Here is a 119,898-nt window from a genome sequence, read left to right as displayed (position 1 = left end):
TGGTAACTTTTAATGAAATGTTTAATTTTAATGTAGTCAGTGTTAATTTTTTCTTTTATGGTTAATAGTTTTGTGTGCTGTTTAAGATTCTTCACTATCCCAAAGTTGTGAACACAATCATTTACATCACAAAAGTATAATTTGCCCTTCAAATTTAGACGTATAATCTACTTGTACTGATCTTGGGGTATTCATTGAAGTAAGGATCCAATTTCTTTCTTTTTTTTCTATATGGGTACCCTATTGTCCCAGCACCATTTTTGAAAAGAACCATCTGTGTCTCTTGGCTGTTCTTTCGAGAAGAATTTGCCATCCAGCTGCGAGGAGTACAGTCAGCTGTCAGCCTCCAGGTGAAGCACCTTTGAGATCGCTAAAGCATTTAAGCAGAAGCCAAGCTCTTCCCACGCAGCCCCCAGCTAGTGCCTGAGCGTGGGAGGCGTACTAAGGCCTGGTCCTTTAAGGGTTTTCTTTAATGAGCTCTTCACTTTCACAACCTGAGTTTCTCCTTTCCCAAACCTGCTTTTCCGTCCTTTCAGATGTTACCCTCCAATAAACCTCTCGTACTTCGTTCTCCAATTCAGTGTCTCCTTACCAGAGGACCTAAACTAACATATCTGCTACCAGGAGTGATCCAAGAAATCAGGCAGTAAAATGGAATTTGGGAGATGGGATCACTCATGACCAGGCTGTCAATGCAGACCCCGCACCCAGTAGTATGTGAAGGATGGATTGTCCCAGGCACCAGATGGTGGCGCTCTTGCTAAAACTTTCGCAGGTAGTGTCTCCGGGAAATAGTCTGTGAAAGGGAATAATGCCTTGTCAGTGCAATGATTCAGGCTTTTGGGAAATGGGTTGGGGAGAAGAGGGAATCATACAAAGACAGTGAAATTTGCCAGCTCTCATTTCGTTGCATTGATACCTACAGAAGGATAATAAAAAGGTGAGGGTTGTTAACAAACACTGCGAAATCCAGAACGTCTCTTTGGTCGCTTACACCAAAGCTCTTGTCTTCTGCAGTGGAAGAACAGAAAAAAAGTCTCAAGGCCACAAACTCACTATTGTAAAGAGTTGAGGAGCTTCGAAGATGACTGAACATCTTATGGAGGCAAGTCTGTTGTGCTAAAGTGAGAGCCTTGGTTGGGAAAACTTGGGGCACGGGCTGGTGAGTGAGCCTGAACATTTTGACGTCTGTCTGAGTCTGTTTGGGCTGCTCTAACAAAATACCACAGATTGGGTGACTTAGAAACAACAGAAATTTATTGTTCACAGCTCTGGAGGCTGGAAGTCTGAGATCAGGTGACAGCATGGTCGGGTGAGGCCCCTCTTCCTGGGTTGCAGAGTTCTCTCTGTGTCCTCACATGTGGAAGGGGCTAGCGAGCTCCTTGGGGTCTGCTTTATAAGAGCACTAAGCCCATTTCATGAAGGCTCCGACCTCATGACCTAATCACCCCCGGAAGGCCCCACCTTCTAATACCATCAAATTGGGTATTAGGATTTCAACATATGAATTTGGGGGGGGGACATAAATATTCAGATCATAGCAGCTCTCTAGGCTCACATTGCCAGATTTAGCAAATAAAAATATAACAAAAATTCAAATATCGCCTGGGACACACTTATACCAAAATCTTATTCATGTATCTGAAATTCTCACTTGACTGGGCATCCAGTCAATTATCTGACACCCCTACCCCAGCCCCCTCTGCACCCTCAGAACCTGTACAATGCCCCATTCCTTATTAAGAAATAGCATTCCAGCCCACCCCATCCCCCATGTGGGAAGACACAGCAAAGGTATCTGTCTCTGAAGGCAGCAGGAGACCCCCCTTCAGGATCTGCACCCACCTCTTCTCTGCCAGCCCCAAGTAGCAGCATAACCCATTTAAGAATAACATGGGCCCACTGCGGAGGACAGGCCCTAGGGCCCAAGGTTTGGTTTAGTCGCCAAGTCGTGTCCGACTCTTGTGACCCCATGGACTATAGCCTGTCACACTCCTCTGCCCAGGGGATTCTCCAGGCAAGAATACTGGAGTGGGTTGCCATTTCCTTCTCCAAGAAGCCCAAGGGAGCCACACAAATTAGCTAGAATGTGTCAGCAGGAGTCAGAAGGGTATTCATGGGACTTGATTGTGAGGGTGCTCAATCAAGGGGACCATGTCATAAGACTGGAAAAAGGAGAGTTTCTAGATTTGGGGGTACTCTTAAAGAGTTGGGCACAACTGACACTTTCACAATTTCTTGGGATACTAGGTTTAATTGTTATAATAGTTCATTTTCTGTGTCCAGTTGACTGGGCTAAGGGAAGCTCAGAGAGCTGATAAAACATGATTTCTCTGTGTCCCATGGGAGTGTTTTTGGAACAGATGAGCATTTAATTCAGTAGACTGATAAAGAGATCCACCCTCACCAGCGTGGACAAGTATCATCTAATCTGTTGAGGGCCCAAACAACAAAAAGGCAAAGGAAGGGCGAATTTCCTTTCTCTCTTCTTGAGCTGGAATGTTCATTTTTCCTGGCCTCAGACATCAGAGTTCCTGGTTATTGGGCCTTTGGACTCAGAAGAAATTATATCACCAACTTACCCGGTCTCCGGCTTATGACAGCAGATCATGGGACTTCTTGGCCTCCATATCCGTGTAAGCCAATTCCTATAAATCTCATCTTACATATATCTATATATATCCTATTGATTATATTTCTCTGGAGAGCTCTTACTTTTTAAAATATTTATTTATTTGGCTGCACTGGGTCTTAGTTGCAGCAGGTACTGCATGCAAGGTCTGTAGTTGCAGTATGTGGGATCTAGTTTCCTGATCAGGGATCAAACATGGGCCTCCTGTGTTGACAGCGCAGAGTTAGCCACTGGGCCACCAGGGAAGTCCCTGAAGAGCCCTTATTAACACAGATTTTGGTACCTGGCGTCGAATGCTGCTGTAACAAATGTGAAAGCAGGTTTGGAACTGAGTAATGGATAGAGGGGTCTTCCCTGGTGGCTCAGTTGGTAAAGAATTCACTTGCAGTGTAAGAAACCCGGGTTCGACCCCTGCGTTGGGACGATCCCTTGGAGAAGGGAATGTCTACCCACCCCAGTATGCTTGACTTGGAAATCCCACGTACAGAGGAGCCTGGCAGGCTACAGTTCATGGGGTCACAAAGAGTCGGATACAACATAGTGACTAAACAACCACCTCCAATGGGTAGAGGCTGGAAGAATTTGGAGGTGCATGCTAGAAAAAGCCTACATTGCCATGGATGGGCCATTAAAGGTGGTTTGGGTAAGGGCTCAGAAGAAGGTAAGAGTATAGAGAGAGCTTCAGTCTTCTTACAGAATACCTAAGTGGTCCTAAACAGAATGGTCACAGTATGTCACAGCATGGACACTAAAGGTCATTCTGATGAAGTCTCAATGGAAATGAGGAACATCTCATTGGAAACTGGGGGAAAGGCCATTCTTTTTATAAAGTGGCAGAGAGCTTCGTCGACTTGTGTTCATGTCCTAGAGTTTTGTGGAAGACAATTTGTGAACGATAAAGTTGGCTATTTGGTTGAAGCTATTTCTAAGAAAAGTGTTGAAGGAGCAGCTTGTCTTCTCTTGACTTCTCATAGTAAAATGAGAGAAGAGAGAAATGGCTTAAAATTGTTCATCAGAAGAAAAACAGAAATTGAAAGTTTGGAAAATTCTCAGCCTATCCGCATGGCAAAAAACTGAGAAAGTATGTTGGAATGAGACCATGATAGCGTGACCAAGCGATAAAGGTATTAGTAGGGGAGTCAGCCAGGAAGAGGGCCCTCACCAGGACACGACTATGCTGGCCCCTAAATCTTGGACTTCTCAGCCTCCAGAACTGTTAACGATACATTTCTCTTGTTTATAACCTACCCAGGCTGTAGTATTTTATTACAGCCACCTGAACGGATTGAGGCAATACTCCAGCCAGGACTGTACGGAATGACACACAGACACTGCTAGGGTGACTCCTAGAAGCCTGGGGAATGGGAGCCTGGGGAACCTCACATTAAGTGAGGTCGAAGTGCCCAAGTTGCTATGGGAGACAGTGGAGGAAGGGATTAAAAGACCTAAGGCTGTAGGCACGTTGGAATATATTATGTATATATTATGTAAGACCAAAAGACCCACTGGAGATTATGTTTCATGGAGGGGCTCAGGGAACACACTATTCAGCAAGGTCATGAGGGAAATTCTAGCAAGATGGGCAGCAGCATTACCAGGAAGCTGAGTACTCATTCATATATAGACCTGCAATGAATGAGCAGGAGTCTGAGAAAACCATGATCCCTTGCCAAATTCCTCGACCTGATTCAGTTTTTAAGACCTGGAACCCATTGGCTGAAAAAGTGGCAGGTCCCCAGAAAGAAGGACCCTAAATCACCATGGAAATTATAGACCATAATACTAGCCCGTTTTTTCCCAAAGGGACCTAATGCCATTTATTTGGGTGACTGTCCATTGGGGAAAGAGGAGACATTTAGAGGACTACTGGACATTGATACCCAGACACCCAAATTGTCATGACTCCCTTATTAGAGAGTGGGTTATAGGGAGACTGGATAATAAATAGAGTCCTTGCAAGAAGACATCTTACAAGAGGTTCACTAGGTCTTTAGACTTACCAGATGCTCATTTCCCTGGTCACTGAGTCTTTGCTGGGATTGGCACACTTGGCAGCTGGAATAACCTTCACACCAGGTGTCTTGTGGGATAAGAGCTACAACAGTGGAAAGACTAGGCTGGTGGTTCTAAAACTTTAGGTGACAGTCAAGATAATAAAGAAAAATCAATCTGCCATTCCCTACCTCAAGATGGGACATGGCAGAGATCAGTGCTACCCTAAGGATCTCAGAGATGAAGGGATGGTGTTCCCTATTTCATACATACACCAGTACAGACCCTGCAGAAATGAATAGAACTTGAAAGATGAGTGGAGGTGACTGTAAGTTAAGCAAGTAGTAGCCAATCACAGCTTCTGTGCTGGTCATGGTATCTTTACTAGAGCTGGTTAATTTGGCTTTTAGGTATTACATGACGTATGGCCATTGATTTAGCAAATTTGTTCTTTGCTAGTCCAAACAAGGAAGAGGATCAGAAAGAGTTCACAGTACATGGAACATATAATAATATTTATTTACTGTTTTGTCCAGGGATATGTTACTTCTTCTCCCTATGTCATAAAATAGTTCAAAGAGATCTGGCCTCTCTTAACAGCCACAAAACATCACATTTATCCATTACATTAATTACATCATTATGCTGATTGAGCAAAAAATGGCTACTACTCCACAAGCCTTGGTACTGGTACAGACACATGCTCCAGATTGTAGGAGATAAAACCTGTAAAGATTTAATGAAGTTTTTTTTTTTTTAAAGGATCTAGTGGTTAGGAGCATGCAGGAACATCCCTGCCAAAGTAAAAGACAAATTGTGGCACCTTGTAATCCCTCCTACAAAGAAGAAAAACCCGGTACCAGGAAGAACTATTTGGGTTTTAGAGCAAATCATTCCATACCTAGGAACACTAGTCCAGTCATATACCTGGAGTCAGGGAAGTCTACCACCTTTGAATAAGTCATGGAACAGGAAAGGACTCTTCTCAACAGATCTAGGAAGTGAAAGCAGTTCTGCTGCTTAAGCCATATGATCCAGCAGACCCTATGGAGTGGGAAGAATAAGGGGTGAGAAAATATGTATTGTAGAGTTTATGCCAAGTCCCCGTGGGCTGCTGTTACAAAACAGGGACAAGATGAGATATGAATGGAGCTTATGTAATCCATTTGGACAACTCCTGGTAGTCCTTTGCCTTGCTCCATTTTAATTGTGAATGGACAAGTGCAGCAACCCCAAACCGAGGTGTGTATGGTTGCCAGGGACTCAGGTTTCACAGTAATGAGGGTTTCACTGACATCACCAAGTAAGCCAACAGGACTAGCAGAGGTGATATCTGAGGGTGAGAAGAACTTAGGATGGATAGTGAAGGAAGGAGACAACACACATAAAGCAGCTGCAGTTTTTACCCATACCCCTGCAAAAAATATACCCACTACCTAGAGTACACAGTTTGTTTGCAGCTATTTTAAGTCTAGGTTAGTCAAAATATTGTGTTCAGAAATTTCTTGGGTTAGTTCTCTCTCCACTCCCAACCCCTAAAGTGGTTGTGTTGCTGCTGCTGCTAAGTCACTTCAGTCGTGTCCGACTCTGTGCGACCCCATAGACGGCAGCCTACCAGACTCCCCTGTCCCTGGGATTCTCCAGGCAAGAACACTGGAGTGGGTTGCCATTTCCTTCTCCAATGCGTGAAAGTGAAAAGTGAAAGTGAAATCACTCAGTCGTGTCCGACTCATAGCGATCCCATGGACTGCAGCCTACCAGGCTCCTCCATCCATGGGATTTTCTAGGCAAGAGTACTGGAGTGGCTTGCCATTGCATTCTCCGAGTGGTTGTGTTATTTATTTGAAATTCTGTTAGGTTAGTTTGTTTCTGGTTTTATTCCATTTGGGGCTTTTGTTCCAACCCACACTTGTGGAATTAATTTATTTATGACCTTTGTATATTGATTTTGTATCCAGCAACCTTGCTAAACCTGTACTTACTCTCACACAATTACTGCTTAGTATTTTCACTATAATATTTTTTTAAATACCACAAGTTATACATTATTGTTTTGCCTTATTTTTTTTTATTTACTCACATCATCACCAATTATTTCTCAATATTTCTTTTTGTGATTTAGACCTTCTTTTTGATATCATTTTTTTCTTGAAGTACATCCTTTACTAAACTCTCTGTTATATGAAAATGCCTTTATTTCACCATCATGCATGAAAGATAATTTTTCCTGGGTATTAATTCAGAATTGACAGATTTTAGCCCACCCTTTGAAGGTATCATTGCACTATCTTCTGATTTTCATTGCTGCTATTGAGAAGTCTGCTGACAGTTTGCCTTTTCTCTGTGGGGGAATCTGTATTTTCTCTCTGGCTACTTTTTTAAAACTAAAAATTGTGTTGATATAATTTTAGATTTACATACAGTTGTAAATAATAATACAAAGACATATCTTGTATACTTTGCCAAGTTTCTCAATATGCTGTGCTGTGCTAAGTCGCTCAGTTGTGTCTGACTCTGTGACCCTATGGACTGTCGCCCACCAGACTCCTCTGTCCATGAGGATTCTCCAGGCAAGAATATTGGAGTGGGTTGTCATGCCCTCCTCCAGGGAATCTTTTCAACCCAGGAATCAAACCCAAGTCTCCCGCATTGCAGGCAGATTCTTTACCATCTGAGCCACCAGGGAAGCACCAGTTTCTCAATAGGAACATGCAAAAACAATAGTGTGATATCACAACCAGGATATTAATATCCACTGAACTTATTCAGATTGCCCCAGTTTTACTCACATTCATTTTTGTGTATATGTCTGTTGTGAGTGTATTTTAAGTTCTATGCAATTTTATCACCTGTTCAAGTTTGTGTATCCACCACCAGAGTCAAGACAATAAACATGTCCAACACCACAAGAATGCTTCATCTTGCCCTATTATAACTACACCCACCTCCCTCTGACCCCTTCCCCTGTCTCTAATCTTTGGGAAACACCGATCTGTTCCTTGATTTTATAATGCTGTCATTTCGGCAAAAAACAAGCTGGGAACTACACTGAATTTCAAACCATGAAGAACATGGCCAAGGACAAATACATTTGTAAACTCAGGTTTTTCTGGTTTCTCTTACCTCTCTTATTGCGCCTTCTCAACCTTCTGGGTCTCAAAATTACCCTTAAATATTGCTGTTATTCAGACTTGTGGACACAGTTGGGGAGAGGGTAGGGACGAATTGAGATAGTAGCTTTGAGATATATACATTACCATGTGTAAAATAGATAGCTAGTGAGGAGTTGCTGTATAACACAGGGAGCTCAGTTCAGTGCTCCAGGATGACCTAGAGGAGTGGGGTGGGGGGATGGGATGGAGGCTTTACATACTATCATATGTATACTGATAGTTGATCCATGTTGTTATACAGCAGAAAGCAACATAACATTGTAAAGCAACTCTCCTCCAATTAAAAATAAATTTTAAAAAAGATTGCTGTTCTTCACAGTTCTTTCCTAAAAAAGTCTGTTCTTCATATCATACAAATTCTTACTGAGTGAGCTCACCCACTCCAGTATTTTAAACTATTCTGATACCTTCCATATTTTAATCTCTATATCAGATTGACCCAGCCTTCAAATTGATATATTCAGTTTCCTATTGGATATATCTAACTAGATAACCTACAGATATCTCAAACTCCAAATGTTCAAAATTGAATTAGAATGATGTCAGCAATAATGATGTGGTAAGGACCACAGAAAATACTCTTTTCCACAGAAGCAGTGAGAACACTGGTGATAATGGCCACAGTCAACTTTTTTAGACCTCTGGGAATTAACAAATGCTTGCAGGAACCAGAGAGTGTTTATTGAAGAAAAACAGGTAAGTTGTGGTAAGAACAGCAAACTTAGTGGCATTGCTCTATGCCCATCCCCTTCTCTCCAGCTCTGTAGTAGCCTTTAACAATGACAACCCACAATAATGTGGAAAACTGAGAGCCTGGCAGTCACTGGGGGAGGCAAAATGAGGTTACAGCTCCTTCAAAGCCCTATGCCCATATAACTGTCATCATTTGACCTGTCTGATATTTCTCTGGAAGACCTCACTCACAAGACTTGTTCTTATTTGATCTGACTCAGAGCTCACCCAGTGTGAACAGCCTTTTCCCTGAGGGTGTTTGTTGAAATAGTAAGTGGCAGTTATTTAACATCATTGGTACTAGGTGCAATGGATAATAGTTGGGACACAATAGGCTAACCATAAAACTTAAAAGGAAAAGCAGGGAAATGAAAGATCCATAGGGATTTTGACAAGCTCTGACAAATTCCTGGGAATCTAGAAGGCTACATACATGTGTTGGGCTATGTGCATGCTCAGGAAAAACCCAAGGAGGCCCAAAGCTCTCACCTCTGGATGATTTTGAGGTTCTACATAACCATGAAACACAGCTAAGACAGAGTTTCAAATGATTTGGCTCAGTGTTGAAAGCTCCAAAGTAAACACAGAGCCCCTCAATAAATACTTGGAGATATTGATTTCAGGCATTTAAGGAAATCCCTATCTAATCATTAGCTGATCAGTAAGCAAAAACTTCAGTGGTCACACATGACAAAGAATACAAACTTTATAGAATTACTTCAGAAAAGTCATCAACCAAACAAATAGCAACAATAACAAAGACAAACAAAAAAACAAAATATAAAACACCCTGAACATAAAACAGAATCTAATTTCAGGAGTTTCCACATTGTAGTTTTCAAAGAAAACAGTTTGAGACATTCAAAGAAACATGAAAGATTGGTTCATACACAGTGGAGAAAAGAAGTCAATGACTTGTTCCTGAGAAAGCCCAGACATTGGAATTACTAGACAAAGACTTTAAATGAGATGTTTTAAATATGCTGAAATAAAGGAAGGCAAGTCTCCTGAACTAAAAGCAAAATATGAAAATGATGTCTCACTAAATATCAATCATCAACAAAGAGATAGAAATTATAAAATTAATGGAATAGAAAGTATGGAATTGTAAAGTATAATGACTGAAATGAAAAACTCACTTGACAACAGAATTGAGCAGGCAGGAGAAAGGATTAATGAGTTGAGGATAGGTTAATTAAGATTTTTTAATTTGAGGAGCAGAAAGAAGGAATAAAAAGAAAAACAGAGCCTCAGAAACCTCTTGGACACAGTGAAACATAGGCACAATGCGTGACTCAAAGAGAGAAAAAAAAGGGGCAAAGAGTATACTTGAAGAAATTTAAGGTTAGAAAGCTTCCCAAATTTCATTAAAAAAAGAAAACATGAATCTACGCATCTGAGAAACTAAACAAATCCAAGTAGGATAAATGTAAAAAGATCCACACCTAGACACATTATAATCAAATTGTCAAAAGAGAAAGAAAAAGAGATCATCTTAAAAGCAGCAAGAGAGAAGTGACTCATTTGATACACAAGTTACTCAATAGATTGGCAGCTAATTTCTCATTGGAAACAATGGAGGCCAGAGGCAGTCAGATTACACTTTAAAAGTGCTGTAAGAAAAAGACTGTCAATTAAAGAATTCCATATCCAGCAAAACTTTTCTTCAGAAATGAAGGAGAAATTAAGACATCCTCAGATAAACAAAAACTGAGAGTTTATAGCTGGCAGATCTGCCCTACAAGAAATGCTAAAGTGATATTTTCAGGCTTAAATGAAAGAACACTAGCTAACAACTTGAATGCACATGAAAAAAAGTCAACTGTTGAATTTAATTACATAGGTAAGTGTGAGACAATATAAATGTATTTTTTTCTTTATAACTCCTTGTTTTGATCACCACCTCTTCATTGGTGAAGAATGGATTCCCCATTCTAGGTTTATAGGGATGGCTAGGACTGATGAGATGGATGCTGCTGCTGCTAAGTCGCTTCAGTCATGTCCTACTCTGTGCGACCCCAGAGACGGCAGCCCACCAGGCTCCTCTGTCCATGGCATTTTCCAGGCAAGAGTACTGGAGTGGGTTGCCATCGCCTTCTCCGATGAGATGGATAGCAGTTTATTAGTCACATATACCAGCCCAGGGGAGAAAAGACACCGCATGCCATGCAGGGCCATGAGGGGGTTGTACTTGGAACAGGGTGAACAAACATGATCTGAAGGAGTCAGAGTTTATAGTGTCAAGGGTATGCGGTGACTCTTAGTTTCCACAGAAGGACGTGATTGGCTTGTTTGAATAATTCCAAGGGCTGGCAGACAACTAAGACATGCTACTCTGGGTTAAGTAAGAACTGTGCCTAATCCCCATGGTAAGGAGAATTTTTTGGCTGGGGGACTTTATCATCCATATGAGCAGAGTGAGGAGGGGAACTTGGAGTTAGGCTGTTTGAGGCCCTCCTGATTTTACCAGCTGGCAAGGCAGCACTTATTAAGATTTACATCACACCTGACCTCTTGAAGGTCTTGATATCAATTTAAATCTTGGTCACAGACTAAGAGTTTCAGGGAGTAGAAGTACTTCCCTAGGAAGTGAAGGAGCAGCTTGACCAGGAGAAAGAGGGCCACATGGTGAGGTGAACATTGAAGAATATTGACTTCAGAGGTGATCCTTTTTTGGCCAGTAAAGTCACATGAGGGATCTGTGTGGTATTGGTGAAGAGAGTACATGTCCCCAGGGGGCATGAATTTAAACTAATCAGAGCCTGTGGCAATAGTGACATCCAGTGGGGGTCCATTTGCCACTCTGTACCTTAAATAAGAGTTCTCTGTGGAGCTCAGTTTGCCGTTCAATTAAACCAACTTTCTAGGGCCTACAGTAGAGGTGGAAGTTCCAGTGAATACCTTCTTTAAGAGCCAGCATTGTGTATTCTGAAAAATGAAATGAGTCCCTTTGTCATGATCAGTGATGTCTATAATTCCAAAGGGAATAAGAAGTATCCTGGTAAGGCCTTGTATTGTGGCCTTAGTATATGTCAAAACGTGGGTGACCTTGATTTATATTTTGGGTACTTATGAGTCAAGAGATTGTCAGAGTTCTTTATCCCAAAGGGGGTACTTCTTGGGCAATGACCCAAAAGTTTGTAAAAATATGTAGATGAGACTACTTTTTGGCCAGGGCATCCAATGTTACAATGAGTACCTGAAGTGTGGCCCATTGTGCTGACTGACATTCATGTACTATCCTTTTCAGAGACATTCTGGTTAAGGGCTGAAAAACAGCAACATTCTACCCAATTCCATCAACTATGATGGTGCAATACCACCCATAAAGTGTATTAACTCCCATTACTGGTCACTTAGTTGATCCTAAGGGAGTCCCATGGTAGCCAAGGGTCTGGGAGAGGTTTGACCTTCAGCATCATGACCTCTGGCAAATGACTGAGGAGGCATATGACTTGGCTACGCCTCCTGTAGCTGGAATCTACTAGAGGGCCCAGGTTTGGCTCCATCCTGGGTCAAAGAGGCCTCATTAGCTGTGATGTGCTTGTGGGGTGCTGCTTTCAAGACCCAAGGCATAATGAGCAGCGAGGTATAGAAGGTCATAGGCTCAGGGGCTGTGAGAAACTCAAATTTCAGGGGATCTCAATATGTTGCCTTCAATTGCTGTCCTGATGGTATATAGTGCAGGCCTGTGAAGGGCAGCTTCTTGCATCAGAAACCTGGGGACAACCTACGGTCATTTGTAGGTGGCCTAGAGATTCCAGGAGGCATGAAAGGAGTTTGCCTAAGCTACAGTGAAGGAGTCTGTGAGGGCACTACCAGAAGTGCTTGCTGATTTCAATCTGACAGATTCTAAAGCTTTTTGTTGGAGAAGGCCTCATTTAAAATGGGTCAGTTTGCAAGTAACAGCATTAGTGAGGTAAAGTAAAATTTGTAAGTGAAGAATATGGTGCCTCCAGAACCAAAAAAAGAAACGAAATACTCAAAGATGTGGGACTTGCCTTGTGGTCCAGTGGTTAACAATCCGCCTTCCAATGCAGGGGACTCGGGTTTGATTTCTGGTTGGGGAACTAAAATCCCACATGACCCATGTCAATGAAGTCTTCCTGCCGCAGTGAAGGACCAGTGCAGCCAAAATTGAAAAAAAAATGTTTTTAATATTGGACTTGTATTAACATTGTGGGCACATAAAGGGTCAATAGCTGTTTCCTGACAGTGTCAGAGATGAAGCAGCTGTCAGTCTACCAAAGAATTTTCAGGATTGTCACTAGTCGACCTGATCACATGGACCACAGCCGAATGTGGTCCACTGGAGAAGGGAATGGCAAACCACTTCAGTATACTTGCCTTGAGAACCCCATGAACAGTAACAAAGGGAAAAATGACAGGATACTGGATGAGGAATTCCCCAGGTCGATAGGTGCCCAGTATGCTACTGGAGATCAGTGGAGAAATAACTGTAGAAGGAATAAAGGGATGGAGCAAAAGCAAAACCAATACCCAGCTGTGGATGTGACCAGTGATAGAAGCAAGGTCCGGTGCTGTAAAGAGCAATATTGCATAGGAACCTGGAATGTTAGGTCCATGAATCAAGGCAAATTGGAAGTGGTCAAACGGGAGATGGCAAGAGTGAACGTCGACATTCTAGGAATCAGTGAACTAAAATGGACTGGAATGGGTGAATTTAACTCGGATGACCATTATATCTACTACTGTGGGCAGGAAACCCTTAGAAGAAATGGAGTAGCCATCATGGTCAACAAAAGAGTCCAAAATGCAGTACTTGGATGCAATCTTAAAAATGACAGAATGATTTCTGTTCGTTTCCAAGGCAAACCATTCAATATTACAGTAATCCAGGCCTATGCCCCAACGAGTAGTGCTGAAGAAGCCGAAGTTAATCGGTTCTATGAAGACCTACAAGACCTTTTAGAACTAACACCCAAAAAAGATGTCCTTTTCATTATAGGGGACTGGAATGCAAAAGTAGGAAGTCAAGAAACACCTGGAGTAACTGGCAAATTTGGCCTTGGAGCACGGAATGAAGCAGGGCAAAGGCTAATAGAGTTTTGTCAAGAGAATGCACTGGTCATAGCAAACACCCTCTTCCAACAACACAAGAGAAGACTCTACACATGGACATCACCAGATGGTCAACACCGAAATCAGATTGATTATATTCTTTGCAACCAAAGATGGAGAAGCTGTATACAGTTAGCGAAAACAAGACCAGGAGCTGACTGTGGCTCAGATCATGAACTCCTTATTGCCAAATTCAGACTGAAATTGAAGAAAGTAGGGAAAACCACTAGACCATTCAGATATGACCTCAATCAAATCCCTTATGATTATACAGTGGAAGTGAGAAATAGATTTAAGGGACTAGATCTGATTGATAGAGTGCCTGATGAACTCTGGACGGAGGTTCGTGACATTGTACAGGAGACAGGGACCAAGACCATCCCCATGGAAAAGAAATGCAGAAGAGCGAAATGGCTGTCTGAGGAGGCCTTACAAATAGCTGTGAAAAGAAGAGAGGCGAAAAGCAAAGGAGAAAAGGAAAGATATAAGCATCTGAATGCAGAGTTCCAAAGAATAGCAAGGAGAGATAAGAAAGCCTTCCTCAGTGATCAATGCAAAGAAATAGAGGAAAACAACAGAATAGGAAAAACAAGAGACCTCTTCAAGAAACTTAGAGATTCCAAGGGAACATTTCATGCAAAGATGGGCTCGATAAAGGACAGAAATGGTATGGACCTAACAGAAGCAGAAGATATTAAGAAGAGGTGGCAGGAATACACAGAAGAACTGTACAAAAAAGATCTTCACGACCAAGATAGTCACGATAACGTGATCACTGACCTAGAGCCAGACATCTTGGAATGTGAAGTCAAGTGGGCCTTAGAAAGCATCACTACTAACAAAGCTAGTGGAGGTGATGGAATTCCAGTTGAGCTATTTCAAATCTTGAAAGATGATGCTGTGAAAGTGCTGCACTCAATATGCCAGCAGATTTGGAAAACTCAGCAGTGGCCACAGGACTGGAAGAGGTCAGTCTTCATTCCAATCCCAAATAAAGGCAATGCCAAAGAATGCTCAAACTACCGCACAATTACACTCATCTCACACGCTAGTAAAGTCATGCTCAAACTTCTCCAAGCCAGGCTTCAGCAGTATGTAAACTGTGAACTCCCACATGTTCAAGCAGGTTTTAGAAAAGGCAGAGGCACCAGAGATCAAATTGCCAACATCCGCTGGATCATGGAGAAAGCAAGAGAGTTTCAGAAAAACATCTATTTCTGCTTCATTGACTATGCCAAAGCCTTTGACTGTGTGGATCACAATAAACTGTGGAACATTCTGAAAGAGATGGGAATCCCAGACCACCTGACCTGCCTCTTGAGAAACCTGTATGCAGGTCAGGAAGCAACAGTTAGAACTGGACACGGAACAACAGACTGGTTCCAAATAGGAAAAGGAGTACGTCAAGGTTGTATATTGTCACCTTGCTTATTTAACTTATATGCAGAGTACATCATGAGGAACGCTGGGCTGGAAGAAGCACAAGCTGGAATCAAGATTGCTGGGAGAAATATCAATAACCTCAGATATGCAGATGATACCACCCTTATGGCAGAAAGTGAAGAGGAACTCAAAAGCCTCTTGATGAAAGTGAAAGAGGAGAGTGAAAAGGTTGGCTTGAAGCTCAACATTCAGAAAACAAAGATCATGGCATCTGGTCCCATCACTTCATGGGAAATAGATGGGAAAACAGTGGAAACAGTGTCAGACTTTATTTTTTGGGGCTCCAAAATCACTGCAGATGCTGATTGCAGCCATGAAATTAAAAGACGCTTGCTCCTTGGAAGGAAAGTTATGATCAACCTTGATAGTATATTAAAAAGCAGAGACATTACTTTGCCAACCAAGGTCCGTCTAGTCAAGGCAATGGTTTTTCCCGTGGTCATGTATGGATGTGAGAGTTGGACTGTGAAGAAGGCTGACCGCCGAAGAATCGATGCTTTTGAACTGTGGTGTTGGAGAAGACTCTTGAGAGTCCCTTATACTGCAAGGAGATCCAACCAGTCCATTCTAAAGGAGATCAATCCTGGATGTTCATTGGAGGGACTGATGCTAAAGCTGAAACTGCAATACTTTGGCCACCTCATGTGACGAGTTGACTCACTGGAAAAGACTCTGATGCTGGGAAAGGTTGGGGGCGGGAGGAGAAGGGGACGACGGAGAATGAGATGGCTGGATGGCATCACCGACTCTGTGGACATGAGTTTGAGTGAACTCCGGGAGTTGGTGATGGACAGGGAGGCCTGGCGTGCTGTGGTTCATGGGGTCGCGGAGAGTCGGACACGACTGAGCTACTGAACTGAACTGAACTGAACAGAAGTAGTGAGGCTTTGCACTGTGTGTGGAGGAATGGTCTGTCCCCTTTTTGTGAGCTCCTTGTGAGTATTTGTATATACTTAATAAATGTGGTAAATGAGCCTCCTTGAAGTAGGATATCATCGAGGTAATGTCATACCTGTATTCCCAGAGAAAGGAGGATGCAGTTGGGGTCTTGGGTGTGACAGCAAGGCCACTGAGGTACCCCATGAGTAGCCTGGGAAAGGTGTTTTGTGACCTTTCAGAGGTGAACCCAAACAGCAGCTGAGAAGGTATTGGTATAGATACTGGACAGAATGTATTATCCAAATCTATAATACTTAGAGCAAAATATTTGCTGAGTGGCTGGAGTCGGTAATTCCAATAATACTGAATATTGGATGCGGGAGCCATATGGATAGGACCACAGCATTGAGGCTGCAGTTACATACCATGAGGCACCATTCATTCTTTCCAGGTTGAGGAATAGGCCAAACTAGGATGTCAAAAGAAGCAGCAGTGGAGATAATCACTCCTTCACTAATTAGGTCTTATCTATAATAAGTTTTAATCCTTGAAGGCCCTATTTTAGGTTACATTAGGTCATATCAACTATTTTAACTGGGGAATCCATGGCACCTCACTTAGTCAAAGAAATTTGTAAGTGCCAAAACTTTATTTAATTTTGATTAATTACTCATTGGGTCTGAGTGTCCATGCCCACTACAGGATATTTTAGGATAATGGGTGCTGTGACCATGGGGAATTTAGGCAAAATAATAATTCTGATGGTTAAGGGGAGGCATACCTATTTGTCCTATATTTTACAGTCAGTAATTCCCTTAAGATTATAGAGGGTACCTTGTTTAAATTTAATGGGTCCCCAGGTATAACGACAATTTGAGCTCCAGTATTGACTAAGTCCATGAAGGTTTGCCAGTTGGCGCATTTCAACTGCAAATGCTGAAGTTAATTCAGAACCTATGTTGTAGAGGTGTGAAAGTGCCCTTTCGTCTTTCTGCTGTATAAATTATTTTAGTCAATGCTGTAGTTCCTGTTGTCTCAAACTGGGGGCCTGTGTTTCAGTTTAATTTTTTTTCCTGCAGCCCTGAGAATTGAGCCCCTGTTGCAATGGAGGCAGAAGCATAAGAGTGGTGTAGCAGCAGATCACTGTGGCCACACCTGCTACAGCCCTACTCTTTCCCCCACGGGATGGCCCTTTCCCCCTCTCTTCTTTTTCTTAAAATTTCCTCATAACAACTTAGATTTCTAGCCATGTACAACTGCTGCTTTCAGTTTCTGTCTCTACCCAATCACCTGTGACGTGGACCTTCTTGGTTGTTACAGGGAAAGGTTCAGGACCCCTGGGGCCCACCTCATAGGCAGCTGCCTCCTTCTCCAGGGAATGCCAATCTTCCCTGAGTTGAGGTCCACATCCAGTAAGATCATTTTGTCTATGGCCTGAATGGGATTCATCAAGCCCCGTGATTGCAAGATTAGGACTTTTGGCGTGCTGGCAAGCAGCAGTGTTAGGCAAAGCCCAGGCACACTGGTTAGGGGTTATAGATTGGGATGGCAACTAGGTATGAAATATTCCTTCCCATTTTTAAAATCATGGGTGCCTGGGCCATGGGCCACCATGAATGCGCACCTCAGTACCTTTGGGAGTCAGGAGAGCATACAGGACAGTAGCAAGGGAAGCAGCAGCACAGGAGTGAAACAAGGATGCTATCCTTGCCTGAATAACAATGACTATTAGGCAACGAATAAGTAAGTAATTGTCCTCAGGATGATGGTATCTTTCCTTCCCATGAACCTTACAAAGCAGTGTCCCCAGGCCCATCCTGGCAGTGCACAATCATGAACAAGGTAGGTGATGGCTGTCTGAATGCCTAGTGACAGTCACCTGGTTAGACACTGACCAGAGAGCTATAGCCCCACCTTTGGTAACTGTGATCAAGTGCCATCTGGTCAAGATGCTGTGTGTGCTGTTTTGACAGGCAGGTGCCTCAGAAACCACCTGCCAAATATGGGTGAAAAGCAATAGCATACCAGGATGGGATATACTCAAACAGCGACCGTTCTTATCTTGAGGATTAGCGCATTCAGAGTGGAAAGATACGAACAAAGACAACACACTGCCTTGCAAGCCAAAGCACGAGTCCACTGGACAGACCCGCCAAGTTTAGACAGCATTTGCCACATGATGGAACCAATTCATTAGCCATGAATAGTTAATTAAACCTGAGGGCGTCCTTGGTCATGGTTGGTCCATCTTGTTCATGGCACTGATTGTGCTGATTGAGGTAATCTTCAACCCCCTGTTGAGGGAGGGATGCTGCCCTAGGGTTATGGAGATGACCAAACATACAACACCCAACACTGGACAGATGAAACAGACAGCAGTTCATCAGTCACATATATTTACAGCCTGAGGGAGGAGGACACTTCCTATAACAGAGCCACAAGCAGTCTGCGCTTGGGAACAGAGTGAACAAGCAGGGCTGTGAGAGGATGGGGACTCCCCTGGAGGTCTTGGCGTTAGGACTCTGTGCTTCCACTGCAGGTGGCATGGGTTAAATCCCTGGTCTGGGAATTAAGATCCTGCAAGCTGCAAGGCACAGCCAAAAAAAAAAACAAACAAAAAAAACAGGATAGAGTAACCCCTGGTTCCCATGGGTGGCTGGGATTGGCTTGTTTAGTTCTCTGGCTGGCAGGAAACTGGAGCCCGGGACTCAGGGAGAAGCAGGAACTGTGCATGGTCTCCATGATAGAGGGCCGTTTGCCAGAGGACCTTATCTGTGGAAGCAGAATGGGAAGGGGAATTTGCAGTGAGGTCATTCGAGGCACTCTCAGTTTTACTACATATCAAGGCCATGCATGCGTGCTGCGTGCTTAGTCACTCAGTCGTCTCTAACTCTTTGCGACCCTCAGGACAGTAGCCCACCAGGCTGCTCTGTCCATGGGATTTCCCAGGCGAGAATACTGGAATGGGTTGCCATTCCCTTCTCCAGGGGATCTTCCCGACCCAGGGATCAAACCCCGGTTTCCTGCATTAGCAGGCAGATTCTTTACCACTGCACCACCGGGGAAGCCCATCAAGGCAATACATAATATTAATTTTAGGCCATATACCACATTCCTTTCCCGCTTCTTTCTCTTTTGAAAGACAACTGTGTAAAGCAATCATGATAAATCTGTGTTGATGACATACAACGTATAAAGATGTAATTGATGTGACGATAACAGCATAAAGGAGCAGGGAGAGAATAGAGCGTTCTTGGAGCAAAGTCCTTAAATAATGTTGAAATTAATTTGGTATTAATTTTGGTTGGTTTTTATAAATTAATATACTAATTGCAACCCCCAGAGAAGCCACTAAAAATAACTGAAAATACAGTAAAAGAAACAAGGTAATAAAAATGGTAGAGTAGAAAATAAATCACTTAACCCAAAAGAAGGCAGTAACGGAGAAACTGATGAATAAAAAAGATGTGAAATATAGAAAACAAATAGCAAAATAGCAGACATAAATCCTACCTTTTACTAATTACATTAAATTCAAATAGATTAAACACTACAATCAAAGGGCAGAAATTAGAAGAATGGATAAAAAAGCATGATCCAATTATATGCAGTCTACAAGAGACATGCTTTGGATTCAAAGACACAATTAAGTTAGTTAAAATTAAAAGGGTGAAAAAAGACATATCATGAAAGCAGTAACCAAGAGAGAGCTGATATACTAATATAAAAAAATAAACTTTAAGACAAAAATTGTTATAACAGACAAGGAAGGACATTTTATAATGATAATAGGGTCACTAATTCAGGGAGCTATAACAATTGTAAATATATACATACCAAAAAACAGACCCCCTCCAAAATACATGAAGCAAAATCTGACAGAATTACAGGGAGAAACAGACAATGCAACAGTTATAGTTGAGGACATTACTACTGATCTTAGAGAAATTTTTTAAAGGCATACTATGAACAAATGTATGCCAACAAATTAGATAACATAGATGAAATGGACAAATTTCTAGAAAGACACAAGTTAGCAAAATTGATTCAAGAAGAAATAGTCTGAATAGACCAATACAAGTAAGATGACTGAATCAGCAATCAAAAATTCCCACATACACTCACAGACACAAAAAGCCCAGACCAGACAGCTTCCCTCTCAAATTCTACTAAGCATTTAAGGAAGAATTAATACCAATCCTCTGCTCAAGCCAAAAACCTAGAAATCTTCATTGACTCTTCAGTTTTCATCACCCCTCCCCCACCAGGTATCCCAAGTGCTTAGCACATTTTTGTTGTTGTTGCTCAGTTGCTAAGTCTCGTCCAGCTCTTGGCAGATGGTAGGCATGTGTTCATGTATCCAATGAATATTGCATTCTTACCATGGTCCAGGTATTGTTCTAGGTGTTAGACCTACAACAGCAAACAAAACAAGTCCCTGACCTCATGGGATTTACATCCTAGAGAATGAATGAGTAAATCTTTTAATACTTAAATCAGGCACCACTTCTGCCCTCCCTTCTTGGTCCTCTTTCAGAATCCAGCATAAATCTCCTTTATCATTCCTTTTAGTTTCCTGTGCTGAAATTATATATATATATATATATATATATATATATATATATATTGGGGGCTTCCCTTGTGGCTGAGCTGGTAAAGAATCCGCCTGCAATGCAGGAGACCTGGGTTCGATCCCTGGATTGGGAAGATCCCCTGGAGAAGGGAAAGGCTACCCACTCCAGTATTCTGGTCTGGAGAATTCCATGGACTGTATAGTCCATGGGGTTGTAAAGAGTCGGACACCACTGAGCGACTTTCACTTACTTACTTATATATATATATTTACAAACCTCTCTCTGCCCACTTAACCGTGAACTCATTGAAGGAACTCTCTGGCCGTTCAATGATTAGGACTCTTGCTTTCACTGCCAGGGCCTGGACTCAATCCTTGGTCCAGGAACTAAGATCCCTACAAGCTGTGTGGGGAACAAACAAAACAAAAAACTAACCAAACCAAACAAAAAACTGCAAACTCCTTGAAGGAAGGATCTTATTTATTTTTTGAATCTTAATTATTTCTAGGACCTGGTACATAGCAGGGGCTTCCCTGGTGGCTCAGATGGTAAAGAATCTGCCTCAACGCAAGTGCTCAAAATAGTCAAGATGTTTTCTGTGAATACAATGTCTACCTTCTCTGCTTCAATTCTGTCTCTAGACCCTCTCACACGCATCCACAGCTTGATGGGGCCAGGAACACTGGCCTCTGCTTTCCTAGTTTTCAGATTCATTTCACACACAGGACCTTGGGGTGGTGCCTTGGGGAAGCCTGGGGGTCCTTGTAACTTCCAGTGGAGAAGAGCCTGCTCAGCATTACTTTGAGTTTAGAGAGGGTTGTTACAGCCCTCTCCACTTTGATTCTTTTTCATTCTAAAAGGCTACCATTTCCACTGTAAACCAGGGCCTTAATAATTCGAAGCACTTCCTCTGTGCTGGGTCAGGTCCCTGAGGTGATTCTGGGGTACACCCTGGAAGGGTTAAGTGGAATCTTTTCAAACTGGGGAAACAAACAGCAGCAAGAAAGTGTGACTAGCTCCTTCAACCTGGCTCTACTACCGGGAAAACCTTTCAAACCACAGGTCCTGGTGAGGATGGCCCAGCGCAGTCAGCTTGGGTGGAAGGCACGCCATGGCATTTGAGTGGCAGCACATGGCAGTCAGGGGCTTCCCTGGTGGTTAGGTTGATAAAGAACCCACCTACCAATTCAGGAGATGCAAGAGATGAGGGTTCGATTCCCTGGGTCTGGAAGATCCTCTGGAGAAGGAAACAGCAACCCGCTCCAGTATTTGTGCCTGGAGAATTCCATGGACAGGGGAGCCTGGTGGGCTACAGTCCATGGGGTGGCAAAAAGTCGGACACAACCGATCGCACATGCAAGCAGACACACACATCACCTAGGTTATCTGCTGCATTTCCTACCTGTTAGGGAGTATAATACTGACTACAGGGACTTCCCTGACGGTCCAGTGGTTAAGACTCTGGGCTTCCAATGCAAAGGGTGTGGGTTCAATCCCTGGCTGGGGAACTAAGATCACAAAGGCTATACAGTGTAGCCAAAAACGTGTTAGAAAAATCATTAAAAAAATACTGACTACAGAATTTCTGCAAGTCAGTATCATGGCCTCTGTGCTTTTGATGAGAAAATAGGCCAAGAAGGGTTAATGAGACCAAGGAGAGACCATTTTCATTTCGCTTAAGCCTTGAGAACACCTGTGGGAGGAGTGGAGGGACGCACGCTTGCATGTCTGAGTGTGCTGGAGGAAGCTGTCAGGCAAGGCCTTGAAGCTGGTGGGGGGAGCACTAAGAATGATGGATCTGAGGGGCCTTGGGGATGGAGAATAACGATAGGAGTGGGTAAAAGGAGCTGACAGGGAAGACCCCCGGGGGCAGGCAGGAGGCTGACAGTCAAGGTCTTCTGAGTGGGGAGGAGCTGACAATCTGAAAGAAGTGACCCTACATAGAGCCACAGAAGGGCTGCTGCTGTTTGCTGCATTTCCTTACTAGTTGAGCCAGTGTCCTAGCTGGGCCCCCCTGGGCTGGACTAATAATGTACGTGCTCCACTACAATGCCAACACATCAAACAAGCCACCATTAGAACAGGATCATTTTCCTCCAGGCAGCTGCTTGCTGCAATCATTCTGCTGATTAAATTTCATTCTGGAAAGTACTGCACAGACATTAATCAGGTGTCACAGCCATTCCATCCTATAGAGCCAAAGCCTCTCTGACCTTTAAAAATACACCAAACAGTTGCTAGAACACAGGCCCGCCCACGGAAATCTATGGTGTTCTCACCCCCATTCCAACCTATCTTCCTCTCCCCTGGAGACAGAAAAGGGAAACAGACCTTTCTGCCATTTTAGCCCGGGGAAGTCTGGTCAGCCTTCCATCTTGGGGTGCCAGCAACCCCCTCCATATGTGGGTTTGAAGGTCTGGAAGGGATTCCCCATCTCAAAATAGCTTCCCCACTGGCCCACTCCACAACCTGATATTTTCACCCTCATAAGCACTCCTGCCAGTTAAAACACTGCAGTCTCCAGAAATCCCCCATCTAAACAAGGTCAACTCAAATTGGTTTATCTGGAAGAGAGAATCCATAAATAACAGCGCCTCACAATGACAGAACACTCTTCCTTGCTTTCAGTGGCCTTTTCCTACACTACCTCGTTTCATCTCTACAGCAACCCTGAGAAGAAGATGTTAGTGCTAGCCCCATCTTGCAGATGTCAAAATGAAGGCTCAGAGATTAATTGATTTGATCAAAGGCCGAGGGCTAGGAAATGGTCTCTTGATGCCAACCGTTAAGCGCTCTCTGTCATGCTAACACAAATGAACACTGGCAACTGAGAGTTCTGAAAAGAAATGTGCTCTGATGGGGGTGCAGGCAGTGGCTGAGATCACCTCCAAGGAGGGTGACTCTTTCCAGGGCCTGCAAGCCACCAGAAGGTTAGTGGAGACAATGAGCATCTGGACGTAGTGGGGAGGCATGGGGAGGGGAGAAGGGTGGGAAGCAGTCTGGTCTCCATCAATTCAGATGCTACTATTTCTTTCTTCTATTTCTTTCCCCCAGGCCAGTCGGTGGCAAAGAAAGTACCTTGTATCTCATTGGATCTTCCTGCCAGAAGTGGTAGAGAGATGCTGGATAGAAGTGGATGAGGGAAGGTCACATATTTGTGTCCCCTGTGTCGGCCGCAGTGCCCACTCCGGGCCAGGGCATTAGTATGAAGATAGAGCATTATGACGCTGTCAGTAATGCAAGACAGTGCCCTGTCCTTAAAGCATAATGTCATTTAAAATGCAGTGTGTAGTAGGCTGCAGCTTAATTGGAAAGGATGCCTTAGACCATTCGGGATGCTACAGAACATTTGGCATGGCCATTAAAAGCTGTTCTCCAGAGCCCAGGAAACTAATTGCAAATGCTTAGGTAATGCACAGTTGATGGAAAGAAGATTCCCCCTAAAGTTGATTCCATGGTATATACACAGGGATGTTTATTGCACTATTGCTTGTAACTACAAAAAACTGGATCTAAATGAAATGTGCATTCCCACGATGGAATGTTACACAGTTGCTAAAAAAAATGAGGGAAACCTATATATACTGACATGGAAACATACCCATGAAATAATATTGGGCTTTTAAAAAAAGTAAGTTGCAGAATAATATTTATAGTTTGGCTCCATTTTTGTTCACTATGTGTGTGATTCTCTGTGTGTGCCTATTCTTGTATATGCATAGGAAAAGTGGAAACACACACCAGACTTTTAATAGAAGTTACCTCTGAAGAGTGAGATTGGGGAGGAAAAGAATTTCACTTTTTAATTTATACAAATTGCTGTATTGTTCAAAATTGAGGTTCATATTTCACTTTTGCAATTATTGGCTGTTTGTTAAAGGAAGTCAACCTTTATTGAACTCCCTCCTCGTTATAGTAGGATCTGAGGATCTGACAGAGCTGAGAGGCAGGCATGGAGTTAGGGGCAGTTTACCTTCAACAGAACTTGCTACAGGTCTAACTGAACTAGAGAGCTGTATTTCTTTTAAACAGTAAGACCCTAAAATACAACTTTACTAAGGGTATCCTTTCTAATAAACAAAGCTGCTCATTTTACCCTCTCTCTAGGCTATCTTTCCCTCAAATTCCCACTGCCTCACCTTGCCCCAGGCAGCGTTCCTCTTATTTTCCCAGACAGGTCAGTTTTCCAGAAAGCTGTTCCTTTCAGGCAATCCACAGAGTAGACAGCCCCCTACCGGTGTAATTTCCAGGGCATAGAAAGCTGGATCAGAAAAAGTACTTGCCACCTGCCAGCATCAACAAGCTTTAATCACAAAATGAAAGAGAAATACAAATTTCCTTTCAAGAGGTGACACATTGCCTGAAACTCGCAAAAGACTGAAAGCAGAGCAGTGTGTGTATGTGTCTGTGTGTGTGGGTGTGTATGTGTATGAGGGAGAAGAACCAAAGTGAGTCCTGAGTGGCCCCAACCACACACTGCGGGGGAGGACAGATTGCAATTTATGAAACATTCACGTGTTCAATTTGTTTATAAAATAGAATCTGGAGGGTTTGGGAGGCTAATTTTAATAAGAATACATGCTCACTGAATATATTTGAAAGATACAGAAAAGTATAAAGAAGCAGGTAGTCCCCTGAATCCCATCTCCCAGAGGTAACTACAGTGAATGTTTATGACTTTCCTTCTAGTCATTTTGTCTGCATATAGATACGATTTTAAACAAAATCAGGATCAAACTATGCATGCAGTTGTTAACCTATGTATTCACTCATTATTATAGATATTTCTATGTCCTTAATATCTGAAACAGCTTTGATACTGGGTTGGCCAAAAAGCTCATTCAGATTTTTCCATCAGATGGTACAGAAAACACGAATGACCTTTTTGGCCATGCATCCTATGGATGTGGTATCACCTGGTTAATCTTTCCCCTAAATTTAGGCATTTCAGGTTTTTTCCCCCAGTTTTCCTCCTTATTATAAATAACATTGCCATGGACATCCATGCACATAAATCTCAGTCCAGATTTCTTTTTCCTTAGTACAGATTCCCAGAAGTGGAATTACTGGGTCACAGAGTGTAAACATTTTCAAAGGCTCTGTGGAGCAGTTTGAATGGGGAGCAAATCTATTGCTTCCCAGAAAACACTGAACACAGAAATCCTCTCCAGTCCAAACCTGAACAAAGCAGTTGGACATACACGCCCCCGCCTGCAACAATGCCACATCTAATTAGGTGTTTAATGAATGTTTTTTGATGGGGATAAGTGAAAAGGATGTACTGAGCTCTGTAATTAATTAGAGGAAGGAAACAAGGCAGTTACAGCTTCACTAAACCCTATTTGATGCTCCCCACCAACTACCATCTCTGGCAGGTAAACCAGGGCATCCAAACCGTGAAACCCACCAAACGATCCCCCAACCCATTTCTGTGGGCTTGAGGCCACTCGACTTCATCTCCTGCCCCTTCTTCCTGATCAGAAAACAATATGTATGGTGAATTTTTCCGTATGTATTTTCCCTTCAGTAAATAGTTTACAGTATAAAATATGTTAATTATGTTTACTCACTGACTGATCTCGTTCTAACCTTAACATTCTGTGATTATTAACCTCTGTCACATTTATTCTAAAATTCAAAAAAGCATTATCTGGCCTTTTTGAATATCAAGATTTCCCCAGTGTATTAACTGCTGCAGGCATTATTGTTCTCTGTTTTAGGCCTTTGAATTGGGAAAATGTGAAATTCTGTGGAAAAAACCACTAGGTTTTAAAAAGTAACTATCTTCTTTCTGTAGGAAGAAACAGGTTGTTTGTTCCTCAGAACATTCCTTTCAAGAATTTACTAGAAGTACGTATACCAGTATCATTTTTTATACTTTTGGTAACATTTCCAAACCACCTACTTTGAAATCAGAATCATTTTTTTATATTCATTTTCATATAATTCTCTTGATACTCTTCACCACACATTCGTGATCGAAAGTGAGATGTAATTTCCATTCCCTGCCCATAAGAGCTAAGTAGGTGTAGTAATGTAAATTGAAGGGGATTTTATTGTGCAAGGATGGACTGTTGTTAGGCTTGACACGTTGAAGATGAACTTTGATGTGGTGTATTGGAATGCTACTAAATGCAGCTTACAATGCCTAACAAAATATATATTATCTTATTATTGAGAAAGTTTACTTTTTAAAACGAGTATTTAAGTCTCAAAGCAAAAGTACGCATGGAGAAAAAACTCAGGAAAGATGCATTCCAACTTGTTATCTCTAGGGAGGAAAATTGTGTGTGGGGGTAATTTATCACATCATGCATCTCTGCAGTTTGGAGAATACTTAGTGTTTTATTTCAGGAAGCAGAAAAAAGCTAGGGGATAACAAGTGCCACAGGTATACAGAATGTAAATTACCCCTTCTCCCACAATTCTACTCTCCAGAGACACATGTATACGTATGGCCGATTCATATTGATGTACGGCAAAAACCATCACAGTATTGTAAAGTAATTATCCTTCAATTAAAATCAATCAATCAATTTAAAAAGTGCCATATATTCAACAAGTATCTAAGTTCCTACTTCATACCAGGCATAGCTAAGAGATCATTATAGAAATTTTGAAAGCTGCAAAAAAAAAAAAGACATTGGGTATGTGTGAAGGAGAACAAAAGTGAAAATAAGGAAAGGACTGAGCGGTTGTTTCTACGGTACTTGTGGACTGGGACACTTGCTGCCCTCCAGGCCTGCCCTCCACCTCTTGCTCCTGCATCTGTGGTTCCCTGTGGACACCTGCTGCCCAGCTGAATCCCAGGCTGGCTTCTTGACTGTTCCTTCTGGTCGCTGACTGTAACCAGGTGTGTCTTAAGTGCTAAAACATCTCCTTGGCAAGGTAAAGCCACGAGGGTGAGGACCAAGGCACTTTCACATGCTGATGATGGGAATGTATTTACTACAAATATTTTGGAAATTTGGCAATATGTATTAAAAACCTTGAATATATTCAGCCTTGATGATCAAAATCAGAATAGCGGTTGCATCTAGAAAGGTTGCTGGCTGGGAAGGGGCTCAAGGAAGACACCTGAGATGCAGGAAAGGTTCGACATCTTCATCTGGGTGGTGGTGACAAGAGTATATGTAGGTAAAAATGCATTAATAGGTACACTTCAGGCCTGTGCACTTTACTGTATGTTGATAAACATGTTTTAATTGGGAAATAAACATTTGAAACTTTGAAACCAACGATTCCACTGTAATGTTGTATCCCATGGTAATAAAGACGCCAATATTTAATTCACTGTGTTATTTATAATGTTGAAAATTAGAAACTTCTAAAATGTTGCCGGGAGAAATATCAATAATCTCAGATATGCAGATGACAACACCCTTATGGCAGAAAGCAAAGAGGAACTAAAGAGCCTCTTGATGAAAGTGAAAGAGGAGAGTGAAAAAGCTGGCTTAAAAGTCAACATTCAAAAAACTAAGATTACGGCATCCGGTTCCATCACTTCATGGCAAATAGATGGGGAAACAATGGAAACAGTGACAGACTTTATTTTGGGGGGTTCCAAAATCACTGCAGATGGGGACTGCAGCCATGAAATTAAAAGACGCTTGCTCCTTGAAAGAAAAGCTATGACCAACCTAGACAGCATATTAAAAAGCAGAGACATTACTTTGCCGACAAAGGTCCGTCTAGTCAAAGCTATGGTTTTTCCAGTAGTCATGTACGGATGTGAGAGTTGGACCATAAAGAAGGCTGAGTGCCAAAGAATTGATGTGTTTGAACTGTGGTGTTGGAGAAGACTCTTGAGAGTCCCTTGGGGTGCAAGGAGATCAAACCAGTCAATCCTAAAGGAAATCAATCCTGAATACTCATTGGAAGGACTGATGCTGAAGCTCCAATACTTTGGCCACCTGATGTGAAGGACTGACTCACTGGAAAAGACCCTGATCCTGGGAAAGACTGAAGACGGGGGAGAAGGGGACAACAGTGGATGAGATGGTTGAATGGTGTCACCCACTCGATGGACATGAGTTTGAGTAAGCTCTGGGAATTGATGATGGACAGTGAAGCCTGACATGCTGCAGTCCACGGAGTCGCAAAGAGTTGGATACAACTGAGAGACCGAACTGAAAATATTCCATAGCAAGGAATGATAAGTAAATGATGTTCCATCCATTTAAAATCATGTCATCAAAAATTTCTTACTGGTACTGGAAAACACTAATGAGGCAGTGTTTGGTAACTGATGCAGGTCACAGAATAGGAAGGAGACAATAACAAAGTAAAGACAAGTACCAGCTTTGTTTCCTGGTGCTGTGGTGATTTTCCTGGTACCCAAAGAAAATTACCAGCTAATGATGGGAACCAGTCATGCTTTGTTGGCGAAATAACACCATCAACCATGGTTCTCCTCTGATTTATCTGTTTTCAGTGCGGGCACTGGGTTCTAGACATTGACCTGTGGTAGTCCAGGTGGACACAACTCTGGCGTCAGTTAGAGATGTTTTGATTCTTTCAAGTTCCCCTTTATTCTGAAGCTCCTTTCTTATCCTTGGTCAACTCATGTCTGGAGCTGAGAGGTAGATGGTGGTAACCACAGCGGAGAGGGAATGGTTAGGATGTAAATATGTATGTGTGTGTAGGCGTGTCTGTGCATTTGCGAATACTGGTGTTGCCACTATTCCAAATATGCATGGATGCATATGTACACATGTAGACATGATCTCTCTAGTCTACATCCCCAAATTTGGAATCATGAAGGTACTACAGTAATTTAACCAGTCAAACTGATCATCAAAAGAAGGAAGTGATGGAGTGCTATGGCTGTTCCCAGAGTGACCGTGTTAGAGGAAGGGCGATCTGGCACTTTTCTAGTGGTCTGAAGGCTTTTGGGGAGCACGCTCATTCATCACTGGTTTGAAGGAGAAGAGAGAAGCAGGCTGCAGCCCCACTGGCAAATGTCTCTTCATGCTCCTCAGTTTGCAACCCAGGGCAACATTGTATGCTTGATTAAGCTTGCAGTGAAAAGGATTTATTTTAAGCCATTTTAATAATTTCTTTTTTTATCAGAAGCTAACCAAGCAGTTTTATAGTAGCCTTCATTAGCATGAAGGACCTGTTCTTTCATCTAGGCGGCTTGCCTGTTGGTAAATTTTAGTATGAGCTGATGTATATAGAAAACTCACCAGTGTTTTGACAGGAAGAAAATCAGAATAGAGCCCATGAAAAATCGCCTCTTGCTTTTTAATTGTCCGGCTCATTGTGAGTTAAAATAAATTTGCTTTTGGAGGAAAGGGGGTCTCTGTGCCAGGCTCAGCTGAAACGTGTTGTGTGGTGTTTTTTTTTTTTTCTGATTTCCCATTCTAGTCCCTCCATTTATGCCAGGTCCTCTGAGCAAACAAGCCCAGCATCTCTGGGAGAAGACTGCTGCTCTCTGAGCTGCCACAGCTGCTGCTATTGTCACTCCACTGGCCTCCACGTCATTTTCAACCTGACTGAGAGCCTGCTGTGTTCCAAGTCCCATACCATACCCCTAGGGAGACAGTGTGAAGGAAACACACAGTACGCTGTTCTTTGAAATAGCCAGCTTCTCTAGTATTTTGTAAAACAGTGTTTCATTTTCGCGCCAGATTCAGGAATACAGATGGTGCATAAAGCAAGGCTCACTCCCCCATTAAGGACACCTCCCGAGTTTCCAGCTTTGACTATAAAGGTCAAATTACATATGCCTTCTGTGTCAACTCACAGGTAAAGTGCTTTTCTCTCAAGTGAAAAGACAGCATTTGATCCAGCATAGTAACAAGTTTCTGTTTGGCTTCTTTAGGGCTCTCTAGCTGTATGATTCGGAGAAGGCAATGGCAAACCACTCCAGTACTCTTGCCTGGAAAATCCCATGGACGGAGGAGCCTGGTAGGCTGCAGTCCGTGGGGTCGCTAAGGGTCGGACACGACTGAGCGACTACACTTTCACTTTCACACACTGGAGAAGGAAATGGCAACCCACTCCAGTGTTCTTGCCTAGAGAATCCCAGGGAAGGGGGAGCCTGGTGGGCTGCCGTCTATGGGGTCACACAGAGTCGGACACGACTGAAGTGACTTAGCAGCAGCAGCAGCAGCAGCTGTATGATTGCTATTGGGGAACCCAGATCCCGGAAGAAGGTGTAAAACTGTCTTTTCCCGCCTGTATCAAAACCTCTTCAAGGCTACCTTCACAGCAACAAAATCAGTTAATTATGAAGTACTCCTGAGAAATCAGTGCTGGTTGCAAGAGTTCTTCCCGTTAAATCTGTGGATATTTAGAATGGGGAAGGAAGAGATGAGTAAACAAGAACTGGAGACAAACATGGCAGAACGTATATATGGGGTTTCTCTCTGCCTTTGTGGGGCTCTTGTAGACTCTGACACATAAGCCAAACATGCTTAAGACACACACCTCTACAATCGTGGGCATCCTATCTCTATCTAGGACATGAATCACAGATTTTGAAACCGCATCTATAGCGTAGAGCTGCTAATAATACCTGACACAGCCTTCAGCCTGGCCCCTGGAGTGCCCAAGTTCTTGACAAAGGGCTCCCTTTTCAACCTTCAGGAAGCATCTCTTCTTCTTTGGGAAGATGGGAAAGGACAAGGGCCTTTGGTTCCATTTCCTGGGTAAGGAAAGAAAGAAGATTAGCAAGCCAGAGCTGGAAAGAAACAGGTAGTCTACATCCCATCAACTCTCAGGAGAGTTTTATACTTGATCTGGGTGTGTTTTGAGAGTACGCATGGAGAGAGGGTTGTAGCAGTCATCAAGGGGAGGTGGTCAGAAGGAGGCCTGGCAAGCAGAGCCTGGGAGCTCTCATTGGGGCAGAATGAATGCCTTCAAACCGTTGATTCACCCACTGCTCTCCCCTCCCTCACCTTCCACCCCTTGGCCACCAGGCAGATGTCTCAAGGCACACCAAGGAGACCTCCTCTTGTTCTGCCATTTTGGAGACATCAGAACCATCCTCTGGGCCAACAAGAGTGATTCCAGTCCAAGAGCCTGATGGGGTCCGGAAGGACAGGCTGGGGGAGGACTTGGTTGTTCTCCAAGAGCAGGGACCTTCCTACTGCATCCCCAGTTTCCCTCAGCAATCCACAGTGGGTCTGTCAGCCATGACTTTCTCACTCTTGGCAAAGCTGCTTGTGTTTTCATCCTGTTGCACCTTTCTGGGCTAATGATTTCTTCAGGTTTTCAATGTGCTATACACAATAGCATTTCACTACTAGCTGTCTTAACAGGAAGAGCACTGACTTGGGAGTCCAACCAATCTCGGATCATATTCCACCTGTGTCACTGACTAGCTGAGTGAATATAGGAATTTTTCATCTCTTCTCTGATACTCAGTTTCTCCATCTGTAAAATGGAGCTACTGATACCTCCTCTTCCTGCCTGGCATGGCTGCTGTGATGAGAAAATGAGATCGTTGACCTTAAAGAACTTTGAACAAAAGCACAAATTCAGGTGCTAACGCAGAGTCATATTTGCTTTTGCTGACTCTACATCTAGCTTTTAGGGGGCTATTGGTTCTAGAATTCTCAGATTTGGTGAATAAAGCTGCGTTCCCTCACCCCATCTCTGCATAATTTTATACACTCTAGTCACATCCCTTCCCAGCCTTTATCTTTCTAGACTGAAGAGTCTGCATTTGTTTAATCTATCTTCATATGGCAACCCCCTCCACCCTCCCCCATCCCCTTGATTATAGAGTGGCCCTTCTCTGGATCATCTCCAGCTCCATTATGTCATTCTGGAAGCACTAAGACCAAACCTGCACAAATGTGCGTGTGTGTGTGTGTGTGTGTGTGTGTGTGTTCTCAGCTCTGAACCTCTTACTCTGCCCCCTCCCCAATTATAAATCCTAGAACAGGATGCTAGCCCAAGACCCTCTCTCCAAAGTACAGAGAAGGCCACTCGGCCCCAGGCTGTAGCCTCCCCCTCTTTCTCTACGCAGTCCCGGCCCCAAGGGGCTAAAACGGCTCCCAGTCTGGCTTGGGAGGATGGGAGGTGGATAACTAGGATGGGGGGGCGAGGGGGAGGGAGGAGAGGGGTCTTGCGCAAGCGCACGTCGCCGCTCGGCCCGCCAATGCTGCTGCTGCCAGGAGCAGAGGGAGGCAGGAGCGGGGCGGGGGGGGGGGGAGAGGGGAAGGGAGGGGGAGGAGGCGCTCGGGCTGCAGCTTGCAACCGAGGCAGTCTCTTCTCAGCTCTCCGGAGGGACGGGGAGCGGCAGCCGCGGAGTAGGATGCTCTGCGGGGCGCCCTGAGCCAGGGGCGCCTGAAGCAGCTTCGCAGGCCGGGGCCACAGGGCAGCTCTCACCATGCATCAGTCCCTGACTCAGCAGCGGTCCAGCGACATGTCCCTGCCGGATTCCATGGGTGAGTCTAGCCGCCCTGCCTCGGGGCGGCGGCGGCCAGGAGTGAGTACGCGGCCCCCTGGCCCGCGAGCGCCCGGGCCGCCCCGGGGAGCCAGGGGGCGGGAAGCGGGGCGAGGGAGGGGGGTCCGCGCGCCCCAGCATCGGGGGCGCGGACCCGAGCCCCAGGGGAGCGGCCCGGCGGGGGCGGGGGCGCCGCGCGGAGCTGCGAGCGCCCCGCTTGCGTCGGAGTGTCCCTTACCGGAGTGCGGGTGTGCGCGTGTTTGTGTGCGTGTGCCGACAGACTTGCAGCCGGCGGTAAATCTCAGCTGTCTGGGGGATCAAAACACTTCCCTGCAACCTGCGCCTTCGCTTTCCATTCGACGCTCCCTCTTTGCAAAGTCCCCGTCACTTCTAAGAGCTCACCACTAAAGATAATTCGAAGAAACAGGGTCCTCGCCCCCTCCCAACTCAGTCGAAGCTGCCCTGAAATTCAGAGCTGCAGTGGGGGGAAGCCAGACTTGCACCTCGCTGATGGGGGGGTTTGCGCAACCCTGGGGGATGGGCGGCAGGAGAGGGGTAAGAAGAAACGGGGCGGGGGGCTGGCAGGAGGGGAATTCCTTAAGAATCTCTCATGACAGCCCAGCTCGGCTGTCGGCAGCGGCAGGATCAACATTCCTTGAATTTGATTCCTATTTTGTTCCTAGTGCACGGAGTGTGCGTTGATTGTAAAAAAAAAAACGGGGGTGGGGGAGAACGAGTGAAAGCGCAAGAAAGAGCGAGCGCGAGCCCGCGTATCTTCTGAAGTCGCGCTTTTCCTCTCCGGGGGGAAGGGAGGGGGAGGGGGGATCCACTAGCCTGATTTTGTTCGACACCTTTCCCCATGAAAAGTGGGGGACAGCCGCCTCCAGGCATCAACTTGGCTGCTCCTCGAAGCCGCTTTTAGGTAGTTACAAACAAACAAAAACCCCCGTCCCCCCTCAGCTGTTAGGCACCTTCCCAAGCCCTATGATTTCACTGGGCGGAGAAATTAATTTGGAGCCCAGGAGAGCGGGAGGGGATCGTCAAGCCACGATTCCACCTAATCTTCACATTCGCCTCGGATACAGTTGAACCACATCGAATCCCCGCTTTCCAACATACTTTACATTCTGCAAAATCCCTCTGTCCCGAATTCTTGCCATCCAGCCTGCTCAGGTCTTCTCCAAAGAATTTGCGGGAACATGGAGGGGAGGGGGCAGGGAGAGGGCTGAACTCCCTACGTAAGCTGCCTGCAAAAGACTCCGTCTCAACAAAATTCGTTCACCTGAGGGGCCCCGTGAAACTTATCTCTTGGATAGTGGAAAGATCCGTATTTTTAATGGTTTTGCCTATTCAGTACAATAATTTGCTTTTTAAAAAAATTATTTTTAAGGGTGTAGTTATTTGCAACGTGGTACAAATAAGGCCAAGGACTCGGATCCGAATCCAGAACACAACAGTACCAGACTTGCCCCACTCCCCAGGTCTCTCTACCCCCGCCTCACGCGCGCGCGTGTGCTCGCGCATCCCCCCCGACACACACACACAAGCGCACACGCACACAGAATGCACTCCTCACCTTGGCCAGCTGTGGCGCCAACGCAGCCCTGGCTCCTCGACGCCGGGCTGGTGCGCGGGCGAGGGCTGGATGGCAGAGTGCGAGGTTCCGGCTGCGCGCATTCCCGCAGGAGCCCCAACCACCTGCACAGCCGGCCGCGCCTGCCAGCCCCTCTGCCAGTGCGGGAGTGGGCAGGTTAGGAACCCCGGGCTAGAGCGTTGCTCTTAGGCACCTTGTTGGGGAACGGGGATGAAGAGAGTTCTTTCTTGGGCTCCCAGGGGCCCTCAGCCAATCAGGCGTTTCCCGAAAGATCTGCGCAACAAGAAGATGAGTGGGCTTCGCCCAGTCCAGACTCGACACTGCGGGAAAAAGAATCACAGATCCCATATGGACGTGCGAGCCAGCTCCACGCAGCCCGCTTCGTAAAGTGCGCAGACCCAAGGCAGAGCAAATTCCCGAGTCGAGTGGTAACCCTGGGTTTCCAGAGTTTGGACAGGGGAGTCTCCCCGGAGTTCCCTGGCGTAGGTCCCGCGCAGCCCAGGCCTGAATCAGCGTCTGCGCTACTTCGGAGCTGCTCCCACTTACCTCAGCCCTGGCAACGCCACCTTCCCTTGCATGGGGGAGGGGAAGTGGAGGTGGGTGGGTTAGTGTTTCAGCCTCCAAAGGCAGCATTTCTGAGGGAATTCCCTCTACACGCAGGACACAACCTCAGCCAAAACAATAAAATAGAAAACACACAGACACACGCTGCACCAAGGTGCCTGCACTCTACGCTTGCCGGCTGCCTGGGAATGAGCTATGAGTCCGCGACCTGGGCGGAGCAGGCGCTTGGACGGTAATTTGACTCCGGCGCCCCTTCATCCCCCTCGCAGCAACCCCCATCTCCCTTTTGGCAACACCGCCCCCAGGCGCTAAAGCACCTCTACTACAGCGGGGCTCTCCTTCCCTTGCAAATAACACATTTGTAATTCACCGGTGGACTTGGAGGTCTCAGATCAAAGTATTGCCCGAAGCGGGGATTTCAGCACCTTTAAGGAAAAGTTTGGGAGATTGGCAGAGCCTTGAGGCTGTTGCGTGGGCAGCCACCTGTTTCCACGGATGCTCAAGGCTGGACTTCCTGAGACCCACCCTGTATGGTCCAGCTGACCCAGGTAAGCAAATCTTAGTGGGTTCAAAGGTCAGCGCGAAGAATTAGCCAGTCAACAACAACCTAGTGCACGGGACAGAATTATGGGCCTCAGTCCTTGCAGCACTCTGATAGAGACTGCATCCCCTGTCATTCAAGGTGGGAATCGAGAACATGAACAAGGTTTAAAAAAAAAAAAAGTGAGCAGATACCATCCATCCTACCTTCTGACAACCCACACCTTGGTTCCTGTCAGATATATAATCCTGGGACTGGTGGATATCTTATGGGTTGTGGACCAGACACACAATTACAGCATAACTGTAGCAGTTATAATGAATAGACTTCCTGAGTGAGGTAGCTAGGAACTCAGGGACATGAAATAAATGAGTGATTAGAGGAGAGCAAGCTTGATCAAGGAGAACTTCTTGGAGGAGGTGAATTTTGAGCAGGTCTGAGAGGAAGGGAGGGACCCGGATTCAATGACCGCAGTGCAGGTGGGGGCTCTGACCAGGGAGGGGACTGGGAGGAGGGAGAAGCTGGCTGTATCTTGAAGGGTGAAGATGGCAAATAATTGGGCCCTTCTCAAAAGCAGAGCATCTTGGTCATCATGAATCTGGGGTGGAGGTGGGGCACTGCAGAGGGAGGGCTGCAGTGGTTCTGCAGGGAGGCTGCTGGGGGCGGAGGGGGGCAGGCAATGCCAGTGACAGGATTCAGACTCCCACTGCTGGTGGTTGCAGGGGTGGTTGTTGTTTAAACAGAAAGATACTGGGCACCACATAGACAGGCTACTGGGAGCCAATGGAATTGTCCCACTGGTTGGGCAGAAGGCTTTTTGTGCTGGGGAGCCCTCAGATGCACCATATTTTTTAAAAAAATCAATTCTATGAGTGTCCCCCATGTTTATTCATACAATCCCCCTCTACAGCCTTCTTGATTAGAAAGGAAGCAATTCTGAGATGTGGCCTCTTGTTTATTCAACAAGTATTGACTGCTCACTAGGTATCAGACACTGGTAGGCGCTGTTTTTACATACCTGTGGCTGTATTGAAGTACCTCACGGTGTTTGAAGGTTGGTTGTTGTTGTTTTTTTTTTTTTTTGATACACTGATTTAAAATCAGAATAAGATGTCCCTGTGTATATGGGAACATCTAAGGCCGGCCCCACATTGTACCCTAAGAAGAACAGAACTCTGCTTCTCCGTTCTTCAATAAAACAACAGCCAGGAAAATGTCCCAAGCAGACACAAAGAGCTGCTTTTGGGAGCCTGGACCACACCATCAGAGAACAGGCGTGTCTTGCTTGAGGTGGATGTGACTTTTCAGTCAAAGTGCCTCTAAAGATAAATGGAAGGGTGATTCTTCACTTTTCAAAAGGATTCACCTTGGGGTTCCTTAAAATGGTCAGCTCCCTAAGTTCAGCCAGAGATAATTTCATTCTACACAATTTTAGTCCTCATAGTATAAAACAAGGGGTGACTTGGGGGAGGGTGTGAGGGGCCAGAGGATAGATATTCAACCTAGTGATGAAAGAGTTTTCTTAGGAATTTGATCCAAAGCTAACCCTATCTGGGGGCCAGGCCCCTGTGGAGCTCCAGGATCTCTGCCTGGGTTTCTCAACTGACTGGATTTTCAATTCAGGTTCTAAAGCAGTAGAAAAAAACACAGATTTTCAAATGACACCATGTGGTTTGCTGAGTCACTTTTCTGACCTGGCTCCTGTGCTTTTAGGAGTTAGAGTGGTATTTGCTAAGGAGACCCAAGAGCTGTGAATAAAATCAAAAGCCAGTTGGCCAGGAAGGAGCCAGGCGAGTGATACAGCCCCAAATTTAGAAAGACCAGGACCGTATACACACACTCCCCCACTCTAGACTCTAAGGTGCAGTGTTTTCCCTGTGAGGTGTTGAGACACTTTCATGTGTCACAGAGATACCTTTGTTATGTCCAGCTGTTTCCCTACTCTCTGGCTAGCCTGGGGTTTGGGAGGGCTCAGATGGTGTAGAAATGCAGACAGGGATGGGAGGCCATGTTGGTAAGTTTATGTTGTGTGCCTGCACACTCAGTCGTGTCTGACTCTTTGGGACCCCACCAGGTTCCTCTGTCCATGGAATTTTCCAGGTAAGAATACTGGAGTGGGTTGCCATTTCCTTCTCCAGGGGATCTTCCTGACCCAGGGATCGAACCAGAGTCTCTTGTGTCCCCTGCACTGGCAGGCGAATTCTTTACCAGTAGAGTCTATGTGAGAGCCCCTCTGTGGAGCCAACTAGCAGATTCCCTGAGAAGCTGTCATCAAATGGATGTGAGGACCCTGGTTTAGAGACTCATTTAAGGTCCCTGCAATCCAGAGGAAGGGTAACACCTTCAGATAAACAGGAGAAATCAATCCTGTTCCCCCACCCGCAGTCCAAGCCTCGCCACTCAGCTCCTCTGATTACCAGCAGTCAGCTCCCCATTTGCAGCCCAAAGAGTCCTCTCACACGAAGGGCCGTAATAACACAGGTGTCTCCAGCTCTCCTGAGGCTTTCCGCTGGAGGCGGGACTCAGCACACCCCCCAGAGGAGCCCTTTCCCAACTCACTTTACCTCTCCTCCCCGGGTGCGACAGGACGCTTTAGTCCGTGAGTGCCTCTAAACACTCAGGCCACTGCTACATTTTGATGTAAAATGGTCTTAGAATAGGCCCATCTTAGAAATGACCCTGATGAGTCAGTCCCTCACTTTCGAGGCTGACGTCAAGGGAGAGACCGCCAGCCCCTCCCACCTGCCTCGGAGCCCGAGGCAGGGGCCGCACGAGGGGAGAGGCGATGGGTGGCGGCCTCACCCAGGGCGGCTCTTCTTCCTAGGGGAGGGGGCGTCTGCCGGGGGCTGCAGGGCCAGCCACTGCCCGTTCCTCTCAGCCCCGCCGGGCCTCCTGGGTCTCCCTGGCTTTCTCCCCGCTCCTTCATCCCCTCTCCCCTCCCTCCCGCCCAGTGGTGCAGTCTGAGCTTCAATGGCAGCCGCCTCCCCAGGCGCAGCGAGGCCTCCCAGAATGACGGGTCCTAGAAACAGCCCCAAGCGGCCTCCTCAGGCCCATGAATGACAGCCAAGCCACCTGGGTGGGCGACCCAGTCATAACACTCCTCTCTAGAGAACTGGACTCTCAGAACTAGTCCCCGGTTGCTTATTTTTATGAGAACTCCTAGCTGGTACCTCATCCCTCCTATTTCCTGTTGAAAACCCCTCCGAACGAGGAGTGTTGAACAATGCTCTATTCCTTTAAAAAAATTAAATTGAAAAGCGAGTCTACATACCATTTTTCTATCTGACTTCATAAGCCTGTTTTCGAAAAAAAAAAAAATATTGGTTTGCGCTATCATGTCTGATAAGCACTGAGTAGGAGAACGGGTCTCTCATCATTCGTATTTATGTCACCCTCACATAAGCCTAAACAATGTAAGCTATAATCCTCCCCGTCTACGGATCTTTGGGGACTAAGATTTACTTTACTTTTACAAAGTAAAAGTAAACATTTACTTTATTACACACATTTGTTTCGTGGCAAATCTTGCCAACACACCATTTTAAAGTTTATCCATGAGGTGGCAAATGTCAGAAATAAATGAAAAAAAAAAAAAATCCCAGTACCTGGCTTGGTTCTGGTATTTACACTGAAAATGAAATTTCGTATCTCCAGCTTATGAGAAAACCCTGCTTAGTTGCATATTGGCTTTAAAATATTGTCATTTAATATCTTCACAGTAGGCTTTTCATTTATCATACACTTTGTAATTTGGCTTAAAAAAACACTAAGTGGGTATGACACATCTTTTATCAGATGCCAAAAGCACAAACGTGTTCAGTTTTGTTTTTGTGTATCTGGTACAGTTCCTTCTGATGTTTATTTTAAAACCAGAAATGTATATATTTTACTGTAAACATAACCCCTGACGACTGCATCTAAAGCTCCATCTTTTCTCCGTCATCCCACTCCCCAGAGATCACCCCAGTTACCAGTTGGAGTAGGGAAGGAACACCTTCCTAGTGACTTTTTTCTTTAAGTCCATCCCTTCTGTGGCCGAAATGGGCAATTTCAGCTTCTCTATGTGCTTTCAGGAGCCTTCAATCGGAGGAAACGAAACTCCATCTATGTCACCGTGACTTTGCTCATTGTGTCCGTATTAATTCTCACGGTGGGCCTCGCTGCAACCACCAGGACCCAGAATGTGACTGTTGGAGGTTATTACCCGGGAGTTATCGTAAGTATCAGAGGCATAGGTAGGTCTCAGCAGCTTGCTAGCTAGAGACGTTTGGTTCTACTCTGATGGCTTTCAATTCTGTTTTGAGTTGCTGTGTTTGCTCAGTTTTCCTCCTTTATATATCTCTGTGTTCATATAGAGAGACAACTTTGGCCTATTTAGAAGAGCACTGTACTAAGAAGAACCCTAGCTCCATGCCTAACTAGCAGTGTGATCCCGAGCAAGTCCCCTCACTTTTTGGACATCAGTTTTCTCATCTAGGAGATGTTAGTAGTTAGCAGTGTTAACCTTAGGCTGAGGTTCTTTCCTTTCTGGGCATCTAGTTTCCTATGCATAACAGAGGTCACCCGACCTGACTTGAGCTCTGAAGACCCTTGCAGCTTGATCATCTTATGACCCACAGCACACTGATCTCCAAAGTCATCCTGCCGTCCTATCAGGAAAAATATGTGGAATATCCATTCCTAAAATATGTATATGTGTTCACTTACAAATTATATACATGTTCATAAACCTATTAAAATGGAAATTCAAAAATTAGATAAAAGTGAATGCACTTTTAATTTTTAATATCTTCATACTAATGAAAATTTCAAGGAATGATACACACTTCGTATGAAGTCTCATTAATGTTAGTGGCTATAAATCCTTATTTCAGGTAACCTACTAGATAATTTTGAATATGTGGGACTTGCTTCTCAGATATGATTGTCATTGGCATCATTGAGTTTTGACTGTACTCTCACAGGGTGGCAAAGAGCTTATCCTGAGAGTTGCTGTCACTTTCTCACGTTGTTACTTTATTAGGGTCATCTTCTTTGTAGTTTATCAACGGGAGACTTTGCTCACCCCTTGTCCGTTTTGTTGCGACTAGTTAAGACTAGATAAGACTCTCCGGGCACACATAATCTGCCCCACCCCAACCCCCTGCTGCTTTCAAACTGCTCTCCTCCCAAAGGATAGCTGCCTTGTCACCTGACATACACACCAAGGGAGGGCGCCAGTGACAGTCCGTGTGTTGAATAATTATAATGCGCAATTTCCTATTCTTTCAGATAAGCAAAAAATAGGAAACAAGTTCAAATAATTTCTTTCCCTACTTGAGTGGATTGTTTTACCCATCCCCAGGCTGCATGCAGTCCACTCTGGAACGTGCTGAACTCTGCATACAAAACCTCATTTGTATCATCACATCATATATGAAATGAAATATATACCATTTTGTCAATTATACCTCAGTTGAATTGAGGAAAAAGAAACAAAAACTTCATTTGTATCTACCCATGCTACTGCTGACCCCCAAAACTTAATTGAATACCAATTAAATGATTTCTCAATTGTAACTGCTAGAGGGCGGGAAGGAAGTTAGTTAGGATGGGATTTTGTTGTTTTTTTTACATTTTAGGTTATCAGAGAGGACAGACGACGAATTTGTTGTTTTTTTTGTCTCTCTTCTTTTTTACTCTTTTTTTTTTTTTTTGGAGTGGTGGGGGTTGGAGAAAGAAGCAAAGGAAGGGAAAGGGATTAGAGATGGATGCCTTTGACAAGCCAGCACTGTGAGTGACCAAGCCTGACGCCTGTTGCCTAGGTCACCGATTCCACAGTCAGCCTGCTCAATAGCCCTGGACTCTGGCACCCAGCTGCTGAAGGCCGCCCACCCCACTGGGGGAGTTCCTTCTTGGGCCCACAGGGCTCCCCTCAGCCAAGGGCAGGTGTCCCACAAACAGCATTTGGTGCCCTCTGCTAAGCATGTGACGTGAGAACTCACCCGGTCCACTTCCTGTGGTGAGGCAAGAAAACCAGTCGTCAGCAGAATTGGGTTTTATTTTTAAACACATGAAGGAGGGGGGAATGGAGGGAGGCGGGGTAAGATTGCATTTTGGTGGCTTGGGAAAGCAATTTATAGGGTCTGTGTGACTTTGTGGGCTTCAGGTAACTGCATTTAGTAAGAGATTTCTGACTGCTGAGCACATGCTCAAGCCAAGATTCAGACTCTCCCCGGGTGAGGGGAAGGTATTTTCCATGTCATTTAAGAGTAGCAGCTGCTATTCATGAACGGTGGCTCTGAACCTTCTCTGTAGAATATCTGCCTGTGGGTGGCTGGGTTGGAATACATTAACAAAGGAAGGAGGGCTCGTGATTGTTGTTATTGGAGTACCTGATGTTCAGCTAGCACTGGAAGTTGAAGCAGTGGGAGAGTATGTGTGTGTGTGTGTGTCTCACTGAGAGCTGACATGGAAATGTTAATCAGAGAGCTGGTCTTATGGTTTAACATTAAAATTTTTGCTTTTATAGTTCCTGTAGATTGTTTCCTTAAAATAGGTTTTAATTATAGAAAGTGAACGGAGGAAGATTGCAGGTTGAACAGCTAAAAAATCCATTTGAGGTGATAGGTCAGATCACGTTATAACAGATACAATAATGACTCATACCTCTGAAAAAATAAATGCCTGAGAATCTAGATTTATTCTGGATCTGGGTGCTTTCACTAATTGAATAGTTTGGTTATTAGAGAGTGATTGTCTAAGCCAGTGGTTTCCCTACCTTGGCGTATATTTTAATAAACACCTGGGGGAAGTCTTAATTCAGGTGGATCGGCAGCCACTTGGAGAACTAAAACACAGTAAATAAACTATGCTTAGCAATAAAACCAGAATGAGCCAAATGTGGCATCTTTAGATTCCGCACTATCAAGTTGACCAGTCTGGATATAAATAACTATTGTATAGATTTTGGGGGGAAAATGTCAGGTTATTTGGAACTCTGCTATTTTAGGACTCTGGTTAAATGCGTATGTGAGAATGTAAAATTTTAAAACAGACCAATTAGGGAGCAGTTATTAGATTAAATCATGACTTACCATACACGTCATTTAAAAATATTGAGATCTCAGGCATTGAAAAATCTAATCATGTTTATTAAACTCTAAGTCACGTGACACTTTTCTGCGGCATCTTTATTTTATCAAATGAGATGCCCTTGTTGTTAACTACTGTACCTGAACCAGAATGTGGTGTCATCATCTTAAGACATGTGTGCAACAGACATCTTTAAAGATATGCTCATCTCTACAGGCTGAACTGTATCATTTTAAAAAAATTAAAGTCAACCCAGAAAGACAAACTGGCTTAGGATTTTTATTGTCCTCAAATATTCAAGACATAGTCCATTCTAGAAGAGTTTCAGTGAACTTTCTACCCAGGAGGACTAAAACAAAAATAATGAAATAAAATAAAACAAGAGCCTTGGTTGTATGAAGCTGGAAAAGACTAGAGAGAAAGCCCACTCCTTCTCTATAGCTCTAGCCTTAGATCCAGGAGAACGAGGCCTCCAAATGTGTTTCCCAGGCAACCCGCAAGATGGAGTTGGCCACCTGATCAGTGCTAAAAGTCTTTCATGCCAACGTCTTCTGCCCTACCTGTTGTACTGCTAGGGCCCACATCCACCTGGGTTTTCTTTCAGGAAAGAAACCAGGAATTTCTGTCCTCTTTCCCAGGCAGGGGAAGGGGAGGCTCAGTTAACTGAAAATTATATCAGAGTTCCTATGGGGGAGTAGGAGGCGGAGACAACAGGGATCATTCAAAACCATCAATAGCCCAGAAACCTTCTCTAAGGCCAGTGTGGCTTCAGCTTCACATGTGAATACTCTTGAAATCCAACAAAATTTTGACTAACTGGAATGCTCAGGAAATATAAGGAGCTATGAACAGTGGGATTTTGTGGTTTTGTAGTCACCACAATAAACAGTGGTTTATTGTGAAAGAGGCAGAAATTTTTTCTACCTCTTGTTTGAAACTGTTTCTAAAATATAAGATCATTCTAAGATAAAGTTCCTTGCTTAGTAAGTATGTTTCAAAGATGAGTCTTGAGTCTCGATTTGCTTGATAAGACTAACCCTCCACTAGCTTCCTGTTGCCTCCTTAGCATTGTCATTGAAAGCTCTCTGAAGATGCCCTCAGCCTGGTCTCCCACACCTTTCTTTTGCCAAAATTGTCCATTCACAGTCCCCTGAACATTACTTGGGCTGGGACATCCTCCCAGTGCTCTCTCTGTTTATCCAAGTGTTCTTTTCTATCCCATCTTAAAGACAACTGGGACATTTCTCAACTACTGGGATCCACAGTTGTGTCTACCATCTTTGAATTCCCTACCTTAGATTCTTTCTACTCATAATTGTTGGAAAATAGTCACATTCTGTTTTGTGGGATGTTGGGCTATATTCTCATTTAACTTTGTTTATACACATCAACAATCCCTTATCTAAACCCTTGGGCCGGCTGTGTTTGCAAATTTAATTTTTTAAATATATATTTTAGAAAGATAATACAGTGCATTTATCATATATTGGGTTGGATGAAAAGTTCATTTGGGTTTTCCATAAGCTTCAGAAAAACGTGAATGAACTTTTTGACCAACCCAATATTATCTAACATTCCAGCAGAGTCTTGAGATATACCCAGTAATCTAGCATCTTCATCTTTCTACAGTAAACTGTGAATTTTTACACTAAGTAGATAAACATTATAAAATAACCTCACAGCAGTTTGAGGTCAGGTTTGCCACCAAGTTAGTTACAAAAAAGCCTTTTGGTTTTAAGAGCTTTGTTGATTTCAGGATTACAGAATGGGATTGTAGACCTAGTACCTAATTGTAGTTCCTTGAGGCTATCTCATTGGTCTTGGTATTGTATCCCACCTCATTTCTTGGCCTCCAAATCACAGGTCTAGCACTGAGCTTGCCAGAGTAGCTGTCCAATGAAAACTTATCAAATGATTAATCCTTTTGAGCTTCATCTCCAGGATGGGAATAGGCATGGGTGCAGTCTAAAAAGAGCCCTGGAATCTGATTTCTAATGATTTGTCTTTTTTCCCCTACAATTGGAGAGCAGCCAAAACAAAGCAAGCTGGTTATTTGTTCAGGTAATGGGGAGTCAAGATGGAGGTCCAAAGGTCTGAACATTCCACGATTCAGTGTTCTCGAGGGAGGACCATAGAGCTTACCTCTCTGAGGCCTCTGGGGAGCAAACAGTTGATTAGAGGCTGCTGCCTATTTGCAGGAAATTCTGTTGAATGTTTTCCTCCTTTGTTTTCACTGCCTCAGCTCTACCTCAAATAGGATCTCTCACTCCCTCCTTGCAGAGAGCATCTTCCCTGAGGGGAGTAGGCAGTGGCAAAGGTCACTGTTCTGCTCATAGTGGCCACAAATGGAGCAAAGTGTGGCTGGAAGAACACCAGCTGTTAGTCAGGGGATCTGAGGGCTACTCCTGGTTTTGCCTGAACTTGCTGTCAAAGGGGACAAGCCCAGACAATTCTCTAGGCCTCCGTTTTGCTGTCTAGCAAATGGGACTCATAGGAGCTCCACCGAACTCCGTAACATGACTGTGATCAACATGGAGGGCAAGTGCTTCTTTAAATTCAAATGCTTTTCATATATAAACTAGTTTTGGCGGCACTGGCGAGTTAATGCCGCCATCCAGATGAGTGAACTCTTCCAGCCAGAACTCAGGTGATCTTAGTGTCCCACCTGGTGAACTCTGCCTGTCTTTGACCCCATTTCTCTACTCTGTGAGATCTGGAAATGACCGTGTATTTAACAGCCCCCCTTATGCAGGTCACGCTGCATACATGCCTTGTCTCATTTCATCCCCACGGCAGCCCTGTGTGGTCGAGATCATTGTGATGCCCATTTAATAGAGGAGGAAACTGAAGCACAGAGTGGTTAAAGAACTAGCCCAAGACAACACAGTTTCTAAGAACAGCAGAGTCAAAGATATAATACAAAATGAATTATTCTCAGCTTCTTGAGCACCTTATTTCTACCTCACCTGTGGTCGTCCAGCCACAGACTCGCTCCCTAACTAGGCTATGCATTTGTATAGGGCAGGGGCCACGTCACCTTATTTATGTGACAAAAGTACTCAGTGAAGGTTAGAAAATGGAATGAGTTGGAGTGGAATAGAAATGGAATGGAAGGAAAGGGGAGGGAACTGGGTAAAGTAACTGGCTTCCCTGGGATTTCCAGACAATTCCAAGAGGCTTCAGGCTGCCTCTTCCGGTCATTGCCGGAGTTATTTGAGAGTGTCAGCAGAAGCGAGTGTCTTTGCTTTCCTTCCTGTCTTAAGGCAAAGGTTGCAGTTGTGGATCAGGAGCCATTCACTGAATATTTGTGGAAACTGATGAACCACTCAGTAAAAGGACTTATTTTCCATGTAAGAAGCTGCCTCTGACTTTCTTTCAATCTCCACAAATGGCCCAGAATGTCATAAGCACAGACTATTCATGGAATTCTTCCTGAAAAAATAGAAACTGTGAACATATTGGAAGGGCAGATAAGATAGAATATGAAACTCTTCTGAAATAGAGCAAAGAATGATAGGATTTTCCAGCTGAAAAGAGGTTCAGTTCAGTTCAGTTGCTCAGTCGTATCCGACTCTTTGCGACCCCATGAATCACAGCACGCCAGGCCTCCCTGTCCATCACCAACTCCCGGAGTTCACTCAAACTCATGTCCATCGAGTCGGTGATGCCAGGTTAGAGCTGCTCAAAAGTTAAATGTCTTTTTAAAAAGTGATGATAATCATTGGAACGATAACTCCTGTTTACTCAGTACTTGCTGTGTGCTAGGCCATGTGCAGAGTTCTTTGGCTGTAGCATCCTGGCTAATCCTTATAAAAATCCTGCAAGATGGCCAGTTTGATGGCCCCCATTTTCCAACTAAGGAAACTGAGGTTTAGGGAGGTCAATCAATTTGTTCAAGGTTGCAGACACAAGTGAAAAAGCTGGGTTTAGAAGCCAGGCTAGTCTGATGACCAGACTTTAATCACTATACTTTAAATTTTTTATTTATTATTTGGCTGTGTCTGATCTTAGTTGTGGCATATGGGATATTTTGTTGTGGTACACAGGCTCTCTAGTCATGGTGCCCAGACTTACACAGTATGTGGGATCTTAGTTCCCTGACCAGGGATCAAACCTGTTTTCCCTGCACTGCAAGGTGGATTCTTAACCACTGGACCACCAGGGATGGGCCTAATCACTATACTTTTATCACAACACATTTTAATTACATTTCAAACAAGACCAGGTGGGAGACAGGCATAGAGTAACTGTTGAGAGGATGTTATCTGTAGGGTCTTGGATGGCACGGAATACACCCTTATGCTCTTCAGCTTGCATTTCCCAAGAGGGGCTGCTGGCTGAGTGGCCCTACAGAATGAGCCTTGGAAAGTGGTATTCATTCCTTCCCTTCAATCTCTTTCTTCCTTGGGTCTCTGAGGCAAGTGTCCAGTCCCCCTACACTGTCCCACCAGGCTCTTGCCCAGCCTTTGGGTCCTTTAGATTTCCAAGCCTGCTGTAAGGCTTGGGGGGCCTCAGGCTGAGAGAGATACCCCTGTGAGCCAAGGTCAGGCTGCAGATGGAAAGCCTGATCATTAGTGAGGCTCAAGAGAAATGTAACTACACCACTGGACTTGCGTTAAGATTTATTGGTCCATTCCCACCACATTTTACTTCTTCCACTTTCATTCCTGATAATGGCCATCGGTTAGTGATTGTTCCCAGCCGAGACTGTCAGACTCAGTCCGCTAATGGCAGAACTGAGAGCATAGTGGGATTTGCTGCTTCGAGCCATCATCCCAGACGTTCAGACAGGGAGACTGTTTCTCAGCGTTTTACACTGCCATTTCTGCTCACCCTTTAATGAATGCTTTCTGTCCATAAATGAAGCAGAGATGGAAGAAGAGGTGAATAAGTGCTCACATAAATTGCAGTGGGTCAACCACAAATACAGGCTTTCAAAAAAATTGTTCTTTTTTTTTTTTAAGTCTATGTTAAGGTGCTTGCTGATTTCTAAAGTACTTCCTTGGTTTGATTAGTGTGGCAGATGCATCAAAAATTGCTATTTCCAACCTTTATTTTGTGATTCGTGCATCAGGGTAGAAGGTCTCTTTTCAAAGAAAAGATAAAGATCAGAATATAATGCGTGCTTTTCACCATTATCCGACTCTTACTGACTCACTGGTCACATGCTAGGTAATGGATATGGAAATCGTAATCAGCAGGCTCTGAAAAGCTATGGTTGACTTTTAGCTTTCGGGCACTTGAGTTTCTTTTTAAGTGTGATTTGATTCATATCTACAGGGGCAAATTGGTAAATGGTGGGAGAAATGCTTTTTTAGCTTATACTGTATTTGTGTGCATAACAACTGCACAGGTTTAGCAGGTTATTTTCTGCGATCCTGAATCCTGTCCTGGGGCTGGAATGATTGCGTGGTCAGGCTGACCCTCTATGCCCCTATTTCTTTACAGCTTGGCTTTGGATCGTTCCTTGGGATCATCGGATCAAACCTCGTGGAGAACAAACGGCAGATGGTAAGTTTTCATGGCTACACCATCAGACCACCTCTTCCTCTGAAAGAGCTCAACATTTCTGTGGGTGGGTAGCACACTTCCTAAGGTTGCCCACATTGGACCACGAAAGAAACCGCTACCTTCCCCTAAGCTTCTGGGAAACTCATTGTAAAGTGACCCTGTGGTGTGGTACGTGTTCTCACCTTGCCTGATGCTCCCTCAGTTGCCCAGCTCATCTCCTTAAGTCACAAGGATAGAATAATCTGTATCTTCCCCTTTGCTTTTCTCTTCATCAGCAAATGAGTTTGCCAGCCTAACCAGTCAGACACTGTCCTCACTTGCGGTGCCTTTGCTACTCTGATTCCCGCACTCAGTGGCCACCCTTATCCCTTCCTCTCTGATGTATAGCCTGAGATTTCTATCTAAGGGACTTTAATTAACAGAACAAATACATATAGGGCACAAGAAGACAAAATAAAATTACAAAGCCGGTCTCCAATCGTACCTTGGTTCAAAGCTACCTGTGTGATGAGGTGGCGAGGAAGGATGGGCATGTACTGGGAGGTAAAACTCACCAAGTTCTTTTTCCGAGTGGGGCCCCACAAGGGCAAGCTGTTGTGTCTTCCTGCTTCAGCCTGAGAAGCCTTTGTAGAGGGCAAGAGAAGAAAGTGCAGACTGAATTGCAAGCTTATTGCAGTTTTATAGGCTTGTAAATCAGGAGGCTTGGTGAGTGGTCAGATGGTGGACTGATTAGGCTCCCCAGTACAAGTCTCCATGGCATCTAGACTCTGATAATGGAGTCTATTTAACTGTAAGTTTAATCAGATACCGTAATAGCTCCAGGGACAGAGAACTCTAACCGTATGCTCTCCCCCAGCAATGTGGGGGATTGGCCTCCGGGGGGCTTCTAAGAGTCCTCTTCCATTTCACCTGGGCTCTCCTGCAGCCAGCTGTGTTTGCACTTTGGGTTTAAATTATTCAAAATAACAGGGGAGTTCTAATTGTAGAGCTGATCATAGCATAGCTAATAATGCCAATTTCATGACATCGTTCATCCATTATTTACCAATCCTCTGTACTGCTGTGAAGTGAGATTTATGGGACAAGGTTTTTGAACAACTCCCAGAGGAGAAGATCTGTATTTCCTCGTAGCCTGTTGAGATGGGAGAACCTTAGGGTGGTCTTGACTTTTATTTCCCCTCTTATCCCTGGAGAGCAGCCTAATGTCATCCTATTTCTCCCCTTCCCCCCAAAAAAGCATCTCAAGGAGTGTTGTTTTGAGGGTCAACAAGGGAAGATGGGGGCTTCCCTGGTGGCTCAGTTGGTAAAGAATCTGCCTGCAATGCAAGAGACCTGGGTTCAGTCCCTGGGTCAGGAAGATCCCCTGTAGGAGAGCATGCCTACCCACTCAGTATTCTTGCCTAGAGAATCCCATGGACAGAGGAGCTTGGCGGGTTACAGTTCTTGGGTTCGCGAAGACTGGGATACGGCTGAGCAGCTAACTTTCACAAGGGTAGATAGTGGGCTCAGGCAGTACCTACTCCCAACCCTGGAAACACCTGGAAATGCCTGCCTCCTCACTGGATTGTAGTATTACCCTTGACACATTATTAGGAAAATTTCTGTTACCTAACACAATCAGAGAATAGGGCAGTCTAGTTCCAGCAAACAATTTTCATACTTGAATTTTTTCATATAGACTACACAGAATTGATCAATTTCAGAGACTTCACCCCTTGTAAAATGTCTTTGACATCTAAGCCATAAGTTGTATGGTCTCCTTCCTCTGTGATTCAGGGCCATGTCGGGTTGTGTGGGGCCTCAGAGTCATGAGGGGTTGGGAAGATCACTGCACTAGGAGTTGGTGGGCACAGGCTCTCCCATAGCCTGGCCAGTGACCTGGGACACACCATTTCCCCTCTCTGAGCCTCCAACTTCGCCGTAAATAAAATAGGGGTTGGACTACATGATGTCAAAGGTCCAGCACTTTTCTGAGTCTGAGAGTGGAAGAGCCATGCAGCCTGATTCCTCAGCCTCCTCTTCCTTGGGTACTCACTGACTCACGGAATGAATTTCTTAGCTTGCCCTGACAATGTAGGACATGCTCCGGTGGCCCCTTCTCTGCATCCCCCTCCCACTCATGCTACTGAAAAGGGCCTCCCCGCGGGGTGGCGGGCCGCATTCTGCTTTGCCTGGCGGTCTCTTGGGGATTGCCTCGTCCCGGAAGCAGTAAGAGTGGAAGGCTAACAGACACTTTTGTTTTCTACCCCCACAGCTGGTGGCTTCCATCGTCTTTATCAGCTTTGGTGTGATTGCAGCCTTTTGCTGTGCTATAGTTGATGGGGTCTTTGCTGCCAGACACATTGTGAGTATTTTTAGTCTGGGGTTAAAGTAAGTGTGCGATACAAGGAGGCTTCATCAAGCCGGTGTGTGCTGGGTGTGTGCTGAGGGCTGTGAGGGTTGCGGAAGAAGTAGAAGACAGGATCCCTGTCCCATGGAGGTGACATCAACATGAGGACCTCATGGAATGCACTACGGAACTGGGGCTGAGCTGGCGGGGGCGGTGAACTCTAGGTGCCATAGTGGTTTACCTTGGGTCAGGCCAGGCTTCCCAGTGGGGGAGGGGCTGGAGGGCGTTGAGATTTGGAAAAGTCAAAGACAAGGGCATCGGGGCCAGGGAATTGGCATTGGGAGTGAGGAGGCAGGGAGAGAGCCCTGACAGCTGACCTCCCCTCGCCCTCTCCAGCAGTGGCAAGAGTGACCCATGAGGACAGATACGTTGTTTTCGGCATGTGGAATCTAGTTCCCTGACCTGGGCTGGAATCCGTGTGCCCCTGCATTGGGAACGCAGAGTCTTAATCCCTGGACCTCCAGGGAAGTCCCCCAGACACCGTTTCCAGGATCGTTGAACTTTGCTGTCTTCGTAGTTGGAGAGGAGTGATGTGATTGGGGTCTGGAGAAAGCCCCAGAACTAAGTCTCCAGAACAACCCCAGTCCTGGCGTTCAGGCGCCAAGTGCTTCGAATTCTGGAGAAGCTAGGCCTCGAGGAAGGCCTGAAACCCAAATCTGTGCTTCTTCTCAGGGAAGCCTGGGATTCGGGTCCTTCCCGTGGGCCGCTCTAGAGGAACCCTCACCCTCACTCTGCTTTCTTGATCTGGCCTAGGGCCACCTTCTCCATTGGGCTCAATAGACACAGTTCCCACAACCATTAACCTTTATTGGGTCCCAGAAAAATATAATGTATTTTCAAATCAGAGGAAAAATGATGACCTTTTAGGTAAAAAAAAAAAGTTTTCACATGTAATAGAAATTTATGTTTATACCAACTCAGTCATAACACATAATTAAAATAAATGAAATATCCTATTCAATATTTTGAATGGAGGAAGGAGTCTGCAAAAGGCAAAAGTCCCAGGGAGGTCATGGCGTGGCCCTGATCTGGCCCACAAACCCCAAGCAAGGGTGAGCTAAGCTGCTTACTGAGCCCCCACAACCCACTCAGACACTTATTTTTATCCCCAACTGAACAAACAGCAAAAATGAAAACATAAAGCAATTAAAAATCCATAAATAAAGAAAATGAAAACATCCTATGAACTAGTTGGAACTGTATATTTTCTAAAACAAGTGAATTAGAGCAAAATTGAATCATAGAATATTCTGTGGATCAATGATATTTTATTCCATTTCAGTCTTTGGCTAACAGTGCAGGTTAGCCTGAGGGACAGTCCTGGGTATGGATGGATCTGGGCAAGGGTGATTTGCAACATTGTTTCAATCCCAAATTGTTCTTGGACTCTCCTCCCAGACTTGAGTCAGTCCCTCACTTGCCAAGCTTAGTGGAATTCACATAGTCAGTGTTGGCGTGTAAGGAGATCATTTCTGGGCAGGGGGAAAAGTATGGGGTGGGAGAGAGAGGTTTTTTGCCCAGTTCTCTTTTGGGGCCAAGAATACATCGATTCCTATATCAGATCCATCTCTTAATATTTTCGCTGAGAGCAGCCATCTTTTTCTTTTTGAAAAGGCAAATGACACAATAGGAACTTGTGACATCCACTCTCCTGCCACCCTAACCAGCCTAGAGTAGCGATTCTGTCGCATAGGCAATTTTCACATATTACTCTCTGAGTATATATACCTATTTTCGTAGCATGCTTGCAGCCAGTCATAGTATTGTGTGCTATTTTGTTTCAACAGACACCATCTTAATGACAATAATTCTGTTTTTGTGTGGTGAATTTAGCGTTTCAATATGCCTTGACATCTATTATCTCATTTGAGACCCAAAACCATCCTGTGAGATATGTAGGGCAGACATGATCATCCCCATTTGACAAGCACTCTTCACTCTGAGGCAGTCTCCATGGCAACACAGGCCTAGTGGCCAAGAAGCCTGTGGTAGATTTTCATGGCATCATGAGCTAAAATGGCTTCCTCCTTTTCCCTCCTCTTCCCACTTCTAATTTTTTGTTAAACAGCTTTATTGAGACATAGTTCACATCTCATCTAATTTATCCATGTGAAGTATATATTCAGTAGCTTTTAGTACATTCATGGATATGTGCAAACTATCACCAGATCAATTTTAGAAGGTTTTCATCATCCCCCAGACAACCCCATACCTGTTAGCTATCACCTCCCTAATCTGCCTGCTCCCCCAAGTCCTGCTGCTAAGTCACTTCAGTCGTGTCCAACTCTGTGCGACCACATAGACAGAAGCCCACCAGGCTCCCCCGTCCCTGGGATTCTCCCGGCAAGAACACTGGAGTGGGTTGACATTTCCTTCTCCAATGTGTGAAAGTGAAAAGTGGAAGTGAACTCGCTCAGTCGTGTCCGACCCTTAGCTACCCCACGGACTGCAGCCTACCAGGCTCCTCCATCCATGGGATTTTCTAGGCAAGAGTCCTGGAGTGGCTTGCCAGTGCCTTCTCCACCCCCAAGTCCTAGGCAACCACTAATCTACTCTCTTTTTCTATAGATTTCCCTTTATTAGTTAAAATTTCATATTAATGGCATTATATAATATGTGGTTTTCTGTGACATCTTTTACTTAGTATAATGTTTTCTATAGTCATCCATATTGTACCATATGTCAGTGCTTCCTTTCTTTTTATGGCCTAATAATATTCCATTGTATGGCTATACCACACTTAGGTTGTTCATTCGCCAGTTGACGGACATACAGGTTGTTTCCACCTTTTGGCTTTTATGAATAATCCTGCTATAAACATTTGTGTACCAGTTTCTATGTGGGCCTATGTTTTCATTTTCTTTGTGTATATACCTGTGATTCAAAGTATTGGGTCATATGGTAACTATATTTAACCGTTTGAAGAACTGCCAATTTTCCAAAGTGGCTGCATCATTTTATAGTTGCACTGGAAGTGTCCGAGTGTGCCAATCTCCTGTTATTAGCTGACTTCTTAATTCTAACCATCCTAGCAGGTATGAAATGGTTTCTCATTGTGGTTTTGATTTGCATTTCCCTGACTCCTAAACTCCAAATGGTTTTGATTGGTGGCCTTAGCCAAAAGGCAATGGGAGAAAAATCCAAGTTATATTTACTGGAAGTTTCTTCCAGCCACTGACTCTAGGTAATCTGTACCTCCTGCTGATAGTGGTCTGCAGTAGAGCATTTGATTCAAGGGTTTGGGGTAAAGCTGGATGAGTCTTTTTGCCTACACTGTACCTGTCCTGAGACATCTACCAGTCCTCACTGACACCCAGTTCTATTGTTTTTTTTACTTCCATATGTGATATGACCCTGTGAAATTTTGAGGAAGGAGGCTTTATTAATCAATGGTGATATCTGTTGGCCAGCTTAAATGAAAGGCACATTTGGATCCTAGCACTGCTTGGGTGGGGTAGAACCAGCCTTTCCTGTTGTGGAGCCCCTTTATCCTCATGGTGCCCCGTCCTTTTGTTTATTTTTTGGCTGCATCCCATGGCATGTGGGAATCCAGTTCTCTGACCAGGGATTGAACGTGTGGCCCCTGCAAGTCTTAACCACTGGGCCACCAGGGAAGTCCCATGGTGCCCTGTCCTTTGGCTCAGGGGCATATGAGCTTCACCTACCTTCTGACACAGCTCTCTGAATGTATCTCATTCCTTCTCTCCCTTGTCTCCAATTTCCTTCCTTTCCCCTCCCTGAAGGCAGCCATTAACTAGCCAGGAAAGCCACATCACCTTCTTATGCCAGTTTCTTCTCTTCTACCTGGATGTAATAGGAACTTAGTTACTTCTCAGGGGTAACATGAGGACGGTATGAAATCATGAGCATGAAGGCACCCTGAGAGGGCCTGGCCCTGAGCACTCAGACTCTCAGTGGAAGGCAGCTGGTGGCCAGCGCTCCGACCAGCCATTGCTCGCCCTTCAGGCATAAATAAAAGGCTGTCGGCCGGCTCAGTGGCCTTTTCTTACCTGCCAGTCACGTGGGCTTATTCCTCCCCTGGGGCCTCAGTGCAGAGGGCAGCACGTGGGCCACCGTCACACACACACACACACGTACACATCTTATTCCTCCCCTGAGGCCTCAGTGCAGAGGGCAGCACATGGGCCACCGTCTCACACACACACACACACGTACGTCGATCTTCGTTTAGGCAGCTGGCAGCTGAATGTGCTTTGTAGAACCAGGAGGTCAGGAGGTTACAACCAGCACATCGAGCCTACCCCCACCACAACCGCGGAATGATAACTACTTCTACCATTGCCCAAATGGGGACAATAAACCCTGCCAGCCGTGACCATGAAAAGCCTCATGCCTTTCCAGCCTGACTCCAGGCTGAACCCCAGGGCAGGATACTTTGAGAACACAGAGCAACTAGGTAGAAGCAACTTAACAGGGCGGCAGGCGGGGAGGCAGGGGGCACATGGGTGTCAGGTATAGGAGATGCTCAGTCACACGCGTGGGGGAAAGCAGCCATCTGGATGATTGGCAGTGGCGAGAGAAGTGGGTTTAGTGGGGATGGGGCAGTAGATAAACTCCCTCTGCCAGGGTCTTTGGCCCACCTCCAAAGGTCAGTTTGTATAAACTGCTGATCCTGGGCTAACCTGCTCTTGCTGAAGGCCCCTCCCACTGAGGATGTTTAGTGTCCTGTGAAAGTTGGGCAGCATCCCCTGCCTGCCACCTTCTGGGTGGCATCTGTCTGTCCCACCCCAATGCACGCCACCCTACCCCGACCCCGTCCCTGTGCCTGAGAGCTCCCTCACAGGAAGTTGGCCAAATCTGCAGCTTGGCTCATAGTTCAGTTGAGTTAAAACTTAGTGCAGGCTCCGTGGCTGCCCATCCCCCTGGGATTTGCTTCCTGAGCTCTTCTTTCTGGAAAAGCTATGGCAATGACAACAGGGAGGACGTGTCAGCCTGCCCTGGTCCTGTCCTCAGGTGATAACGAGACCTCATTGTTGGAGCTGGCCTCCTTCCATTGCGGAGTGTCATGTCGTGATCACCTGGAGTTTTGACTCCTGTTCCCTGGGGATTATTTGCTAAGAGACAAAGTAGAAATAAAAGAAAACCAGAACGAAAATTTTAAGAAACACATTTCTCAATCAATTTCCTAATTTCTCATTAACTAAGTGGCCCAACAGAAAGTAGTTATTAGAACATTTTTATCTGATCCTCACAGAAATTAACTCAACACTACCTGCTCTGGGATGTGTGTGTGTTCAAATCTTTTCTTACCCATCAGAGCACTTGCCGCTTTGTTTTCCAAAGCCTTTTGGTTTGCTGTTTCCTTTTCCAGGATCTGAAGCCCCTCTATGCTAACCGGTGCCACTATGTCCCCAAGACGTCTCAGAAGGAAGCTGAGGAGGTAAGAGCCAGAATGGGGCTACCCGTCTTACCTTTGGGGAAAGTCTCCTGTTCTGCCTTTTTCTTTGACTCTCTTCCCGAGGCCTGCAACTTGCTGTGAGGTGTCTTTAGTTGATTTGTTCAGTGGTTCAGTTTAAGGCAAGGTGCTAATGGGGCCATGGTCATAGGTTAGCGCATCCTGAGGCCTAATCAGATTCACTTTGTTCTGTGGTCACAGGCTGCCCCTCTGACCCCAGCAGGCAGCCTCTCTGTGTGTGGCTTTGATCCTGAGAGGGACAGAGGAGAGTACAGAGGCCGCAGGGCAGGTCCTTCCCCACATCTGCGGAGGATGGTTCAGCTGCCTGGACTTGATGTCTAGCTGGAAGTAAAGTGGGAAGCCCACCAAGGCAGCAGGCCTAGACCCGGGAGGCAGAGCCTGAGTCTCATAGGCAGGAGGGGTGAGGAGCCAAATGCAGGTCATTGAGAAGCCTGCTTCAATTTGAGGCTCTGGGGCAACTGTCGGCCTGGCCCTGACTCCCCTGGTCTCATGACACCCCCAGGAGGCCAGTCTGATGATGCTTGAATGGACACATGAGGTGGTATCTCTCCCACCCCACACAGCTCTCCTTGGGTCCCCTGTCACCTCATGGAGAAGCTGAGGCAGTGGGCGGCGAGGTGAGGTGAGGCTTCAGGTCATTCTCAGAGAGCTTTCATTTCAGCTCACAACCACCCCGCCCCAACCCAGAGAGCCCTTTAACATGAAGCTCTACCGTATGCTTCTGGCAACATCGACCATCTGGTTCTCTATTAACCTCAAATTGAGAGTCAACCCTCACTCTGAGAATAGTTAGAAAAATGGTAAACTTGTGATTGTTGGAAAAGGGTGAGAAGTGGGTGTAAAGAGGTGACTGCATTCCATAAAATGGAACGGCATCGGGGGAAGCGGTCTCCGTAAAATCCAGTGTGAATGGTGCCTGGGGAGGCCGGCAAAGCTATGGCCCTGCTCCCAAGGCATTAGGGCAAGTACTTACATGGTGACTTTGCCACCCACTTGCCCCACTTTCCTTCCCCAATTAGCAATTCACTATTTTTCCTAACTGTTCTCGGGTTAGAAAGGAGTAGAAAGATGTACGTGCCGACAGTGTGTCAGAAAGGCTTGAGCTTTTGGATGAAGGACCCAGTGTAGAAAAAGTGCCTGTTCACCACCCATATTCTCTGTAACACAGCGAAACACATTTACAAGCACTTCGTTTCACCTGTATTGGGGTGGGGGGGAGCCTGGAAGATTTCTCACAAACAAAAGACGGTAAATGGAAGTTAATTTTTCCTTTTTTGTGGGCAGACTCGAGATGTATAAAATGTCATTGTTATTCTCTTGATGTCATCATGATCGCATTCTTATGTTACCTTGGTGACTGTAAAAATATGAAGACTTCCATAGGTTCACTTGTAACCCTGGTCCCCCTAACCCTATTTTTCCTGTATAAGGTCATAAGTTCCTCAACCAAATATTCTCCTTCCGCGAGGGTTATGAGGAACCTTACGCAGGCAGCTCGAGAGGTACTAGTGTACTTCAGAGTGCATGTGGCCGCCCCTCTGTCTCCCTTCCCCAGTGTGGTCCTCTTTCCTCCTGCACCCGACTCCCCCTCGTAGCCTCATTTCCTACCGTCCATTTGTTCTTCTGTCCGCCCTTCCGTCTGTCCTTCCTCCTCTCCATCTCCACCCTCCAGGGATGGGGCGCTGAGGGCTGTGGCTGAGGCTGGATGTGAGCCCAGCTCCACAGTGACTTGCCTCATGCACGAGATCAGCCAGCCGCCTGCCCAGCCCCATCCCGGCTGTGCTCTGGTGTGTTCATTTCACAGCCATCCTTACCGTCTCCATCAGTTCACTAGCTCGCACTGCCAATCCCAGAGGCTCCTGCTTCCATCCAGCGCCAGCTCACCTGCTCACTGCTGTGTGTCCGCAGGTGAACTGCCCTCACCTCAGCCGTGGATTCTGCACACCTCGCATCCGGGGCAACACCTGCTTCTGCTGTGACCTGTACAACTGCGGCAAGTGAGTGCCAAGCCCCTGATGGTGTGACCACCATGGGCATGAGAAGGACTAGGTGGGGGAAGGGTGCACGGTAGGGATCAGAGAAACAGAAGACATTGGTGTGTCCATGGATTTCAGCTGACAGGTGTTACCTGCCGTCTCTGTGCCAGGCAGCATGCTAAGTAAGTGCTTTCAAAGTGCTGATCTCATTTCATTCTTACCCATGATTTATGTACAATTATTATTCCCATTTTACAGATGATAAGACTGAGGCTCAGAGGAAACAGACAACTCATCCAAGGTCACACAGAATTTGACAATGGTAGAGGGAGAGTTCACACCCTCCAAGTTCAACAACATTCAACAAACAGTTATTGAGCATTTTCTCTGTGCCTGGCCTTGTTCCAGATGTTGGAGATTCAGCAGCATCAGCAGCAAAAAAAAAAAAAAAAAATTCCTTGCCCTCATGGAACTTAGATTTTATTAGGGAAGATAGTCAATGAACACATGAATATGTAACATGCCAGCTGTCAATCAGAGCCCTGAAAAAAAAAATGAAGCAGGAAAGGAAGGTAGATAGTTTCAGAGTGGGGAGTGTGAGTACCATGTTGGATAAAAGGAGCCAGGGAAGAGCTCTTTGAGGAGGTGAAATTTGTGAAGAGATCTGAATGATGCCAGAGGGTCAACCAACTAGATACTTAGGAAAAAGAGTATCCCAAGCAAACAGAATAGCAAGTGCAAAGGCCCTGAGGCAGAAGCAGGCTTGGTGGTGCTTGTTCTGCTACAATCACTCTGGTGCTCTGCCATTCAATGTTAAAACATCATTTATTCTCTTTGAAAACACATTTAGGTGCCAGAAATACAGAGTCCTGCTGAGGAGCTTGTAGGCCAGCAGGGATGACAGACTTATGAGCCATTGATTACAGTCTAGTGCGAGAAGTGTGGTGGGGATATGGGGAGGTACTGGGGAACCTCTCAACACAAAAGACTGGAAGCCAGAGTTGCTGGGGGGTGGGGGGAGGAGGTGTGTCAAGGAGGAGGGGATGTGGGAGCTGAGGCTTAAAGGATAAGGCAGGAGTTAGGAGCAAAAATTCGGAGAAGGCAATGGCAAGCCACTCCAGTACTATTGCCTAGAAAATCCCATGGACGGAGGAGCCTGGTAGGCTGCAGTCCGCGGGGTCGCTAAGGGTCAGACACGACTGAGCGACTTCACTTTCCCTTTTCACTTTCCACTTTCACACATTGGAGAAGGAAATGGCAACCCACTCCAGTGTTCTTGCCTGGAGAATCCCAGGGACGGGGGAGCCTAGTGGGCTTCCGTCTATGGGGTCACACAGAGTCGGACACGACTGAAGTGACTTAGCAGCAGCAGCAGCAGGAGCAAAATTAGGGGTGGAGATGGGGAGGGTCTGTTGTGGGGGTGGTTTTACAAGGTAGCAGGAGGTGAGGAGTAGAGCCCTAGTCACATACCAGACCGTAGGAATGCTTTTGGACTTGACCCTGCAAGCAACTGGGAGCCACTGAAGGGCACAGCATTGTAGATGGATTTAAGTGGCTAGAGACCGGAGGCAGCGAGGGAGCCACTGCCAGAGTCCAGGCCAAAGGGAATGAAGTTGTTGTGGGGATGGTGGAAAGCAGGGAGTACTTGTATGAGGAATTTAGAAGGCGGAGTAGACAGGAGTGTGTGAACGCGTGATGGGGAACATAAGCAAATGGCCCTGCACGTCATGCGCGTGTTTTCTTCCAACTCTCAGCGCAAAGGGGGCCAGGAGGGGAAGGGAGGAAGGGAGGAGTTGGCAGAAGGGGCCGGGATGGAGCTAGAGCCAGAGGGGTCAGATGGACGCACTCCTCCTCACTCACACTCCTTCCTCTTGGTTTTGGGGCACCAGCTTCTTCACTCTGAGGATTGAGAGCTGACACAGCAGAGGCAGCGGAGGGGGACGAGGGAGTAGGAGGAGAAGAGGGATTCACCCCAGCCCATTTGCTTTCTCTGCTAGCACTGGTCTCCTGTCGTTACAAGATTTGGCAGTGGAGGAGGAGAAACTGAAAGACTCAAATGAGGTTTGGGGATTATCTGGGAGGTTCAATTATTCATGTTGTAGTAATAACTAACACTTGAAAAGGACTTCCCTCCTTAGCGGTGATGGAGAGCTGGCTATAATTGTACTTCCTGAGTCCATCCTTCCAAAAATGATCAAAGAAATGTAAAATAGGTCCCAGGGGATTTGGGGTTGTTTTACTCTCTCTCCTCTTGCCTCCTCTTATCTGCCTCCCTCCCCCTGCTCAGTCCACCCCTCTCTCTTTTTACCTCTTCGCTCCTTCGGACAACCTGTCCTCTGGCCAGGTCTCCTCTCCCCGATCCATTTCCCTTCCCAGGCCTCCTGAGCTCCCAGGAGGTGAGAAGAGGCCGGCTGGGAGGGCTGACAAGTGATTCCTCGCGGGCACACCTTTCTCTCTGCAATTAGGTGTGTTTCTGAAAAAGGTCTGAATAAACTAAATCCTACTTTAATTTCCATTTAGCTGAGCCCTTAGGCGAACTTTTTTTTTAAGTGGAGACTCAAGCCCATATCTTCCTGTCAATCTGAACTTCATAATAAGTGACTTTCTTAAAGCACGTCATGCCAGGGTTGTCTTCAAGGCCCTAAAGAAATTTTATGAGGAGCTCTGCTAAAACTCTGGGCTCCCTAAAGGCAGCAAACATGACTTCATCTTATCTGTATCCTCAGGTCCCAGCACAGCACTGGGCTTGATTTAAAAACCTGATGACAAGGGAGTGACATGTATTGAAAAGGATAAAAAAGAGGAACACCCTTTTCTCCAGGAATATAAAGTATTGGACCGGGTGACTAACAGGGCTACGGATGGAGAGTGGGAGTGCAGGGTGTGGGTACTGCTCCTAAAGACCTTTGAGCTGGAAACACTGCTCACCCACCTGATGTCTGGAAACCAGCTTCAGGCGGTCGTCGAGTCCTTGCCCAGGTCTGTAATGTTGAGATTCCAAGGGCAAAGCCACCAGAAAAGCACTTCCTGAGCTTTTCATCAGGAAACCGTCCCATGCAATCAAAAACCAAGGCTGTGAGACTTCAGAGGTGATGATCCTACAATAGAAGGAAAAGATTTTCCTTGACCTGAGGCTTTTTCCAGCCAGCTCGAAGGAGACCTAACCTCCAGGCCTAAATATAGCTAGCTGCAAGCCTTCTAAGGCTCAGAGGCTTTAATTTTGCCGAATGCATATTTGTTTTCCTCACACGAAGCCTATTTTAAATCAATTGCCAGCTCCTCCAGTCCATTTCCTGGAAAGGAGGCCAAGAAAAAAAAAAGTGGGAACAAAAACATCAGGCAGTCATTTGTAGGGAGCTACGGAAACAGAGTTTCTACTGTCCCCTCGAAGCCACAGACCTTCTTTGATGTCAGGGGCAGTGAGGTTTTAACACCAAACCTAGATGATTCCATTTCAGCCTGTGCAGGAAGGCGGTTTCTTTAGGATACAGCTCCTCAGCGGCTGCCTTCTAGCCTTCCCTTGGCTTTGGAGAGGTCAAGTCAATATCACTGGTTTCTGTCCTGTAACCTACAGGAAGTGAAAGGAAATGGGGGTGGTTTGTGAACTGCCGCCATTGGTAATAAAATGAAAGACGATAGCTCTCTTTCATCCGTTCCTCCCTTTGGCGAGCTTTTTCTTGAGCTCCTACTATGTGCCAGGGACTGTTCTAGAAGAATACATATTGATAAAATAACATTTTACCCTTAAGGAACTGAGTTTACCAGGGGAATCATGGGGAGGTGGAGAAATGTGTCCAGACGTGGTGCACAGCCTCTATCTGTCCATGGAGAGTTGATGAATAGTTCCAGGCCCTTATGGAAGAGCAGAAGGATGCCCTTCGGCTTTATCCAAGATCCGGTGCCGCCTCATTTGTTGAGTGGGGACTGAAACGAAGAGAGGTTATCTGTTTCTCCAGATATACCTAGCAAGTTAAGAGCAAGTGGGTGAAAGCCCAGATTGGGTAATCAGTCTTACGATCAATGCAATGATCTGTCTTTGAACTCAATTACTCATTCCCCAAGTATCTGTTGATGACCCACAACAATTCTCTCACTGAGCTTGGAGGCAGGGAGACACAACAGAAGTGTGAGAGATGATCTTGCCCTCCAGAGGTTAGAATTTAGATGGAGCTATCATGTCCACCTTGGCCTTGGTTGCAGCTTCAGCTCTGATTAGGCTGCAGGTAAACATCGGATCAAATGAATAGCAGCATTACTGATGTATGCAAAGTGCCGAGCTAAGAACAGACTGAGGCTGTGGGAGCCCAGGGAGAAAGGTGATGAATGGGCACTGGAGTCCTTGAAGAATGAGGCTAGTGTGTGGAAGCTTTGCGCGGTGGGAGAGATCAGGAGAGGCTGAGAACAGAAGGCAGTACCTCCCATGCAGGGGGAGAAAGCTGAACAACGGTCTGGAATAACTACCCCACCTGGCTAGTTTGGTGCTTCTGAGGACCAGCCTGGCTGGAGTGTCAGTTCCATTTTGGAGTCAGATCATGGCAGACTGAGGAATTGGGGCACATTTTCCTGAAGGTAATGGAGAGCTGTGGAAAGGTTTTGATTAGCTGAATGACTTAGTTTTTGAAATGTGTTAGGAAGCTGAAGCAGGCTGTGGTGGGCTCTGGCAGGAGACTTTGCAGTCATGAAGGTTTGAGGGTGGGAGCTGTGAGAATACAAAAGATGGAATTTCAGAGGAAGTTCTGCCTGGAGACTGAACCAAATGGAATCATGAATCTCAAACAGAAACAAACCACGTTAATTTGCTAAACCCTTATTAACCAGATCTAGTATTAATGTTCTTTTGCTTCATGGCTCTGTAAAAGTAACATAGTAGCTGCTGAACCCGCTCAAACTGAAACCAAACATATATTCTCTACAATTATTGAATATTTTTCAGCGAACTACTAACCCAGCCCCGTGTTGTGGTCTGTGTCCCTAAAGCATCACTACCTTTAAGAACACGATTTAGGGGTCTGAATCATTTTGCCAGAGGCTGGCTCTTAGAAGGGAAAAGAACCAGCTGCGTGTTCGGGTGGCAGAGCACTGCTAGAGTGCTTGCATCGTGCTGGAATACCACCTTTGCGCGTTCACGTGTGAAGCCCCCCAGGCTCAGAGAGGCTGACAGTTGCCCAAGGTCAGACAGCAGATAAGTGATAGAGCCAGGGTTCAAGTGCAGTCTGACTCCAGAGTCTGCTCAGCTGTGCTGCCCATCTGTGCATCTACAGGTGTTACCAGCCTGCCCTGGTGTATTAGGATGCAAGCACTGCACTACTTTCAAAGATAACTTGGGAGAAGTCAGAAGCTGATTCTCAAACCTCCCCTGCACCCCTCCAACCCTACACTCACCATTATACACAGGACTCTCCTTTACAGGGGCGCATCCTTGTAGAGCAGTGCCTTTTTGAGCAGTCAGTCATCTGTGTATCTTCCTTGTCCCATCCCCAGGCCTGAGTACTGTGCCTACTAATAGGAGGCGCTCAGTGTATGCTTCCAGGCAGTATCCAGCTATGTTTCCCCAAATCCTGAAATCCAGTTCAAATTCTGATGAATTGAAACACTGTTAAAATTGCACTGTGGAAGCTTACTATTTAACACAGTGGGTCTCAAAGATCAATGAACTCAGTTAACACAAATCCCAGAGCCTCACCCCCCGTGGTGGGGCCTCAGAGTCTACATGTTTAACCATCTCTTTCTCAAAGATGCACACGCACACAGAGAGATGCAGAGAGACACCCGTGAATAACACACTGACACACACAGGCTGGCACACAGACATACAATCACAAATGATTTTGACACAGGCTGTCCCATAACCACACTGGTTTCAATTCTTTAGAGATACACAGGTTTTAATGTTTAAAAGTTTTGTGTGAATAATTTCTCCCTGATTCATTTTGGAGGTTAACCTTTACTTTTTTTTTTTTTCATTTTTGGTGTTCTTATAGCAGGAGAGTTGCATGTAACAACCATCCTGATGCCAGGGTGTTTGGTTGTAAGTTTAAGAATCACAGTGTCTGAGATTCATTATTGATTCCAGTGGCCAAGTTGTAAACTAATTTGCAACGTCCTGGAAGACAGGAACTTTTGTTTAATTAATTTAACAGGTAACACCTTTCCTCAGTGTGTGCAAATGTGTGGAGAGATTTCTCTTCCTCTTTTTGTAAAAGCCTCCAATCCCATCAGATTAGGGCCCCTCCCTTAGACTTTAGGGGCTTCCCAGGTGGCACTAGTAGTAAAGAACCCACCTGCCAATGCAGGAGATGCAAGAGACTCAGATTCGATCCCTGGGTCAGGAAAATCCCCTGGAGAAGGGAATGGCAACCCACTCCAGTATTCTTGCCTGGAGAATTCCATGGACAGAGGAATCTGGCGGGCTAAAGTCCATGGGGTTGCAAAGAGACAGACACAATTGAGCACTTAACAGTATCCTGTACCTTAGACCTTATGATCTAACCTGAATTTATTATCTCCTAAAAAGCCCTTCTCCAAATACAGTCACTTTGGGAGTTAGGGTTTCAATATGTGAGTTTCAGAGGGAGACACAATTCAGTTCATAGCAAGTAGTGGGCTAGAGAATGACGGGGCTGGATGGGGGATTATCTTTGGACAGAGTGGTCAGGGAGGGTCTCCTGAGGAGGCGCTATTCAGATTTTGTGCAGGAACTCAGCTTTAGTACTTTATTGGGACGTTGTTTGTTGGCATTTCGTTTTAAGGAAGGAAATACTGAAATCATTGAAGCCTGAATTCAGATCCCAGCTCTACCGCTTACAATTTGAGGAAGTTCCTAACCTCTCTGGGCTTCAGTTTCTTCATCTGTAAAATGGGAATGGGGGCTAATACTTATGTCATAAATATTGTAAGGCTTCACAGTGCTGTCTAATAGAACTTTCTGTGATGACAGAAATGCTCTGTCCAGTATAGTAGCCAGCCACTAGCATGACCCTTAAAAGTGTGGCTGCTGAGCATTCAAAGTGTGCCTAGTGAAACGGAAGAACTGAATTTTTAACTTAATTTTAATAGACACTTGTTGACTAGGAGCCACCATAGTAGCACAGATGTGATGAATCCATTGTCTGTAAAATGCTTAACCCCGTGCCTGCACACAGCAGATATTAATAATTGCCATTTAGGATTAACATTGGCGATGGTAACAAGTATTTCTCTGGCAGATAGGAAGGGTTTTGGGGAGGGGGATAAACAGCAGTGACACTTTGATTCATTATACTGTCTTGATCCCCAAGTGCGTTCTTGGCTTCCATGTCCATTACGATGGTGCCCCCCCCCGTGACCCCCTGTCTTTTCACTGGGCTGCATGGTAGCCAGAGCCCTGGGGGACAGCCTGCTCCCCGGCGACTGACTGGGTGCCCTTCTCCCCTTCCAGCCGGGTAGAGATCACCGGTGGCTACTACGAGTACATCGACGTCAGCAGCTGTCAGGATATCATCCACCTCTACCACCTGCTCTGGTCTGCCACCATCCTCAACATTGTTGGCCTCTTCCTGGGCATCATCACTGCCGCTGTCCTGGGGGGCTTTAAGGACATGGTAAGGAAGGAAGTGACTTTGAATTTCCACAGAGGCCCCTCTTCCTGTAAAGGGTGGGGCAAGGCTCAGCGGGTGGGGGCCCCCCGTTTTGAAGGGAGGAACAGAAACCTTTGCTTCAAGAATGTAGCTGCCTTGGGGCAGGGGGAGGGCGGGATTTCCTGGCGGTCCGGTGATTAGGCCTCTGCGCTTTCACTGCCCAGGGTGCCGGTTCAATCCCTGGTCCAGAAAGTGAGGTTCCACAAGCTATATGGCATGTGGCACAGTCAAAGGAAAAAGAATGTACGTGCCTTCAAACATCTTAAGTCGAAGGAGCCAGGTCATGTCCTCAGCCTGCAAACATGTCTTGTTAACATGAGACATTGCCTGTGTTTTCGATGCGCATTCTGGGGACAGGTGGGGTTCATGCTGATTATGTAAAAATAGCCTGTCATTACCCCCACTCAACCCACACTCACTTTTAGTAGAAAATCTTTTGGGGTAGTTTTCCCTGTTACAGACTTTGAGAGAGCTGGAAGGAAAGACGTTTTTAGCTACAGGTAAGAAGTACGGCTGTCTCCCCCTCCCCAGGAATTTCCTCCTGCAGTTTCTCCAGAAAGAGTGAAAGTGAAAGCCCAGCCTCAGGCTGAGCTGCTTGTCCTTATTCATGTGGGTGTGACTATGCACCTCAGGGCTCAGCACCCAGAAAGTCCTCCATAGTCCTGGGGGCCTTCCCTCTTTTGCTTTTAAAGCATTTCAAAGCTTTTGTTTGCTTATTTAATAAACCTTGATCTCTAATTATGGAGATGATAGCTTTAGAGCTCTGGTCCTCAACCTGGCCTCCTATTAGAATACAATCACCTGAGGTGCTTTAAAAAACCTGCCGGCCTGGGCCACTCTTCCAGAATGCCAATTTAATGGGTCTAAATTGAAGCTCAGGCAGCAGAACTTTTAAAAAAGCCCTCCCGGTGATTCCAGTCTGTGGCTACACTGTGTGCATGCTCTGTCACTCAGTCATGTCTGACTCTTTGTGACCCCACGGACTGTAGCCCGCCAGGCTCCTCTGTCCGTGGGATTCACCAGGCAAGAATACTGGAGTGGGTTGCCATGGCCTCTTCCAGAAGATCTTCCCAACCCAGGGATGGAAGCCACGTCTCCTGCGCATCTCTTGCATTGCCGACGGAGTCTTTACTGCTGAGTCACCAGGGAAGCCCCAAGGTTTAAAGGAATGTCCCACCCATGTCTAGGAAATTATTTTGTGCCTAAAAAGGGCTTCCTTTGACGCCAGAAATGACACAGATAACCCCTAGGCCCTTGGCTGTTTCTGTCCCATTTGCGAGGTGGCTGAGGAACAGGAGGCTGAAAGTCAGTTTGTAGTTTGGGCCTGGATCATCAAAAGGATGAGTAATGGAAACTGAAAGGTGGAATAGGACCACGGAAGAGAAAAAATTGTAGTTTGCAGCAACAAGTTCCCAGCAGAGCCGGGCTGACTGGTAGTATTGAGTGTTCCTGCTGTTGACCCTATGGCCAGAGAAAGTCTTCCCTGCTCCTATCCAGCCTGTCTGTCTTTTCCCCCTCCCTCATACATGAGACTTCCCAGGTGGTTCAATGGTAAAGAATCCACCTGCCAAGGTAGGAGATGCAAGAAACGCAGATTCGATCCCTGGGCTGGGAAGATCCCCTGGAGGAGGGCACAGCAACCCACTCCAATATTCTTGCCTGGAGAATGCCATGGACAGAGGAGCCTGGCAGGCTATAGTTATGGGGTCGCAAAGAGCAGTTGTGACTGAGCACACATGCATACATGCATTTATTATTTCCACACCCCTTCTCCCACTCAGGAGACCTCAAGCCCTAAGCCTGGTGGAGGCATGGGGCTAGGGTGGGGGCGGCTTGGAGGAAGAAGGCTGTCCTCTCAGTTCGAGCCTGAGGGAGCTTTGGCATCAGAAAGCTTCTTCAGAGAAGCTGTTTCTGGGTTGGGGCTTCTTTGGAGAAAAGAATGCACTTTGTCCTTTTCTTTAAAACTTGTATTGGAGTGTAGCTGCTTTACGAGGTTGTGTTACTTTCTGCTGTGCAGCAAAGTGAATCAGCTATACATGTACATATATCCCCTCATTTTTTTGGATTTCCTTCCCATTTAGGTCACCATGGAGCACCAAGTAGCGTTTTCCCCAGGGGACAGATGAAAGCAATGGACTTGTGTAGACTCTGAGCCGCTCTGACTGGAAGAGAAGCTTCTGGTTGGGGTTGGCGAGTGGAGATGGGACATCTGATGGCTGTTAAGCGTTCTCTGAATTTTCTCTGAGCTCTGAGACGTGGACAGCCAAGCACCTTGAGGCACAGAGTGACTGGCGGCCACCTGCTAGGCTCTGTGGGGCTCCTGCAAGGACCCCTGTCACAACTCAGTTGGCCGTTGATGTATAGATTTACTTTTGAACTCTCTTTTTAAAAATCATTGAGGTATAGTTGACTTTACTACAGCATATTGGTTTCAGGTGTACCATGTGGACTGTTCATTTCACTGTGGCCTTTGATCTCTACAGCAGTAAGGGGTTTGTTGAGAGTCTGTCCCAAGAGGTGGCAGTAATGGCCCCTTTACTCTCTATAAAGGGCTTTTGCACAATTCCTTTCTCCACTCCTCCCCCACGACTACTGCCTCATGAAGTATTACTCCCACCATTAACGGTTGAGGAAACAGGCCCACAGGAAGTCAAGTGACCTGCCCAGGGCTAAATAGCAGAACTGGGAGTGGAGCCCAGGTGTGGCAAATGCCAGAGCCTTTGCTCCCTCCGCTCCATCCCAGCTGCCCCTGAGGAGCATTTGGCCAGCCCTTTCTGGAGAAGGAAATGGCAACCCACTCCAGTACTCTTGCCTGGAAAATCCCATGGACAGAGAAGCCTGGTAGACTACAGTCCATGGGATCGCAAAGAGTCGGACATAACTGAGCGACTTCACTTTTTCACTTTCTGGTTCCATAGGTGTTTTAACAGACATCACCTCCTTTGTTTAGTTTCTTTAATTTTAAAAATTAAAAGCCAGTTGTTTCCAACTGTTGGGAGCTTCTCTGAGAAATGAGGAGGAGAGTGAGGGAAGACCTGAGCCTCATCCAGTGCCAAGCCTGGGAACCCAATCGAGGGCCAGTGGGGAAAACAAAAGATGAAGGCAAAGAGCAGAGGCAGGAGATGTGATTCATGACAGGAGAGAGCAAGTATGAGGTATGTATTACGACAGGGTACCAAAGAGGAACCATTGTTTTGATCGCTTTATGAAAATGAGACATGGTGTAGAAAATCCTGGAACATCAACCAGAAAATCCTTGGCCTACGTCCAAACGTGCTTGGTGCCTCCTGGTGTTGTGTCTCCACCCTGAGTAGAATGCCTTGGGGGCCTCAGGGAGGCCCAGGGGTGCTGGCTGATAAAAGGCATTCCTGAGGAGTGAGGCCAGGAGCCAAAGGCTGTGAGCTGGCAGCCTTCAATGGGATCAACTCGGAGCACTGTTTCCAAAGTTGTGGGAGCCTGAAAGGAAAAAGGACGTCTTCATTCCCTGACCAGAGGGGCTTGGTGCCAAGGATCTTAAAGAAATGTTAGATGACCACAGTGTTTGCAGCTCAAAGATATGAGAACTTGAGATGAATCATAAGAAGTAATACTATCTTGCCATTTTTTCTACTTAGTGTCTCTGGTGTAAAGTAGGGAGAAATCAAAGTGGTCTTCTTTCCAAAGTCCACAATCATTGTCTTCGAAGGGACTCAGTTCTGTCTGGGCGAGATGGATTTGACCATTTCCTGTGCCTGGAGGAGGAAATGGCTACCCACTCCAGTATTCTTGTCCGGAGAATCCCATGGACAGAGGAGCCTGGCGGGCTACAGTCCATGGGGTCGCCAAGAGTCAGACACAACTGAAGCAGCTTAGCACAGCACAACACATTTCCTGTGCTTGCGAATCACTGATTGTTTCACTGGAGCTAAGAATGTACTCATCAGAAGTAGAGATCTCATAACTTAAGCCCCAGAATTATTGGTACAGAAACACACATTCCTATATACACACACGAATAGAAACAGAGCCCAGATTTATTGTAAAATCAGAATTATGGATTTAAAACTGTAACCAGACCATGCTCTGGGGCAATCCCTTTTGCTCCTTCCCTGCCCCACTCCCAGTGTCACCCCCCTTGACACTCTCAACCTCTGTTGGCTTCTTGTCCATTTTCTCTACATCCTCTGCACCTCTCATCTGTGGCTCTCCTCTGCTTATTTCATCTTCCCCCTGTGTTTCTTCCTCTTTGAAAGGAAATATTCAACTTCCTTTCAAAGAGAATCCTGGACCCCCAGCCTTGCTACACACACAAAACTTTTTCTAGATAGTTTATATTCCCCGATTGCTTCTCTGTGGTTGCGTGTGTGTGCTCAGTCGTGTCCCACTCTTTGTGACCCTACGGACTGTAGCCTTCTAGGCTCCTCTGTCTATGGGATTCTCCAGGCAAGAACACCGGAGTGGGTTGTCATTTCCTCCTCTAGGGGATCTTCCCGACCCAGGGATTGAACCTGCGTCCCTTGCGTCTCCTGCACTGGCAGGTGGGTTCTTTACCACTGAGCCACCTGGAAAGCCCTCTCTTTGCATAGAGGAGCTGGTTTCGTTTTGCAAGAGTTGGAGGGTGTGGTTTTAACTGGCACAAGGCCAAGGGAACATGATTTCTGGGACTTCCTCAGGCGTGACATTTCTTGGAATCCTGGTGGAGAGGTAAGGGCATTGCTGAGCCCTCTGCTTCTGTAATGCGAGCCAGCCCTTGGAATGGTCAAGACCTCAGCCCTCTCACACACATGAGAGAGGCTGAGAAACATTTCTGTGGTTGTCTGTGAGCAGCATCATAATAACTGAGGTTTGTAGCTCTTCAAACCTCCTAGAGATGTAAACAGTAACCCACTCCAAGGAAGAGAGCACCAGACTGTGTTGAAACTTGCTCTACGGGAGTTTCCTCTGCCAACACCCCAACATGGTTGCCTGTGCCATTGCCAAAGCCTGCCCACACATCTTCATCACTTGAGAGGAAGCTTCTGCTCACCATTAATGCAAAGTAGATACATACCAGAAACAGGACACGTGGACTTTGTGGACAGCTCTAGATTATACGCATGAACAGCAGTTGTGGCAGCTGGGCTTAGTTATCTCGTGGCATGTGGGATCCTGTCAGACCAGGCATTGAACCTGCATCCCCTGCATTGGCAGGCGGCTTCTTAACCACTGAAGCACCGTGGAAGCCCTGTTTTTGTTTTTATATTTACAAACATAGCCTGGACAGCTTCCCCGTCACTAATGATAGGTGCACATCCTCGTTTATCAACAGCCCCATAGTATTCTGTAGTATGGATGTCCCATGGTTTATTTAACCATCCCCCTAATGATGAACATTTATATTGTTTTTGATTTTACAGAACCCGACTCTCCCAGCACTGAACTGTTCTGTTGAAAACGCCCATCCGACTGTCTCTTACTATGCTCGTCCTCAAGTGGCATCCTACAACACCTACTACCATAGCCCTCCCCACCTGCCACCTTATTCTGCTTATGACTTTCAGGTATGTTTTCAGAGAAAAAAGAACTCTCTGTTACCCTTGCTCTCACTCATCCTCTCTTATTCTCTCCCTAATTATGGAGCCTTCCTAATATATATGAGGCAGCCAGGCTCTCCATCCTGCAGCCTGTGGGTACCCGTGAAGCTTAAGGACTGCAGAGGCAGGCAGCGATGGTGGAGGCTGGGAAAGATGCAAGAGGAGAAGAACAGAGTGACAGACGAAAGGGGAGAGAAGGAGATAGGATTCAGATGGCCCAAGTGGTGCTGACCTCCCCTGAGGTACTCATGAGTACGTCACCACAGACCCCTGTCCAACGGTGGCTTTTTCCATTTCTCTGCCACAGGAAGAGGCTTGTCTAGTCCTGTTCATAGCACAGGGACATGCTGAGTCACACAAGGGTTTGACTCAAATCTGTAATGAGAAATCAGTCCCTTCTTTTTTTCTAGACTTCCTAACTGGGACTATACAGAGAAAATATTTTTATAACACCCTTCTCCCTTCCTTTTTAATTTTTTTGCCTTGTTATCATGTGGGTCAGAAATAGTGTTACCAAATTTGCACTTTCCCATTTTCCTTTTGAGCTAAGATGAAGCACAGAAAAACAGAACCCAAAAGGCACTTCATTAAAGGGAATTCATTGTACGTGGGCAGAGTGCTGAACTAGACACTTCAGGAAAACAGATGAAATGGTCTTTTAGGCATTTACAGTGATTATAAACCCCGGACCACAGAAGAGTGGGATTCCACTTGAATCTGGTTAATTCAAAATTTGGGGACGAGGGAAATGCCTTTGAAAGGAGGCAAACCCATAATGGATTTCGTTCTATTGACTAAGAGTCCTGAATGTTCCAAAGAGACATAAAAGCCTGACTGTTTGGGGGTGCTTCCAATTAACCAGCCAGTTTAGAAAAACAGAGCCCTTGGAAAAGCTAATTTCTGCCTCTGATTAACAAAGTAATTGAAACTGAAAACCCTCCTCATTTAGTTGAGTAAAGTGTGCTTTGGTTTGATTTAGACACTGTATGGGCAGGTCTAGGACTCGATACCGCAGTAGGAATACGTCTCTATAGTGTGAGCGTGGACTTGTTCACTGTCATAAAGTATAGCACCAGGAGGCATCCAGTAAAGCTTAGGGGAAAGTGTTAGAACTTGTTTTAAAGTCTACTGTATTCACAGGTAGACAACTCAGGAAACTTGTTCCCCAGATAGATAATATAGACTGGAAAACACAAATATGCTCTGAAAGGGCATAAATAATTGCAATAGTGACAGGGGCAAAAAGGAATCCTTTAAGAGAATTCAGGGACATTGAACCTAGCATGAGAGGGTCACCATTCTTTGAGGCATCCATAACCAAAAGTCATCCTGGGATAGAGGGGCCACGCATGGCTTCCAAGAGGCTGCTTCCATTTTTTTTTTATGGAAGTAAATTATATTGATTAGATTGGTTTTGGGACTTTTCACTTTATAACAAACCTCTGGAGTTGGAACAGTAACCTCCTTAGTAATGGCTGCTGCAAACTCTTGAGATAGGAAGTCCCTGTTTATGTAATGGAGCTATCTTTCTGTCCATCATTACCTATTCAGAACCATCCCAGGCATGAAAACAAGGTTGTCCAATGCCAATGGTGGCCCAGACTGTTGGTTTCAGTTCAGTCCGTGTTTACTCTGTGTTCCCATGTGCTCGGAGCTATGGATGTAGAGACTGAGTGAGACCTAGGCCCTGCATTAAGAGATCAGTCTAAGGACCTGAGTGGGGATGCTCAGGGGCAGCAGTGAGGACAGGGATGTATATCCAGGTCTGTCTGAGGCCAGAGACTGGCTTGGGGGATTCTTTGGAGAAGCTGTAAATCTGAGCACAGTCTCGATCTTTTCGCCAGTTAGTTTCAGAATATTTCCATGTTTTACTGCTTTAAATTATGGGCTTTCTAATCATTACTCAGAAAGGTTCTCTTGACTCGCTCTTACTGTGTGATTACATGGCTCCCCACTCCAAGGACTGCTGGGCCACTTCTTACACATCTCCCGGTTCTTTCCAGAGGTTCAGGTTGTCTTTTATATTTCCTTTTTGGAGACTTTCTAAAGTTGTGGGTTTTAAGGGATATGATTCATTTATCTGACTTCGCTGGGTCCCCAGTGCAGCGCACAGGCTCTTCATTGAGGTGCGTGGGCTTTCTCTAGTTACTGTGTGGGCTTCTCTAGATGTGTCGCATGGGCTTAACTGCCCTGTGGCATGTTGGCATGTGGGAATTTAGTTCCCTGGCCAGGGATCGAACCTGTGTCCCCTGCATTGGAAGGAGGTTTCTCAACCATAGGACCACCAGGGAGTTCCCTAAGGGATATGTTTTTAAGTGGTATTTGTTTCCCTCTGGAACTTATACAGCATTTCATTTTAGTATTTGAATGGAGCTTGCTTTTGTTCATCACGTTCCAGTCCCTTATCATGTCATACAAGGAAATACCAGTCTTTACCCAAGAAAGCCAGGAGGATTAGGGCCATCTGCTGTGTTCCCAGATAAACGGAAAGCAGTCAGAAAAATGCATACCAGCTCTGACAGTAAAAGCAGAAGAAACACAGACCTAACAACAACAACAGAAAGCCAGGGCTCCCTGATTCTCTTAGATTGTATTGGGAGCCTAAATAATAACAGGAGAATGGACCTTTCTGGGCTTTGTTCTGAATGATTTCCCCAATTTGATCATTTCCAAATAGAACTATTTGTGTCACTTTGAAGACTTCTCTCTCCCTTTTTACCCCTGAGACTGATAAGATTTTTAGGGTGTTCTTTTAACCCCACAAAGTCATACCCTTGTTGGGTAGCTGTCCAGTCAGGAAGCTTGGGAAGCATTTCTTGTGGTCAGATGGGAGCGAGGACGTGGGTCTGGTCAGGTGGCCCTGAGGATGTCGTGAGGGCTGAGCTTGGAGAAACAGGATTCTTGCAGACGTTGGACTTGAAGCCAAGGCTGTCGGTGCCTCCTTGCTCACCTTCCTGCACTCACTTCTCTTGTACCTTGCACTCACTTCCAGGTAGCCAGGCAGTCCATATCCTGTAGGGTATGAAACATCAGTTTCTACTTCTGCTGGGAAATTCAACCCTGTGCAGCTTTGGGGTCTGCTTCCCTGGGGGCTCAGTGGTAAAGAATCCACCTGACCAATGCAGGAGATGTGGGTTAAATCCCCGGGTCAGGAAGATCCCCTGGAGAAGGAAATGGCTACCCACACCAGTATTCTTGCCTGGGAAATCCCATGGACAGAGGAGCCTGGAGTGCTACAGTCCATGGGGTTGAAAAAGAGTCAGACCCAACTTAGCGGCTAAACAACAACAAGCTTTGGGGTCAATCCCTTAACAATTCCAGTCTGACCTACTGGGCCAGAACCCCTACTTCCCTCTAACTATGTCCCTGTCCTGTCCATTTGGTGAATCACCAAGTTTAGCTTAAAACAAAAGCCTTTGCAAAATGCCACTGCCTCTGTTGATGGTCTTTATTAAATCATAGAAAGGTACACTAGGTTTTGATGTAGCCACTGAAAAGGTTCCATTATAAATTGGGCCTACTGAATGAAAGAGTGGAGGCCGTCTTGGGAGAGGTGGTAGATGGAGCAGGTGATTGACAACCTTAGAAGGCTGCCACTGCCACTCAGCCTTCTATTTCCCCTCTCCTTTCAAGCTTCTCCTTGCCTCTCCTCCTCTCTCTTGTTTCTGATCCCTCCCTTTGCTCCACTCTTCTCTCTGTCTCTCCTGGGTTTGCTTTCTGGGCCGGAAACAGAGGGGGAATGCAAAGAACCAAGAGACCCTGGATTTTACCCTTGGAACACAGCACCTTTTGCTGGTGTAACCTTCATCACCCGGCCAGTTCCAGGGCTCTTTAGGGAGTCACTGCCTCCCAGCGCTTCTGAAGAGAGAAGCACAGGTGACACAAATGCATACAGGTCTTGCAGAGTGTGGGTCCGCCTGGGGCAGGGAGGGGCACATTGAGGCGGGAGAGGAGTGTCTGTGAGGGTACTCCCACTGATAAGCCACCCCAGCCTCTCAGAAGCAGCTCAGGAAGCTCAGAGCCCAGCAGTAGGCTATTTAGATGCTTTTCATGCTTTTCATGCTTTGTGGTGCAAAAGGATTCAAAGGTCTGTTCTTCTGAGTGGCTGTCCTGTCCTGTTAGTCAAGTCTTAGGCAGGAACTAAAATGCACCGGGCCTGCTCCCCAGCTGCAACAAAGCCGAAGCTTTCCCAAGGTGCCTGCCTGTTGCTAGGAAACTGCATGCTGGTGCCCACCCCCTCCAACCCCGCTATCCCAAGGGCGGGGTGTGGACTACGGCCAGTTAGCTCCCTGGCTCTGCCATTTATCCCTAAGACTCCAGCATCATCAGAGGGCAGTGAGAAGCATCCCACCCCCACCCCCCTAAATACCTTCTTATACGGGAAACTTCCCTGGTAGCTCAATTGGTAAAGAATCTGCCTGCAATGCGGGAGACCCCGGTTTGATTCCTGGATCAGGAAGGTCCCCTGGAGAAGGGATAGGCTACCCACTCCAGTGTTCTTGGGCTTCCCTTGTGGCTCAGCTGGTAATCTGTCCGCAGTGCGGGAGACCTGGGTTCGATCCCTGGGTTGGAAAGATCCTCTGGAGAAGGGAAAGGCTGCCCACTCCAGTATTCTGGCCTGGAGAATTCTATTGGACTATAGGATTGCAAAGAGTCGGACACAACTGAGCGACTTGCACTTCACGGGAAACTGAGAGGTGAAAACCCAAGGTGGCTGTACTACCCCCTCTTAGGATCAAAGTCTACAACTGCCCCCAGCAGCCTGTTACTGCCTCTCAGGACAGAATGGCCTTTAGCTCCACCTTCGAAACTTGCCTTCCCTTCTGTGTCTGGGGGGTAGAGAACTGGCCTCCTGACTATCCTGGAGCGGGATTTAGAAAGGCAGAGTGTCACATCCCTGGACACAGAGATCTTGTCCCTGGTGGGATTTTGCTCTCCTCTCTGGTTTAAGAGGACAGTGAAAGCAACAGAGGAGGAGGGAGAGAGAGGAGAGATCATGAGACCAATGTCAAAGGAAGCATATCTCTTCCTGGAGGGAGAAGAAATTTGGAGATTTTTGGAAGCAATCTGGCTTGTCCCAGGTCAACTGCCTCAAGCTTTTTTTTTTTCTGCTGCACCATGCAGCATGTGAGATCTTAGTTCCTCAACCAGGAATTAATCCCATTGGAAGCATTAACCACTGCATTGTAAGCATTAACCACATAATCAGGGAAGTCCCTCAAGTTTTTTTGTGTGTGTGTCTTTAAAGGCTTTCTATGACCCTGTCATTCCTTCTCTCAGATAAAAAGGGTAGATGGGGTGGGGGAGGATCAGTCCTGACATTATGTGGTAGGAGACAGAGATTTCAATGTCTAAAGAAAGACCTAGAAACCAGGATACCCCTTTCTAAGGAGTACGGAGGTCAGGACTGGGGATAAGGAGAATCAGCCAACTGGTGTCAGACTCCGGACACCTCATGACAAGGCTGACTCTAGATTGTTCTAGGCCTGGAAATGACATGATCAGCTTAGACTCCAGGCCTTCCCAGGTAGCTCAGTGGTAAAGAATCCGCCTGCCAAGCAGGGGATGTGAGTTTGACTTCTGATCCAGGAAGATCCTCTGGAGAAGGAAATGGCAACCCACTCTAGTATTCTTGCCTGGGAAATCACATGGACAGAGGAGCCTGGTGGGCTACAGTTCCTAGGGTATCAAAGAGTCAGACATGACTTAAAACTAAACAACCAACTACTTTGGCCAGCAGAACAAAGTAAAGGTATTGACCTCCCCAAATAGCACTTGAACTCTTGAGAAATTTTGGTATAAGTGGGTCTTTTAAAAAAAATATAGCAGTTCCTCCTAGAGCTGAGGCACAACAGAAAATTGCCGTTCTACAGCCCTATTCGTTGGCTCTTATTGGATACCCCTCCAGCCTTCAGGCCTCAGCCATGCTCCACCCCTGGAGCAAGGCCACGGTACCCACAAGATGTGACTGTAGTCTTTGAAAATAGATTTTATTTCTAAAAAACATGCCAAGTTCATCTTCTGTGCTGTATGAGTGACTGAAGTGTTAGTCACTCATCCAACATTGAGCAGCTTCTACTTGCCAATCACTGTTTTGAGCTCTGGGGGAGAGAGCAGTGAACAAAACAGGTCAACTCTCCTTGAGCAGGAAAGTCAGGGTCAAGGGTATACACTGGCTGGGAAAGAGAAGTGGCAGATTGACTCCTAACATGCTGATTCACTGGGTATTTTTTCTTTTTTATCCCATATCTCGCTCCCTTCCCAAAGTGCCATGCATGCTCCATTGCTCTGTCATATCCAACTCTTATGATCCCATGGACTGTAGCCCACCAGGCTTCTCTGGCCATGGGATTTCCCAGGCAATAATACTGGAGTAGGTCACCATCTCCTTCTCCAGGAGATCTTCCCAACGCAGGGACTGAACCCATGTCTCTTGTATTGGCAGGCGGGTTCTTTACCACTGAACCACCTGGGAAGCCCCCCAAAATAACACAGAAGTAGGAGCAACAGGATAACTGACTGACTGAGAGGTCCAGAGGGCTGGGGAAGAGGATTCCAAGGCATCTCTGTGAGCTTTGCAGCCTGAGTGAGAGAGAAAGGGATCAGCTCCACTTCATGGTTTAGGGGCTCTTGGTTTTTCCAAACCGGAACACACTGGGTCCATATTCATTTTTAAATAATGACTAATGTTGGGGAATTGCAACCTCATGGTGGAAACTGATGTTTTATTTTGATTGCACAGCATTCCAGCGTCTTTCCATCCTCCCCTCCCTCTGGACTTTCTGACGAGCCCCAGTCTGCCTCGCCTTCGCCCAGCTACATGTGGTCCTCGAGCGCTCCACCCCGTTACTCTCCACCCTACTATCCACCTTTTGAGAAGCCACCCCCTTACAGCCCCTAAAGAGGAATGCCCGCTGGCTGTTGAGATTATTGTGGCTTTTGTATTTCTGCTTTACTGGAAGTGTGTAGGGTACAAAATTTAAAGTGTGACTCATACATAAAGTTTGACAGTGGCCTGCCAGGCTAGGGAAAGATAGGGAAGAAGTTTATTTGTTATTAGTGTAGAGGAGAGGTGGCCAGGATGAGCCCAGCAGTTCTGAGCAGGACAGCGCAAGGCTGGGGAGCCATCTCAGCAAGAAGCGTGTCTGGTCTGGGCCTGCATTACCCTATGGCCCCAACCTCTATAGGCCACAGAAGCATGGTTGCCATCTGCTTCACTTGGTGTAAAAGGAGTGTTGGCAGATTGCCACCCTAGCACCTCAGTTGAAGTGCGTGGCTTAGAGGCCCTCTCTTTCCCTCCCACTAAAGTCAGTCCCTAAGGAAAATTTCCCAGATGACAGGGCTACATGGTAGTTCCAATGCAGAGAGTTCTGGCTAAGATTTTGTTTGCTTGTGTCTGATGCTGAAAAAAGCTGGCCATATCCCTTACTCCTTTCTTCTCTGTATTGTAAAAATGGCTGTTGTGATCATTCAGCTCAGCTTTTGTGATTGGTACCTCCCAAAGGGAAAAGTGCAATATTCCTTCGAGTAGTAGGGAACAGGATTGATTATTCAGAAAGCACTGACATACACAGAGCAGCATGTGAGATATTTTAAGTAGATCCCAGTTATACATCAGGTCACTTAGGAAAACAGCGGTTTACTACATGTTGCATTTGCTGTGGGAGATAGAAATCTTATGGTTAAAACTGAGTTTTAAAAATGCTAGATTAGGTTCTTGGGTCGTGTTATGAACTGTTACTAATCTTTGTGACTATTTAATCTTCAAATATTGTGCTTCAACCCCAGCAAACCGCACGTATCCTGCACCCTACCCCAAAAGAATCATCTGTATTTTAATGCCACTGCTCTAATTGGTCCTTTTTTCTGTTGAGACCAATCGTGACAGTGTTCAAGATTATGGAAGTGTTACAATGCCGCTTTAAGTCTGCAAAACCTCAAATGTAGCCAACTTGACAAACTCTTTAAGTGTTATTGTAGATTTAAAATCCATCTGGCACACTGTGGTAGGTATTTGTACAGTTCTTTTAATTATACATAGCTTTAAACCTCAACCTGATGAATTTAACACTTTGGCACCCATGCCTTCACTTCAGAATGAACACTTTCATTGCAATTTATGTTAACCTGAGAATTGATTTAAAGGAAGATCGATAATCCTACACTTGTAAAAAAAAAAATACAGGGCTATTGTATTTTAGACAGAACATATACAGGAAAAATTTCCAGCCAATTTCGCTACCTCCCAACTTGATGGATTAGAGGTAGCAGGCAAATGCTGGTGCTCCCATCTACCTTGTAGACACCCAGCCATCAAGAATTCTCAAGGCACAACAAGTGCACTGTTCACAATAAATGTTTGCAAAACATTCAGTTTAACTTTTGACATCACAAATGATGTCTCATCTGAATTTCAAATCTGAACAATTATAATCTTTTTGCGTTATATAACACTATTATTTTCTACTGTTCTGAGCATATTAAAATTCTATTGGATTTCAAAAAGGGACTAATAACCAATTGACTTACTATACAAATATCAACTTGTGATAATGAAATTTCTTGCTGTTTACACTTTACATTTTGCTTTAATGAACGTGTATGAGTATTTCATTTTTTAAAAGGCACCATTACACAGTATATCCTACATTTATCACATTTCTTAAAGTGTTAAGATTCTAGGACTCATTTCTATGTATTTTTCTTACTTTACAAAATAACTTGTAACAGTATAGATTTTGTAACTTAATTTTAGCAGCTTCTTTTTTTATTACATTGAATTATAAGAACTGCATGTTACCTTAGAAAAGTTAATATTTGCTGCTTTACTCTTTTGCAAAAACATTTGCTGTAATGAAGGAATTTGTATTTCCAAAATATACCTTGACTGCATTTTGTAATATTTACTGCTTTATTCCTAATTTTGCTTTAAAGTATTGAACTGGGCATGAAAAATTAAAATATTAATCCAGAACCTGTGTAAACTGGATGTTGCTTAAAATCTGTATCACTGCCATGTTGGAAACCCAGACTGCTTTTGTGATGTTTCAAATTAATAAAACTATCCTCCTCCTTATCAACTTATATGTGTCTTCATGGAATCAACAGAAGTATCACAAATGCTCTAAAGCAACTGACAGCAGCTGACTCACTTCTGACTATTATGGTTCAAGATATAATGGGCATGTGATTAACCAACATATAAAACCTGACAGGAAATTCTGTCATACTGTCATCAGAAATATAGTTCCAGTCTCCTGCTACAAAAATTGAAAAACAACAGAATGTAATAGTCTATATAATTAATGAAAGATCTTGTAAAAAAAAAAAGACACTCAAAAATCAGAATTAAAACATTTTATTTTTGCCATAAGAAGCTCTACGAACTAATATCAGGTAACGGTTAATGAAAAGTAGAACTTAAAGCCATGACAGGGAAGACTGTACAAGTATGAACAATACAGCACTGGGTGGAAATGAACAAAAGTTTCATATGATTGACAGAGGTGAGAAAGCCAGTGCTGTTGAATTAGTATTTAATTCTTTAGAGTATGCACACCTTGACAATACAAAAAACTTTTACCATTTTTACCTTTATCTTTTTGGTACAATGGGGAAAAGGCAGCATCGATTCCTCACAGTGGTTGTATGTGGGGGATCATTACCAGCAAAATGATAAAATATATTTCAAAGTGAATCTCTCAAGATTGCTATGGCATATAAAAATCTTTGCTTAGTTTGAGCACTTTCATTTTCTGTCATCTCTTTGAACAAATTGCTATTTCAAACAGTTCCTATCCAGAATATTTATAGGTAATTTAGCATAGGAGCAAATCTGAAGCCAACTTGAATGAAAAAGAGAGTTCAATTGCCAGAAAACTAAGTATAAAATAGGAAAACACCATGACAGGTTTTGAACAGCATCTTGCTACAGATTTCCAACCCCATAAACACTGGGAGTGAAGGGTTTTAATTCCCAGAGAGTATTCCACATGGATGGATTCTGAACTTTGGATATAGAGACTTCTAAAAAAACTGAAGACCCTGACATATGTTCAAGTAAGAGTCTTCTGGCAAAAATACAATTTAAAGTGAATTTTCCAGTTTTCCTCCTCCCAAAAAACTCTAGAAAATACCTTCAGTAGGCAAAGTTGAAATTTCAGACTCAGAACTTAGATAGAGCACAGCAGCAGCAAATAATTATATCAACATAATTCAGAATGGATAGTTTTCCATTATAGAATTCCTAGTTTGTCATAATGGCCTTATAGAAAACAAGTTTTATTGAAAAAGTGAAAGTGTTTTTCGCTCAGTCATAACTGACTCTATGCAACCCCATGGACTGTAGCCTGCCAGGCTCCTCTGTCCATGGACTTTCCCAGGCAAGAATACTGAAATGGGTAGCCATTCCCTTTCCAGAGGATCTTCCTGACTCAGGGATAGAACCCAGGTCTTCCGCACTGCAGGCGGACTCTTTTCCATCTGAGCCATCCAGGAAGTTAGCAGTTAAGTCTGAAAGGACTGAAAGTATCATTCACACTTGTTGAATTATGTCTAACTGGTGAAACAGCATAAATGAAACAAACAAATTTCCACTGAAAACATTTCAGAGTGTAGCCTATAGTCAAAGAGTAATGTTATCAATACATATACAGAAAGGAAACAGATATTGTAATTCCAGAGATCAGACTCTTAAGCTGTATGGTAATTTAAAAATTTTCCAAGGATTAGTTTACAAAATGGTCTTAAGGTCTCAACTCACAGAACGGAAAACATAAAAGATGCACATCATTCTAACCCTCGGTAAACAAAGGATTGTATTATTTTTCTTTCTCCTTGTATTACTGCAAACACTGATGCCTGATACCCTCAGTTACCATCTTAAGAAATACTGAAATCATTATCTTCAAGTCTAGCTTACTGTCAGAAGGATGATGTATACATGAGAAACTGATTAAAGCTTTAAGTTCGAAGTCAAGAAATAGACTATTTTCAAAAATACATCATTAAGGAGAAAGAAAATATCTATGTTGAATTAAGAAATACTTAAGCAAGGTTACAAAGGACTAATAACTATGCACAACAATCTTTTTCAGTATCTAATCATATTTTCTTTCCTTTGCAAAAATTTACAGAAGTTCAACAAGTCAATCCTGTTATAAACGCTAGGCTATATATTTGTTCCAACCTGCTTCCCTTTTAGTACTGGCACTTCAATAAGTTTTGACTTTATTTTCTAAGTGTTTAAACATGTGTCATTTTAAAAGGGAGAAAGGTGGTATTCATTGTTCTCAAGATAAATGGGAATCAACAAGCCTATTTAACTTCCTTGTATAGCTTCTGATTGCTATAATACTGCAGCAATTTGCAGATGGAATGGAACTTATTTTAGGAGTAAAAACCTAAAAGGTCTTGCTGAAAGGAAAATACTAGATATCTGATTCAGCTATGTCAAATAAAAACTTGCTATTAGAAATTCTAAGTAATATGAACATTTAAAAATACATGCCAGTAGCCTTCCACCCAAAATATGTAGGAGTCTCATTTATGAAATTTGTCATTTATAAAGATGCATACATAAAGATTAGTTTGGTGGTGTTTAGATTCAAAATTTGAAAAATTTCATGGGAATATTTTTTAACCATAATGAGCAAAAAAGAAATCTCCATTCACTTCCATTCTCTGTCTCTATAAGAGCACAGAATTTAAAGCAAATATAAAAAACTTTTAACCTCTTCCTGTCTGCATTACAGAGATTTCTTTTTTGCCCATAGAAACCACACTGCAAAGGTATATATACAGTAGTCCAGGCACCAAAGTCTTTTCGAGACTATGGTGATAAAAGTGAAGTTTAATTCTAATTAGCTAAAACTTGTTCATTCTTCAAATGAGAAACTTGTCTGCATGGCTATTTTCATGAGGGGTGGGAGGCAAGTGGCTGCTATCCATTTGGGTTAGCAAAATACACAACCAAGCAGAGACTTACTCTGAAAATTTCCAGGACAACTTTAGAAGTTCTCATTTACTCTTTATGCCATATACAAGACACAACACACATTTATAGTCTCAATAATAAGAAAACTGAGAATTCAGCAGTAAAGTGCTAACACAGAAGGGGAAAGTTGCAAGATATACTAGGGTATGCTAATAACTCCAGTTATTTTCAAAGAACATTCAAACTGATTCAAATTCTATTCAGGAAACTATCTCTCCAAGCTTTTTTTTTTCTTTTTGCCTCTTTTAAATGTGCTGAAAGCTAACTATATAAACAGATACTTGGGGGAGGGGGAAGTTCTCAACCTCTATTCAAACTTTCAGAATTTGCTTCTAAAAATTATGAACAAATAATCCAACTAGACTACCTTCAGATGACATGGCAGATCAAATGAACTTGTTTTCACCTTTGTTTTACAGGTCTTCTGAAAGCCCTGCCCCTTAAATCCAAACCAAAACTTTCTGATACTTCAAAGGAGTTCAGTAAGATTCTGGTATTATAAATTCAAACTCAGTACTGCCATCTGTTACATTCTGCTTAAAAATGGAATCATTTTCCTGCTGAATAAAAATATCTTCCCAGGTCATGGGCTTGTTCTGAGGAGCAGATGTGGTCCCTACTGGAGGTTCTTTCCCAGTATCAACCTTATACCCAATACCGTCATCCTTCATTACAGGCATAGTGCCTGACCTATCAGAGAGGTATGCATATTGTCTGATCTGTAAAGACCTGCATGGATGTAAACGATAAAGCTTCGAGTCTCCAGAAGGATCTTGACTATGAACGGACTTTATGTGTGAAGACATAAACTGATAGTTGATGAAAGACTTGCCACAGGCCAAACACTGATACCTTCTCTCTCCTGTGTGATGAATTTCATGCTTTGTGCGATATTCTGCAAGAGGAAAGACCTTCTCACAGTAACGGCAAGGATACTTCTTCTCCCAAGAATGAATGTTAAAATGTCTCCGCAAGCTTGTCAGGCAGACATATGACCTTTTGCATACAATACAGATATAATAGACCCTTCCATCTACTATTAACTCATAGTGATCATCATGTTTAACTTTCATACGTTTATTTGCCGTCTCACTGCTAGGTGTTTTTGGTATCTCGTTCCCAAGTCTGGCCTCCCCTTCGTCAGGGTCATCTTTGACAGGGATAACTATATCATATGTATCTTCACCAATATTTGCATAAACCTTGCAACCCGTTGACAAGCCTTCAATTTCAGTAGCTGTATCTAAAGTAATAATCTTCTGACCCTCCATTAGATGTTTGGATCCTAAACCTGGATCATTAGTGTTTCTCGTAATTATATCTGAAATTTTTAAAGAATTGGAAACTGGCTCTTGCAGAAGTGTAGGAATCTGCATCTTCTGTATCAACGATCCATCAAAAGTGGTATTTGGGGGGATCTCAGCCTGTGGGACCAAAGATGTATTACTGACAGCGGAATCTGGACTGGAGCTAATAGTGTCATCATCATCATCTATAATTTCCTCCTCCTCCTCGTCATTGGCCTTGTTTCCTGGTAAAACAGCACTGTTTGGTGGCTGTTGATTCTGTACAAGTAAATTGATTGAAGGAGACATATGATTCGGAAGTGAAGAACTGACATTTGGTGGTGTAGTAAGTGGTGTCTGATTTAACAAAATGATGTTGGGAGTCAGATGTGTTGGGGCCGAAGACACCAACAATTTTTCACTTCCCTGTGTCTGGCTCAGAGTTGCCTGATTCACAGAAGTAGGAAGTTTCTGAGTAGGTGTGATGTTTGTTAAAGGGGGAGAGCTATTGCTCACACAAGGTGCATCATCTGAAATAGCAACAGAGCCTGGGTTAGGCTGGACCTCTGCCACTGTGTTGGCACTTGGCAAAGTCTCCTTTGCAGGCAGAATCTCAGAGCAGAAAATGACATCATCGTCGTCATCATCTGAATCAGTAACAATGATCTTTTTTGTCTCATAATCTTCAGCAGACAAGGAAAAAGATTCTGTTATAATTGGCATTATAGTGGCCCCATTTTCTTGGGATTCATCTTTCGATTTTTGTATTTCAGGAGGTGAGTTTTCTGCATTACCATCCTGAGCTGTACCTGAGATGCTTTTAACCTGTGACAACGGGACACCAAGCTCTGCTATAAACTTAACTCCTAATAACTGCCCTGATTTAATTAACTCATCAAGTAAATCTGATCTAACACGAACAATTTTAGAACTATAGATATAATTGAGAATTTCTGCAAAGATCTCTGCTCTTATAAAGCTCAGTTCAACAACTTGCCCAGCAACTGAGAAGAGCTGATGGAAGTAAGTACTAGAAGCTGAAAGAATGTTCCTATGGGCTCGGAATTTTCGGTCTTCCACAATAACAGTAACATCACAGAAGAGTCCATGGCCACGTTGCTCATTCAAGGAGTTCAGCAGACTGCCAGAATATTGAATGTCTGTAGCAGAAATCAGTTTTCTACTCTCCATGCCTGTAAGAGAAGGGAGAAGGGGAGATACGTGATTAGGAAAGAAAAACACAAGTACTTCATTATTTAGAATTTTAGCTACAGCATCATTAAATAGTTTATTGGAGTTTTAACGGAAGTTTGCTGTAACTTTTTGGTTTTTATATAAACTGTTCTTACAGGTTTTTATATATAACTGTTCTTTGGACCACATGTTAAATCTCATGACTTTCCCCTGAGAAGAGACAAGCAAGTTTTAAACTGATCTACAGATTTGAACACTAATCTCTTCCTTTGAATCTTAGATACATGCATCAACACTAAGCAATTTTTAAAGACTAAAGTTAATTTTTTTGTTCCAATTTTGGATTTTCTCAAGAGTTTAGAGTTAATTTTTAAGTGAACACTTTAAGAAAAGTCCTCACTGTGAACACATAAAAAGTTATTTCACCTGTAAATGAATGATGTGTCAGGAAAGCTTGATGTGTGCAATACTAAGTCCAAAATAGGTAGTCTTCCTAAACGTTTAACTTATCTTTAACAACATATTCAACAGCTACTCCCTGCAGCCAGACTGAACCAGCATTCATAAACACTGGCGACTATTACCTCTAAAGTTTTTATGTTCTTATTCTAACGGGGATGCTTCATCTGGATAAAGTAGGAAACAACTTTCTTACCCTCTCCTGTTTTCTTCTTCCCCTCACCTGTCTACCCCACCCCCCAATCTCCAGAGATGGAATGTTAGAACGCCAAATGAAGTCGACAAATGCTATTGCGAAAAACAAAACAAGGGAAACGTTTACCATTTCTTAAAAGCTCGATTGAGTGAAAACACAAAAACATTTCATTTTGGGAATGAAATTATGAGCACTGATATGAGAATTTTCTTCACACAGAATGAATTAGTGAAAATGAAGATATAAACTTACTGGAACAGACCAGACATCACTCTAGAAAACGAGGAGAGGGAATGTCAACAAATAGTATTGCTGTGTACCACCCTCTAAACAATTTTCAGCACTTCACAGAAGATATTTCTGGTAACAATTTAAATACACAAAATTATACATATATATACAATTAAAAATTAGTTGATAAGTACTTTTGGTAAAGAGACACTATTGCTAGTATATATTCTTTCCCTTTAGAGTTACCAAAATAGTACAACTGTCACAGTGCTTAAGTTATACACATGTGGAAGGCAGGGCGTCTCAAATATCTTCTAAATTTTTTAAAATTATAGCTTAAAAACAAAAAAAATAGGAAAAAAGTCTAGAAATCAAGGATTTAAAACATCATGTTATAAGGCATTGCTTGTTAACAGTACCAGGGAATTCCAGGTTACCATAAAGGCATTCATCAGAAAGGGTGACCTTTGGACAGCAAGTCAGCTACCAGCGCTTCCGAAATATGGGCATTTCGACACAAGTCACTTTTCAGTGGATAGACAGGTTTTCTGAATACAGTCCCACTATTTTTGTCCTTTGCAAATGGGTTTTCCCAACGGGGCAAGGATTTCAATGTATGCGTCCAGGTGACACCAGGACTTGGTTTCATTTTGTTGTTTCATTTTGTCTTTCCCGTCCAGGTGGACCCAGGATCAGCACAAATCGGTCTGAACCCATCCCAACCCCAGATCCGCGACCTGATCGTGGAAAAGCCATTCTCCACGCCCGTGAGACAAATCCTTGACCGAGGGCAGGTGACGCTGGAAAAGAGAGACGCCACCCGCGAGAGTGAAACAACCTACACGCGGCAGCTGAACCCCGTCTCCCTCTGTCCACCCCTTCTTCCCCATTCGCACCCGGCCGGCTACAACCGAGGTTTTCAACCCGGATTCACGTGGAAAAGCAGTTTCTTGCAAATACAGATGGAAGGCCAGCCAGCACGGTCAGGGCGGGGGTAGTCGGGCGAGGCGGTCGGCCAGGGAAAGTAGAAGGTGGCGAAGCGGAGGGTGGGGTGTTGGGAGGGGATGTGGCCAAGCAGGCGGCATTGTTATGCCCTGGGAAGGGGAGGATGGGCCTGGCCGAAAAGCTCTAAATCAAAGTCGGGGTGAGGAGGGGGAACTGGCGCAAAAAGGCAGGCGAGGGCCGTGGAAAACGCCGAGTGGCCCTCCGTGGTGGGCTCCCCAAGCTCTCGGCCTACCCCGGGCCCTGACGGCCCCTGACGGCGGAGGGGACCGCGCCGCGGCCCTCCCGGTTCTTCCCCTCCTTCGCTCCCGAGCCCACACAAAGAAAAGGGCCGGAGGAGCGGAGCCTCCGACTCCGCCGCTTCCTGGTTCAAGTGAGGAGAAAGCGAAGGCAGGCGCGGCCCAGAGACGGAGGAAGCCAACGCGCTCCCTCGCCCCCTCCCGGGTCGCAGCCGGGTCCTCACCTGCTTCCCGGCGCCGCCGCTTCTCGTCGTCGGCCCGCGCGGAAGGGTGGGAATCCTCCAACAGTCAGAAGCCGGACTCTGCGGCGATTCGGCTCCTTCTTTAAACGTCGCTCCAGTCTTGGTCAACGTCGACGCGGCTACCGCCTCCCGCCGCCACCGCTGCCACAGCTGCCTCACGCCGCCGACAGAGGGCACCGCGCGGGGGCGAGACGCCGAAGACGAAGGAGCCCTCCTCTTCCGAGCGCGGTTCGGCTCTTTCCGGAGACGCCCGAGCGCTAGGCCGTCCCACTTCGGCGCCCCGCTCCGCCTTCGGCTCCTTCCGCAAGGGGCGGAGGAAGACTGGGAAGTGCCGGGAGCTCTCGGCCCCTTCCGGAGGGCGAAAGGGTGGGAAAAAGGAAAGGGAAAGATGGGGCATCGCGACAATAACGGTTGGGATGCGAGGGATACTAGTCCCTTTTCTCTACGTTCCGTGTAAGCTTCTTGGGCGTAAAAACTTCGAGAGACTAATAAGGTTTCATTTCTCTTGAAAGCTCGAGACTGCCCTATTTAATAGCTTGTTTGTTAGATGATAAACCAATCCCAAAGGAAATCAGTCCTGAATATTCACTGGAATGACCGATGCTGAAGCTGAAGCTCCAATATTTTGGCCACCTGATGCGAGGAACTGACTCATTGGAAAACACCCTGATTGTGGGAAAGATGGAAGGCGGGAGGAGAACCGGATGAGAGAGGATGAGACGGTTGGATGGCATCACTGACTCGATGGACACGAGTTTGAGCAAGCTCCGGGAGTTGGGGATGGACAGGGAAGCCTGGCGTGCTGCAGTCCATGGGGTCGCAAAGAGTCGGACACGACTGAGCGACTAAACTGAACTGAAACCACCTTGACATATAATCAGAATGAATATAATCAAACGTAATGAATCAAGTCATGATTTATAATTCAAGTTGTAGGATAACAAGCACATTCTAACACCTACTTTGAAGAATCAGTTTTTAGGGTAAGTACTGTCTTCTCAACTGAATACTAAATGATGCAATATTGTTAATTCCTTCATTGCAACTATTCTTTTCTGACAACCTGTTTGATCTGTACCAAATCTTATGTTAGACTGTGTGGAATAAAAAATGAATAAGCCAAGGTCTCTACCTTTTCAAAGAGCTCAGTAGATAGGTATGCAAACATCAACAAAATACAGAACACAGAGAAGGAACTAGCAAACTGAATTAGAGCTGCATCTTGAAAGATAAATAGTAACACTTGCATTGTGTGTGTTTATTACTTTTATTTACATAGCATTTCTTGCACAGAGGGCTTTACTATCCACACATAGTAGGTATTCAATAATTGTTAAATGAATGAATGCATGAATGAGTTGTGGTAATTTGAAAAACCCCTCTGGTAATCCACTTCTGACTGAGTACCATGATTAATGAAGTGACAGGATGGGTGTTTGAAGAGCCAAATATTTCCCTTCAGGTTGGTTATTGATCATATTCAACTAAGGAACCAAAATAGTAGCATTTTCTTCAACAATTAGAGCCATTCACTATGTTCATTTTCTTTTTTAAAAAATAAAAATATATACAGGATAATATTGCATCAGTTTCCAAAAACTTGAATTGGCACTTATTTATCATTCAGTTGGAATCCTTCCACTTCCTTCCTATAAAAATCCTGGAGAAAATGTCCATCAGGATATTCCAGAATAAAAACAGATCTACTAACTATATTTAATTTTCTTCAACATAAAAGCAGACGAGGATGTCATCATCTATCGACCTCTAATCTATTCTACATTCTCCTCAATAAAGTCAAGTCACATAGTAAAATATCAAAGTAGTATAAAAAAGCTGTATTTTCACATGGAGATAAGAAACCCATACGAAATTCCCTAGGCGTTTCTCCAAGGTTTTGTATTGTGGTAAAAAAAAAATCTATGTGGGAATCACTGCATTATTATTATAAACACATTTCATGGAAAATAGAAGTGTGCTGTTGTAAAAGAAACTAAGACAGATGGTAGTGTTTTCCTGGCAACTGAGCACAAAACTACTTAGAACATTAATGACCATTTTTCTGAGTCATCCTCTCACAATATTTAGTAGCAAAAAAATATTTAGGAAATAGGACAAAGTACATCTTGAAAGTTTAGGATCTATTTATCTTTCAGTAGCTTAGTTGACAAAAACTAAAACAAGATATTTCTTTGAAATATAAATCATAGTAACTGCCACTCTTGATATCAAATAGGTGTTGGTTACCTCTCAGTAAACTGTAAGATGCAATACAATTTCTTTTACATCAGCACCAACAGCACCAAGACCGCCAACCAAATTGCCTAGCCTTTGTCCCTTTCCTGAAAGGGCTTTCAAAGTGTGGAACCTCAGCTGAGGTATGATGAAGGCCTGTTACTTTAAAGTGTAGAAAACTGCCTCTTCCCTTCTGTCCACATGGCTTACTCCCTAACTTAGCAAAAACTAAGCTAAAATTAAGAAACTGCCTATAACCCACACACCTAATGTCAATTAATCTACGACATACGAGGCAAGAATATACAATGGAGAAAAGACAGTCTCTTCAACAAGTGGTGCTGAGAAAGCTTGCTACATGTAAATCAATGAAATTAGAATACTCCCTCACACCATATACAAAAATCAACTCAAACTGGTTTAAAAACCTAAATGTAAGACATGACACCATAAAAATCCTAGAAAGGAATATAGGGAAAACATTCTTTGACATAAATCATTGCAATATTTTCTTAGCTCAGCCTCCCAAGGTAAAAGAAATAAAAGCGAAAAGAAACAAAAGGGACCTAATCAAACTTAAAAGCTTATGCACAGCAAAAGAAACCATCAACAAAACGAAAAGACGACCTATGGAATAGGAGAAAATGTTTTCAAAGGATGCAACTGACAAAGGGTTAATATCCAAAATACAAAAACAGCTCATACAACTCAATATCCAAACAATTCAATCAAAAACTGGGCAGAATACCTAAATAGACACATACAGATGGCCAACAGGCACATAACAATTATTCACTAATAAATAGAGAAATGCAAATCAAAACCAGTCAGAATAGCTATCATCAAAAAGTCTACATAATAAATGTTGGAGAGGGTGTGGAGAAAAGGGAATCCTCACACACTGTTGCTGGGAATGTAAGTTGGTGCAGCCACTATGAAAAACAGTATAGAGGTTCCTGAACAACAAAATTCTGTAAAGCAACTATCCTTCAATTAAAAAGTAGATTTAAAAAAACAACACTTATGCTATCATTTGTGACCAGAAAATCATTGTATAAATAATAAAATATGTAAACCTGAGAACTATTGGATCATAACATTACACAGAAACATTAAAGCACAATTACACCCTAGCAAAAATAAAAACAACTAAAAATAGAACTACCATATGATACAGCAATTCCACTCCTAGGTATATATCTGGAAAAAACACAAACTTTAATTCAGAAAGATACATACACGTTAATGTTCGTAGCAGCACTATTTACAAAAGCCAAGACATGGAAACAATCCAAGTATCCATCAACAGACTATTGACATAAAGAGATGTGGTACATATATACAATGGAATGTTATTACTCAGCCATAAAAAAGAATGCAATATTGCCATTTGTAGCAACATGGATGGACCTACAGAGTATTTTGCTTAGCGAAGTCAGAAAGAGAAAGACAGATACTATATGATGTCATTTATATATGGAATCTAAAAAGTAATACAGATGAATCTGTATACAAAACAGAAACAGAATTACAGACATAGAAAACAAGCTCATGGTTACCAAAGGGGAGAGGGAGAGAGGGAGGGACAAGTTGGAAACAAATTATTATATATAAAAGATAAGCAACAAAGATTTACTGTATAACACCGGGAACAATATTCAATATCTTATAATAACTTATAATGGAAAATAATCTGAAAAAATAATATATATAACTGAACACTTTGTTGTACACCTGAAACTAACACAATATTGTAAATCAACTATTATTGTTTAGTCGGTAAGTTGTGTCTGACTCTTTTGCAACCCCATGAACTTGTAGCCTGCCAGGCTCCTTTGTCCATGGGATTCTCCAGGCAAGAATACTGGAGTGAGTTGCCATTCCCTTCTCCAGGGGATCATCTCCACCCAGGGACTGAATCCATGTCTCCTGCATTGCAGGTGGATTTTTTAACTCTGAGCCTCCAGGGAAGCCCTAAATCAACTACACTTCAATTAAAAAAAGAATTTAAGGGCTTCCCTGGTGACTCAATGGTAAAGGATCCACCTATCACTGCAGGAGACACGGGTTTGATCCCTGTCCCAGAAAGATCACACGTGCCACAGAGCAACTGGGTCCATGTGCCACAACCACTGAGCCTGTGTTCTAGAGCCGGGGAGCCACAACTATTGAAGGCTGAGCACCCCAGAGCCTGTGCTCAGCAACAAGAGAAGCCACCACGGTGCATCATGCTACAACTAGAGGAAGTCCATGCAGCAGTGAAGACCCAGCACAGCCAGAAATAAATAGATAAATAAAATCTTTTTAAAAAAAGAATTGTAAAAGAAAAAAGTTAGCTGTAATCAAAGGGGATCGAATAATCTTGAAACGAGTTTTATCCCTGGGTTGGGAAGATCCCCTGGAGAAAGAAATGGCAGCCCACTTCAGTATTCTTGCTTGAGAAATACCATGGACAGAGGAGCCTGGCAGGCTACAGTCCATAGGGTCCCAAAAGAGTCAGACACGACCTAACAACTAAACAACAATAATAATCTGGAAAGGACTTTTTTGATAGGAAAAGCAGATCAGACCAAGAAATGTGAGTGACCTAAACAGTTGATTTGGAGACAAGATATTTGGAAAGTTTCACTAATTTTCTGTTTCTCAACAAGTTATTTCACCTTTCACTTTCTTTTTATCTCCAGGCATAACCTTACTTCAAATAACCTAGTAGCTTTTTTTAAAAAAAGTTATTTATTTGGTGTAGTTTTTAAAGACAAGAACCTTTATCAAATGGACTTGGAGGTATCAATTGTTTCACAGTCTAGAGAGATTTTTGATTGGCTGATAATGGAGTCAGGTTTTAAAACTGTGTGTCCGTGTTTGTTTACCTTTACCTTTTTTGAACTTGATTATGAATTCCATGAATCCAGCAACTGTCCTCTCCTATGTTAAAACACAAAGGACCTTGTGGGTGCTTAATATATATTAATAGATGATGATAAAAGAGAAAAAATGACATTTATTCAGTCCTATAGCCCTTCCCCTGAGTTGCACTTAGCTACACAAATTTAGAAAGGTCACTGCATGAGTATAAGAAGAAACCACAGTAAGGTATCATGGAAAAAACAAAGACTTGGGCAGCAGTGAAAGCACTGGGATTCTGGTACTTCCACTTAGCTGTGTGACCCTGAGCCTGATTCTTCATCTGTAAAATAAAGATAATAATACCTCCCCATAGAGTTGTTTAGAGGATTAAATGAATTAACTAGGGATAGTGTCAAACTGCTTACGATTTCCACTTGTGAGGCCTGCCTTGACCAAATAGATGGTAGACTGATATGGTTACTTGAATTATTGAGTGAATGGGTGTCTGGAACCTTATAAGTGCTAAATATGTTTGCTTTTTCATCGCTCTCCCCTTTTCTGCTTTATCCCAACAATTCTCTTTAAGTGACTTGCTTGATAACTGCTGATTCTCTTTTTCTTCTTAAAACCTCCCAAAGGCAATTGCATAGGGATATATAACCCTCCTACTGGGAAAGAGGAAGTGGATGTTGCTGACAATAATACAATCTACTCCCCCAAAAGCAACAGGTAGCCTATTTCAAATATGAAAAAAGTTGAGGGAATGCACTACCCAGGCATCCTTTGTGAAAAACTACTGGGCAACATGAAATCAAATCCGATAAGAAATGAGTCAAAATAAAGATTTAAGAATGGACATTTTGTAATGAGCCAATCTACTTAAATGGAGGACTAAGACCAAACAACAAGGTTGATTATGAATATGTGATAGAAGAAACTATTAATATTATATACACCCTGACACAATAAAAATCCATTCATGTGTTCATTAAATTCATAGCACTTAGTATCTACGCTGTGCCAGGAAATGCTCTACACACTGTAGATACAGTCATCATCAAGATGAAGTCCTAGTGGGATTTCCCTGGTGGTCCAGAGGTTAAGATTCCGCCCTCCCAAGGCAGGGGACATGGGTTTGATCCCTGGTTGGAGAACTAAGATCCTGCATGCCATGTTGCATGGCCACATTTAAAAAAAAAAAAAAAGGTGAAGTCCTACTCTTCAGGAAATTTAGATTCTAATGGGTGAGACATGCAATAAACATATTATCTAAATATATAATATAATATCAGATAGCAATGAGTGCTATGAAGAAAAATGCCCAGCATGAAGGGAGAGAGAATGATGAGGGTGGTCCTGTAAATCTTCTCAGGGACGACCTCTCTGAAAAGATGACGCATGAGCAACGAACAGAATGAAAGAGTCATGCAGACATCAGGGGAAGCATTCTAGGCAGTGGAGCATGGCAATGCCCTTCAACCAAAGACCACCAGGGATATACTCACAGCTGACAAGTTGGGTTAAATTTTTTTTGCAGGGAGGAAGAACGAACACTATAGGAAACTAGAGGTGTTTCAGTAAGAGAATGTTAGCAAGAACCTACTGTAGTATTTGGATGATTTAGGGCATCGGGCATCTCAATGATCTCATCTGTAGGGAGGACAGACGAGGGCAAGGATAAAGCTGTAATGGATAAAGAAGCAGTCACCCATGTTGGTGAAGAGAGGGGGTGTTGGGTGTTTTGTGGGTAGTAGAGCAACCTTTTTTTTGGTCTGTGCTTAGAAAAAATAATGAAGTGGTTTCGTTTTGTCTCACGTTGTCAGTCATGATGACTGACATCTAGACTGGTGTTCTGTAAGTTTATGTCCAACAGAAGAACATAGCCTGAGTGCTAGCCGGCTTCCAGATATCAGGGGCTGCTTTCCAACCCACTTTCTCTAACAGCAAGTGAAAAACCTTGGAATATCAGGAATCAACTTTAGAGGTGGTGGGAGAGGAGGTATAATAGTGGCCATTTCCTTATCTTTACTAGAAAATAGTTGATAGTGCATTATTATAGTACGGGACATACTTATGCCTGCGTGCTAAGTCGCTTCAGTCGGGTCCCAGCCTTTGCTACGCTATGGACTGTGTAGCTCGCCAAGCTCCTCAGTCCATGGAATTCTCCAAGCAAAAATAGTGGGGTGAGTTGCTGAGTCCTCCTCCAGGGGATCTTCCTGACTCGGGGATGGAATCCAAGTCTCTGCATCCACAGGCAAGTTCTTTACCACTAGCACCACCTGGAAAGTCCAGGACATACTTATACTAAAACATTATTCATTGTTTAGTGAAATTCAAATGTAGTCAAGCCTACTGTATTTTTTTTCCTGCTAAATCTGACAGCACTAAAATAAATGCACAGTCAGTTGCATAGGAAATACTTTGAATACTTTATGCCTTTTCTTTTCTTCCCACTTAGATTTTTATTTTAAATCAAGATAGACTAAAAAAAAATAAGGTAACTCGATTTGGGACATTCCTATATATTCTGTATGCACATATATACGCATATCTGTGCATATATTGGGCTTCCCAAGTGGCACTAGTGGTAAAGAACCCGCTTGCCAATTCAGGAGACATAAGAGACCCGGTTTGCGTCCCTGGGTCAGGAAGATCCCCTGAAGAAGAGAATGGCAACCCACTCCAGTCTTCTTGCCTGGAGAATCCCATGGACAGAGGAGCCTGGCAGGCTACAGTCCATGGGGTCGCAAAGAGTTGGACACGACTGAGCGACTTAGCACGCACCTGCATATACTATGTATATGTACACACACACACACGAGAAACAGTAAGCACCCAATAGTATAGAGGATAACGTAACACACAGGCATAGAAAGCACCTGAAACACAAGCAGAACTGGCTGTGTTGGTGATACGGCCACTCTGCAATGTACCTTGTGGTGTGTCATCCTTCCTTTCAGTCATTTCAAGGACAAGGCTGAGGAAAACACGGTCACTGATGCAACTTAGGCCTGGCGAGCCTCCTGAGGCACCGGAAGAACGCGCGGAACCGGTTGCAGCGGCGGCTGTTTTACACGGATGTCCGCGTCGTTTCACTGCAGCCGGCCGCCACGCAGGCCTGGGGAAGGGTTTTGCCGGCGTACCCGGAAGGCTTCCGCCGTTTCTTCGGCGTTGGAGGGCTTGTGCAGCGGCGAGTTCTGGGAGACCGAGATCTTCCCCGGCTCGTGAGTGTGCCCTCTTTCGTGGCAGCGATGGCTCTGGTGGCTGGCCCGCGCAGCCCGGGGTGGGACGCATCGCAGGTCCTGGAAGAGCCCCGACCCCGCGGAGCCGGCGCTCTCGCCTACTCTCAGCCCGGGGACCGGAATGGCCTCGGGCGTCAGCTGGGTGTCCTCAGCCGAGGCCCCCGAACCCAGCCCGTTCGCGAGAGTCGCCCTCGGCTCCTCGGGGCGGACCCTCCTCCGCTTCTGCTTCCTAGTCCGCCGAGCGCGGCAGCCAGGATCGCCGCTGCGGGAGCAACGAGCCGGGACGATCTCCTGGACAAGGACCAGGAGGAGGTGAGTGATACGGCCGCACCTTCGCTCTGAGGAGCCCACCTGCCTTCAGAGCCCGCTTCATCTCTCGTCTCGCTTCTGAACGGTCTCAGTTAAGCATTTCTACTTTCCTTGCACCCATCTCCATCTTTTGCTTCGGTCCTTGACAGCTCCTTATTCGCCCGTTTTCTCCCTTAATTCTCACTCATACTTGGGCCCCTTCATGTGGGCCCCTGACCCTTCCACCCGCTGCCAGCTCTGGTCTGGCAGCAGACATGACCAAGGGTCCCAGATCGATTTATAGTGTTTATTTACTTTGTCATTTGTGAGCAAGTTTTTATTCTCCACTAGACTGAATTCCTGGAAAGGAGGAGCCCGATTTTATTCATCACAGGATTTGCAATGCATAGCGCTTTGTAAGAGCTCAACCATTGTGTGCTGAATGATCAGTTTGAGATAACAGGATGTGTAAGTGGAAATTCTTTGTAGGGAGTTGGAAAGGGTTGAAATGAAAGAGTTTAAATTGGAAAAGAGAAAACTTTCTCCGAAGACACGATTGGGTGAATGTAGGAAAAGTGATGTGTGTAACAGCAGATGATGCTGATTGAGACCACTTTTTTGTGAGGTGATCTCAATCTTAACCTTGAGGAATGAGGGGAGAGTGAGATCAGTTTTCCTCTAATGAAAGTGAGTATTGAAGTGGGAAAATAGTTTAAGAAGTTGTTCAGTCGCCCAGTCACGTCTGACTCTAACTGCATGGACTGCAGCCCTCCAGGCCTGCCCGTCCCTCACCATCTCAGTAAGTTTGCCCAAGTTCATGTCCATTGCATCAGTAATGCCATCCAGCCATCTCAACCTCTGACTCCCTCTTTTCCTTCTGTTCTCAACCTTTCCCAGCATCAGGGACTTTTCCAATGAGTCAGCTGTTAGCATCAGATGACCAAAATACTGGAGTTTCAGCTTCAGCATCAGTCCTTCCAATGAGTATTCAGGGCTCATTTCCCTTAAGATTGGCTGGTTTGATCCCCTTGCTCTCAGGAGTCTTCTTCAGCACCATAGTTCAAAGGCATCAATTCTTTGGCTTTCTGCCTTCTTTACAGTCCAGCTCTCACAACTGTGTGTGACCACTGGGAAAACCATTGCCTTGACTATAGGGACCTTTGTCAGCAGAGTAATGTCTCTGCTTTTCAACACACTGTCTAGGTTTGTCATTGTTTTCCTGCCAAGAAGCAAACGTCTTCTGATTTCATGGCTGCAGTCACCATCCGCAGTGATTTTAGAGCCCAGGGAGAGAAAATCTGTCACTACTTCCACCTTTTCTCCCTTTATTTGCCATGAAGAGGTGGGGCCGGATGCCATGATTTTAGGTTTTTTAATATTTAGTTTTAAGCCGGCTCTTTCACTCTCCTCTGTCACCTCTTTAGTTCCTCTTTGCTTGCTGCCTTTAGAGTGGTATGATCCACATATCTGAGGTTGTAAATGTTTCTCCCGCCTATATTGATTCCAGCTTATAACTCATCCAGCCCGGCATTTCTCATGATGTGCTCCACGTATAGATTAAACAGGGTGACAGCAGACAGCCCTGTCATACTCCTTTCTCAGTCTTGAACCAGTTCCATACACGTTCTAACTGTTGCCTCTCGGCCCTCATCCAGTTTTCTCAGTAAGATGGTCTGAGATTCCCATGTCTTTAAGAGCTTTCCACAGTTTATTATGGTCCACACAGTCAAAGGCTTTACCGTAGTTGATGAAACAGAGGTAGATGTTTATCTGAAATTCCCTAGCTTTCTCTATGATCCAGCATATGTTGGCAATTTGATCTCTGGTTCCTCTTCCTTTTCTAAATCCAGCTTGGATATCTAGTAGTTCTTGGTTCACACAATGCTGAAATTTAGCATGCAAGATTTTAAGCATGACCTTACTAGCATGGGAGATGAGTGCAATTGTCCGATGGTTATCACATTCTTCAGTACTGCCCTTCTTGGGAATTGGGATAAGGATTGACCCATCCCAATTTAAGAAGGAAAAGTTCTAATTATTGCTCTGTAAGTATTCATACCTTCTAGGTGCCTTGAATGTGTTGAAAATGAGAAATTTACAAACGTTACAGGCATCAAGGGGCAGATTGACAAGACAACAGCTGGGAGATGTCTCAGTTCAGTTCAGTCGCTTAATTGTGTCCGACTCTTTGCTATCCCATGAACCGCAGCACGCCAGGCCTCCCTGTCTATCACCAACTCCTGGAGTCCACCCAAACCCATGTCCGTCAAGTCGGTGATGCCATCCAACCATCTCATCCTCTGTCGTCCCCTTCTCCTGCCCTCAGTCTTTCACAGCATTAGGGTCTTTTCACATGAGTCAGCTCTTTGCATCTGGTGGCCAAAGTATTGGAGTTTCAGCTTCAACATCAGTCCTTCCAATGAATGCCCAGGACTGAGCTCCTTTAGGATGGACTGGTTGGATCTCCTTGCAATCCAAGGGACTCTTAAGAGTCTTCTCTAACACCACAGTTCAAAAGCATCAATTCTTCGGTGCTCAGCTTTCTTTATAGTCCAACTCCATACATGACTACTGGGAAAACCATAGCTTTGACTAGACGGTCCTTTGTTGGCAAAGTTGACCAGAATGATTATTAATACAGAATTAGGAGAGAGAGAATATTGAGCCCAATTCTGTGATCAAAACTTTAATAAGGGAACTATTTAAGGGGGCAGAGTGCCTACTTCACTTGCTCTCTGCACAAAAATTGAGTGAGTTCAAGGCTTTCTTCTGCCCCCTTTATGATAGGCCAAATTAGCCTCCTTTCTAGGGCTGTGATTATGGTGGAGGAATAACATGCTGAAAGCGACAGAATGAGAAGAGTAGAGTGTGCTTATTTTGCCTACGTGACAAAGCAGTGAAAATGCTTTAAAATATAGGGAAGAAATAGAGTAAGACAAATTTTGATTTTGGAAAATTCAGAAACTTAAGTTGTGTTTTGTAATAGAGAAACTTGAAATGGAGTTTTTTTCTCCCAACAATCTAGCTAGACAATGCCCACTCCCACAAGCTTTACTAGGTATAGATAAATACACTCACCAAAAAGCATCTCTTTCAATTACTAGTTAATTTCATTAATGCCACTGTGCCTCACTTTCCTCATCTATAAAATGGGAATGTTGATAATACCATCCTCGTAGATTTTCTTTTTAATTAAATGAAGCAGAGCCTGTAAAACACTGAGAACATTTCTTAGTAGATCTAAGTAACATACTTATTTTTGTTTTTTTTAAAAATAATATTGAAATCAAGTTTTTTTACCCCAACAATCTAGATAGACAAACCCCTTTCCCACAAGTTTTCTAGGTATAGATAAATACTCTCACAAAAAACCCATCTTTTTCACTTACTTGTAACTTCATTAAATGCCTCTGCACCTCAGTTTCCTCATCTATAAAATGGGAACATTGATAACACTTTCCTCATGGATTTTCAATTTAATTAAATGAAGCAGAGCATATAAAACACCCGGGACATCACTTAGTAGATTTAAGTGACATACTTTTTTTTAGTAGATAGAAATGAAATCAAGTTCCCTATCTCAATAATCTAGATAGATGATGCCCTTTCCCCAAAAGTTAACTGTCAATAAATACACCAACCAAAATAACTTTAATTTACTTGTGACTTCATTAAGTCTCTGTGCCTCAGTTTCCTCATCTATAAAATGGGAATATTGACAGCATCTTCCTCATAGATTTTCTTTTTAATTAAATGAAGCTTAACATGTAAAACAGCCACCATTGCTTAGGAGATCTAACTAACATACATAATACTTTTTTTTAAAGGGTGTTAAAATCTTTATTTTTGCCCCACAGCCTTGTAGATTTTCTTTTACCTTACTGATTTTTATTTTTAATTAAATGAAACAGAGCATGTAAAATACCCAGGACATGCTTAGAGTTAAGTAACACACTTAATTTTTTCAATAGAATAGAAATTGAGTTTTTTCCCCAAGAATCTAATAGACAGTGTGCTTACCAACAAAGTTTATTTAGTATAGATAAAGATGCTCACCAATACATCATCTTTCACTTACTAATATGTTTCTTAATGACTCTGTGCCTCAGTTTCCTCATATATAAAATGGGAATGTTGATAACACCTTACTCGTAGATTTTCTTTTTGATTAAATGAAGAAGAGTGTGTAAAACAACCAGGACATTGCTTAGAAGATCTAAGCAACACACTTAATTTTTTTTTAATAGAGAGAATTGAAATTGGTTTTTTTTCCCCAACAGTCTAGCCAGACAATGCCCTTTCCCACAAAGTTTCAGTTCAGTTCAGTTCAGTCGCTCAGTCGTGTCCGACTCTCTGCGACCCCAGGCCTCCCTGTCTATCACCAACTCCCGGAGTTCACTCAAACTCACGTCCACAGAGTCGGTGATGCCATCCAGCCATCTCATTCTCTGTCGTCCCCTTCTCCTCCCGCCCCCAACCTTTCCCAGCATCAGAGTCTTTTCCAGTGAGTCAACTCGCCGCATGAGGTGGCCAAAGTATTGCAGTTTCAGCTTCAGCATCAGTCCTTCCAATGAACACCCAGGATTGATCTCCTTTAGAGTGGACTGGTTGGATCTCCTTGCAGTCCAAGGGACTCTCAAGAGTCTTCTCCAGCACCACAGTTCAAAAGCATCAATTCTTCGGCGATCAGCTTTCTTCACAGTCCAACTCTCACATCCATACATGACCACGGGAAAAACCATAGCCTTAACTAGACGGACCTTTGTTGGCAAAGTAATGTCTCTGCTTTTTAATATACTATCTAGGTTGGTCATAACTTTCCTTCCAAGGAGTAAGCCACAAAGTTTACTAAATAGATAAATACGCTCACTCAAAAGCATGTATTTCCCTAACTAGTAACGCCATTAATGTCTCTGTGTCTCAGTTTCCTCATCTATAAAATGGGAATGTTGATAACACCTTCCTTGTACATTTTATTTGTAATTAAATGAAGCAGAGCATGTAAAACACTGAGGACATGCTTAGTAGAATTAAGTAACATACTTAATTTTGTTTTTTTTAATAGAATTGAAATCAAGTTTTTTTCCCCAAACATTCTAGATAGACGATGCCCTTTCCCACAAAGGATACTAAGCATAGATAAATACGGTTAGCAAAAGCATCTCTTCACTTACTAGCAACTTCATTAATGCCTCAGTTTCCTGAAGTATAAATGGGAATACTGATAACAATTGCCTCGTAGATTTTGTTTTCAATTAAATGAAGCAGACCCTGTGAGACACTGAGGACATTGCTTAGTAGTCTAAGTAACATACTTTTGTTTTTTCATTTTAATAGAGATAACTGAAATTGATTTTTTCACCCGCAACATTCTAGATAGACAGTGCACTTTCCCCAGAGTTTACTGAGTGTAGATAAATATGCTTTCCAAAAAAGGATCTCTTTCACTCACTGCTGCTGCTGCTGCTAAGTCACTTCAGTCGTGTCCGACTCTGTGCAACCCCATAGACGGCAGCCCACCAGGCCCCCCCATCCCTGGGATCCCCCAGGCAAGAACACTGGAGTGGGTTGTCATTTCCTTCTCCAATGCATGGAAGTGAAAAGTGAACGTGAAGTCGCTCAGTCGTGTCCAACTCTTAGCGAGCCCATGGACCGCAGCCCACCAGGCTCCTCCGTCCATGGGATTTTCCAGGCAAGAGTACTGGAGTGGGGTGCCACTGCCTTCTCTGCTTTCACTCACTAGTAACTTCACTGATGCCTCTGTACCTCAGTTTCCTCATCTTAAAATGGGAATGTTGATAACATATTCCTTGTAGATTTTCTTTTTAATTAAATGAAGAAGAGCATGTAAAATACCTAGGACATTGCTTAGTAGATCTAAGTAACATACTTAATTTTGTTTTTTTTACACTTGATCTTAGCCAAAAGGCCGAGAAGCGATTAATTTTGTTTTTTTTAATAGAATTGAAATCTAGATTTATTTCCTCACAATCTAGATAGTCAAAGCCCATTCTCATGAATTTTGCAAAGTGTCAATAAATACCTCACCAAAACGTATCTCTTTCACTCACTAATAACTTCATTAATGCCTCTAGCCTGTTTCCCCATCTGTAAAATGGGAGTTACTAACACCTTCCTTGTAGATTTTATTTTTAATTAAATGAAGCAGAGCATGTAAAACACCCAGGACATTGCTTAGTAGATCTAAGTAACATACTTAATTTTGTTTACTTTTTTAATTTTAATAGATGGAATTGAAAACGAGTATTTTCCCCCAACAATCTGGATAGTCTTTTCCCAAAAAGTTTACTAACTATAGATAAATATGCTCACCAAAAAGCATCTCTTTCACTTACTAGTAACTTTATTAATACCTCTGTGCTTCAGTGTCCTCATGTATAAAATGGGAATGTTGATAACACCTTCCTCGTAGCTTTTTTAAAGTAAATTAAGCAGAGCATGAAAAACACCCAGGAGATTGATTCGTAGATCTAAGTAGTATACTTAATTCTAGTTTTTTTTAATAGACAGATTGGAAATCGAGTTTTTTTCCTGACAGTCTAGACAGACTTTGACCTTTCCACAAACTTTACTAAGTATACATAAAAATCGCTGACCAAAAAGAAACTCTTTCACTTATTATTAACTTTTTAATCCCTCTGTGCCTCAGGTTCCTCATCTATAAAATGGGAATGTTGATAACACATTCCTCATAGATTTTGGTTTTAATTAGATGGAGTTAATCACGTAAAACACCAAAGACGTTGCTTATTAGATCTAAGTAACATACTTAGTTCAGTTTTTTTAAGACAGAATTGAAATTGAGTTTTATTTGCCAACAATCTAGATAGCTAGTGACCTTTTGTGAAAATTTTACTAAATGTCCATAAACACGTTCACCAAATAACATCTCTTCCACTTACTAGTTAAATCATTAATGCCCCTTTGCCTCAGTTTCCTCATCTATAAATTGGGAATGTTGATAACACCTTTCTAGTAGATTTTTTTAATTAAATGAAGCAGTGTGTGTAAAACACACAGGGTATTGCTTAGTAGATCTAAATAACATATTTAATGTTTTTTAATAGGTAGATTTGAAAGTGGGATTTTCCCCCAACAATCTAGATAGAAAAAGCCCTTTTCCACGAAGTTTTCTGATTATGGATAAATACGCTCACCAAAAAGCATCTTTCACCACCTACTATTAAGTTCACTAATGCCTCTGTGCCTCAGTTTCCTCATGTTTAAAATGGGAATGTTGAAAACACCTTCCTTGTAGATTTTTTTTAATTAAATGAAGGAGAGACTGTAAAACAACAAGGACATGCTTAGAAATGTAAGTAACATACTTAATTTTATTTTATTTTTTAGAAGAAAGAGTTGAAATCGAGTTTTTTCCCCCAATAATCTGGACTGACAATGCACTTTTCCACAAAGTTTACTAAGTATAGATCCATACACTCAACAGAAAGCATCTTTTACTTTCTAGTAACTTCATTAATACCTCTGGGCCTCAGTTTCCTCATCTATAAAATGGGAACATTGATAACACCTTCTGTGTAGTTTTTCTTTTTAATTAAGTGCAGGCAAGCAGGTAAAACAAGACAGACTTTGCTTAGTAGATCTAAGTATCATACTTAATTTTGTTTTTTTCTAATAGATGGAGTTGACATTGAGCTTTTTTCACCAACAATCTAGAGACAGTGCCATTTCTGCAAATTTTACTGTGTCCATAAATACACTCACCATAAAGCATCTCTTTCACTTATTAGTAACTTCATTAATGCCTCTGTGCCTCAGTTTACTCATCTATAAAATGGGAGTGTTGATAACACCTTCCTCTTTGATTTTTTTTTAAATTAAATGAAGCAGAGCATATGACACATCCAGGATGTTACTTAGTAGATCTAAGAAAAATACTTAATTTCTTTTTTTTATAAGAGAGTTGAAATTGCGTTTTTTCTCCAACAATCTAGATAGACAATGCCCTTTTCCACAGAGTTTACTGAGTGTAGATAAATACGCTCTCAAAGAAATCATCTGTTTCACTTCTTATAACTTCATTACTGCCTCTGTGCCTCAGTTTCCTCATCTGTAAAATGGGAATGCTGCTAACATCTTCCTTGTAGATTTTCTTTTTAATTTAACGAAGCAGAGCATGTAAAACACCCAGGACATTTCTTAGTAGATCTAAGTAGCATACTTAATTTTTTAAAATAGAATTGAAATAGAGTAATTTCCCCCAAAAAATCTAGATAGACAATGCCCTTTCACACAACGTTTACTGAATATAGATAAATACGCTCACCAAGATAATTTCTTTCAATTACTAGTAAATTTAATAAAGCCTCTGTACCTCAGTTTCCTCATCTATAAAATGGGAATGTTGATAACACCTTCCTTGTAGATTTTCTTTTTGATTAAATGAAGAAGAGCATGTAGGTTAGTAGCTTAGTAGATCTAAGTAACATAACTTAATTTTTTGTTTTAATAGAGAGAATTGAAATCGAGTTTTTCCCCCCAACAATCTAGACAGACCTACCCTTTCATAGTTAAATACGCTTACTAAAAGCAAGCACTCTTGCCATCTCCTGTTTGATCACTTCCAATTTGCAGACTTTATTTTTTGGGGCTCCAAAATAACTGCAGATGGTGACTGCAGCCATGAAATTGGCAGGAAAGTTATGACCAACCTAGATAGCATATTAGAAAGCAGAGACATTACTTTGCCAACAAAGGTCCATCTAGTCAAGGCTATGGTTTTTCCAGTGGTAATGTATGGATGTGAGAGTTGGACTATAAAGAAAGCTGAGCGCTGAAGAATTGATGCTTTTAAACTGTGGTCTTGGAGAAGACTCTTGAGTCTATGGGGTCACAAAGAGTCGGCCACGACTGAGCGAGTGAACCAAACATACTTCATTTTTGTTACTAGAATTGAAAATGGGTTTTTTTCCCCAACAATTTGGATAGTTTACTAAGTATAGATGAATAGGCTCACACAAAAAAAGCATCTCTTCAAATTGTAGTAACTTCATTAATGCCTCTGTGCCTAACTTTCCTTGTCTATAAAATGGGAATGTTGATAATACCTTCCTGGTAGATTTTCTTTTTAAGTAAGTAAAGCAGAGCATGTAAAACATGCAGGACATTGATTAGTAGAACTAAGAAAGATACTAATTTTGCTTTTTTTTAATACAGAGTATAAAGATAAATTTTTCCCCCAACAGTCTAGATAGATAATGCTTTTCCCACAATGTTTACTTGTATATATGAATTTGCTGACCAAAATGTGTCTCTCTCACTTACTTGTAACTTCATGCATCTGTGCCTCAGTGTCTACATCTATAAAATGGGAATGTTGATATACACCTTCCTTGTAGTATGTTTCAAACTAAATTAAGCAGAGCATGCAAAACACCCAGGACCTTGCTTCATAGATCTAAGTAACATACTTAATTCAGGTTTTTTTAATTGACAGTTTGGAAATCGAGTTTTTTCCCCCCAACAATGTAGATAGACAATGCCCTTTCCACAAGCTTTACTAAGTATACATAAATTCTCTGACCAAAAAGAATCTCATTCACTTATGATTAACTTTTTAATTCCTCTGTGTCTCAGTTTTTTAATCTATAAAATGGGAATGTTGATAATACCTTCCTAGTTTAATTTTTTTTAATTAAATGAACCAGAGCATGTAAAACACCTGGGACATTTCTTAGTCGATCTAAGTAACATATTTAATTTTTTTAATAGACAGCATTGAAATAGAAAATCCTGTAAAAAATTTATCCTTCAACTGGAAAACTAAAAACAAAAGGAAACAGAGTTAAGTCAATGTGCACAGCAAGGCTTAAGATGGCAAGGGGGCTTAGTGTGTCTGAAGTATAGTAAAGAAGCCAGCTTAGGCTGAACGGAATGAAGAAATAGTAGATAAAATCAGAGGGTTAGCTAGGACCTAAAAAAAAAAAAAAGAGAGAGAGAATTGAAAGCGGGTTATTTTCCCCAACACTCTAGATAGAAAATGCTCTTTCCAATGAAGTTTTCTAAATATAGATAAATACGCTCACCAAAGAGCATCTTGTTCACTTGCTGTTTCTTCATTAAAGCCTCTGTGCTTCAGTTTCCTCATCTTTAAAACAGGAATGTTGAAAACTCCTTACTTGTAGATTTTTTTTTTCATTTAAATGAAGCAGAGCATGTAGAATACCCAGGACACTGCCTCTTAGATCTGACTAACATACTTAATTTTGTTTTTAAATGGAGAGAATTGAAACCATGATTTATTTTGCTCACAATATAGATAGTCAAAGCCCCGTCCCATGAATTTTACTAAGTATTGATAAATACTTAGTAAATACTTAGGAAGCAGAGATCAAATTGCCAACATGCGCTGGATCATCAAAAAAGCAAGAGAGTTCCAGTAAAACATCTATTTCTGCTTTATTGACTATGCCAAAGCCTTTGACTGTGTGGATCACAATAAACTGTGGAACATTCTGAAAGAGATGGGAATACCAGACCACCTGACCTCCCTCTTGAGAAACCTGTATGCAGGTCAGGAAACAACAGTTAGAACTGGACATGGAACAACAGACTGGTTCCAAATAGGAAAAGGAGTACATCAAGGTTGTATATTGTCACCCTGCTTATTTAACTTATATGCAGAGTACATCATGGGAAACGCTGGGCTGGAAGAAGCACAAGCTGGAATCAAGATTGCCAGGAGAAATATCAATAACCTCAGATATGCAGATGACACCACCCTTATGGCAGAAAGTGAAGAAGAACTAAAGAGCTTCTTGATGAAAGTGAAAGAGGAGAGTGAAAAAGTTGGCTTAAAGCTCAACATTCAGAAAACAAAGATTATGGCATCTGGTCCCATCACTTCATGGGAAATAGATGGAGAAACAGTGGAAACAGTGGCAGACTTTCTTTTTCTGAGCTCCAGAATCACTGCAGATGGTGACTGCAGCCATGTAATAAAAGGACGCTTACTCCTTGGAAGAAAAGTTGTGACCAACCTAGATAGCATATTTAAATGCAGAGACATTACTTTGTCAACAAAGGTCTGTCTAGTCAAGGCTATGGTTTTTCCCGTGGTCATGTATGGATGTGAGAGTTTGACTATAAAGAAAGTTGAGTGTCAAAGAATTAATGCTTTTGAACTGTGGTGTTGGAGAAGACTCTTGAGAGTCCCTTGGACTGCAAGGAGATCCAACCAGTCCATCCTAAAGGAGATTAGTCCTGGGTGTTCATTGGAAGGACTGATGTTGAAGGTGAAGCTCCAATTCTTTGGCCACCTGATGCAAAGAGCTGACTCATTTGAAAAGACCCTGATGCTGGGAAAGATTGAAGGCAGGAGGAGAAGGGGACGACAGAGGATGAGATGGTTGGATGGCATCACCGACCCAGTGGACATGAGTTTGAGTGAACTCTGGGAGTTGGTGATGGACAGGGAGGCCTGGCGTGCTACAGTCCATGGGGTCGCAGAGTCAGACACGACTGAGCCACTGAACTGAACTGAACTGATTGATAAAAACGCTCACCAAAAAGCATCTCTTTCCCTTAGTAGTAACTTCATTAAGGCCTCTAGCCTCAGTTTCCCCGTCTATAAAACAGGAATGTTGACAACACCTTCCTAGTTGATTTTTTTTTTTGGTTAAATGAAGCAGAGCATGTAAAAACCCACGACATTGCTTAGTAGATCTAAATAAATATTTATTTTTTCAAATAGATATGAAAGCAGGTTTATTCCCAAAAAAATCTAGATAGAAAATGCCCTTTCCCACAGTTTTCTACATATAGACAAATAGACTCAACAAAAAGCATCTCTTTCACTTGCTATTAACTCATTAATGCCTCTGTGCCTCAGTTTCCTCATCTTTAAATTGGGAATGTTGACAACACCTTCCTCGTTTATTTTCTGTTCGATTAACTGAAGCAGAGCATGTAAAACACCCAGGACATTGTTTAGGGGATCTGAGTAGCATACTTAATTTTGTTTTTTTTTTTTTAAAAGAGTGAATTGAAATCAAGTTTTATATCGCCCTCAATCTAGATAGTTAATTCCCTTTACCACAGATTTACCAAGTTTCGATAAATATGCTCACCTAAAAGTTTCTAATTCACTTTGGTAACTTCATTAATGCCTCTGTGCCTCAGTTTCCTCATCTATGAAATGGGAATGTTGATAGCACCTTCCTTGTATATATTTATTTAATTAAATGAAGCAAAGCATGTGAAACATCCAGGGCATTGCTTCATAAATCTAAGTAACATACTGAATTTTTCTTTTTTTCATATAGAATTGAAATCAAGTGTATTTACCCAACAGTCTAGATTGACAATGCTCTTTTCCTACAAGGTTTACTAAGTATAGAAGCATCACCAAGAAGCATCTCTGGCACTTACTAGGAAATCATTAATGCCTCTGTGCCTCAGTTTCCTCGTCTATAAAATGGGAATGTTGATAACACATTCTTCATAGGTTTTTTAAAATATTAAATGTAGCATAGCATCCAACCAGTCCATCCTAAAGGAAATCAGTGCTGAATATTCTTTGGAAGGACTGATGCTGAAGTTGAAACTCCGATACTTTGGCACCTGATGCAAAGAAATGCCTCTTTGGAAAAGACCCTGATGCTGGGAATGATTGAAGGCAGGAGGAGAAGGGGACCATAGAGGATGAGATGGTTGGATAGCATCACCGACTCGATGGGACATGAATTTGAGCAAGCTCTGGGAGTTGGTGATGGACAGGGAGGCCTGGCGTGCTGCAGTCCATGGGGTCGCAAAGAATTGGACACGACTGAGCATTTGAACTGAATTGAGCATGTAAAATACCCAGGACATTGCTTACTAGATTTAAAAGAATTGTTTTTTCTTTTTATTAGATAAATTTGAAATCGAGTATTTTTCCCCAACAATCTAAGTGAGCAATGGTTTTTCCTACAAAGTTTACTAAGTATAGATAAATACGCTCACCAAGAAGCATGTCTGTCACTTACTAGTGAATTCACTAATGCCTCTGTGGCTCAGTTTCCTCATCTCTAAGATGGGAATGTTGATAACACCTTCTAGTAGATTTTTTTTTTAATTAAACGAAGCAGAGCATATAAAACACCCAGGGTAAGCTTAGTAGATATAAGTAACATACTTAGTTTTGATTTTTTAAAAATATAGACCTGAAATCAAGTAGTTTTCCCCAACAAACTAGATACACAATGCCCTTTCCCACAAAGTTTACTAAGTATAAATATGTTCACCAAAAAGCATCTCTTTCAGTTACTAGTAATTTCATTAATGCCCCTGTGTTTAGTTTCCTCATCCATAAATGAGAATGTAGATTTTCTTTTAAATGAAGATGAGCATGTAAAACACCTGCACTTTGCTTAGATCTAGGTAACATACATAATTTTTTTTTGTACAAAGAATTGAAAGCAAGTTCCCCGGCACCAATAATCTAGATAGATAATGCCCTTTCCCACAAAATTTACTGAGTATAGACAAATAGACTGTCCAAAAAGCATCTTTCAGTAACTTGTAGCTTTAATAATGTCTCTGTGCCTCAGTTTCCTCATTTATAAAATAGGAATGTTGATCAAACCTTCCTCGTAGATTTTCTTTTTAATTAAATGAAGCAGAGCATGTGTACACCACGAACATTGCTTAGTAGATATAGTAACATATTTAATTTTTTAAATAGATAGAATTGAAGTTGACATTTTTTTTCCGCAACAATCTAGATAGACAAGGCCCTTTCCTGCAAGGTTTACAAAGTATAGATGAATACGCTCACCAAGAAGCATCTCTGTCACTTACTACTAAGGTCACTACTCCCTCTGTGCCTCAGTATTCTCATCTATATAATGGGAATGTTGATGACAACTTCCTAGTCGATTTTTTAAAATTAAACGAAACAGAGCATGTAAAACACCCAGTACATGGCTTAGTAGATCAAAGTAACATACTTTATTTTGATTTCTTTTAATATAGACCTGAAATCGAGTGTTTTTCTGACAAAAACTAAATACAGAATGCCCTCTCCCACAAATTTTCAGTTCAGTTCAGTTCAGTCGCTCAGTCGTGTCCGACTCTCCGCGACCCCATGAATCACAGCACGCCAGGCCTCCGTGTCCATCACCAACTCCCGGAGTTCACTCAAACTCATGTCCACAGAGTCGGTGATGCCATCCAGCCATCTCATTCTCCGTCGTCCCCTTCTCCTCCCGCCCCCAACCCTTCCCAGCATCAGAGTCTTTTCCAGTGAGTCAACTCGTCGCATGAGGTGGCCAAAGTATTGCAGTTTCAGCTTTAGCATCAGTCCTTCCAATGAACACCCAGGATCGATCTCCCTTAGAATGGACTGGTTGGATCTCCTTGCAGTCCAAGGGACTCTCAAGAGTCTTCTCCAGCACCACAGTTCAAAAGCATCAATTCTCCGGCGATCAGCTTTCTTCACAGTCCAACTCTCACATCCATATATGACCACTGGAAAAACCATAGCCTTGACTAGATGGACCTTTGTTGGCAAAGTAATGTCTCTGCTTTTTAATATATTATCAAGGTTGGTCATAACTTTCCTTCCAAGGAGTAAGCGTCTTTTAATTTCATGGCTGCAATCAGCATCTGCAGTGATTTTGGAGCCCCCAAAAATAAAGTCTGACACTGTTTCCACTGTTTTTCCATCTATTTCCCATGAAGTGATGGGACCAGATGCCATGATCTTTGTTTTCTGAATGTTGAGCTTCAAGCCAACCTTTTCACTCTCCTCTTTCACTTTCATCAAGAGGCTTTTGAGTTCCTCTTCACTTTCTGCCATAAGGGTAGTGTCATCTGCATATCTGAGGTTATTGATATTTCTCCCAGCAATCTTGATCCCACAAATTTTACTAAGTATAAATAAATGCACTCACCAAAAACATCTCTTTCACTAGTAACTTTATTAATGCCTCTGTGCCTCAGTTTCCTCATCTATAACTGGGAGTTTCATTTTAATTGAATGAAGCAGAGCTCGTAAACCACAGTCCATTGCTTAGTAGATTTTACAAACACACTGAATTTTTCTTTTATAAGAGAGAGTTGAAATGATGTTCTTTCCCTGAACAACCTATATAGACACTGCCCTTTCCAAGAAAGTTTATTAAATAAAGATAACTACGCTCAGCAAAAAGCACCTCTTTCACTAACTAGTAACTTCATTAACAACTCTGCCTCAGTTTCCTCTTCTATAAAATGGGAATGTTGATAACACCTTCCTCGTAGATTTTCTATTTAATTAAAAGAAACAGAACATGTAAAACACCCAGGGCATTGCTTACTAGATGTAAGTAGCATACTTATTTTTTTTAATAGAATTGAAATAGAGCTGTTTTTCCCCATTAATCTAGATAGACAATGCCGTTTCCCACAAAGTTTACTAGTATCCATGCATATGCTCACCAAAACGCATCTCTTTCAGTTACTAGTAACTTCATTAAGGCCTCTGTACTCAGTATCATCATCTGTAAAATGGGAATCTTGATAACACCTTTTTTGTGGATTTTCTTTTTAATTAAATGAAGTATTGCAGGTAAAACACTCATGACATGTTTAGTAGATCTAAGTGACATACTTAATTTTGTTTTTGTTTTTAATAAAGAGAATTGAAATCCAGTTTTATATAGCCTGCAATCTAGATAGTTAATACCCTTTACCACAAAATATACAAAATTCGTATAAATACACTCACCAAAAGCTTCTCATTTCCTTTGATAACTTCATTAATGCCTCTGTGCCTCAGTTTCCTCATCTATGAAATGGGAATGTTGATAGGACCTTCCTTGTTGATATTTATTTAATTAAATGAATCAGAGCGTGTAAAACATCCAGGGCAAACTTAATAAATCTAAGTAACATACTTAGTTTTGATTATTCTTTTTTAATTTATTTGTTTTAATTGGAGGCTAATTACTTTACATTATTGTATTGGTTTTGCCATACGTTGACATGAATCCGCCCCGGGTGTACATGTGTTCCCCATCTTGAACCCCCTTCCCACCTCCCTCCCCATCCCATCCCTCTGGTTCATCCCAGTACACCAGCCCCGAGCATCCTGTATCATGCATCGAACCTGGACTGGTGATTCGTTTCACATATGATAATATACCAGTTTCAATGCCATTCTCCCAAATCATCCCACCCTCGCCCTCTCCCACAGAGTCCAAAAGACTGTTCTATACATCTGTGTCTCTTTTGCTGTCTCGTATACAGGGTTATCATCTTTCTAAATTCCATATATATGCGTTAGTATACTGTATTGATGTTTTTCTTTCTGGCTTACGTCACTCTGTATAATAGGCTCCAGTTTCCTCCACCTCATTAGAACTGATTCAAATGTATTCTTTTTAATTGCTGAGTAATACTCCATTGTGTATATGTGCCACAGCTTTCTTATCCATTCGTCTGCCGATGGACATCTAAGTTGCTTCCATGTCCTGGCTATTATAAGCAGTGCCGCGATGAACATTGGAGTACATGCTGCTGCTGCTGCTAAGTCACTTCAGTCGTGTCCGACTCTGTGTGACCCCATAGACGGCAGCCTACCAGGCTCCCCTGTCCCTGGGATTCTCCAGGCAAGAACACTGGAGTGGGTTGCCATTTCCTTCTCCAGTGAGAAGGGTATAAATATGCCCTTACCTGTGCTGACACAGCCTCTGGGTTGGTGCTAGCCTTTGCTAGTAGGAAAGCCAGTCAGACTGCCATTAATACAATCAAAGGCAAAACTGTCAAACTATCAAAATTGGAAGTTATGTGTGGAACACCAGCCCAAATTGGCAGAGGTCAGGTGACTGGACATGAAAGATAAGAGTGAGCAGAAGCCCAAGAAATTCCTTGGACTTTCCATCTACCATATAACCCCACCATTGTTCAGTCGCTCAGTTGTGTCTGACTCTTTATGCCTCCATGGACTGTAGCATGCCAGGCTTCCTTGTCCTTCACTATCTCTGAGACTTTATTCAAACTCATGTCCATTGAATTTATGATGTCATCCAGCCATCTCATCCTCTGTCGTCCCCTTCTCCTCCTGCCTTCAGTCTTTCCCAGCATCAGGGTCTTTTCAAATGAATCAGTTCTTCACATCAGGTGGCCGAAGTATTGGAGTTTCAGCTTCAGCATCAGTCCTTCCAATGAATATTCAGGATTGATTTCCTTTAGGATTGACTGGTTTGATCTCTTTGCTGTCCAAAGGACTCTCAGGAGTCTTCTCCAACACCTTAGTTCAGAAACATAGATTCTTTGGCACTCAGCTGTCTTATGGTCCAACTCTCATATTTGTACATGACTACCAGAAAAACCATAGCTTTGACTATAGCTTTGTTGGCAAAATGATGTCTCTGCTTTTTAATATGCCAAGTTTGTCACAGCTTTTCTTCCAAGCAGCAAGAATCTTTTAATTTCGTGGCTGCAGTCACTGTTCAGTTCAGTTCAGTTCAGTCGCTCAGTCGTGTCCGACTCTCTGCGACCCCATGAATCACAGCATGCCAGGCCTCCCTGTCCATCACCAACTCGTGGAGTTCACTCAAACTCATCTCCATCGAGTCGGTGATGCCATCCAGCCATCTCATTCTCTGTCATCCCCTTCTCCTCCCGCCCCCAATCCATCCCCAGCAGTCACTGTAGCTGGCTTTATAAAATGTGTCAGCCATGAGTCTCTTTCATTTCTGGTTTCCTCGGTGTGTATGTCCAGCAGTGGGATTGCTGGATCATATGGCAGTTCTATTTCCAGTTTTTTAAGGAATCTCCACACTGTTCTCCATAGTGGTTGTACTAGTTTGCATTCCCACCAACAGTGTAAGAGGGTTCCCTTTTCTCCACACCCTCTGCAGCATTTATTGCTTGTAGACTTTTGGATAGCAGCCATTCTGACTGGCGTGAGATGGTATCTCATTGTGGTTTTGATTTGCGTTTCTCTGATTATGAGTGATGTTGAGCATCTTTTCATGTCTTTGTTAGCCATCTGTATGTCTTCTTTGGAGAAATGTCTGTTTAGTTCTTTGGCCCATTTTTTGATTGGGTCATTTATTTTTCTGGAATTGAGCTGCAGGAGTTGCTTGTATATTTTTGAGATTAATCCTTTGTCAGTTGCTTCGTTTGCTATTATTTTCTCCCATTCTGAAGGCTGTCTTTGACCTTGCTTATAGGTTCCTTTGCTGTGCAGAAGCTTTTAATTTTAATTAGGTCCCATTTGTTTATTTTTGCTTTTATTTCCAATATTCTGGGAGGTGGGTCATGGAGGATCCTGCTGTGATTTATGTCAGAGAGTGTTTTGCCTACATTCTCCTCTAGGAGTTTTATAGTTTCTGGTCTTACATTTAGATCTTTAATCCATTTTGAGTTTATTTCTGTGTATGGTATTAGGGAGTGTTCTAGTTTCATTCTTTTACAAGTGGTTGACTAGTTTTCCCAGCACCGCTTGTTAAAGAGATTGTCTTTTCTCCATTGAATATTCTTGTATTCTTGCCTCCCTTGTCAAAGAAAAGGTGTCCATAGGTGCATGGATTTATCTCTGGGCTTTCTATTTTGTTCCATTGATCTATATTTCTGTCTTTATGCCAGTACCATACTGTCTTGATGACTGTGGCTTTGTAGTAGAGCCTGAAGTCTGGCAGGTTAATTCCCTAGTTTCATTCTTCTTTCTCAAGATTGCTTTGGCTAGTTGAGGTTTTTTGTATTTCCATACAAATTGTGATATTATTTGTTCTAGCTCTGTGAAAAATACCATTGGTAGCTTGATAGGGATTGCATTGAATCTATAAATTACTTTGGGTAATATATTCATTTTCACAGTATTTATTCTTCCAATCCATGAACATGGTATATTTCTCCATCTGTTAGTGTCCTCTGATTTCTTTCACCAGTGTTTTACAGTTTTCTATATATAGGTCTTTTGTTTCTTTAGGTAGATATATTCCTAAATATTTTATTCTTTTCATTGCAACAGTGAATGGAATTGTTTCCTTAATTTCTCTTTCTGTTTTCTCATTGTTAGTGTATAGGAATGCAAGGGATTTCTGTATGTTGATTTTATATCCTGCAACTTTACTATATTCATTGATTAGCTCTAGTAATTTTCTGGTAGAGTCTTTAGGGTTTTCTGTGTAGAGGATCATGTCATCTGCAAACAGTGAGAGTTTTACTTCTTTTCCAATTTGGATTCCTTTGATGTCTTTTTCTGCTCTGATTGCTGTGGCCAAAACTTCCAAAACCATGTTGAATAGTAGTGGTGAGAGTAGGCACCCTTGCCTTGTTCCTGACTTTAGGGGAAACGCTTTCAATTTTTCACCATTGAGGATAATGTTTGCTATGGGTTTGTCATATATAGCTTTCATTATGTTGAGGAATGTTCCTTCTATTCCCGCCTTCTGGAGGGTTTTTATCATAAATGGATATTGAATTTTGTCAAAGGCTTTCTTTGCATCTATTGAGATAATCATATGGTTTTTATTTTTCATTTTGTTAATGTGTTATATTACATTGATTGATTTGCAGATGTTGAAGAATCCTTGCATCCCTGGGACAAAGCCCACTTGGTCATGATGTATGATCTTTTCAATATGTTGTTGGATTCTGATTGCTAGAATTTTGTTAAGGATTTTTGCATCTATGTTCATCAGTGATATTGGCCTGTACTTCTCTTTTTTTGTGGCATCTTTGTCCGGTTTTGGTATTAGGGTGATGGTGGCCTCATAGACTGAGTTTGGAAGCTTACCTTCCTCTGCAATTTTCTGGAAGAGTTTGAGTAGGATAGGTGTTAGCTCTTCTCTAAATTTTTGGTAGAATTCAGCTATGAAGCCGTCTGGACCTGGGCTTTTGTTTGCTGGAAGATTTCTGATTACAGTTTCAATTTCCATGCTTGTGATGGGTCTGTTAAGATTTTCTATTTCTTCCTGGTTCAGTTTTGGAAAGTTGTACTTTTCTAAGAATTTTTAGTTTTGATTATTTTTAAATATAGAACTGAAATTGAGTATTTTTTCCAAACTAGATACACAGTGCCCTTTCCCACAAAGTTTACTAAGTCTAGATAAATACACTCACCAAAAAACATCTCTTTCACTAACTAGTAAGTTCATGAATGCCTCTGTGCTTCTGTTTCCTAATCTATAAAATGGGAGTGTTGAGAACATGTTCATCGTTTTCTTCTTAATTAAGTGAAGCAGAGCATGTACCACACCCAGGACATGGATTAGTAGAACTAAGTAACGTACTTAATTTTTGCTTTTTTAATAGAGAGTATTGAAGTCAATTTTTTTTTTCCCAACAACGTAGATAGATAATGCTCTTCCCATAACATTTACTTGTATATATGAGTATTCTCACCAAAACGTATCTCTTTCACTTACTAGTAACTTCATTCATGCATTTGTGCCTCAGTTTTCTCATCTATAAATTGGGAATGTTGATGGCACCTTCCTCATAGAATTTTTAAACTAAGTTAAGCAGAGCATGGAAAACACCCAGGACATTGCTTTGTAGATCTAAGTAACATGCTTAATTCTGTTCTATTTTAATAGGCAGATGGGAAATTGAGCTTTTTTCCCTGATCATCTAGATAGACAATGCCCTTTCCACAATCTTTACAATGTATACATAAATGTTGCTGACCGAAAGAACCTCTTTCACTTATTAACTTTTTAATCCCTCAGTGCCTCAGTTTCCTCATCTATAAAGTGAGACTGTTGATAACACCTTCCTCATATATATTTTTAAATTAAATGGACCCAATCATGTGAAACACTAAGGACATTGCATAGTAAATCTATGTAGCATATTTATTTTTGTTACATTGAACTGAAATTTTGTTTTTTTCATCAACAATCCAGTCAGTGACATTTTGTGAAAATTTTACTAAATATCCATAAATACATTCAGTAAGTTATGACCAACCTAGATAACATATTAAAAAGCAGAGACATTACTTTGCCAACAAAGGTCTGTCTAGTCAAGGCTATGGTTTTTCCCGTGGTCATGTATGGATGTGAGAGTTGGACTGTGAAGAAAGCTGATCGCCGAAGAATTGATGCTTTTGAACTGTGGTGTTGGAGAAGACTCTTGAGAGTCCCTTGGACTGCAAGGAGATCCAACCAGTCCATTCTAAAGGAGATCAATCCTGGGTGTTCATTGGAAGGACTGATGCTGAGGCTGAAACTGCAATACTTTGAGTGAACTCAGGGAGTTGGTGATGGACAGGGAGGCCTGGCGTGCTGTGATTCATGGGGTCGCGGAGAGTCGGACACGACTGAGCGACTGAACTGAACTGAAATAGTATCTCTTTCACTTATTAATATATTCTTGAATGCAAAACTATGGTTTTTCAAGTGGTCATGTATGGATGTGAGAGTTGGACTGTGAAGAAAGCTGATCGCCGAAGAATTGATGCTTTTGAACTGTGGTGTTGGAGAAGACTCTTGAGAGTCCCTTGTATGCAAGGAGATCCAACCAGTCCATTCTAAAGGAGATCAGTCCTGGGTGTTCATTGGAAAGACTGATGCTGAAGCTGAAGCTCCAATACTTTGGCCACCTCATGCAAAGTGTGATTCACTGGAAAAGACTCTGATGCCGGGAGGGATTGGGGGCGGGAGGAGAAGGGGACAACAGAGGATGAGATGGCTGGATGGCATCACAGACTCGATGGACATAAGTTTGAGTGAACTCCGGGAGTTGGTGATGGACAGGGAGGCCTGGCATGCTGTGATTCATGGGGTTGCAAAGAGTTGGACACGACTGAGCAACTGAACTGAACTGAACTAAACTGAAATAGCATCTCTTTCACTTATTAATATATTCATTAATGCCCCTTTGCCTCAGTTTTCTCAACTGTAATTTGGGAATGTTGATAACACATTCCTAGTTGATTTTTTTTTAATTAAATGAAGCAGACCATGTAAAACATCCAGGACATTGCTTAGTAGAGCTAAGCAGTATATTTCATTTAGTTTTTTTTTAATTGTTATTTTTATTTTTATTGGAGGCTAATTATTTTACAATATTATATTGGTTGGTTTTGCCATACTTTGGTTTTTTTGTTTTGTTTTGTTTTTTGTAATTAATTTATTTTTTATTGGAGGCAAATTATTTTACAATATTATATTGGTTGGTTTTGCCATACTTTGACATGAATCCGCCCCGGGTGTACATGAGTTCCCCCTCCTGAACCCCCCTCCCACCTCCCTCCTCCCCTTATCCACCCTCTGGGTCATCCCCACATACCAGCCCCGAGCATCCTGTAACATGCATCGACCCTGAACTGGTGATTTGTTTCACATATGATAATATACATGTTTCAATGCCATTCTCCCAAATCATCCCACCCTCACCCTCTCCCACAGAGTCCCAAAGACTGTTCTATACATCTGTGTCTCTTTTGCTGTCTCATATACAGGGTTATCATTTGCATGTTTCTAAATTCCATATATATGCGTTACTATATTGTACTGGTGTTTTACTTTCTGGCTTACTTCACTCTGTATAATAGGCTCTAGTTTCATCCACCTCAAATGCATTCTTTTTAATGGCTGAGTAATACTCCATTGTGTATATGTACCAAGGCTTTCTTATCCATTCGTCTGCAGATGGACATCTAGGTTGTTTCCATGTCCTGTCTATTATAAACAGTGCTGCTGTGAACATTGGAGTACATGTGTCTCTTTCAATTCTGGTTTCCTCAGTGTGTATGCCCAGGAGTGTGATTGCTGGATCTAGTTTGTTTTTTTTTAACAGAGAATTGAAATCGAGTTTTATATCCCCCACAGTCTAAATAGTTAATACCTTTTCTGACAAAGTCTACAAAGTTCCAATAAATATGCTCACCAAAAAGCATCTCATTCACTTTGGCAACTTCATTAATGCCTCTATGCCTCAGTTTCCTCATCTATGAACTGGGAATGTTGATAACATTTTCCTCATCTATTTTTATTTAATTGACTGAACCAGAGCATGTAAAAAACACAGGACATTGCTTCATAGATCTAGATACCGCACTTAATTTTGATTTTGTTAAATACAGAATTGAAATTGAGTAACTTTCCACAATAATCTAGATGCAGAATGCCCTTTCCCACAAGTTTACAAAGTATAGATAAAAACGCTCCCCAAAAAGTATCTCTTTCACTTATTGGTAACTTCACTAATGCCTCAGTGCCTCAGGTTCCTCATCTATCAAATGGGAATGTTGAGAACACCTTCCTCGTAGATTTTCTTTTTAATTAAATGAAGCTGAGTATGTAAAACACTCAGGACATTG

The 119,898-nt window shown here is 43.4% G+C and overlaps 2 protein-coding genes across 3 annotated transcripts; one reads left to right on the top strand and one right to left on the bottom strand.

The window, feature by feature from the left end:
• The first annotated feature begins 32,703 nt into the window (after positions 1-32,703).
• On the top strand, positions 32,704-80,268 carry TMEM255A (transmembrane protein 255A). 2 transcript variants are annotated; one of them, XM_088833529.1, is made up of 10 exons: positions 32,704-32,908; positions 39,680-39,822; positions 48,129-48,191; positions 50,446-50,535; positions 55,913-55,981; positions 57,448-57,519; positions 57,926-58,014; positions 65,411-65,573; positions 70,985-71,128; positions 77,904-80,268. In XM_088833529.1, exons 1-10 carry the CDS (start codon positions 32,851-32,853, stop codon positions 78,060-78,062), a joined length of 1,050 nt encoding a protein of 349 aa, XP_088689655.1. In that variant the 5' UTR covers positions 32,704-32,850; the 3' UTR covers positions 78,063-80,268. The 2 variants fall into 2 exon arrangements, with proteins under 2 accessions (XP_088689655.1, XP_055249341.1); XM_055393366.2 differs by lacking the exon at positions 57,448-57,519 and having other exon boundaries at positions 32,707-32,908; positions 77,904-80,267.
• A 235-nt stretch (positions 80,269-80,503) lies between these two features.
• Positions 80,504-88,125, bottom strand: ZBTB33 (zinc finger and BTB domain containing 33). Its single transcript, XM_055393357.2, has 2 exons — positions 87,988-88,125; positions 80,504-85,635 (listed from the first exon to the last, which is right to left on the bottom strand). The coding sequence occupies exon 2, from the start codon at positions 85,631-85,633 to the stop codon at positions 83,636-83,638; it is 1,998 nt and encodes a 665-aa protein (XP_055249332.1). The 5' UTR covers positions 85,634-85,635; positions 87,988-88,125; the 3' UTR covers positions 80,504-83,635.
• Positions 88,126-119,898: the final 31,773 nt, after the last annotated feature.

The sequence above is a fragment of the Moschus berezovskii genome, chromosome X (assembly GCF_049115385.1).
Source record: "Moschus berezovskii isolate FMDL1 chromosome X, NW_MosBer_1.0, whole genome shotgun sequence".
Lineage (NCBI taxonomy): Eukaryota > Metazoa > Chordata > Mammalia > Artiodactyla > Moschidae > Moschus > Moschus berezovskii.
The sequence above is the reverse complement of the archived record's forward strand: the minus strand, read 5'-3'. Positions and strand labels throughout refer to the sequence as shown.

Bases quoted from the DNA above. Each gene is read 5' to 3' on its own strand.
- TMEM255A (XM_088833529.1), top strand. From the start codon at position 32,851: ATGCATCAGTCCCTGACTCAGCAGCGGTCCAGCGACATGTCCCTGCCG. The intron at 39,823-48,128 runs GTAAGTATCAGA...ATTTCTTTACAG, and splicing joins GTTATTACCCGGGAGTTATC to CTTGGCTTTGGATCGTTCCT. The intron at 71,129-77,903 runs GTATGTTTTCAG...TTGATTGCACAG, and splicing joins ATTCTGCTTATGACTTTCAG to CATTCCAGCGTCTTTCCATC.
- ZBTB33 (XM_055393357.2), bottom strand. From the start codon at position 85,633: ATGGAGAGTAGAAAACTGATTTCTGCTACAGACATTCAATATTCTGGC.